The 144,179-nt window shown below is 42.3% G+C and overlaps 1 protein-coding gene across 3 annotated transcripts; it reads right to left on the bottom strand.

Moving 5' to 3' along the window:
* Positions 1-7,652: 7,652 nt before the first annotated feature.
* Positions 7,653-55,938, bottom strand: ACSL1 (acyl-CoA synthetase long chain family member 1; the record flags this gene model as incomplete). 3 transcript variants are annotated; one of them, XM_080710690.1, is made up of 20 exons in its annotated part: positions 7,653-7,793; positions 8,383-8,454; positions 8,558-8,659; positions 12,580-12,723; positions 13,672-13,788; positions 14,403-14,491; positions 16,162-16,234; positions 17,455-17,550; positions 18,365-18,499; positions 20,503-20,637; positions 23,926-24,003; positions 27,053-27,126; positions 27,618-27,669; positions 27,820-27,852; positions 31,261-31,439; positions 31,653-31,752; positions 33,150-33,251; positions 36,702-36,766; positions 41,751-41,865; positions 55,744-55,938. In XM_080710690.1, 20 exons carry the CDS (start codon positions 55,936-55,938, stop codon positions 7,653-7,655), a joined length of 2,097 nt encoding a protein of 698 aa, XP_080566816.1. The 3 variants fall into 3 exon arrangements, with proteins under 3 accessions (XP_080566816.1, XP_080566815.1, XP_080566817.1); XM_080710689.1 differs by lacking the exon at positions 23,926-24,003 and adding an exon at positions 24,074-24,151; XM_080710691.1 differs by lacking the exons at positions 23,926-24,003; positions 33,150-33,251 and adding an exon at positions 24,074-24,151.
* Positions 55,939-144,179: the final 88,241 nt, after the last annotated feature.

Genomic DNA, 144,179 nt, shown 5'->3' on the forward strand with positions numbered 1-144,179 from the left:
TATTAATGGTGGAAAGTTTAGCTTCACCTAAGGGCTGGCAACTTAAGAAAATGTCCAAATCCCAGTACTTGGGAGGCTGAGACAGGAGGATTACAGGTTTGAGGCCTGTCTCAGGAACTTAGTGAGACCCTGTTTCAAAATTTAAAATAGAGGTAGGGAGTGTAGTTCAGAGGTAGGATGGCCATGGGTTCAATCCCCAGTCCTGGAAGGAAAAGAAGGAAGAAAGAAATGGAGGGAGGGAGAAAATAAGACATTCAACAGCGCCTGGGCATCAGGACGTTCAAGGCACTGGGCATCACAGCCTGGGGCAGAGGGGACAGCAAAACAGGTGTCGCGGATGGAGAAGTCCTGGGGTACACAGGCCCAGCCCAGCCTCCTACTAGGCATCTGGCCTTGGACAAGTCAGATAATCTCTCTCAGTCCCATTTTCTTCATCCATAAAAAGAAGAGAACACTTCACTGAAAAAAAGATAGAAGCATTCAGGCAGAAGCTCTTGAACCTTCCATTCCAGTCGCCACGATCTAGCTACATCTACTGATGCCTGCACTCATCTTGGGTTCCAGGCCTCCCCAGTCGGCAGTCTGTTCACTTTCTCTCGACTGGATTACTACCCTGGCCCATCTTTATCCTCTAGTGTCTCCCATCTTAAGAGCCATCATCACCTGAGAGCAAATTCTCACCTTTCAACCGCACATCTTAATCCAGTTACCGCCCATTCATCTGATGTCCTTCACAGCAAAAGGACCTGCCTGCTCTTCTTCCTAATCCCGGGAGTTCATGCCCCACCCCACCCCCCACCCCCAGGCTCCATGCTCCCTTCTGTTCCCACTTTTCTGTCTCCACCTCATTTACCTTTCATCAGCATGGGGCAGAATGGATGCCCCTCGCCTGCTCCCAGAGTGCTTTTCTCTCTTGGTTTCAAGGGCTCCGTAATTTTGGTCTTTAACCTTCCTCAATGGCAAATAATTCTCACTCCTCATTGCTGGCTCTTTCTTTAACTTCCATTGAAATGTCAGAGGCGGCAGGGGTGGGTTGGGGGCTCTATTTCCTATGCAAGCAGCTTCCTTGTTACCTAATAAAGTCTCCCACCTCTGAATACCTTCTCAGGCCAATGCCTTTCCAAACCACTGTCTCCAACTCAACCTGTCTTCTGAGCACAGGCTCATCTGGATCTTCACTTGGTTGTCTAACAGGAATCTCTAATGGAAACTATCCAAATCTGAGCTCTGGATTCCCTCCCCATACATCTGTGCATCTCCGCCTCTTCCCCAGGGCGCATAGCTCCTCCATCTATCCCACTATGTTTAATCCCAAACTCTCCCTTCTCCCATGTCCCCGGTGGTTTACTTCTAAATGCTTTCAGGTTCCCTCCTCTGTCCACTGCCGCCGCCTGCCTGGTTCAAGCTGCTGTTCTACACTGTCTGCTCCTTACCTGGTCTTCAGTTTCTGCTCTTAACTCCTCTGAGCCCTTTCCAGAGCACCCAGGTATTGCGTATCAAAAGGGTCGTTCCGGGAATTTCACTTTGCCTCAAAATCTTCAATGGTTTCCTTCCAAACTCAGCATATGCTGGAGATTCCTTTCAGGGCTACCAGCTCAGGTCACCTGGAATCTCTGTTTTCAACTCCACTCTTTCCCTTGGTTATACTGTAACCACACTGGCTTCCTTTCATTTCCTTGAATCTATTGAGCTTTTCTTCACCGGCGCCAAGTCCTTTGCATTATTTTGTTTGAAAACTTTCCCTCAAAGCTTTGCAAGCTGGTTCCTATTTACTCTTCAGGTGTTCACCTATTAAATATCATCTCCCCACAGCAACCCTTTTTGATCACAACCCTCAAACACGGGCAATGACATTACAACTGTTTTTTTCAAAGCATCCATCACAATCTGTAATTGTTCATTTGCTCTCTTGTCTATCCTCTTTTTTCCATTTCTGAGGTTCTCAAGGGCAAGGACCATGTCTGCTGGATCACTGCTGCATCCCAAGAACAGCACCTGGCACTTGGTAGACAGTGTCACATAATTATGGACTGGTCACCCTTCTACAGGGTTTGGGGGTAAATTAAATGAGCATGTAGACAGCGCAGTACGTGCCACCTGGAGCAAGTCCATATTACCTACAGTTGTCATCTCTCTAGTTGGTGATTCCTAGCAGTCACACACCTGTGAAAGGACTGAACAGCCTTAAGCATATTTTCTTCCTAACATGCAGTGGCTGTCTCTATCAGGCTTTTAGTCTTCGATGGCTCCAGGGTTACCAGTATCATAATTTTATTATTTTTATTTTTTGGTGCTAGAGATTAAACCCAGAGGCATTCTATCTCTAAGCTACACTTCCAGCCCTTTTTAGTTTTTTATTTTGAAACAGGGTCTTGCTAGGTTACTGAGAGTTTTGTTAATTTGCAGAGGATGTTTTTGAATCCATGATCCCCCTGTCTCGGCCTCCCAAGTACTGACATTTTATGTGTGCCACTGGGCCAGCTTTGTATTTAGTTTTTGATGTCGTAAAGCCAGAATAAAGTGGCAAAGTGTCATTAGCCTCTTGTATGACAAAGAAAAACCATTCGATAGGAATCAATACCATTTCTACTAATGCTTAGAGGCAGAACTGCTGGCTTTGAGCAGTCTACGTCTTGTCAAGAAGTAGACCCTGCCAAAAGCTGACAAGAAAGAACACTAATCCCCAGCATGAGGTTGAGAGTCCCGTCTTGGGGAACAGCCTCCCAGCTCTATTCCGTCCAAGTGTGTGACACAGTCCAAATTATATGTGTGCTTTGATTTCCTCATCTGTAAACTAGCGATAAAGGCAGACATTGGCTCAAAAGGTTGTCAATGTAAATTGGCCTAATCTATGTAAAACATGCCTGGCATGTGGCCACAATCAATATATTTTAGTTATTTTTATTCTACATAAAGCTAAAGACATGGAAAAGGCAAAAATATTTACTGAATGTCAAACTCATTTAAAAACAATCTGCTGTTCCAAGTTTAGATATAAAATGAGGGCGTGTCCTGGCTGGGGCCTGGAGGGAGGGGCCGAGTTGAAGCCAGGGCAGCAGGGCTCCCACTTGAACCTGCCTCTCCACTGGGCCTCCTGGCCTGGCCTCCACAGAAGACCAGCACAGGGCAGCTGCTGAGGAAAGCTTAACATGCAGAGGCCTGGATGGAAGAAAAGGGCCCCCTCAGTCAGGCAAAAACCATCCTTAGTCATATTTCTTCTTTACTGTACTGGCTGGAGAGGAGGGTTTGACACAGAGACCAGTGGGCTTTTGAGTTGTGGTTTTGTTTTGTGAGAAAGAGAACCATTACATATTCAGTGCTGCTGGGCAGGTGCTGACACCAACTAGTGCACCATGGAAGTTAAGAATTAAAAAGTGTTTAGGGATTAACCATCTAAACATATCACAGCAGCACTATCTGGGAGGCTGAGACAGGAAGGTCACAGGTTTGATGCCAACATCAGCAATATAGTGAGGCCCTCAGCAATTTAGAAAGCCCCTGTTTCAAAATAAAAATTAAAAAATGGGTTGGGGGTATACCTCAGTAGTTAGAATGCCCCTGGGTTCAATCTCCAGTACCACAAAATAAAGTAAAATAAACTCCAACAGTTCAGTAACACAAAACCTCAAAGAACTCAATTTAAGAAATAGGTTGGCTGGGCACAGTGGTACATGCCTACAATCCAGTGACTCCTAAGGCAGGAGGATCTCAAGTTTAAGACCTGGCGATATGGCTCAGTAGTAAGGTACTTCTAGATTCAGTTCCCAGTGTTGAAAAAAACTGGGGTGGGGGGGAGGAGTTGAATAGACTTTTTTTCCTAAGAGGACATATGAATGGTCATCTGCTCAATATCAATGATTATCCGAGAAATGCAAATCAAAACCACAATGAAAGGCCACTTCATACTCATTAGGATGGCTATTAAAAAAAACAAGCAAGTGAGGATGTAGAAAAGAATGGAACTCTTATACATTGCTAGTGGAAATAAAAACTGGTGTCATCACTGTGGAAAATATTATGGCAGTTCAAAGACTATATGCACAGAATTACCATATAACCCAGCAATTCCACTTCTGGGCATACACCCAAAAGAACTGAAAGCAGGAACTCAGACAGGTATGAGTGTTCACAACAGTATTAGTCACAATAGCTGAAAAGTGGGAATAACTCGTGTGACCACTGACGATTGAATAGATAAAGTGTGGCACAGAAACACAACAAAATATTATTCAGCCTCAAAAAGCAAGGAGATTCTGATACATGTTGCAACATAGAAACACATTAAGATGATTATGCTAAGAAAAATAAGCTGGTCACAATGGGACAAGTGATATGTAATTCCACTTATAGGAGGTACACGGTCATAATCATAGAAGCAGAGAGTAGAATGGTGGTTATGGAGGCTGAAATGAGGAGAGATGCAGGAAGTGTCCTGAATGGATTCAGATTCTGCTTTGCAAGATGAAGAGTTTTGTGGCTGGATTCTGGTGACAACGGTACAAGATTGAGAACAGACTTAACACACTGAACTATACTCTCAAAAATGATCCAGAGGGCAACTGTGTATTCCATCATAAGAAAACAAATCGATCCCAGTATTTATCAACTTGGTTGCAAGAGGAGCTTTGTTCAAAATTTCAAGTATTTGTTCAAAGGAGTTATTGAATGAACATCTACTGTTTTCAGGCGCTATGTGAGAAAAAAGGTAATGCTTACTCTCAAGGACCTGATACTTCATCCAGCCTAGGGATGAGTTAAGAGGGAGGTAAGACAAAAAGGTTTTGTTTGTTTGTTTTGTTTTTGTGGTACTGGGGATTGAATCCAGGAGCATTCTACCTTCAAACTATACCCCAGCCCTATTTTTTATTCTTCATTTTAAAACAGGGTCTCACTAAATTGTGGAGGGCCTCACAAAGTAGCTGAGGCTGGCTGCGACCCTGTGATCCTTCTGTCTCAGCCTCCCAAGTACTGGGATTACAAGCCTGCACCACCATACGCAGCTTCAGAATTTTAACAACTAAAGAAAGCAGAATGGAATGGGAGCTTGGCTACGGCTTGTTTATCCCCTAGAATTCATGTGTTAGAAACAACCCCAAAGGCCTGTGTTAGTGGTGATCAGAGAAAGGACTTTTGGGAGGTGAGCGGCCTCTGCCCTCAAGAATGTGTCAACCCATTCATATACAATGAGTTATCAACAGGGTGGGTTAGTTTCACAGACTGGTTCTGTTACAGAAGCCAGCCTGGTTACCTCTTGTGAGCCTCCCTTGCTCTCTAATGCCCTGTACCACCTTGGGACTTTGCAGAGTCCTCTCAAGAAGGCCCTAATCAGATGCCAGTGCTATGCTCTTGAATTTCATAGTTTCTAGAACTGTGACCTAAGTAACTTTTATTCTTTATAAATTAGCCAATCTCTGGCATTTTGTTTTAAGAATAGAAAATAAAGTAAGATAAACCTTAACAGAAATATGTGCATAGGGCTTGGGCTTCAGAGAAAGGAAACAAACATAAAACACACTAAACATAAAACTTCAAGGAAGAGGGAAACAACAGGCTTGGAAAAAAAATTAGGAGTTAATACCTATGAAAAAGAAAATCTTTAAAATAGGAACAAGGAGTGGGAGAGGGATAAAGGAAAAAGGAAAATGTCGGCTGCTATAAATGAGACATCTTCTAAAACAGTACTACAATAAGAGAGAATTATGAAAATATAGTAGAATGAAGTCCACCACAGAACCACTAATCACTGCCAATGTCTTCTGCAAAGCAACTTTGCAGCAGAAAGTTCCATTTCCAGAAAGATCCATATTGCCCACAGTATGATCTTCCTCCATACACCTTAGGACTGTTGCCAGAGACAAGTGGGAGGAAGGCTCAGATCAGTGTCTGCATATGTCAGAGAACGACTGAGTTAGAGGCCTGAGGATGTCAGGCCAAGGGCCGTTCTTCCTCTTTGCTTGTCCGTGTAACGGGCCCTTCCCACATGTTCATTAAACCTGACTTTATTATGTATTTTTATTTATTTTTTGCAGTACTTGGGATCAAACCTAGGGCCTCACACATTTGAGGCACATGCTCTACCACTGAGCAATATCCCCAGCACTTAAGCCTGACTTTAAAAGAGATGCTTGACTCACTCGAAATGCAGAAATATTTATTTTGGTTTCCTTCATTGTTTTTGGAAATTCTGTTTTGGTTTATAAAACATAGAAATAGCAACACTTAAAGCAAACATTCAAAACCCCCAAGTGTGACAAATTACTGACTTTTTGTGCAATTAGGAATATACATATGAAGTTAGGCTACCGAATAGTGTTACGACAAGGACAGTTCTTTAGTGCAGACCCTGTTGTGCTTGTATGATGCATGGATGCTCACATATCCAACAACAGTGGCTTTAAGTGTATAAACAACAGCTCAAGTGAGTCAGATGCAGCAAAGACTCAATGAAGTGAAATGCTGTTAACTTCCCAAATTAACTTAAAAACAACCACACACCCTTGAGAAGTTAGTCCCAGGAAGCGATTTGTTTCAAGATTTCTACCCTCCCAGAATTTTGGCTTGTCAAATACATTTCATAGAGATCAGGTAGTATTAATGATATAAGAACATTTGCTTATTACTGTCCATTTCGATAAGTACCCAAGTCTATCTATTCCCTTAATATCTTTGAAGACATGCTTTGCCTGAGAGTTTATTTGGGGGAAAAGAAGCAGGTTAATCACTACATTATCATTTGATCTGAAAACCACATGAAAAGCCGTCGGCCGTTACAAACAGTGAGTGGCATGGTGAAGACCCAGTGGACAGTCACTCAGCCGTCACAGTTAAGCGCAGCTGATCAAGTTCATTTTTTTTTTGAGACGCTGTCTTCACCGTAGAGTCTAAGGCAGATTGTTCAGTAACCCCCGTGAAGGGTGCAGGGAGGGAGCCAGGTCTGGAGGAGAGTCCAAGAGCATCCTGCTGGGTGAGCGAGGAGCCATTTGCCCTGACAAGCCACCATTCTCCCAAGATCCAGTGCTCACACCGTTCAGAGGTGGATCTGTCCTTTGGTTTAGTGGGAACCTTATGCCCCAGCAGGAACCAACCCTTAGAAATCAGAAGGGTTGCATGAGTGTGTGTGAGACGGGGAAGGGAAGGTGGCAGGGATTAAAAAAAAAAAAAATCTCTGGTCCACTGTGACATTCTCCAGCCAGGACAGTAGTTCTTATTTCTAAAGGGACGGCTTCCCTCCAGCGCCTGGTACTCACCAGAGCAGTGGCTGGCTGCAGAATCTGCAGCAAGTAGCAGACATCTCAGAAACGGCAAAGTCCTGACTCCTTGGTTAGAAAAAGAGGGACACAGATGTTTCCACACATCCACCTTATTAACTGAGGAAGTCTTAAATAACTTAGCACTTTTATAATTTTCCCCTTTGCAATTTTTAAGGCTCACTTTGGAAATTGTATATCACCATGTACATGGTCTGCAACACGAGGTGACTGTAAGGCAGTGATCCATTTCCTCTAATATTCCTATGACAAGACCCCGAACGGACAAGTCAAACATGGACGTTTCCTTCTCTACACTTGCTGCAGTCCGAATTACCACCAGGAAGGCCATCGGGAGGAGGAGGGACTGTGGAGGCGGCCATCTCTTCTGTGCTTCTCCTCACATTACACCTTGATGGTGGAATACAGTTCGTCTATCTGGGACCTGAAATAGTTCCTCAGCTCTGGCCTTTTTGCCTTCATCGTTGGAGTCAGAAGCCCATTGTCAACAGAAAATAATTCAGTGTGTAGAGCAATGCCTTTGACCTGCAAATAAATGAGTTTGTGAAAGAAGGACAGACACACACAACCTAAACCGTCTAAATAGCAGATTTAGGCCTGAGAGTGGCCTGTACCCTCTCTAGCTGGCGAAACTGCACTTCCTCAACACAGCACAGGCATCATCCGATTAGGATAAAATTCAGGGTTGTATCCTGACTGCCAGGAAAAAAGGAGTCACACTCTTGGGTAAAAAAACCGACCCTGTCAAACCATCTCATTATTCATTCCTCATGTATACTTTTTTTTTTTTTTTTTTTGGTACTGGAGACTGAACCCAGGGGTATTCTACCTCTTAGCTATATATCTCTGCCTTTTTATTTTTATTTTGAAACAGGGTCTTGCTAAGTTGGCTAAGGGTCTTACTAAGTTGCTGAGGCTGGTCACAAACCTGTGATCCTCTTGTCTCAGCCTCCCAAGTCCTGTGATTACAGGTGTGCACCACTGGTCTGGCATTCCTGGTATATTTCTTTAGACCACCTCAATCCTCTTCTACATATAATCAATCTACTTGTAAAAAGTCTTCAAGTCAAATACTTGTTTCACAGAAATTCATGCACATAGAGCAAAGCCATACCTGTTCAAATGCTTTAAGACCAGAATCCTTCCCAAGTCTCACCATATCTTCTAGGATAGCTTTTTTGACATCCTAATAAGGTAAGAAAGAGAAAATAGTTTCTCTGTTGGAGGTCCATGCACAGCCATAGGTAAATTTAACACAAAGTGGAGAAACAGACACTTTGGAATCTTACCTTATTTCTGCACAATTCCTCAAAGGATCCTTCGATGCCTTTCTTTCGGGCCCAGGGACATAATACCTCAACATCTGGTACCACAATTGCTATGAGAAATGCCTGTAACACAGACACATGAGTTATTACAGGGCTTGATTCAAACTCTCTACTATAGTGGGTTCTTCATTTTTCTGCATTGTGGACTCCTGGAAGAGTCTGATAAAAGTTATGGGTGTTCTCTTGAGACTGTACTGTCATCCCACCAACAAGCTCACTGAGCCCAGGTGAAGGACACCTGGCTCTAAAATACACATATATATGAAATCTAACAACTAATATTTAAAAAAAAACCACTGAGAATCAAAATTAATCAAAACTCCATTTTTACTTATTTTTATGTATACTTTTTGTTTTGGTGGTGGTACTGGGGGTGGAACCCAAAGGTTTTCTACCTCCAGGCTATACTCCCAGACCCATTTTTTATTTTATTTGGAAACAGGGTCTCACTAAGTTGCTAAGAGCCTCACTAAGTAGCTGAGGCTGGCTTCTAACCTGTGCGATTCTCCTGTCTCATACTCTCAAGCGTGGGGATTACAAGTGTATGCCACCACGCTTGGCTTTATGTATACTTTTAAAATAATTTTATAAAAATTAAAATACTTTTTAAAGTATTTTATAAAAATTAAACAGGGTCAGAATATACAAAGAGCTCAAAAGACTCTACACTAGCAAAACAAATAACCCAATCAAGAAATGGGCAAATGAAATGAATAGATACTTCACAAAAGAAGAGATACAAATAGCCAATAGATACATGAAAAGATGTTCTACATCATTAGCCATTAGAGAGAAGCAAATTAAAACTACGCTGAGATACCATCTAACCCCATCAGAGTGGCAAACATAAAGAAATCAAATAACAATAAATGCTGGCGAGGATGTGGGGAAAGAGGAACTCTTTTACACTGTTGGTGGGAATGCAAACTAGTTCAGCCACTATGGAGATCAGTGTGGAGATTCCTTAGAAAACTGGAAATGGATCCACCATATGATCTGGCTATACCACTCCTGGGTATCTTTCCAAAGGGGTTGAAATCAGAACTTCAGTGACATATGCATACCCATGTTCATAGTAGCACAATTTGTAATAGCCAAAATATGGACCTAACCTAGATCTCCATCAACAGATGAATGGATTGCAAAATTATGGAATCTACACAGTGATAAAAAAGAACAAAATCACGTCATTCACAAGAAGATGGAAAGACCTGGAGAACATTATGTTAAGTGAGATCAGCCAAACACAGAAAGAGAAAGGACATAAGTTTTCTCTAATACGCCCAAACTAGGGAGTACTAGGAATACCAGAGTGACTCCAGATAATGGAGTCCATTTCATCAGCAAAGATGAAATGGAAGAGTAGGAAATAAAGAAGGCTGAAGTAATTAATGGAGGAGCTACATTCAAATATGTGTAAAAGTATGAATGGAGTATGGTTAACCTGGACAATCACTGTTGGGAGGGGATGAAGGGGAAATGGGGGATTGGAAAGGGCACCAAGCACAGTCTGAATGTAGAATGTATGCCATTTTCAATATGATCCACATTAAAAAAAACAAAATGAAGAAAAAAAATTTTTTAATTATGAAAAAAATTAAACAGGATCAAATGAATAAACAAGGTGACAGATATCTGATAACTGCTTTGAAAAAAAGAAATAAAACTAAAAGGATTCTAGAATTTCCTAAGATATCAGTCTTTACAATTTAGTAACAATAAAATTAAACAAAATATTAAATTTTAAAAGTTTATGAATAATGGATTTTATTTTGACTTTTCAGTATAAAAAGTTGTCTTGATAGTATACTATGAAGTAACACTAGCTACTGTAGGTAGCTAGCTGTCAAGAGTTAAAACCTAACTCTAGATGCTGCCATGTAGATATCAACAAATGTTCACCAAGCCATATATCGGGCATTTGTTGTATTGTACACTGCAGCTAATAAGCCAAGGGTCTACATATATTAGGTATATACAAAAAACCAGTAAGCCAAGGAATTGACATAGATGTATATAAAAACCACAAATTAAGTACAACAAATTATCAATATAGTTTAGTTCTTGCTAATTTTACTACATTCTTCTGCTATGTACATAAAGGGAAGTCATAGAGATTATAAATTCAATTTTACTAAGTTTAAAATCATATATCTTATGATAAAGTGCCTTCAACTAAGATCGCCAATGCACTGACATCATGTACTTGCTACGAAAAGAATTAGAAGGGTTTTGTTTTTCTGATATTAAAAGTTACTTAGTAAAGACTTGTTTTTGATTTTGAAAAAATATCAAAACCATGGTAAGATACTAAATCAAATAAAAGTAGGTGCAAAGCCAGGTGTAGTGGTGCACGTTTGTAACTCCAGCATTTGGGAGGCTAAGACAGGAAGATCCGGGTTTACAGCCAGCTTTAGCTACTTAGTGAGGCCCTTTGCAACTCAGTGAGACCCTGTTTCAAAATAAAGAATAAGCCGGGTGTGGTGGCGCACGCTTGTAATCCTCGCGCTTGGGAGGCTGAGACAGGAGGATCGCACAGGTTCGAAGCCAGCCTCAGCTACTTAAGTGAGGCTTTCAGCAACTTAGTGTGAGACCCTGTTTCCAAAAAATATATAAGGGCTGGGGGTGTGTAGCTTGGAGATAGAATGTTCCTGGATTCCATCCCCAGTACCGCAAAAAAATTAAAAAATTTTACAAAATGTAGGTGCAATGTAAAAGACAAGTGAATTTTTCAAAATGAAATATTCTTTTAAAATAATTTAAAATCTCAAGATTTAAGCCTGGTGTGGTGGTGCATGCTTGTAATCCCTGCACTTGGCAGGCTGAGACAGGAGAATCGCACAGGTTTGAAGCCAGCCTCAGATACTTAGTGAGGCTGTCAGCAACTTAGTGAGAGACCCTGTTTCCAAATAAAGTATAAAATAGGTCTGGGAGTATAGCCTGGAGGTAGGAAGGCTCTGGGTTTTACCCCCAGTACCATCAAAAAAATAAAATAAAATAAAAATAAAAATAAATTTCAAGATTTGTCAAAAGATTAAGCTTCAGGAATCAGATACCCTTTGCTTGCTACCATCTGTCCAATGTTTTAGCAAATTTATATTCATCGCAATATTGATTTTGCTTTTCATCTTCGAATGTGCTTGGTTCACTACAATTTGCTAAAAAATTACTTAGGATGCATGTCATAAATAAACTATGTTTAATATATTTGAAAATTTTTTTATTCTTTTTTTTTTTTTTTTGGTGGTACTGGGGTTCCTGGAAGCCCTTCTACCTCCGGGCTATACTTCCAGACCTATTTTATATTTTTATTTGGAAACAGGGTCTCCTAAGCCAGCATGTGCGGCTGGCTTCGAACCTGCGCGGCGATCCTCCTGTCTCCGCCTCCCAAGAGCGGGGATAACAAGCGTGCACCACCACGCCCGGCCTATATTTGAAAATTTTAAGCTTTATTATAATCTACATATCATTCTTTACCTTCATTAGTAAATTGGAAATATAGATTATTCCCCCTAGCATCTTTATGTAATTACTATTGGTACCCAGACCAAACTACTTAACAATTAAAATATAGAAATTAAGAGAAAAGCCAGGCATAGTGGTCCACGCCTGTAACTTCAGCTATTCGGGAGGCGGAGATCATAGGATCTAGGCCACCTTGGGCAACTTAACAAGATCGTGTCTCAAAGTGAAGTATTTTGAAAAAGCAGGGAATGCATCTCACTGGAACAGTATTTTCCTAGCATAGGCCTGAGTTCAATTCCCAGTGCTGCATTAAAAAAAAAAAAAGATATTAAAGAGAAAATAATTTTTTATGGGTAGGAAGTACCGAGCAGCAAAACCCAACAGTGAGTTAATATTTTAGCGAGTCAGCCAGTAAAGTCACTGTACACTCCTCTCAAACTGTCAGCCACATTTAAAGCCCCCAGAGTACATGGCACAAACAATGCCTCGCAACGACCGTCCACCTAGAAAGCACATACCTGCAAGCTTTCTCCATGGACAAACACCTGCGCAACAGGCTCACTTCGCATGTAGATGTTTTCAATCTTTTCAGGTGCTATGTATTCTCCCTGTGCCAGTTTAAATATGTGCTTTTTTCTGTCAATAATCTTCAAGGTTCCGTTCTGTTTATCAGAGAGGAAGGGACTATGATGAGTCCCTGGCTGGTTTGCACCCAGTATCAACCACAATACAGTACAAAGTGTCTGATATGCACTGTTCTGTAATCTTAAAAACATCTCCCGGAGGCCAGTCATTACCCCATTACAGAGAGGGAAACTAAGGCTTTCATTCAGTGACCCGCCCAAGGCCAGGCAGCCGCTAGAGCTGCCGCCCGCCTTTTCTCTTTCCCTTTTCCTGGTGGGGTGTTAGGCTTGTGAGAAGGGCCTCCACAGCTCACGCCCATCCTGCTCCACCGCTGGTCATCAGCGACTGGCCAGCCACCTGGGGTGCTCTGAATGCAGAAACACTTGCTTCCTTCATTCCCGCATTCTGCACCTAGCCTCCTACCTGAATTAGGCATATGGCACATGCATATCCGATTTGCTAAGAGAGCAAGTTCCCTGTGAGCAGGGCAGAGATGTATCCCTTGATGGTGTTCGGACAGAATACGGGCTCAAGAAATGTTTACTTCTCAAAGGCAGAATGCAGATTCCTTGGTCACCGCTAAGGGAGAGATGGGGTGCTCCAGGCCCTCTGGGAAGGGTCGTCGAACGGCCTCCCGTGATAACTGTAGGACACTGGCTAGCCTCGAGGGCAAGGCATGGCACTGACACTGTAAAAGGCCTCAGTCACTTGCTTGGGATTCCGAGGGGGAAGCAGAAACCAGAATTGATGTCAAGCATCAAAACAAGACATATTGGGCAGAGTTAAAGTCAAAATCCTAAACGAGTAGGGTCAAAGCATAGAACTGTCTCCTGAGACATTGGAAAAGTACACTGGATGACTTCTTAAGAAAAAGGGAAAGGAAAAACGCAGGGTGACACGCCTCAAGGCAGCTGTGCAGCGGGAGGGATATTTCCTTCCCTGCAGTGGAACAAAACTATCTGTGAACAGTTGAGGTGACAACTTACTGGTAGCCATTTTCCAATGTCCCCTGTGTGTAACCAGCCATCTTTATCCAAAGCTTCTGCTGTTTTTGCTGGGTCCTTCAAGTAGCCTTTAAATACATTTGACCCTTTTATACACACCTAAGCAAACAAGCAAGCAAACAGACTTGTTAATAGCATTTACTGGAATTGTCCAAAGAAAAGTGGGGTGTGCGTCCCCACCTTCAGCTAGAAGCCCTGCATTACATGATCCACAGGGAGCTCCTGAGGATCTCAGAGGCACTCCCAATGCCCACTTTCCTCCTTACCTCGGCTGCAGTCAAATTGTAGGGCTAATGCTCGCCCCCAGTTCTGGCGGACAGCTGCAGGAACCCCTCCTCCCGGGGTCAGGGGAGGAAATCACTTTTAAGTAATTAGGCTTTCCATCTAGCAGACAGTAGCTCACTGATAAGTATCCAGGGCAATTAGCAGAAAAGAGGTGTGCCCTGGGGACCTGGGCCACGGGAGCTTTTGCATCAGGCTCCTAGGCCCAAATCCCTACATGTCTATAGAAGGCAGACATTCATGTCCTCCTCTGACCCCTTGAGAGTTAAATACAATTGTACCTTCAAAAAGATGTGTCTTTGACTGCAATATTTCCAATAAAGTTGAGCTTACTAGCTTTATTAAGCAGTGTCGGAACTGGCTCTTACTGGCACTGGCCAGCTCTGAAAGGAGCCGGCAGTGCAGACCAGTGCCCAGTGGGTCTCACTTACCTCACCCTCGCCCTTGGCAGCCATGTAATTCATCTCTTCCACATCAACAAGTTTTATAAGATTGCAAGGCATGGGAGCACCAACATGGCCTGCATATGAAATAAGAGAATGATCATTCCTAAAAGGACGCCTAATAGCCTCAGGTCAGAGTGTTTTTATAACAAATAAGCCTCCTTATAAAAATAAGTGCTATAAACTTCTAGCTTCTGCAGTTGTAGCTAGAATTTCTCCCTGGTAAAGTAATTTAAGAAGGATTCTTCCTAGAAGAGAGATGAAAATATTCAAAGGTTTCTTTAGGACCTTTCCCACATTTGAGGCTCTAAATTATTTTTTCAAAGTAAAAATAAAATTAGCTGCTGATTTATTCAGTACAAATAAATAACTGGAAGCATGCTTTCTAAAACTGTTACCTGGTTTCTGTGATCTGAGGGACCCCACATACTATCAGGCATCCCCCCTGCCAAACACAGGCTTCTTCATGTCTCTCTTTTCTCTGAGAGAATACACAGAGCTCTGGCAAACCCAGATTATTCTGTCACACACCACTTGGTTCTGATCAATACAGACTCTGTCTCTTTAAATATGGATGAGCAGGTTTCACAGTTAAGTTTGTTAAGATAGGACAGTGCTTATTTCCACAATTTAACTCTTTTTGTCAAAAGGTATTATGATTGGGTTGTCTTCTCAGAAAACAAGAATAACAGTTATTGATACATTTTTAAAGATTGTAAAAAAAATGTCTCCTATGTTTTAATGATTTTAACATATAGCTTTTGCTTTTTTAAACTCTTAGGCTGTTAAGGAAGCTGAGGCTAAAAATTAAATACACCATGAAGAAGAGTCATAGATTGCAGGCATTAATCTTATTAGGCAGTGCTAGATGCTAGATCCATGCTCTTAGATGGTCCTAATATGTGTGATACACCAAATGCGTCAGGAGCGTTTATTTACTGCAGTGTGAAGTACACCACCATGTGGCAGGCAGGCAAGCACAGAAGATGTGAGTCAGACTCGGGCTGGCATCCTAGCTCCAAAAAAGAATGTTGTGTACATGCGTCTCCACTATTTATGTGCTACTTAAGCAACAATCTAGGCCTTCCTCTCTGAGGTAATGGCATTATCTCACAGGGATATTATTGGGATTACACTTAATGATTTTTTATCCTTTTTTTTTTTTTGTAGTACTGGGGATTAAACCCAGGAGGATTCTTCCTCTGAGCTATACCCTCAGCCCTTTTAATTTTTTTTAAATTTTGAAACAAGGTTTCTCTAAGTTACCATTCACTGGCCTTAAACCTGTGATCCTCCTGTCTCAGCCTCCCAGTACTAGGATTACCTACGTGCACCATTGCACCTGGCTCCTAATGTCCATCTTAAGCACCCATCACAGAACCTTACCCATTACACTCGATTAGTTATTGGTGTATTTGTTCTCCCCTTTTCCCTTCTGAGAGAAAGAACTTGTGTTTATTTCTATCTATAGTCCTTACCACCTAGCATAACACATAGTATGAATTTAATACCTATGTGTGTGGATTAAAATGACCAGGAAAGAATGAGACCCTAATTAATTATTGACAATCTCTGTTGGGCCAGACATTCCCAACTATAAGACTGTCTGGCCAAAGGCTTAATTACTTGAGACAGATCACTTAAGTTGCTTAATGAGCCATTAATGATTAACCTAATTCCAATAATTCTATATAACCCAATCCGAGTGAAAGACTCAGGAAATGGCTCTCCTGCCATCCCATCATACCTGCAGTCCAGTCTCCAGGCACACTGAGGGTGCAGCCGGCAGTGCACTCCGTCTGTCCATAGCCTTCATAGAACTGGGTCACCAAGAGAGGAAACATTAGAAAAGTGGTCCAGCCACACCTTTGCAGGAAGTACACAAGTACCTGTGCCCCACTAACTCCTGAGTAATCTGTGAACTCTCTTTTCAAATTTTGTTTATTAAATTTGCTCAGTAACACATGTACCCAAGCATCTTCACCCCCATGCCCAACACCAGTCACTGTCTATGTCCATTTTCTTCTCAATTTCCTGTGAACAAGCATGGGAGAACCCATGGGAGTAGTGATGGGCCACTGCTCCCCTGAGAGTGCACTCGCCTTGTCAGCTCCTGATGTTCCCTGCACATCCTAGCCATCACCATGCCCCTCCTTCCCCTTTAAAATAGATTCTCTGCCTGGCTGGCAGGCAGGCTCATCACTTAAGATGCAGCCCTGTATCTTCCCTGTATCTGCATGCCTGACTAAAAGCATGGCCTTTGCCTCACTCTGGAGAGAATGACACAATGCATATTCCCTGCCTGGGGCTATAGATATTTATATACACACTATTACTATATATACTATACTGTATATTATATATACCATTATATTTTATATAATATTCTATTTACATATACTGATATTATATATACTGTATATATTATTACACACACACACACACACACACACACACACACTTATTTCTCCAAACAACCCAGTAATATATCTTCTGAACAAAAATCTGATGTACACTCAAAGTGGGGTGTGGGAAGGATTGGGAAGATACTAGTCAAAGGATGCAATTTCAGTTAAGAGAAATAAGTTCACAGTGATCAATCCTATAGTGCTGTGACTACAGTTAATTACAATATATTATATATTTGGAAATTGCCAAGAAAGTAGATTCTAAGTGCTCTCACCACACACACAAAGATGAGCAAGGTAACTGTATGTTAGCTTAATTTAGCCATTAAACAATATATAGGAGATGAATTAAAGCGTAAAGAAAGAGCATCTTTCTGAGGTGATGAGAATATCCTGAAATTGACTGTAGTGAAAGCTGCAGAACTCTTGTGAAAGTATTGTAAGTCTTTGAATTGTGCACTTTAAATAGGCAAATTGTAAGGTATTGGAATTGTATTCAATAAATGTTTTGAATTCTTTTTTGTGTGTTTAATAAATGTATATGTTGATTAAAAAATTTGACACGCACAAACAAGAGAATTAGAAATGACTTCTTACAAAGAGGACTTGGCACTACAGGGATGTCACCTCACCTGACAGCCAAGGGCTGCTCTCAGAAAAGTCAGCACTGTGGCTGAAACAGGCGCAGCTCCTGTGACCATCAACCGGACTTTTCCACCCATGCTCGACTTGCAGAGTAGAGAGAAGAAGGTGAGGGTTACATATCTGGAAGTCAGCGGGCTCCTCCGCCACACACACCTTTTTGGGACTCTGTGCTCTAATCCACCAGTTCCTCTGCAGGTGACACTGGATGGGACAACCCCTCTGGACAGAGAACTCAGCAGGAACACAGGACTTTGTTTTCATTCAGGACTAACTCTTCTATTTCAACAGGAATGAACTGAGTCAACACCTCTGCTTTTTATTTTAGGGAATCAGAACAAGAGTGTAGTGGATTTGTGGCAGGTATCAGTTTTGTCTTGCCTTTTCTTTTCTTTTCTTTTCTTTTCTTTTCTTTTCTTTTCTTTTCTTTTCTTTTCTCTTCTTTTCTTTCTTGGGGCACTAGGATTGAATCCAAAGGCTAAGTTGCTAAAGCTGGCTTTGAACCTGTGATCCTCCTGTCTCAGCCTTCCAAGTAACTGGGATTAAGAGTATGTATACCATGCCTGGATTTGTTCTGGCATTCTTGAGGGAAATAATGTTATTGTACATTCTTTATTACTATGATTAAAAATTAACCTCAAGAGTGATATCATTGTTCCAAAAAAGCTAAACAAAATGGAGAACGCAAAAGGCTATAATATCCTGAATCTTCTTCCTTTAGATGGCTACCCATATTGTCCAGAGGTACCCTGGAGACTGGGATGGTTTAATGACTGTGTCCTTAATTTTTAGACATGTGCCAGAATTAATAAAACCATGTCATTTTCTCTTTCACATTCAGAAATTTTAAAACTTGAGTGAGTTTACATGGGGAATACTTGCTGTGAGTGTATTCGTTACCTGAATTTTGTGGAAGATGAGTTTATCCCACACGCTGTTGTTCCTAATGATGCCACTTCGAAGTTCTGCTTCTTTTCTCTTGGAGGCAAAGTCCAATAGCCACCGCTTTAGTGTGGTGTTTGCTTGTGCAAAAATCTAATGAAGCAAGAAATAAGAAGGCTTTCACACCTACCAGGGTGGTTTGAATAAAAAAGTCAAATATAACAAGTGGTGTTAAGGATGTGGAGAAACTGGAACCTTTATATACTGATGGTGGGGATGTAAAATAGTGCAGATGCTTTGGAAACCCATCTGGCAGGGCTGGCGAGGTTCTGGGTTCAATCCCCAGTAACAGATACACACACACACACAAAAAAAAAAAAAAAAAAAAAAAGGAAGGAAGGAAGGATGGATGGAAGGAAGAAAGGAAGGAAGGAAAACACATCCACAGAGAAACTTGCACATGGATGTTCACAGCCACAGAAGCATTATTAATAACAGTCAAAAACTATAAACAACCCAAATTACTATCAATGAAGAAATAGCTATATAAAATGTGTTATATCCACATAGCGGAATTTTTTTTGGTCATTAAAAGGAATGAAGTACTGATACATACTATTTGGATAAACCTTGAGAACATGGTAATTAAAGAATCTGTTCACAAAAGAACACATATTGCATGATTCTATTGATATTAAAGTCGAGGAATCTGTGGATTAGATGGTGGATTAGTGATTTCTCAGGGGTTGAGGAGGGTAAGAGGAGAGCAGATGAATTAAAGAGTAAAGACAGAGCGTCTTTCTGAGGTGATGAGAATATCCTGAAATTGACTATAGTGAAAGCTGCAGAACGCTTGTGAAAGTATTGTAAGTCTTTGAATTGTGCACTTTAAATAGACAAATTATAAGGTATTGGAATTGTATTCAATTAATATGTTTTGAATTCTTTTTTTTGTGTGTTTAATAATGGGGATTGAACCCAGGGCCATTCTACCTCTGAGTTACACCCCCAGGCCTATTTTAGTTTTTATTTGGAAACAGGTTCTTGCTAAGTCAGTTGCTGAGAACCTCACTAAAGCTAGCTTCAAACCGGTGACTGTCCTGTTTCAGCTTCCCAGGTGCTAGGATTATAGGTACCTACCACTACACCCAGCTTGGGAGACTGAGACAGGAGGATCTGGGTTTACAGCCAGCCGCAGCTACTTAGTGAGGCTCTTGGCAACACAGTGAGACCCTGTTTCAAAATAAAGAATAAAAAACAGGACTGGGGTGTTGCTTCGAGGTAGAGTGCCTCTGGGTTCCATCCCCAGTTCTTAAAAAAAAAAAGTTTTCAGACACAACAAAAGCCCTGGTTCAAAGTAAAGAGTATTAATATTGCCCACTGAAATTCACTTTGGAGACTGCTGGCTGGCTTTGCCTGGTGGCTGTGCTCACACTGTGACAGCCACCCTGGAGGGCTGGCAGCCTCTCAGTACCTTCCCTCCTTAGCTTCCTTCCCTCTCTCAGTGTGGCTAGAGAAGATTTTATATGTGCATGGAGCTTTGCAATTAATAAAACCATTCCATGGTTACTTTATGTGACCCAATTAGCACCTTTATGAGTTGGGCAGCAAGGGAAAAGAGGTAATAGCCTGTTTTATAGGTAACAAACTAGAGGATCAAAGTCTCTATTGCAAAAATAAAATGACTTCCCACCTTACCTCTGCATTGTGCCTTCTAGGTCACAAAGTGTGTTCACGTGTGGAATCCTTACCAACAGCTGTGAGGTAAACGAGTGTTCATTTTATTTGTTTGTGTGTGTGTGTGTGTGTGTGTGTGTGTGTGTGTGTGTTTGGTGGTACTGGGGTTCCTGGAAACCCTTTTACCTCCAGGCTACACTCCCAGACCTATTTTATACTTTTTTTTTTAATATGGAAACAGGGTCTCCTAAGCCAGCGCCCACAGCTAGCTTCGAACCTGCGCGATCCTCCTGTCTCTGCCTCCCAAGAGCGGGGATTACAAGCATGCACCACCACGCCCAGCATGAGTGTTCATTTTAAAGGGACATACGCTGAAGTTGTGAGAGTAAGAGGATCACCACACCGATGGCAGCTGAGGCAATGCACACCTGAGTCCCTGACCCACCTCCACCCCCTATGCTTTGCTGTGTGGGACTTACTCGGTCAAACATCCGGTTCAGCAGTCTTGGAACCACAGGGAAGATGGTGGGCTGAAGCGTCTTGAGGTCATCCATGAGCAGCCTGATATCTCCTTGGAAAAATCCTATCTTAGCTCCGTGGCACAGCATGACACACTATGAATTTGGACAGAAACAGTACACGCGTTGTCACTGCATTGTAGACGGTGTAGAGGCACACGCCAGCAGCGCAAGGGCGGCAAGCCAGCTTCCATTCATTGTAAACATTTCCAAATATAGAAAGCTTCTTGAAAAGGTCTCTATACTGAATCCACATTGTACAAACAACATAGAAATATGGTATTTCTCTTGATGATCAGAGATAATCTATCTTGGCTTAAGGACAAGAATCTGTTGAATGACTAACATAGTATTATATACCCCAAATATTTTTCAAATATACTTTTTGTGGTACTGGGGACAGAACCAGAGGCATTCAACCACTGAGTTACACCCTCAGCCCTATTTATTATTTTTTGAAACAGGGTCTAAGTTGCTAAGGGCCCTGCTAAATTACTGAGGTTGGCTTCGAAATTACAATTCTCCTGTCTCAGCTTCCCAAGTACTAGGATTACAGGCATGTGCCGACACTCCTGGCATTGGTGCATTTTAACTCTATATCTTAAAGAGGTTCAGAGTCATAGAAACACACATGCACATGGGACTTGTATACACCAGATAACCTGGGCCTTCCTGAAATGTTAAGGTTTATTCTCAAAATAAAAGCTTAACTACTTGTCTCTAGTCCAGGCTCAAATAAAATCCCATTTTATTTGACTATAACTTGAATTTTCTGAAAAGACACAGGATACTTAATACTAGAGGGGCTTGACATCCTTATACAAGAGACTGATTATTTCCCCCTGTTTAGTGTAAACTGAGCTGGCAGCCAGATGGACTGGACACTCTGCCTATTTTATTGTAAAGAGAACCGGAGATTCAAAAGATGGGGCAGCAGATGTACAATGGGTCTCCAGCGTGAAGGCAGAAACAACGGGAAAGATGTCCTGTGGCTCGCTGAAGCCGAGGATCAGGAGCTGGTGTTTTGTGTGGCCTGCCTCCCAAGCCCTTCTCTATAGCGAGGTGCATATGCTCCACTGGAAACTCACTTGAGATCACTTTTATAAACGTGCAAGATTCTGAGGTGTGCAAGAAGTAAATAACAGATATAAGATGTGTTCTGGTCATCCCTGATCCTTTAGGGTAAGTAGATCCTACAGGGCAGCAAGTCAACAGTGTCAGCTCTCTATCAGTCAACTGCCTCCAGCAGCAAGCAAGGTACTGGCAATCTGTTGGCATTCAATAGTCACTAAACAAATAAGTGGTACCTATAGCATAAAATCTAAAATTGTCTAAAAAGATAAATAGTGCTTGGTTAGTTTAAATTTCTTTTTCTTTTTGGTACTGGGTATTGAACCCAGGGTCATTCTATCTCCAGGCTATACAACCCATCCCTTATTTTTTTGAAAAAGGGTCTCACCAAGTTGTTGGTGGTCTCATTAAGTTGCTGAGGCTGGCCTCAATCTATGATCCTCTTGTATCAGTCTCCCAAGTATTGGGATTACAGGCCTGTGCCACTGCATCTAGGTTTGGTTAGTTTTAAAATTAATTGTACCATAGTGCATGGAGCCCAGACAAAGGTCAGCTAAAAATCACCTTGCTTTTTCAAGGACACTTAGAATACTGCTGGAAAAAAATTACTCTTAAGCTAATACAACCAAAAACAGAGACTTCTTATGGAACAGAAGCCTCACAAAGCTATCGTCAGTTTGAATGAACAAAAATCTTCCTTTTATGTTAATCTTTCTGGAATCATGACCATATTAGTTTCCTTCAAAAGTATGAGGGTCTAAATTTTTGTGATTAAATTAATTGTATTTCTTTTTCTTTAGGATTATTACATCAAGATTTTAGTGTTTTCTTCTGTAACACTGAAAATAAGCTCTGGCTATAGCAGAGATCAGATGTGAAAATTATCTTTCCGGGTTAGTATACTTGATGTACATGATAGATTTTGTTGGAAGCTATATTCAATTTGACTTTTAAAAAAATATACTTTTACTGGTACATTAGAGTTTCACATCATAATGTAATTCAGACTGATACAAACATACATGCACACGGCTTGTAGTGAGTTTCCCCTGGCTCTCTCTCCATTCCTCCTTCCCCATACATGATACTGAGAGTGGCACTGGTAATTTCACATATGTACAGAATGTCAACGGACGCACTCCCTTCATTAATTCTTCCTCCGCACACCAACAATCTCCCTAGACCCCGCCCTTGCTCCCCTGGGGTCGATCTTCCATTATTTAAAGTCCCCCTTATATCCTAGCTTCTGCAAATGAGAGAAAACATACAGCCCTTCATTTTCTCTGACTGGCTAATCTCAACATAATGTTCTCAGGTCCATCCATTTTCCTGCAAAGGAAATAATTTCGCTCTTCTTGACTGTTGACTAGAGTTCCATTGTCTGCATATCCCAAAATTTGTAATTCATTCACCTCTTCATGAACCAAGGTTGGTTTCATTATTTGGCTATTGTGAAATGTGCTGCTACAAACATGGATATGAATGTACCACCATAATATTTTGATTTCAGTCCCTTTGGGAAGATGCCCAGGAATGGTATAGCTGAATCATATGGTGGATCAATTCCAAATTTCCTGAGAAATCTTCCACACTGATCTCCATAGCAGATATACTAATTTGCAATCCTACCAACAGTATAGAAGAGTTCCTATTTTCCCACATCCTCACCAGTATTTATTGTTTGAATTCTTCATGACTGCTATTCTAACTGGGGTTAGATGGTCTCTCTGTGTGGTTTTTATTTATATTTCCCTAATTGCTAAGGGTATCGAACATTTTTCATATATTTATTGGCCATTTTTATTTCTTCTTTTGTGAAGTGTCTACTTAGTTCAATGGTCCATTTCTTGACTGGGTTTTTTTTTAGTGTTGTCTTTTAAGTTATTTGTATATTCTAGATATTATTCCTCTATCAGAGAAGTAGCTGGCACAGATCTTCTTCCATTCCGTAGGCTCTCTTTAGACTCTAAATGGTTTCATTTGCTGAACAGAAATTTTCATTTAATGCCATCCCATTTATTAATTCTTGTTTTAATCTCCTGAGCTCTGGTTGTCATATTGAGGAAGTTTCTACCATTGCCTATATGTTGGAGTTTTGGACCTATGCCTTCCTCTAGTCATTTCAAGATCTCTTGTCTGATTTCTAGGTCTTTGGTTCATCTTGAGTTGACTTTGAAATGAAGGATTCAAGTTCAATTATACAGTTTAAACCCAGCAAAAGAATTTACACCTTTTCCCATAATCTGTGCCATTTCTAAGATGGAGCTGAGCAAAGAACAACCAGTGGGGAAATAATCTGCACATGACACTTACCAGCATGAGCTGTTCATACATGTGTGCCAGTGGTAAAAACGAAATGTGTATGTCACTGGCATTCAAGCCAAGGACTTTCTGTAAAACACAACAACTTAGCAAAACACAACAAGCAAGAAAGAAAGCAAAACAAAATCAAATGGCCTACCTCTACAACTCTCTCAAACATATGGGCGAGAGGCAAGAAAGATATCAATATATCGTCTGAGGAGGGAATGACTGCATTCTGAAAGCAAAGATACCAGCAAAGGCAGAGAGGCATTAAGACTTCCAGCAACATCCTTTTTCACTCAGAGCACACAGCACCTTAACGCTTTTGTGTGTGGCCAGCCAGCAATATTTTCTCACCGGAGAATGAAATGAAAACAAATACATCATGAAATCAGAGTGGAGGGCATTCTAAATGACAAAGCACATCCACTTTAAGACTTTGTAAGAAAAATTTTGTCTGAATCAGAACATCAAGGGACTGTGTGCTCTATATGTTTAGTAGTTTAGAATTACAGGACCTTTTAGTATTTTAGAATTACAGGACCCCGCAACCCAGCAAGTTTAAGAAGGCACATTAAAAATTGAACATTCATTTCATCTTAAGATAGCACATTATGTTGCAAAGGGAAGGGGCAGGTATAAGGTTTCCCAGATCATTTTATTTAGAGTATAAATTTATCTTCAATATTTGAATTTGATCAACACTTTTACCTTATAGCTTTACTTTTCTCCATGGAAATATCCCAACTGGTTTAAGGCTCCCTCAAATCTGGCACCAAGGGATTTACTCTCTTAAGAAATTCTGCTCATGATGAGTCCACAGGAAGATTAAGTTTAGATACCCAGGTTTGCTCAGAGTGGGCCTGACTTAGGAGTGGGCAGGCACAGTGAAGTTGTGCATGGATGTTCATGTTATTAACACAATGAATTCTTGCCAACAACAGCTGCTACCACACTAAAAAATGAGATTATTGTCAAGCTACCTAGAGGGTGATGTATCGACTCCCAAGCCAGGCCCTTCCCTTCCCCAAATATAGGGAATCCTTAATAGTAATGTGAAAACTGGTGAAAATACCAGTCCTGGGAAAACTCAGCAGCCCCATAAGTGGTGGATATAAGCACACTGTAATATCAGCTTACTTGTACTCAAGTGTGACCTGCATTCAAACTAGTCTTTTTTTTGGTGGGGGGGTGGTCTGGGGATGGAACCCAGGGGCATTCGACCTCTGAGCTACACCCCCTGCCCTATTTTTTATTCTTTATTTTGAAACAGGGTCTCACTAAGCTATGGAGGGCCTCACTAAGTAGCTGAGGCTGTCCGCAAACTGCGATCCTCTGGTCTCAGCCTCCCGAATGCTAGGATTACAAGCATGCGCCACCACGCTTGGCTTCAAACTAGTATTTTTTACTATAAAATTGTTACATAATGAGACATCGCCAATTTTTTTTTTTTGGTAGCACTAGAGAATACAAGGACTTCCTTGTGCATTTAAAGCACACTCTTTACTACTGAGTTATATCCTGAGCTGTGTGTGTGTGTGTGTGTGTGTGTGTGTGTGTGTGTGTGTGCAGGGGATTGATCTCAGGAATGTTCTACCTCTGAGCTACACTCTCAGCCCAATTTTATTTTGAAACAAGGTCTCACTGAGTTGTGGAAGGCCTCACTAAGTTACTGAAGCTGGCCAGGAACCTATGATTTTCCTGTTTCAGCCTCCCAAGTACTAAGATTACAAGTTTGTAACACCATGCCTGGCTCTCTGATATTTTTAAATTTTGGGATTAATAAAATGTAATTTCAATTGTCATGATGAAAAGTTTTACAAAGTTGAGACTGTGCCATATTAGTATAATTCATTTAAATAAAATTCTATGATCATTTTTCTCAACAAGGCTCCAAAGCATTTAAGCTGTCTTTGAAGGCCAGTTGGGAAACTCAAATTTCACTTTGGTGAAATAATATGTTGTTCTCTGCTTAGAATGCATACACCAAAAATGATATTTTGGACTAAGAAAGGGACTGTGGAGTAAAATTAAACAATAAATGAATGAATGAATGAGTTGAAATTCTTCAAATATCAACCTTTCAATAGCCACCAAAGATGCCCACTCCCCAAAACTGTTAAGCATGGGCTCCTGCTCAAAATTAGGCCTACAGAATACTCCCAAGAGATTGCAAAGGCAAGTTGGGTTAAATGTGAAAAGAACACGAGGGAAAGACATTATGCTGTCCAATATAAGTACCTTTATAAAGATTTTAAAGGACTGAAATACATGCTTGGTGTTAGGGTCTAAATTGTGTTCCTCTTCCAAATTCATATGATGAAGGCCTAACCCCCAAGTATTTGGAGGTAGGGCCTTGACATGACTGAATTTGGAAGTGGGGCTTGATCAGACAGAGTTGGTGTCTCAAAGGAGAAACACCAAAGAGCTCTCTCTCCGAGCGTGTGCAGAGCAGAGGCCTTGAGAGCACCCAGTGAGAGGCAGCCACCTGAAGCCAGGAGGAGGGCCCTCACACAAACCAATGTGCTGGCAGCTGATCCTATGCTTCTAACTTCAGGACTGAGGAAACAAACGTCTGCTGTTTAGGCCACCCAGGCTGCCAACCTGGGCAGACTAAGACCTGTGGGCAGAAACTTAAACAATATAGGAAACTAAATGAAGTTGGGGGATTTAATCTTTCTCATGTAACAGGAGTTGAATTGACATGACAAATAATAACAATCCAGGAACCTTCAACAGTCTTTAAGTTTTCATAACCAACCTAAAAAAAATTATTTCCCCAACATTAAAATAATGGAGAAAGGCAGAGAGCCATCCCCTTTGTTCTTTCCCAGAAACATGAAGAGGACAGCATTCAAATAGTTCCAATACTTAAAAGATGCAGTAACTCCATCTGTCAATTTATCTTAATAGTCACAAGCAAGAGTTGGAGATTAGGTCTGTCATAAGCACCATCTGAGGGAAGGTGACCTTGGGCCATATTAAAGTTCAGACCTTGTCTTTGTTTCAGGTTGCTCAACATACAATCCAGACCTGACCTGAGGCAGTTAAGGGAAGGGTTGCCACCTATACCAATTCCATTCTTGAGGCCTAATGCCAATGAATGAAGAAAGATGAGGATATTTCAAAACGTTACCTCCGTCACTTTCACAAAAGCTGAACAATCGCTCACTACATTTTGGTGAGTGACCATTGCTCCTTTGGGGTTGCCTGCAGAGTACAAAGAAAGTAGAACAAGATTAGAGCAAAGATCCCAACAAATGGCAGAAAATCTGTAAAATCAGGGCCTCAAATCCCTCTCCTGTAAGATATGTCCATGAGACCAAATGTCGGATAACATTAAATTCTTAAGCAACTTCCAATCCTTTCATTGAATGGTATGCTCTTAAAATTACCTTAAACAACCTTCATTAATACAGGCAAATTTTAGACAATGTGTATGGCAGTAAGAAAAGACAAGCATGAGATAAAATAATCAATATTACTCATGGGAGACATCAATATAGTTTGCTGTAGGTAGATGGGCAAATTTAACATCTTTAATTGAGTAAATTATGGTACTCTTGGATGCTGTATGTGAACTACTTCTGTCTCTCCACCTTCTTTCGGCCCACCTAATTAGCTAATAAGATATAAAAAAATAGACTGGAGACTACAGACTTCTAGATACCAGTTAGAAATAATTCCATCTCAAAATTTACCTGTAGTTCCACTTGTGAAACAAATTACTGCAAGATCTTCAGGTGCTGGAGGCTGAAGATTTAAAAAGCAACTGGTATAAATCGAAATAGAAAACTGCAAGCCATAAGGTATCGTACACCTGCCATTTCTAATAGTCTCCTGTATGATCAGATACTGAAAATGACACAGAGGGTATGGTAGGGTCTAGTACAATATACTTACTTTGGGCTTCCTTTTGTTGGCTCTTCCAAGGTCCTTAATTAGAAGAGAAAAAAAAAAAACCTTAAATGTAAACATTTTCCAACTATAGAGAGTAAGGTCACATCAAGTCACATAGAAAGCTATCTTTATATGGAATTCACTTACAGCTGGCTCAGAGACAGCAAAATTTGTAAATTTAACTAAGGTACTTTAAATTAAACAGAATCAAAATCCACTATTGTAAGACGCTATTTTCCAGTTATCTCCTTTTTATATAAAACTACATAAATGGGTATTAGGAATGGCCTTTGGAAAGGGCTTTGTTCAAAAGACAGCAATGGAAGACTTTTATACTCTATTTCTGGTCTCTACTCTCATTTACCATTTTGTCCTTTAAAGAGCATTGTTCTTGCCACTGTGGTGGTGCATGTCTGTAATCCCAGTACTTAGGAGGATGAGACAGGAGGATTACAAGTTCCAAGCTCAGACTCTGTAACTTAGAGAGGTCCCTCAGCAACTTATTTTTATTTTGAAACCCTGTTTCAAAATAAAAAATAAAATAGGGCTTGGGTGTAGCTTGAGGTATAATGCCTCTAGTATAAACAAACAAACAAACAAACAAACAAACAAACAAATGCAGCCTTGCTCTTAGCCAGAACCAAAGAACTGCAGACTTTCTGCACCTCTCTGACTCTGAGTGCAGCACTACCTGACACCCCTCAACCCCTCCACCCGACTCTTTGGAACTGCCATCTTCCAGGAGAAAAACCAACCTCTGCCAGATTTAGCCCCTAGCCATTTTAGTAAGGCTCAAATATCTGCATTCCACACAGAGAAGAGAGGATTTGGGAGTCTCCAAGGTAAAAGAGACCACAATGGAAGACCCAAGACCACTTCCTCAAAGGACACAAAGGTGTGGTTCTATTTATTGCATTAAGGAGCTTTCATACCTATTAATTTCCAATAATAAACTATTTATATTCTTTTCTTACTAAAATTGAAAAGCTTGAGTGAGCACATAGAGTGAGCATGACTATTATAAGATGGAAATTAGGTAGGTGTACTCAGGGTTCAATGAGCTTCACCCAGTTAGCAGTTTTAAATCTTGATCATGTTAAATTATATACTTAAAAGACCTCATATTGAAAACATGAACACTGATGTCCAATTACAAGTCAACTGGGAGTTAAAGCAACGATAACTTTGTCATTTTTTTCAAAATAATTTTTATTAGCTCAAATTTTCTACTCATCTGTTCAAAATCTGTACATAACTTCTGGAGACCTTCAATTCTCCAAAAATTAATATTATATAAAACAAAGTAATAGTTACATGTAATTTGGCTTTTTATTTTGAGGAACAAACATTATCTAAAGCAGTGTATATATGTATATGCAGTGTGTATGTGTGTATATATATTATATATAAAAAATATAAAAATTTATTATTTTAATATATAATATAATATATAATATAATATATTTATATGTAAATATATAATATATAGTCATATATTATATATTTAATATATAATATATATATCAATAAATATATATATATATTTTTGGTAGTACTGGGGATGGGACTGAGGGGCCCTCTACCTCCAAGTTACACCTAGAGACCTATTTTATATTTTATTTGAAAATAGGGTTTCACTAGGTTGCTGAGAGCCTCACTAAGCTGCTGAAGCTGGCTTTGAACCTGTGATCCTCCTGTCTCAGCCTCCCAGGTATTGGAATTACAAGCATGTGCCAACATACTCAATTTAAAGCAGTGTATTATTTGCCAAAAATGTTTTACAGCCTTAAATTTGTCTTATCATCAGATAGAAAAAAATACAGCGATTACATAAAAAGTCACCATCTTCAGGTTAAAAAAATATAAATAAGACAGTTCTAGTTAAAGGTAAGCATTTTAAAGTATGAATGAAATCTATAACTTACTGAAAATTCACAAAAGATACATTAATGAGTGAGTGGCAGAATGACAGACTAACATTTGATAAAGCAATTATATAAAATTTAATAGGCAGACTACTAGTATATGGATATGGCTGTCTATTGTATCATTCTTTTAGTTATTTGTATGCTTGAAATTATTAATAATTGAAATATTAAAAGTGTAAGCATTCCAAATACTAATGCTTCTATTTTTTATCCTAACATTTAAAAATAGACATTAATATAAACTTGGTCCTTTCATCAACCATTATGCTCATTTTAAATTCATTTCTTCAAACCTTCATTTTTGCTTATAATTTTCTAAGCAATATATAAATCATATTAAGCAGGTAAGTACAAAACAATGTCTTTTATAAGTTAGGATTTAATATAAACTTTATATTATAATCTTCAATTAATGTTTCAATTTTCAAATTACTTTTATTTATCATGCAACAATAAAAAAGCAAACTCCTCTGTGTGTATCTTGGGGGAGGGAGTAGAAAGGAAGGTGGGGAAAAAAGAGGTTACATTATTGAGGAAGGGGTTTCCGAATACAAAAAACAAAAGCGAGCAAATGCTAGATAAAAAGGTAGCTAACACATCCGTTTAACCGGGAAGCACAGTCATTAGGACACATGGAGTCTTGTTCCATGGCACAGCGTGCGTGCATGCGTGTGTATATGTGTGTGTGTACAGAGCTAGGAGCAGAGGGTTCTAGTACAACAATGAGTTTCCCTATGGCTTCTAGGTTTCTCAGGAAAGGGTCTATAGATCCTTGCATATAGCCCAATTCTTTGTAGGAGGAAGAGAACTATGAATAAAAATTTTAAACCCTATTTATAACAGTTTCATAAAAATATTTATAATGACTTCAAAAATAGCATGATTTACTCTAGTTAGTCTACTATTTCCTATCATGTACACAGAAAAAGATTTTCCTCCTGCTAGCTTCCCTGGACTCTTAATATAAGCCCAACCAGGGGGCAGGGAACAGTTTATCTAAACTGTATTCACTCTCTTAGAGCAGCAGCTACCTTTAAAGTTGCCCTTACTGTGAATCTTGAATTGAATATAAAAATAAACCATATCAAATATCTGTTTTGGAAATTCACCAGGACTTTACTGGATTCTAGAAAAGCAATCCGGGGGAGGGGGGGGTCATCAGGCAGATTTCTGTAACTAGCTCAATTCCAGAGGCAAATTAGTAAGTAAAAGACATTAAAACCTAAAGAAAATATAAATGTAGAACTTCCACCTGTCTTGAGCTGAACTTCACATTGGCACCTATTGGCATGGCTTGTCAGTGCTATGCAATAAGCAGGAGCACTGTAGCTCCCTGAGTGAGGGCTTCTGCAGGAGGTGATGCATCAGTGCCAGGCATGCACGCAGAGTTCTTTCTGGCAACACGATGGCAATCTCTGCCCTATGTCCTAAGGGGCTGCCGAGATGACTGGCCAGCGTTGGGAGTACATGGTGGCACCGGTTGTCATGTCTAACCCTTCAGAGCAGAGCGACTCACCTCCATGGCCTTCATGCTGATGATTTCCACCCCACACTTCTTGCCTCGTTCCACCAGATCTGCACTGTAGGCATCCATGAGAACTATGACTTTAAGGCCTATAGTTAGCTTATTTTCTACACCCTCTAGTAAGAGTTTGGCTTTTTCTGGCTTGTCAGCAAAAACCAGAGAGAGTTCAGCTGTAAAAGAAGAAAGATGATGAAAATAAGCTCTGGGGTGTTAAAAGTGTCACTGTATACTATCTGACACACGGATATTGTAAGTGCAAAATTATTTAAATAGAAAGGAAGATTATATTTCAATGTACAATCCTTATTCAGCCAGATGTGCATTGTTAAGTCACTGACTCTAACCAACAACTAGGCCAAATGTCCACCGAAGATCACACTTACCTTTGTTGACTATGTACGTGATGGCCTCCGCTCCCAGAGTATCATAGAGTGGAACAACCACCATGGAGTAGGCGAAGCATCCCTGCTCAATAATCACCCACTAAGCAGGAAAGGCCAGGGAGAGAAAAGGAGATGTCATATGGAATCACTACAAGGAAGATTAGGAGATTCCAAGTGAAAACACTTGAGATGGCAAAATTAACACTTGTGTTTCTACTACTTTGGGCCAGGCTCTGTGAAGGATTCATAGCGGAAACAAAGCACGAGCCTCCTTCTTACAAATAAATCACAATCTGCCTGAAGAACGGAGGCAAAAGTGAAAAGCCCATTAACAATACAGGCCAGGCGATGACTCAGAGAGAGAAGCACTGGCCATCACTCCAGGGCGGCTGCAGGGGCCTTTGTGGGCAGGTGCCTGGCCCTGGCTGGTGCAAAGAGGCACACCTTGGAAGGGGAGGGGAGCGCAGAGGAGAGAGGATGGCAAGGGACTTCAACAGAGGGGACCACGTGTGCAAAAGCAGGGAGCCATCAGTCCTCTGGGGAATCTGGCTCTACTCATGGCTGAGCAAAGCCACTGAGGGGCTTCGGGCCATGTGGTGGCTGTGGGGTGTGAGGAAGATGCACCCCCTCCAGCAGGGAACAGGGGGAAGAAGGACGCAAACTTGTCTAACAAGAAAGTGGTTTTGACAAAATGTTTCCAGATAAGTGATGAAGGAAAGAAATGATACAGTAACTGTCCATCTGTCCTCTAAACTCATCAATGCACATGCGTATAAGACAATCACAGCACCCCCTTTCCTCAAATGGCCCTTTCCAAATCTGCAGGAATGAAGTCCACAAAGATCAAGGCGCAGCTGTTGTAGGAAGGGATCGGCCATTCATACTGACTTGACTCACACACACGTGATGCTGGAGAACAAACCCAGAGGATTCTCTCTCCCAGCTACATCTCAGCCCTATCTTATTTTTTATTTGCAAGTTGCCAAGGCTGGCTTCAAATCTGTGATCCTCTTGTCTCAGTCTCCTGAGTACTGGGATTACAGGCACACACCACTAGGCTTGGCTCTGTGGAGTTTTTAAAAATTGATGTTTGTTTCTCCTGGAGTAGATATTAGGATAGCAGCATGGAGGTCAGGCACAGGCTCCCTAGAAGGACATGTGATGGTCATGAGCTTCTCTCCTCTCTGCCCCTTATCCAGTCACTCCATGCTCTGCCACTGTAAGGTTCTTCATTCTGACGGGCTAGTCCACATGCACCTGCACCCTTCCTGGCAGTGCCCTGGCCTCCCTGCCTGGCTCTCTTTCTAGCATCTACTCAGCCATTGCCTCGAGAAAGCGTCCTTGGCTAATCCTTAACCCCCGCATCCACAGTTACCACGTGACAGAGAAAGCATCTCCTCCCGGGTCTGCCCTCCCCTGTGTGGTGAACTCTGGCTCTTACAGCTGCGGGCTCAGAACTCCCCAAGCCCTGTCCAGTTAGTTCCTCATGGTTCTTACCTCAGGTCTATTTTGAGCAAAGATGCCAATGAACTGGTCTGGAGAGGCCTTGAAGCCCTTCTGGAGCAGCGCTGAGCCTATGCACTCCGCCAGTTCTGCAACCTGAAATGGATGAGGAGGAATCAGAACACCGCATCAGGCCCCATCTCCGGAAGCAGAGCTCCCCAGTGATGGCTAGTATCTCAGCCCGCAAGCGGAGCTGCACAGAGAAGGAAAGATGCCTTTAAGTTGTTGTAAAATGAGAGGTTTTATCAGCCACAACTCAGTATCAAGACATCTGATCTTAAGGGTCTATATGCAAAGCAAATTAATATCATCTCAAAAACTGCAGGGCACAGATGAATATATTTTGGGGGATTCTTATACAGTTTTCTATTTTAGTTTTGTGAAAATTGCAAAAGCAAAACAAGAACATAAGTTTTTTTTGTATTTATAAAGAATAGCAGAGCAAGCAAAACTTGTCATTTAGTATAAATGGAGAAAGCAAGTTTTTTGAGAAACTAAAAAATAAGTTCTTATCATTGGATCTGTAATTCCAGTTTTGAGAGTTTATTCTTGGTATTTAATTAATCTTAGAAGGTTTTTTTTTAAAGACTATGTATAAAGATACATGTCTCAAAATTATCTAAAGTTAAAAAAATTCATAGGGAAAAAAAAGACCAGTGGCTGAATGGCTACATAAAGGATGGTAAATCTTTGACAAAATGCTATATATAGCTTGGTAAATATAACTATGAGAAATACATCAAATGGGGTAGTATTGTTAACAACGATAAGCAATATCAGTACATACAAAAATATCCATTATTGCCAGGTGTGGTGGCGCACGCTTGTAATCCCCACACTTGGGAGGCAGAGACAGGAGGATCACGCAGGTTCAAAGCCAGCCTCAGCTGGCTTAAGAGACCCTGTTTCCAAATAAAATATAAAATAGGTCTGGGAGTGTAGTCCAGAGGTAGAAAGCCCCTGGGTTCCATCCCCAGTATCACCAAAAAAAAAAAAAAAAAAAATATATATATATATATATATCCATTATTATAAAAGCTAAGTAAAACTCAGTAGAATCACAAAATTAGACAAGACTATATACCCATGCCTTTTTTCCCCTATTCCTACCTCAAATTAAATATTTTTTAAAAGTCTTAATATTGGGGGTTCGTTTCTTTATTCTCAGTTGATACATTCTCAAGAGCACTCCTAAAGTACACCCACACCTATAGGAAGTGAATCCACACCCATTCCTGCCAGGAGTCTGGTTGGTTCTGGCACATCCCAGCCCTGCCTATGGGGGTCAGAGGGAAACTGCCTGGGTGAGAGCAGGGTGACACTAGCCAGCTTAGTACCTTCCATAGCTCCTTAGTTCTCTGGGTTGCATATAAAGGATTAGGATCTGAGAAAGGCCTGCAATGTCCTGCAAAGTTTATTAGATAATATGCAGGCATTTGTGTTTCTACAAAGATGGTCTATATCTTTCTTTTTAAACACTGAAAGGGGTTTCTCTTCTTCTTTTCTTTTTTCAGAACTGGGGATTCAACTCAGGGGAATTCTGCCTCCAAGCTACACTCCCAGCCCTAATTTTTTATTCCTTATTTTGAAACATGGTCTCACTAAGTTGCAGAGTGCCTCACTATTCCTGAGGCTGGCTGCAAACCTGTGATCCTCTTGTCTCAACCTACCAAGTACTGGGATTATAAACAAGTGCCACCATGCCCAGCTGCAAAAGGTTTCTTGAGCCTCCCAAAGGTCAAAATCTTAGAGCAAGTTCTGGGGGGCAAAAAAGGATTTAAATTTAAAAATCCAAAGTATTTGGTTAAGTCCAGATTTATAGATCTTTCTAGCCTCCAACTAAAATGTGCAAATAAAACATTAACACCGTCGAAAACCCCAGTGACTTTCAATCTGCCCTGAAAACCCCCATCTGTAATAGATATGTTTCTCTCTCCCAGCCAATACCTATAACAGAAGTAATCCAGAAGGTTCTTGAGGATCCTGTGAGGCCTAGGACATCAGGCAATGGAATACAGCCAGCACATCTGACACACACACCAACTGTCTGTACCACTTGTGAAGTGAGGGATCTAGTGATGACTATTTGGATGGGCCCCTCTTTTTTTGGCATTGGTAAGGCAAACACAGAAATAAGGAAATCCTTCTGATCACCTGCACCATGGCACATTACTCCATTGATAGGCAAGCTGAAATAAGTAGTTTTACCCTTTATCTCTTTTGAGAGAGAAATACTATTGAAGCACAGACTGTTGCACTTCCATCTACTGTGAGGAGGGAAGGGAAGTAATCTTGTGCTGTAGCACCTACAAGTGCTAGTCCATGGCTTTGCGTTGTGGTTCCAGATGAAAATCCCACTCATGTACACCCTCAAATAGACCAACTCCAAAACATCTTGCACAAAACAGAGGGGAGGGAGCCAACTTGTACACACATAGAAGCAGGGCAGGGGACCTTGGGAAAGACCACCTCCTGCACAACAGGCATGGGGAACCAAGGCAGCAGAGTGGACACTGCCAGCTACCCCTGCCGAATTTGGCTGGACTGAGGAAAAGCAGTGACACCTACACTTGGTGTAATTATAAGATAAAATTAAAAATCAACAGCTTTCCAAGCATGATGGTGCATGCTTGTAATCCCAATACTCAGGAGGCTGAGACAAGAGGCTCTCAGGTTTGCAGCTAGCCTCAGCAATTTAGCAAGGCCCTCTGCAACTTAGTGATACCCTGTTTCAAAATTAAAAAATAAAATAGAGCTCCCTGGGTTCAATTCTCAGTACCACCAAAAAGAAAAAAAAAAAAAAATGGCTTCATGCTCTGTGACCTGCCACTCACACACTGCTTAACAATTACAGCAACCCAAGAGCAGAGCCTAGAGTGATGGGAGTAAAATACCCAGATCCCTGCTTTTTTGCTTCCTTTGTGTTTTAGTACTGCATGCATCTTCTCTAAACATCTGTGCTCTTCCCGGTGGTCACATCTGTGGGGAACTAGACGAGGACAGCCCTGAGGGTCAGTATGATGCCCTGGGAGAGGCTGATGGGCAGCTGGCTGCAGATCTCAATTCTGGTCCAGGTCCCGCCGCTGACCAGCTGTGACCCTCAGGCAAGTTTAATCTCTTTCCAGCTGTGACTTTGGGCAAGTCTGTCTGTGTTGGGAGCCTACTAATGCCTGTTTTCCTCATCTATAAAATGAGAGGGACATCCCATATTGGGGTTTCTAATTTTTCTATTTACCCCTCAGACAGAGAGGAGTAATCCTGTCCCACCAGAGGCCTAGGGAAGAGTTATCAGTTTCAAGCAGTTTCTAGACTTCTATCTTAAAAAGATTTTCTACTCCACAACATATGTGACCAGTTTAAAAATGAAGTGCTTTACACCACCAGTTAAATTAACTAGCTATTTTTCCCAGACTCTTTGTATCAAGTTTCCCCTTGGAGGCTCTGGGTTTATCCTATGTGTATCCAGCACATACACTCTGTAGAAACCTTCCAGCCTTAACACTGGCTCCACAGCTGCACAAGGAGTCCATGAGTGGGGAGACTCACCTGTTTGTAGGAAAGCCATTCATATGGTTGGTCTGGTTTCCGAGAGCCTAAACAAGGGCCATTATCTAAAAGAAAAGGAAAAAACAATGATAAAGGATATTTTTAATATATATGAATACTCAATTTATATCTCACCTCATTCTAAAAATATCAAGTAGACTCCACTTTAGTCCCTAAATTAGAAATTATGAGTTCAGATTAGAAATGTTTTCTACTTGCATTTTGGTCTGGTTTTTTTGTTTGTTTGCTTGTTTAAGTGCTCCGCTTCTTAAATTGGGCAGGATGTAATAAGGCAAATGCAACTTTTAAGGACATGTAACTTATGAATCCCTCTTTAAGGCCCTGTTGGTTTAGACCAGGACTCAGTAAAGAGACCTTGAGTGGTAAAGAGACCTTGTTATAAGTTTCTAGGAGAGGTGGCCTTCAAAATTCCCAAAGAAGTTTAAAGAATTCTACCTGAGAACATAAAAGGGAGAATATATATATAATTTATTGTGTGTGTGGGGGGGTACTAGGAATTGAACCCAGGGGCATTCTACCTCTGAGCTATACCTCAGTCCTATTTTTTAAGCTTTATTTTGAAACAGGGTCTCACTAAGTTGTAGAGAGCCTCACTAAGTAGCTGAGGCTGTCTGTGAACCTGGATCCTTCTGTCTCAACCTCCCAAGTACTGGGATTACAAGCATGCACCAGTATGCCCAGTTGAAAAAACAATTTTTGCCGGGTGTGGTGGCGCACGCTTGTAATCCCCGTGCTTGGGAGGCAGAGACAGGAAGATCACGCAGGTTCGAAGCCAGCTGCACGTGCTGGCTTAGGAGACCCTGTTTCCAAATAAAAATGTAAAAATAGGTCTGGGAGTGTAGTCCGGACGTAGAAGGGCCTCCAGGAAACCCAGTACCACCAAAAAAAAAAAAAAAAAAGAAAGAAAGAAAAATACAATTTTTATGTGTCCAAATTCTGATGGGCAGAATATATCAGTCAGAGAGAGTCATGTGGCATCCTAATAATGTTGGTAAAAGGCATGACTGTCAAGAAACAAAAATGATGAAAATATGTAAAATGAGGGGAAGTAAGGGGCACTTGTGAAATAAAAAGTTAAGAAATATCAGAATGTGTCTTGATTTCAATTTAGGTGTCAAAGAAACAGAAAGAAACCACTTATAGTATAACTGACTTTACTACCCTAGGTTTGCACTTGTAAAGGTGTTCTAATTTGGTTTGGAGACTTGCAGGAACTGGGAAGAAAGAGAATAGAATGGCCCACCTGGGGCCAAGAAGAAGCTGATCCTATTGCCCAGATTTGGATTCAAGTATCAATCATGACAATAGGAGGGCACAAGCTGATTTCTTTGCTTCCCCTGAAAGCGTTCCTGATGAAAACAGATAGAGCCTTATTCTCAGACCCTCTTCATTTTACAGAGACTGTAACAAAGACAGGGCAGTACATGACAAGCTCCTTCAGATGTTATTTTCAGATGGGAGAAAAATATATTAGCCTTGTAAAATGATGCTGTTTTACTCCTCAGGAACAAAGACTGGCAAACCACGGCCAAGGGCCAGATTAGGCCCACTGCCTGTTTTTGTAATTACAGTGTTACTGGAGCACAGCCACACTTGCTCATTGATGTATTGTCTGAGGCCACAGCTGAATGTTTGCAACAGAGACCATATGGCCAAAGAAGCCTAAAATATTTACTATTTGGCCCTTTCCAGGAAAAGTGTGTTGATTCCGGCTCCAAAATAAGTGAGTGGAGCTTAAGCCCTGGGTTTACCTACAGAACTTTAAAAATGCGCACTTGGGTCCTACTAATAAAATAGTTCATATAATTGAATGGGATGAGGCCTGGGCCTTAGTATTTTTTAGTATCCCCAGGTGATACCAAAGTGGAGCTAGGGATAGGAGCTGCTGATAAACAGTGAATTTAACATTTACACATGGGTTTTTAGGTGTAGTTTTAAAATAATAGGTCTCAAAATTCTAGGCTGGCTTTCCCCATTATTCAATAAAGTTATGATCACCTTATCTAAACGCTGGACTTTGCCTTTCTATAACATTTTAATCCTAGTATATAGCCTAAGAAAATTAAAGCTTAGAATAATAAAAAAGAGAAGAAAACAGTGACTTGCAAAGCAGTTCCCTTTAATCAGTAGAGATTAAGTAGACAACTTTTTTCCTTCTTCCCCAAACATTCATAGAACACTCATTTTCCAAGTAGAGCAAGTGATTTAAAAAAATTATGTAACTTGTCAGAAGTACAATGGTAGTCATCATATTGTAGATAAATGCTCCTCATTGCTAGCAATGGAGAAAGTGTATATACATTAAACTCATGTACACACTTTCACAAGGCCTTATGTGGGGCTGTTCCACCTTATACTTACTATATCACAGACAAACTCTGACACTCTCAGAAAGCTCATACATTAAATAACATACAGTATGTTTGCTTTCCCTCCATAGCGGAGCTTGTGAACATTTTCTGGGAATACTGAGTAAAACTCAATGAGCTGAGCAATCCAACTGAACCAGTATCCAGTAAAGCAACGAATGACCAGCACTTCTTGAAAGCATACTGCTTGCAAGGGATTATGGAGGATAAAGAAAGCAATATCCCCCAATCCCTAATGGTGAGGAGATTATTATTTAGCTAGCCAAGCCAAAGATTTAAATAACATAGAATGGATCCCAAAGACCATTTCTATACAGGAACCTGGTAAAAGCAAAAATAAAACAAGAAGGTGTTCCTTCCACCATGGAAGGTCCATTAATGGAGCACCTACTGTGCACAGGCACTGTGCCATGAGAAGAGTTGACTGGTGGCTGCCCTGTTCTAAGGAGCAGAGGCTGGTGGGGCAGATGCCAGGTACCACAAGGGGTCTACTACAGAAGTAGGCACGGGGTACTGAGAACAAAAAGAGGAGAAATGCCCTACTTGGAGATAGGCAGTAAAAAATAATGGACTGAGAAGGTTTTATAAAAAAAAAGTGAAATGTAATATGAGTTCTAAAAGACTTATAAAAATACATCACAGAGCCAAGTGTGGTGGCATATGCTTGTAATCCTAGCTACTCAGGAGGCTGAGGCAGAAGGATCACAAGTTCAAGACCAACCTCAACAACTTAGCAAGACCGTATTTAAAAAAAAAAAAAGCCAGGTGTGGTGGTGCACACTTGTAATCCCAGTACTTGGGAGGCTGAGGTAAAAGGATCACAGGTTTAAAGCCAGCCCAGAAACTTAGTAAGATCCACTATAAGTTAGTGAGACCCTATAAATTTGGGCTCAGGGTATAGCTCAGAGGTAGGATGCCTCTAGGTTCAATCCCAAGTGCTGTAAAAAAAAAAAAAAAAGAATTAAAAATATTTTAAAGGGTGCAGTGAAGCCAGGCATGGTGGCGTACACTTGTAATCCCAGTAGTTGGGAGGCTAAGATAGGAGGATCCAGGTTTGTGGCCAGCCTCAGCTACTTAGTGAGGCCCTTCACAACTTAGTGAGTCTCTGTCTCAAAATAAAAAAAATAAAAAAACAAGGCTGTGGGTGCAGCTCAGAGATCGAATGCTGTTGGGTTCAATCCCAGGTACCACAAAAATAAATAAATAAATAAATAAATAAATAAATAAATAAATAAATAGTTCAGTGGTAAAGTTAAAAAAAAAAAGTAATGCATCAGGCACCTGGCTAGGGGTAGAAAGAACAGGCCTTATGATAAGGAGATAAGGAGGAATAAAAAGCACATAGCTTGAGCCAGGCGTGGTGGTGCGCGCTTGTAATCCCTGCGCTTGGGAGGCAGACACAGGAGGGTCATGCAGGTTCAAAGCCAGCCACACGTGCTGGCTTAGGAGACCCTGTTTCCAAATAAAACTGTAAAAATAGGTCTGGGAGTGTAGCCCAGAGGTAGAAGGGCTTCCAGGAACCCCAGCACCACCAAAAAAAAAAAAAAAAAAAAAGCACATAGCTTGAGAAGGGAGGTGGTCTCATTTCAGGGGCATATTAAAGGGAGACTTGGAAGACAGAGAGGCTGGAAAGGAATCAGGTGCCAGGTATCAGGGGTTTTTTTATGCCACAGTTAATAACAAGGGTAATACCATGAGGCAACATTTCTAATGTGTCTCTGATGAAACCCTGGACATCAGTATTTCTCAAAATACAGATCTTGTGCCAGGTGTGGTAGTGTGTGTCAGTAATCCAAGTACTTAGGAGGCTGAGACAGGAGGATTCCAAGTTTGTGGCTAGCCTCAACAACTTAGGCCTTCTGCAATTTAGCAAGACCCTATTTCAAAATAAAAAAATAAAATGTGGGGAGCATTTAGGGATATTCACAATGTTGTGCAACTATCACCACTATTCATTCCTACTGAATCATCCCAAACTGAAACTTTTTATGTACTAAAAACCAATTCTTCAGCCAGGTATGGTGGTGCACGCTTGTAATCCCAGCATTCAGGAGGCTAAGACAGGAGGATCGCAGTTTGTGGAAAGCCTTAGCTACTTAGTGAGGCCCATTGAAACTCAGTGAGACTCTGTTTCAAAATAAAGAATAAAAAATAGGGGCTGGGGGTGTAGCTCAGAGGTAGAATGCTCCTGGGTTCCATCCTCAGTACCACACACACAAAAATGTGGGGGTATAGCTCAAAGGCAGAATGCCCCTGGGTTCAATACCCAGTACCACAAACAAACAGCAGAAAACAAGACAAAACAAAAACAAACAAAAAAAACAGATCTTGCAGTCCCATAAGCTTGAGAAATGCTGGATTAAGCCCTACTGAACAAGTCTCTTTCTTGCAGGATACATTAAAGTCCATCAGGAGGGAATCTCCATAAAACAGTAGCCATGCTTGGCCATGGAGCATCCTTGGCCACAGGGAACCCCGGCAGGGCCCAGCACACTCCAGGCCTGGCTCTGGAAAAGTCATGGGGAGAGACAGAAGGGCCTGAGCAGTGCTAACTTAGTGGACAAAAGATTCCAGCAAATGCACCTTTCTGAAAGGAATGCTGCTCTTGCTTCCTGAAAAACATTAAGCACTGGGCACACAAATGCAGTGGCAGGCTTACTTGACACCTGAATACCCCTCTGGAAACCTTCATATAGTGTTCTGACGTCATCATAGAAGTACACCAAAGGCTCATCGTTGTCAAGGAGTGCAGACCTTCGAGCACCATCACTGCCCTATTGAAGAAGACAAACAGGCAGAGAAGTAGGGGTTAAAAATAACACAAGCTGACAACATGGTGTTTTGATGTCTGAAAGAAGCTAATTAGCATGTATGATCCTTCCCATACTTAACAGTTGTAATGAAAACCCTTAAACTCTACTCTCAGCCATTTTCAAGCACATATTATATCATAATTAACTACAGCCACTATATTATAAAATAGACCTCCTGAACCTATACCTCCTACTATACATCATCAATATATACGATGTCTACTTGTTAATTAAACACAAGGACCTAGTGGTTTATTAGGTCATTAGCATTGGTCACCATCGAATGCTCAGTGAGTATTTGCCCAGTGTGTACATGATCTCCTAAGCATGGATAAGATGACAGTTCCTAGCCTCCTGCAGCACCAAGAGTTGGTGCTGAGTCCTCTGGGACCATGGAGTTACCGCAAGAAGCTCCGACTCTTGCTGCTGCAACAGCCTTTATTATAGAGCAATTGATAAAAGCTCAACTGCTATGATTCTAGAGCCTTCTTTTTAAAATTCAGTTCAAAAGAGTCTTCACATTTGTAACGTTCAGGAAACCCTTGTGGGGGGGGGGGAGTTAGACTATGGTCTGAGGGCTTCTGATACCACAAGAAAGGACTGTACAGAAGCAGAAGAGATCATTTCTGGCTTGAGGTTTGATGAAAGAAATCAGGAATGACTCCATGAAGCAGAGGTCAAAGAGCAAGGTCTCAAATACCAGTGTAGACAGGCAGAGCTGATGGAACCAGGCATATTCTAGGGAAGCACTGACATGGGGACCTTGACCAAGGGAATGATTGCCACATCTAGGACTCAGAACTCATGCATGCTTGGCAAGCACTCTACCAATGAGCTACATTCCCAGCTTAAATTTATTTTTTAAATTAGAGTTCTTCACTCATCTTTCTATAAGATCTTTTTGCCTTTTTGTCTCCTTGTTAAGTAATTTATATGCTGTTTTAAAAAATATTTTCCACACCGGGTGCTGTGGCGCACGCTTGTAATCCCTGCACTTGGGAGGTGGAGACAGAGGATTGCGCAGGTTCAAAGCCAGCTGCACTGGCTTAAAAGAACCTGTTTCAAAAATATAAAATAGGTCTGGGAGGGTAGCCCGGAGGTAGAAGGGCTTCTAGGAACCCCAGTACCACAAAAAAAATTTTTTTCCAAAAAAGAAAATAAATAAAATAGAAAGATAGCATGACTCATATGTCTATTTGGTCCTTGTATGTTATCTTCAGAATTATATATTTTATGGATATCTTTTTTGTGGTACTAAGGATGGAACCCAGGGATTTTCTACCTCTGGGCTATACTTCCAGACCTATTTTTTATATTTTATTTGGAAACAGGGTCTCACTCGTTGCTGAGAGCCTCACTAAGTAACTGAGGCTGGCTTTGAACCTACATGATCCTCCTGTCTCAGCCTCCCAAGTACTAGGATTACAAGCATGCACTATCTTGCCGGGCTTATTTCATGGATATTTAACAACTTGAGTGTTGCTGGGTTAAACCTTCCTAGCTCATTTGATAATTTAAATTTTTAGGCATAAAATAAAAATACTATGTATAACATTAAAAAAATTGCCAGAGAAAAGTCCATCAATTGCTGTATGCATGTACATCACTATCACTAGGAACTACATTATGATGTGAGAGTGTAGTGCACCAGTAAAAGAATAAAAAGTAAAAATATTTGAATGGTTCATTAGTACATCAAGAAAGAAAAATGACTAGTTGCCAATAATAGTTTGATATGTCCCTCCCAAAACTTTTTCTATGTTTATACACTCATATATATTCTTTCAGTATCTACTATGTGCTACATATGTGTGTTAATTTCTTTTCTTTTCTTCTTTTTTCTTAATTTGTGTGGTGCTAGGGTTTGAACCTAGGGCGTTTCACATGCTAAGCAAGTGCTCTACCAGTGAGCTACATTTCCAGCCCTTGTGTTTAACTCTGGATCTAAAATTATAAATAGTTTTCTGTAGTAGATATGAGCCAATATATGCTTACCATCATACTATCTTCTCTATCTTGGCAGAAACTTTCTAATACCTATACCATGATTCCAAACATAACTTCAGCCACAACATGCTACTCTATAAAACAAAGAAGTTATTCTTTATGTACACAGAGATGAAAAAAATCTCTTTACATCATTATCATGCATTATTGTTAGTTAATTTGAGTCTTTTCTATAAAATAGAGATTCTATATGTCCACTTCTAGGGTTTTTAGTTAATAAGAACATTCCTATGAAATATGAATGTGTAGAATATTAATCCTATACCCAAACACACTAACTAAATGCACTAACTAAAAGTCCTCCATAACCTATATCTTTAACAGATAGACTAACAGAAGAAGTTTTGTTGCTTTACAGTAAATATCAGAAGTCTCTTCAATCCATGAAGTCACTAAAACACCCAGAGAACCCAGGGTAAGGAGCAAGGAGGAGAAAGGGGATGAGGATGGTGTGACAGAGCGGAGGGAGAATGAGCAGTGAAGAAGAGATAAGAAGAGGTAAGCATGCACACAAGAGCCAAGTATCATAAATAACTTATGCTCCTGGACACTGGCCCCATCCCTCTGCCGTCAGACATGGCAGCCCAGCCAGCAACAGGGAGGTCTCCTGGGCACTCTGCTTAGGATGGTGCCTTCTCTATCTCCTATCATGATGTTAACTCACTGACAGCATTTCTCAATAGCATCTCTCTGGTTTTTTGTGTGTGTGGGGGTCTGGGGAGGGAACCAAGGGTCATTCTACTTCCAAGCTACATGCCCCCTGCCCCATTTTTTTTTTTATTCTTTATTTGGAAACAGGGTCTCACTAAGTTGCCAAAGGCCTCACTAAGTAGCTGAGGCTGTCCGCGAACCGTGATCTTTAGGTCTCAGCCTCCCGAATGCTGGGATTACAAGCCTGCGCTACCACGCCCGGCTTCAATAGCATCTCCTTAAAAGATACTAAAGCCAGGTATGGTGGCGCACGCTTGTAATCCCCGCGATTGGGAGGCTGAGACACGAGGATCACACAGGTTCGAAGCCAGCCTCAGCTACTTAGTGCTCTCAGCAACTTGGTGAGACTCGGTTTCCAAATAAAGCATAAAATAGGTCTGGGAGTATGCCCCTGGGTTCCACCCCCAGTACTACAAAAATAAATAAATAAATAAATATTAAAAATTGTTCAACATCATTAGCAATATGAAAGATACAAATCAAAACTACACTGAAATGCCATCTAACTGCAATGAGAATAGCAATCATCAAGAAGTGGAACAGCAATAAATGCTAGTGAGGATGTGGGAAAGAGAAACTCTTCTATAGTGTTGGTAGGACTGCAAATCAGTGCAGCTGCTAGGGAGATCAGTGTGAAGGTTTCTTAGAAAACTGGGAATGGATCCACCATAGGATCCAGCTAAACAACTCTTGGGCATCTTTGCAAAGGGATCAGAATCAGATTATTATAGTAATATATGCACATCCATGTTTATAGCAGCATGATTTTTAATAACCAAATTATGGAACCAAGTTAGGTGTCCACCAAGAGATGAATGAGTTACAGTATTATAGGATGTAAACACAATGGAATTTTACTCAGTTATAAAGAAGAACAAAACTATGTAATCTGTGGGAAAATAAATAGATTTTATTTAAAAGGGGTTCTTTTTTTGTCTTTTTGGAATCGGGGATTGAACCCGGAGCGCCACACCTGCAAAGCAGGCACTTTGCCACTGAGCTACATCCCAGCCCCGAAAATTAATTAATTAATTTATTTATTTATTTTGGTGGTACTGGGGTTTCTGGAAGCCCTTCTACCTCTGGGATACACTCCCACGGGCTACACTCCCAGATCTATTATTTACTTTTTTATGTGGAAACAGGGTCTCTTAAGCCAGCGTGCATGGCTGGCTTCGAACCTGTGCGATCCTCCTGTCTCTGCCTCCCAAGCGCGGGGATTACAAGCGTGCGCCACCACGCCCGGCAAAATACATATATTTAAAGAACATTATGTGAAATGAGATTAGCCTGTCACGGAAAGTGAAAGGTCAGCTGGATGTGGTGGCGTACACTTGTAATCCCGGCACTTGGGAGGCTGAGACCAGAGGATCGCAGTTTGCAGACAGCCTCAGCTACTTAGTGAGACCCTCTGCAACTCAGTGAGACCCTGTTTCAAAATAAAGAATAAAAAAAAAATAGAGCAGGAGGTGCAGTGAAGAGTCATATAACCTCTCTCCTATGCAGAAGCTAGGGCACGACTGGGATGCAATTAGGGACTGTAGATAATGGAGGAGAAATCCTAGTGGAGAGAGGAAGGAACCGAGGAGGTGGGGATGGAGGGAGAATTGGAGAAGGAAACATTCCCACTGAGTTGTATACGTGTGTGAAGATACCAATGTCAGTCTCAGTATCATGTATGGGGAGTAGGGAGAGAGCCGGGGAAGCTCACCCAGTGCAACGTGCATGTGTCACCATCACTGTGAGTTACATTATGCCGTGAGACTATTAAGACGGCTTTCTGCATTCTGAAGAGGGGTTCTCCTGCTGCAAATGTCACAGATGGGAATTGGGACAACAAGACACAAGGTAGTTCTGAAGCAGGCCAAGTCTTGTCCCTAAGAGACCACAGGGACTCCAAGGATCACCAGCGAAGCAAGAGTATGGAGGAAGTCAAAATGGACCGAAAGGAGTAGGCATGAAATCCAAGGAGCATGAACTCATCCTAGAGCTAAGAAGTCCTCAGAGCACAATCCAGGGAGCACCTGCAACTGTTAGGAAAGGGAGTTACCAGGGCTGAATCAGAGACTCTAGGGCTGTGATTTCAACAAACTTGTCCAGAATCCCCGGTCCCTATTCTTTTGGGAAGCAGCATGCTGGAAACATTAAGATCCCCAGCAGGTTACTGGTGAATATCAAGGTAATGCTACAGAAAGAAATCTACAAGGAGTGCAAGCAGAATGGAGAACAGGATCGGGGAGACTGAAGCAGGTAAGTGGGCAGGAAGACTGATGCTCCACGCACCACAGAGCTAATGAACAGGGCTGGAAGGTCCTGCTGTGCAGTACGGAAAGAGGACAAGGAAATCTAAGCGCTGAGAAGGCAGCGATGTCATCCGTCAAATGGGGGGGCTGAGGGCCAGGGGTTAGTATGAACAAAGGGACGAAGTTTAGCTTGGATATGAATACCACATCCCTCCAAGACAGGCCAATGATCTCAGCCACCTTCCCAGTTCTTTGAGAATCACTGCTTGAGAGGATCATTTTACAACAAACTTTTGGATAAAAAATTTTCAATTACTTTATGTTTGCGGTGATATTAAATTTGGACTTTGAGAACATGGAGGTAAAACTGCTGAATTAAAGAAGCTAATTATATCCAGAATAAAGCCATCCTCCTGCCTGAGGACAAGATATTTCTTATTATTATAATCAGCAATTAAAATAATTAGCAAGAGCTTAAAAAAAACAAAGCAGTAAATGAGATGTAAGACAAAAAGAGATACTAACTTTTAGGCACGATGACACTGGGCCAAAGCTTGTACTGTTAAGAAACTGTAAGGCATACACTCTAAATCTGAGAGGAGGATGAATGGAATGGGGAGGTGCTGAGCCACGAGACAGACCTATGCTTTGAACTCTGTTGTTCTATGAAATAATCACATATTCCCCCTACAGAACCATCTTTTTTTTTTTTTTTTTTTTTTGCGGGTCTGGGGATGGAACCCAGGGGCATTTGACCTCCGAGCTATACCCCCTGCCCTATTTTTTTATTCTTTATTTTGAAACAGGGTCGCACTGAGTTGCAGAGGGCCTCACTAAGTAGCTGAGCCTGTCTGCGAACCGCGATCCTCCAGGTCTCAGCCTCCCGAATGCTGGGATTATAAGCGTGCGCCACCACACCCGGCTAGAACCATCATTTTTGATGCACATTAGTGTTCCCATTCTTCTTCAACAAAAATGTCATGTTTCAACACATGGGTATTTACAACCTTAGTTACACCTACAAGCAGGATGGATTGCACCCTATGTGCTGGAAAGCACAACTGCAGCTGGAGCCCCAGATGTCTGTCTGTTATAAAATCGGGCCGCTTTAAAAGCAGGGCATTTTTGTACTGGGTGATCCAAGTCCATGTGGCTATTTCTAGGAACATCTACTGAAGTGAAAAAGTCCTTGAGTGTGACCTTCTGGCATAACATGCTGATGGGGTTAGTTATGCCCAAAACAGGTAGCCAGGCAGACAACCCTGGCTGGTCATTAGGACTGAATCAAGAAGGATGGTGGGGCATTTATGTCTTTTGTTATAGGCCCCTTTCATGTGCTTTTAGAGTCTTCCCAGTTTAAAAAAGATGGCAAATCAAAAATGCTACAGCCAAGTCAGATATCACTGGCACATTCTTTGACATACCCACAAGCGCATGCTGAATTAGGAAATGAAAGCGCAGATTGAATGAAGCCGAGTCAGGAAATGAAAGTTCAAGTTCCCCTGCAGGGCAGGAAGGAGGCAGGCTAGGCAAAAAACTCTGAACATCTACATACCAGTGGCTCCAAGGACTAGAACACTTGGCAGTATTTGACAAACAGGAACACAAGGTGATGAGTTATTCTTTAATATTCCCATCTTTAAGGTCAACACTAAAGTATATCCCTGCTCATTTCTCAGAGGTAGAAAGGTCCAAGTTTTATAAACTATGGTCTTGCTCTCCTCAATCTATAAAAAGCTTATCTTCAAGCTGTAATAGTTAAATGCCTACTGCTCTTCTTGCTGAAGAGAGGCTTGGGATAGGGGAGGCAGAGAGAGAGAGAGAGAGAGAGAGAGAGAGAGAGAGAGAGAGAGAGAGGAAGCAGTAGCATTTGGATGCTGGTGTGCAACAGGGATTTTGTCAAGAAACAGAGAAGGGTGAGGTTTTGTCACTTTTCATTTGGAACCAGTTGGCCCCATTTGTGGCAGGCTATTTTAAAACTTAAGTAAATATTACAGCACTTCTGTATACCTGTCTTTGCATCGCCTCTATGTACCTGTGTTCCTTGTTTAATGAGGGCTGAAAAGTGACATCAATTGTACAAAATCATATTGTGCTTTACTGTGTTCCTTTACAGGGTACTTTAGCTTTTTTTCTTAGTTAAAGGAAACCCAGAAAAATAGTTATTTAAAAATAACAATCAACCCCTTTCCCCCTCAAATTGCTAAGGAAGCCACCTAATCTTTCTGTGGCCTGGACTTAGCACAGACAAAAATCTGCCTCCAGTTTCCTACACCTCCTGCCTTTCACCTGTGGATCGCGCCTGGCTCCTCTGCTCCTTTCCGGCGCTAAGACGTCTCCCACCTAATCCAAACCACACTCAGCTGCTAGATGTGTTTCTAAGTCAGCAGAAAGCTCTTAACAAACACCATAAGCTTACTTCCCCTTAATGTTGAGTGTAGGAAGAAAAAGTAACTTAGAAAGGCTTTTCGGTTTATTATTAAGAAACTTGTTAAAAGTTTTAGAAAAGGTGCTAGTTACCTAAAGTTATGAAAATACTAATGTCTTCACACTGTCAAAATAATACAACTCTTTTAAGTATACTCTCTCCATTTTACCCTCCCTGGCCCAGCTGCTCAGATGCTTGCTGAAAATACTTCCAAGTGTTGAAATGCTTCTCAGGAAAACATGCCCAAGAATGCTCTGAATCCCTAGGGTGGAATTAGGAGGGCAAATCTTTGCTCACATCTTTAGTTGATAACTTGTACAAATATTTTGTAGGTATAAATATTTTGTAAGACAAAGAAAGAACAGGCCATCAGGAATGGTGATCTGGATCCTGTGGTTACAAACTGTCACACAAGGATGACTGAAAGACAGGAGGCCAGAGCATTAAAACAGGAAAGTCTTCTGAATTCTCAGGGTCACTTCCAGCTGGAGATGTCTCTGATAATAAATGACTGCAAAACCAATATTTACTATGTCATATTTATAAATAGCCACAGAAATGCTACACAAATAGTAACTAATGCTACTGTCTCTCTCCTTCTTGTTCACAATCTTTGGTCTAATGGCCCATCCCTGAGCCGCCCCTGATACTCCCTGTACAGCCCCTGGGCTGGTGTGACAGTCAGTGACACCACCACCCAACCCACCTGCCCTCCCCTAACAGCTTGCACTCGGGCTTGTTCTTAAACGTCACCCCACAGCAGTATTTAATCCTGCCCAACTCAACAAGTGCTCCCCAGCTCAGAGCAGGTCCAGCTGCACCAGTCTCTGAGGGCATTACTGTCTTTTGGGTTTCTACCTTAATTGTCTCTACAGGCCTGCACATGCTTTATCTCACAAGTTGGTGTGAATCTTCATAAAAACATATGAATCAATGACCTGCTCTCTTCTCCTGTAGAAACGGACTGTGTCCATTTGCAATTGTGCCTTTACAAACATACATGTGTAAAGACTGATCATGTGGAAAAAAAGGGATTTTATCAACTACATGGAAAACTCCAACTCCACAGTGTGCTCCATACATACCCTCTAAATATGGGCTAAAAATGCTCATCTGCATTGGGGTGTCCACAAGACCTGAGAGGTCTGTGGCTTATCTGTACAAGCCACCACATAGAAGAAACATCCAGTGAGCTGTGACTTTTGAATTTGAAAACCACTATACATTGGGTATGCTACATTTAGCTTGCTTCTTTTCATGGGTATAACTCATCTTATTGATGAGAATGAACCACAGTATTATGGCATGTAAACAATTTAAGATGGCTCTCATCCTCTGCTGTGGACGGGAGGAGCCCTGGGTAGTTCTTCCCCCTGGCCTATAACTTTCACAAGAGCAGAAGCTCATCCTGTCCTGGCATTGTGCTCATCACATGGTAGAAGATCAAGTACTTGCCGAATGAATACATATCTGATAACTATTCTCTATGACTTGTGGATGATTTAATCCCAAGTGTCACAGCCTCTGAATTAGACTTCCTGGAGCCTATGATTTAAAATGCTAAGTCATCAACCATATATATCCTTATATATGGATGTATATGTTTCAGCTTTTCATGCAACAGGGTCACCTGCTGGCATTATCACCTGAACATCTTGAGATCATTTAGTATGAAACTAAGTCATCCAGCTCAAACAAGACAAGTTATACTCATGGAACTGGTTTTGCATATTATGAGTTCACACTAGAACCAAGGTCTAGTAACAAGTATAGACACTGAATCTCTTACAGACTAACTGGTTTAGTCACCAGAAGTAAGCGTATCTAAGTTCTGACATAAAATCAACCTTAGAAAGGCTAAGGACTTACAGGTACAAACATTTTTACTGGTTACTATTTATTCCTTTCTCTATCTTTAAACACAAACAATAAATAATATGGGTTTTCATTTAAGTACTTTAATGACATCGTAGGAGTTGCCAAATATCTTTTGAGCCTCTCATGACAAGTCATCTCAACACTATATCACATCTCTCATCAGTGAGGGGAACTGAGAGGAACTCACATGTTCCCTCCACTACCTCCTTCAGTGGTTACAGTGGTTCTCATGTATACTTTGTAATGGTTTGTATCCTAAATCCCTTGAGCCTGACAGTGGACCTACAACCCCTGGTCTAACAGCAGCCATGTCCAACCTGGTTCAGGGGTAGAGAATTCAGGTGGACAGAACTGCTCAGGTTTTCACAGCTCTGGGCCTCCCTCTTCCCCCTCAGTCCTTACTCGCTACCTGATTCTTGACACTGTGACCTGCATCTGACCTGTGTGCAGTCTAGCCTCTGCTTCTGATCTTACCTGTCCCTCCTCTTTCCATTTCCACCCCTATCTTTGGACTCATTTCCTGCATCTTCCTTTTCAGAAAAGTCTGCTCCTGAGTTCCGTGGCTCCAGGCAACTGATTCTTTAGATTTACTGGGGACCAAACAAAACTTCCCTTATTTTCTTTATTTATCTACTCCCCCAAGCCCTAGTTATATTTCATAACTTTTGGCTACAACAGGGAAGGCATCACAACATAGTTCCAGGTCTTCCACCAACCGTATGACACAACTTCACTTCTTGGACTTCAGTTTTCTTATGTATAAAATGTGTAGGTTTGCTGGGCTTGGTGGCGCACGTTTGTAATCCCCGCGCTTGGGAGGCGGAGACAGGAGGACCGTGCAGATTCGAAGCCAGCGGCGCTGGCTTAAGAGACCCTGTTTCCAAATAAAAAAAGTATAAAAAATAGGTCTGGGAGTATAGCCCGGAGGTAGAAGGGCTTCCAGGAACCCCAGTACCACCAAAAAAAAAAAAAAAAAAAAAAAGTGTAGGTTAAAAGAGAAGACCTTTAAGGGAGAAGAAAACTAACATTTCCTGAATATTTACTGTAGGCTAGGCAGACACTGTCTGTGCAGTCTTTTTAGCAATGCTGAAGAAGGGAAGGTACCATCACTTCTGTTTCCAGACAAGGAATGTAAAGGTCATATAGTCGGGGGAATGTGCTCAGGGCTGCCTGATCTCAACAGAGGAGCAGGCCGGCCTCTGCCACAGCTCTCTAGCTCCCGGTCCCTTTTGGCTCCAACATGCTCCTATAGTTTCCGTAATTGCAGATGTGAGTGTGGGCCCTAACCAGGACCAAAAGGTTTCAGACATGTCAGGGAAATCGGCTTCTCTAGGGTAATGAGCAGTTCTCAGTGTGAGCAAATAAGCTGGGACACACTAAAACAGGATATCTTGCACATTAAGCATGAAAGTGTTTTAAAAATAAACAACCCCACAAAACCCGCTTCCATCCTCTGCTCAAAGCTACAGAGCAGCAGCACGAACCTTCAGAAGACTGACGCTCCTTCCTGGCTGGCAGTAAAATCCTGGCCTGCAGGTCACTGCTGCAGCCAGGTGAGCTGCAACTGCACCCACAGGGACAGGACTCTCGAAACCAGGCCCCATCAAACCACAATTAAGGAAAGGCTTTGACAGTTCTTGGTCCTAACTCTGGCTGCCTGTTGAGGCTATGGTAGAAGTCTCCACAGCTTTTCCTGTGGAAGTCCCCATCAGTGCCAACTTCATCCATGCAGAGGCAATTTAGAAGGTAGAAATTAACACAGCTCCTCTGTGCTGCTGCTGCTGCTGCTGCTTTGCAACAACACAACAGGGAACAGCAGTGAGAAGTGTCCCAACCAGAGAGCGCGGGCTCCACTCATTTCAGTACCTGGGTGAGGCAGATGGGAGGATGAGTGTGACGCAAATGACGAGATGGGGGTAAGGACAGGAACTGGCAAATGATGCTCACTTGCTTTCAAAACAGGAACAACTGTTCATTCTGGCAGTCAGCCTCTAAAATCCTGCCAGATATATAGAATTTTCACCAATACCTTACAAAATGAATGAAGTTCCTATTTCCCTGCCAGAGAGCCCCATTAAATAATGTTAGCTATATAAAAACATCTATAGCTGGGTGTGGTGGGGCACGCTTGTAATCCCCGCACTTGGGAGGCTGAGACAGGAGGATTGCACAGGTTCAAAGCCAGCCTCAGCTACTTAGTGAGGCTCTCAGCAACTTAGTGAGACCCTGTTTCCAAATAAAGTATAAAATAGGTCTGGGTGTATAGCCTGGAGGTAGGAAGTCTCTGGGTTCCACCTCCAGTACCACCAAAATAAATAAATAAATAAATAAATAAATAAATACATCTATAATGGCTAAGCATCAAATTTCCAGTGCACTTTCAAATTTAATTTAGTGTGTGTGTGTGCGTGTGTGTGTGTGTGTGTGTGTGTGTGTGTGTTTTGCTGGAAACTGAACTCAAGGGCTTTCTACCTTTGAGCTACACCTCCAATCCTATTTTTAATTTTCTATTTGGAACAGTGTAGCTAAGTTGCTGAGAGCCGCACTAAGTTTCTCACGCTGGCTTTGTACCTGCAGTCCTGTCTCAGCCTCACAAATACTGGAATTGCAGGTGCGCACCACTATGCCCAGCTCAAATTTAAATTTCTATATTCCTTTGATTTTTTAAGTCAATTAAGTTCAATATCTATTCCTATGATCTATAAATTCCAATAAGCAGAGCTAAGTCTATTTCTGCAAGTATAGAGAATAAACAGAGAACCTGTATCTTGGATGGTAAAATTATAGATTTTAATTTTCTTTCTGTTTATCTATCGTTTTAAATGGTTTCACAGAGAACAAGTATAATTATTTTAATGAGTCACAATGACTTTGTGCCAAGCTGGAACCTAAAAGCCATAGTGCTGGTGTCCCCACAAATTCTCATATAGTAAGAACCGGGCATTTCTTATGATTCCTGTTAAATTATAAATGTCTGCGCTCCGCACTGCCCCTTTCACAGAGATGGTTCACACTGCTCTGGCACACCAGGTGCTCTGCAGAAGGAAAGGAATGCCTAAACCTTATGCCAATCTACTAGGAAAAATTAAAATCAATCCTTATTGACATGTGATTGGCTGAGGTGAAATATTAAGGTAGCTTTACCTTTTCAAGAGAAATAAAGTATAAAGCCAACTTTTATTTGGTATAGTTCAGTCATTCTATTTGTGTATATATACCTGGCATGAATTAGGTTGATATGTTTTTTAAGGATTCTAGAATTGGTCTAAGATAAAACAAAAAACACACACCCTATTAATAACAAAAACCTATTCACCAGGTGGTGGCTCTATGTAGGATGGGAAATAATCCATCACCTACCGTCAGCACCTATGGAAAGGGGAAGGTTTTTCACAGCTACACCCCAAAGCAGTTAATGGACTGGGCATGGTGGCACACACCTGTAATCCCAGTACTTGGGAGGCTGAGATAGGAGGATCACAGGTTTGAGGCCAGCCTCAGCAACTCAGTGAGGCCATTATCAACTTAATGAATCCCTATTTTAAAAAAAAAATTTGTGCTGGGCATGTAGCAAAGATGTAGAATGCCCCTGGGTTAAATCCTTAGTACAGTAAGAAAGAAAAGTAAATGAGGTGGCCCCATGTTTCACTATGTCCTTCTGCATATGTGTTCTAAGTAAGAAAAACTGAAAATTAATTCTGACCTAAGTAGAAGGAAACAAGCAATTCCAAATCAAAGAGAAGGTGAAGAATCAAAGAGACTCGGAGACTTGGCTGCTACTGCTTTCCAACTTCTCAATTTTTAGTATTATTATTGTTTTTAATAAACCTTAAAAAGAGACTGAGAAGGGAAGGAAGAAGGAGCAGGGGCACTAGGAACGAACGTTCCCGGAAGGGTGCTGAGGTCTCCCATGCAGCCCCCACCCGGGAAGCCCTCGTCCTTGCACTCTGATTTGGTCTTCCCGGCCTCGGCCTGCCACGCCACACACAGCCGGGCACCGCGCCGTGAACCCAGAGCGCTCTCGCTCATTCTTGTCTCTGCACATCCCGCCCTCAATGCTGCAGCTGTGTTACCCTGGCAAGTCCCTGCTCCTGTGTGAACACCCTTGACCTGTGTGAAGCCCCAGAGTCCCTCACAACAGCTGGAGGACGCGTCAGATATAATGCAACTGAAATTCTGTAACATCTATTCAACGACTCTCTCTCCTGCTGGGCTATCCCACCGGAGAGGACAGGAACTCCGTGTGGTCTTTCTCTGCTCACAGAATCCCCTGCACATACCACAGAGCCAGGGTGGCATGGGAGCTCAGGGGGATCTCTGGAAGGATCTCTGTGACTGTGATGAGACAACCAACCCGCACTATCTCCTCCGCCCTTGTGCCCTGTATTTTGGTTTCTACCTCTGCTAACTGTTATCAATAATGTGTGTATAATGAGCATAATTCTGTTTTCAAAGCATCCTAGCAGACAAATATTTGATTGTGATGCCGTTCAATAAGCCTTCGCTGGGGCTTAACTTATGGGGCGAGTGTAGAGAAAAGCCCAGAGGCAGGCTGGGCCTCCGCTTGCTTACCGGCACTTCCACCGACTGCATGGACAGGTCACATGGCGGCTTCAGGGCCTTGGGCCTCGTGGCGTACCAGAAAGTGGTGAGTGCTGCAAAAGCCCCAAAGCCCATCAGCGTGTTGGTTGGGAGGGTGCGCACATACTGCCGGATGTCAACCAGATCTGGCATTCGGAAATACCGGAACAGTTCGTGGGCTTGCATGGTCCTGTGCTGGTAGTTCCTTAGGCCGAATTCTGTCAGAAGAGGAAAAAAGGCATGTTCATTCTGGGGGATAAAGCTCTTCTCCAGAATTCCCGACTTCTATATGGCTGGCCAGTCCAAGCACTTAGCCCATTATCTAATAGGTCTTTTCCTGATTGTCAAATTTCATTTTTCCAAAAGAACTTCAGAAACTTATCTTGTATAAGTAAACAACAAACACTATCATGTATACATAAACAACAACAACAAAATCCTCCACATTATCTTGCTTTCAATTAACCACATTAAAGACTTTATTCAGCCTGACATGGTGGCGCAGGCCTGCAATCCCAGTTTTGGGGAGGCTAGTAGAGGAGAATCACAGATTCAACTTCAGTGTTAGCCACATACTCAGCAACTTAGTGAAAGCTTCTTTCAAAATAAAAAATAAAGCAGGGCTGTGGGTGTAGATCAGAGGTAGAATGCCTCTAGATTCAATTTCCAGTACCACATACACAAGAAAAAAATATTTTACTCATTAAGAATTCTTGCCATAAATGCTCCAATAAATAGTATGGGTTTCTATTTTCTTCCCTAATATTGCATCTCTGTTCTCTTCCATCTAATCGGATACACCACACTCTCATTATCAAGGTTAACGGGGAGACGAGTGCAGAGGAACAAACAATCCCAGACCACCCAAGGGCCATCAGTTGCTACTGCTTCCATAGATTTCAGAACAAGTTTCACAAATGGTCGAACAGACCCATCTAAATTTCAAGAGCTCTCACCTTCCCCGGTACTCCTCAGATCACAAAAGTGGCATATAAATGCTGGGTAACCCACAGCTGGCGGTTCTGATTAGATCACTTCCTTTTACATTCCCTAAGATATTGTATCTAAAATAGATGAATAAATTGCTTGCACAAACTATTTGGTATTTAAACCAAGTATCAGATAGCTACAGAAAGAGCGAAATCCAGAGAGAAAGTATTTGAGATTCTAGATTCTGGAACCAAAATCATTCCTTTCCAACATATTAGCCATATGATTTAGGGTAAGTTACCTCTCTGTATCTCAGTTTCTTTCTTTATAAACAGAGATAAAAATAGTGCCTATTTCACTGGGCTTTTATGGCTACAAAATGATTCACACAGAGTTCAGGTTAGTGCCATACCCCAGAAAGTCCTCAATACATGGTAGAGGTCATTATTTATTCCACCAATGCTCTTGATTAGCCCTGAGAACATAACAGTAAGTAACCCACGTAAGAAAAAAAATTATACTTGTCTACAGTTTATAAACAAAATTCAGAAGCCAAAACACACTGAAGAAAATTAGAGGCATAACTTGATGTACATCAAAGACCAAATTAATGTTATTGATAATTTATATATAGATTTGTTTAAAAATAAGTGTGCAGTACAGATAATATATGAGGGTAATTCTCATTAGAAAATTACTGATGAATAACTGTTGTGAAATTTGACTGTAAAGGGAAAGAAATAATAGTATATGAGCTGAAAGACTTTTCTCAAAGGCTCCCTGGAAAAACAACAAGTGTTCACATTTTAAAGTAAGTTCACATGGTATCTGTGAGCTATTTATTATAGATACTTTTTAAGTAACTGGGTCATAAGACTGAAAATATTTTTCTCTTTTTTAAATACCGAAGGTCTCTGTTCAAATTTAAGAATATATATACTATAAGTATTATATATGCTATAGATACGGGTTTGTTCCTACAGAGTAGCAAAATATCAAGCTGCTTTTACTGGTCAATAATATCACAGGACCCCATGTAACGCATTGATTCCGCTCATTCAATCTTGGGCTACCAGGGATTTGGGTTAAGTGTGAATGCACAACACACACACATGTGCACGCGCACACACACACAATTTCAAGGCTTAACATGACAACATAGAGAACAAATAAGCAAATCTCTTTAGGTCATAATTCTGGAGAGAAAGCACCCGCACTTACAAAGCCACTCACCATCTGTGCCACCAACAGCTGACTGCTAGGTGACACCCACTGCAGAAACAGAAAAGGGCAGTGCGGCTGGGGGTGGGGCAGGGGCCGAGGAGCTCAGCGGTGCTTACCGCCTGCCAAGGTCTTTCAGGGCATTAGTCACATGCCGAGCCTACACTGCTGCCCACTGGGCTAAAGGTAACTAGCAGACAAAATTCAGACTTGACTTCTCAGGAGAGCAGAGGGTGGAGGATGGGCCAATGAGGAGCTGGGAGCAGAGTCACCCCACTGCTCCACCCATGGGCAGGGACCAGCATCACTGAGCGTTGCTGCCAGTGCCAGGTCCGCAAACAGACACTGTTTTCTTTCTGCTCAGCTTCCCAATAAGAGGACACAATGGGCATATTTTTTTTTTAAATCCAGTGAAATATAGGGTGCTGGGTAGTGTATCTAACCAACATGAGATGTACCCACAAAGAAAGAGACTGCCCAGAGCACACTCAGTAGACTGATTGTAGATGAATGCACAAGACCCGCACTGCTCCCGCCACTTTGCACATCTGAGCACCGAGGAGATACACGGCATCGTGCTAGGAGCTGAGAAGACCTCCTGACCTAAGCTGACCAGTGCCAGTGACCAGGTCTGGGCTTTGCATGGGCTAGATACAAAATGAAACAAGAAAGGTCTGGCAAGAGGCGGAGGGCCTTGCTAAGGAAGGGGTGCATGCACTGAGACTTCAAGGATAAGCAAACATATCAAGCCTAGGTCCTATTGGCACTGAGCAGGCAAATTGCACAAACAGTATTGCAACTCTACAAGTACAACAACTTTATCAATCTAATATTCAAACTTGCCTCACCCTCAAATCATCCCACCTCTAGCTGTCTTCATTACCCTGCAGCACTCCAGATCCGAAGAGGAATTATCTGCCCCCTTACACACACACCCAGGTCCTTCTCTCCTCTCTCCCCCAAGTTTCTGAAGTAATTTCCATCAGATCTAGATTGTGCAAGTTTACAAATTTATTTATAAATACATTTATTCAAGAAACACATCACTGGATGAGAATATCAAACAATTCCTCTTTAAACAAATACAGCCATACACATAGGAATCATTTGTCTATTTTAAGCAGCAGTGGCCAAGCCAATGACTGCACTGTACTAAGAAAATTAACTAAACCTGGGAAGAAAAACATTCAAAAAAATCTTCATAGAATAGCAGATTTAATAGCCTGTATATAAAACCAGTTTATGAGATACTAATCTGTAATGCTAAGCATTTAAATCCAGCCACATTTCTACGTTTAGTGGGCGATAACGACAAGTTACAAGAGTTTAATCCAATGCCGCTCAGCTGACAGCCAGGTAACGAGCTTCAAGCCAACTCTGTTGAATAAATAAATTGGTTAATGCTGCACATATGGAAACTTTATGCATAAAGTACTAGGACAATACGCCACTTACAGCCACATAAAAAGCAATTCTGAAGCGTAAAACTGACAGCATTATAAATCTTTCCCCTTCTATTTATTTACTTTCTATTAAGAAAAAAGTACTTGGGTATTCAAAACTGGAGGCAGACCTGCATTCAAGCAAATGAGACAATAAATATCCTTTACATGCTATATGTGAACATAAACACCATGCTTTAAGATTCGATCTTAATGGCTCTCTAAGAAATATTAAGATTCACATACTTGCTAATAAATGGTTAAAACTCAGGTATATTATGTTCTCTTAATTTAAATGGTGTTTTAGAATTTTTATTCACTCAAAAGCAAATTTCCATATCTTCATCTACGGAAGCATATAGCCCAGGCACATAAATCATGCTGCTGTTTGCTAAGAATATGATTCAAGTGAATTAAAGGCTTGGCAAGCCAGTGGGGGCTCACAAGTCTATTGACAGCTAGCTTCTCCTTCCTCCACAGTTACTCTCAAGCATCTTTCCTCCCCTCTCTATACAACGTGGGTTTGCTTAGCTGAGTCTTCTGAACTGCCTATTAAGCTGAAGTCTAAAACTACAGAATGACAGGGAATGTAACAGTAGTCAGAGAAATCTAGCACAAGCCCACTGTAAAGAATCAGATCAAAAGCTATCTTTAAACAGATGTGGGTAGAAACAGAGGGAGAGGGGCAGGGTGATAGAAACTGGATGGCATGGCTATTAGAAAACTGATATCCTCCTGCTTATCTACCCAAACTTGGGACAGAGTCACTAGCGACACAATCAGCATTTAGCCAGTGTTTTGGAGAGGTTTTCACATCCTGTGTCTTACTGGAACATCACAATAGCACAAGAATGATGAGGAAACCAGGGTCAGAGACTTAAAGGAGTTCTCCAAGCTGTTTAAGAACACGACACTACATTGACTCTAAACCTAATCTACATGACTGTTGTCACTTACCCTCCGCTGGGCCACTGAGAGCACACTCACAATTACCCTACAAGTCTCCTTCATCTGACTCCTGTAAGGAACGGCAAGGATGGGTTCTGAGGGTCCTGCTAACAGGAACATTCCATGGTGTAGACCCACAACTAAAATCCAACTAAACTCTCAATGTTATACATAAACGCTAGCATTTGTTCTATGACTCTGGCCCTTGCACATGTGGGTTCACGGCCCACTGTACACAAAGGTTCACCTCTTACCCTTGTGCTTCTGTTATGAAAAAAGTGGCCCATATCCAGAGGTGACTCACAAGGACACAATTCTCTTAGGACATATATATGTGTGTGTGTGCGCATGCATGCGCGCACATGCACACACATACACACACACACACACACACACCTCTTGCAAATCTGTAGACTTTTACTTACATTAGCATCTTATTTTCTTCTTGTGATTGATAAACCAGAAAACAGGTGCTCTGGCTGCTTCTCTGCTTCTGAAGTTCCTGAAGCTTTCATCAAGCTGAGTAGTAACAGTTTGACGGAATACTTCACTAAGAATGCAGACCTCAAACAAACCCACATAAATAGCACCCTTGCCCTGCCAGAAGCAAATTAAGAAATCCTGACATCTTTCCTTAATGCAGAACCAAGCTGGCAAGATGCTGCCATTCCTTGCCCCACCTCCTCCCTTGGTACAATAGGCTATTTACAGACGGCTGAAAGTGCCCCCTTTGTCCTGTACTAGCTGGGCAGAGCTCAGGCCTCAGAGGAACAAGAGAGCAACAGCCAGGCCATTTGCTGTTCTTTCAATTTGCCACTCCAAAACCATTGGATTCATGCTCTTTAACCCTGGCTGGCAAATTACCTAAAGCTAGATTTGTTTAAGCCATCGCCTTTTGAACCAAAAGAGCACTCAGGCTATCCCTAGAGAGAGGGAGGCACAGAAGCTCCAAAGGGATGCTAAAGTCTCCAGCTAGTGAGGAAGGCAGAGGTCGCTGCTCAAACTCCATCCACGTAGGAAGCCCCGACTCCGGTCACTGCCCTTGGTCCATCTTACTCTTTCATGAGAGGAAAAGATCATTTGGGTAATTTTGGCATCCCATGCACAAATAAGCATGTGGTTGCATAGAGAATTAATTATTCCCATCCACTTGCTTTGATGCCTTTCTTCTCAACTATGTACAATAAACCTTAAACTGGTAGATTTTTAATTTTCACTGAAGTCATCTATTTATTATCACTTCAATTTCCATGAGGATTTAAAAAACAGAAACAAAGCAGAGAGGCCCAGTTTTTATAAATTTGGCTTATGAAATATTCAAGTTGAGTACTTCTACACTGATAACACTCTGGCCTCCTAAAGCCATCAGAGAAAGAATGGGACACAATGCTTTTAAAAGCAAGTATAGCACTATACTAATTTTTAACCAATAAAATTAGGGCCATATATCAACTATTTAAATTGGCCACAGGTCACAACTATGCTGCATCCCCCCCCCCCATAAAAGATCAACTATACCGTATCCTCCCCCAATGAAAGATCCCAAATGTAATATGTCCAAATAGAAACCATTAGTTTTTAGAAATGTAGATATAGTGTTCAAATATTTTCTTATGGTAGTTCCCATATTGATTAAACCCTTTCTATATATGTCATCTGACAAACTAAATTACTTTAGAAATATTGCTTCTTAACATTTTCCATTAATTCCATAAATTCACAGAATTTGCATCTTCAAACAATGTCTTGGGTGTCTCTAAAGTTACTTTTTGAGGCACTTAACTTTCTGTGGCATGTCTTCACATTTTCCTCTTTCAGTTAAAGTGTTTAAACTGAAGTACTTTTTTTTTTTTTTTGGTGGTACTGGGGTTCCTGGAAGCCCTTCTACCTCCGGGCTATACTCCCAGACCTGTTTTTTCTATATATATTTTTATGTGGAAACAGGGTCTCTTAAGCCAGCAAGGCTGGCTTCGAACCTGCGCGATCCTCCTGTCTCCGCCTCCCAAGTGCGGGGATTACAAGCCTGCGCCACCACGCCCGGCGAATTTTTTCATATTTAGATTGATTTCAAACTGAGTAAAACTTGCAGACCCATTCCTGAGATTCAAAAGTAAAATATGAAGCCAGGTTTGGTGGCACACATTTGTAATCCCAGTGATTGGGAGGCTGAGACCGGAGGATCACAGCCAGCTGTAGCTACTTAGTGAGGCCCTCCACAACTTAGTGAGACCTTGTTTCAAAATAAAGAATAAAAAATAGGGCTGGGGGTGTAGCTCAGAGGTAGAATGTCCCTGGGTTCCATTCCCAGTACGAAAAAAAAGTAAAATATATACCTGGGAAGCTGAGATAGGAGGATCGCAGGTTCAAGAACCAACCTCAACAACTTAGCAAAACTCTCAGCAACTTAGTGAGATCCTGTTTCAAAACAAAAAATAAAAATAAGGCTCAGGGTGTACCTCAGAGGTAGCATGCCCTTGAGTTAAATCACTACTACTACTACTACAAAAAAAAGTAAAATATGTAGTACAAATACATACACAGAAAAGTGGGTAACAAGGTAGCAATAGTGCAAAAGAAATTGTGAAAGGGAGCTGCTCACTTTCAAAAAGCGCTGCACGGATCAGGCCCATATCAAGCTGGCCCTCAAAACACAAGAATAGTCTAAAGACAACTGTACCTCACGTTAGAGGGATAGAACAGGCTACGAGAAACAGCAACTCCTGCCTTAGTGCTGAAAGTGTGAATAAATCCTGAAGAAATGACAGTTACACTGAGTAGGCAAGGGAAGGAAGGTGTCCAGGGCAATCAGCTGAGCTATGATTTCCTTAAGAGCTGCTGTTTATTAAGCATTACGTTGTGTCAGGCACCGTACAAAGCAATTACACATGACTTAAATATAGTTCTCAAAATAACCTTTATTTACTGGATGAGGTTGCTATTGTTTTTTATTCAAAGAGCAGGAAGCTGCTTAGGAGCTAAATGTCCTGCCCTTGCTCCACACAAGACTACAGTTCAAGTTAAAAGCCAAAATTCCTGCACCTTGAGAGCCAAGTGCTGTGACCCAAGCACAGAGGATTCAAATCCAGACAGAGGTGAAAGGTGACACTGATGAGGACAAGAAGCCCCAATACACAGTGCTTCAAAATGACAAGATTTGAACCCAAGAATAAACAAAATGTGCTCTATACATACAATAGAGTATTACTCACCCTTTCAAAGGAAGAAAATGAGGGTAAATACTATAGCATGGGTGACAAATAAATCCTGAAGACAATATACTAAGGGGAATAAGTCAGATGATAAGACTGCATGATCTCACTTACACAAGGTGCCTAGAACTAGCAAATTCATAGAAAGTAGAACAGAGGTTACCAGGGGCAGGGGCAGGGGATGGAGGCCTGAGAGCCACTGCGTCTAGTGGACATAGGTTTTCTGTTTGGAATGATGAAAAATTCTCGAACTATAGAGTGGTGAGCTATTCAGCCTTATGATTATATGCAATGTCACTGTGTAACTATACACTTGAAAATAGTTAAAAGTGGTAAATTTTACGTTAGATTTCTCTTCAAGAAGGTCGTCTCTATAAAGCGGTGCCCCTGAGTCATTTCCCCTCCCTCCCTGTCTCTTTCACCTGCAACCTTCTTTTCCTGGCCCTGTTTTCTGATGTCCAAATCCTACCCAAACAGGCCAAAGGCCACTTTTTCTAATAAATTCTTACATGACCTTCTCAGTGAGAAGCAATTGGTCTTCCCTCTGAACTAGCACTTCCTACGTTACACTTACGGTGGGTGACACTATATGTGGCTGCTTCTCTCCTTCTGGTGCTTAACAGAGGGCCCCAAACATAACTATTTACCAAGTCACGAATGGTCCTCTGACCATTTCTCCACTGCAAGCACCTCTAGGACATATTTATGGAGCAGCAGTTCTCCAAAGAGGAAGGGGGCATTCAAAGCACTCTGAATTTTCAGTATTTGCTTTCCTTTCTTCTACACTCTCCCCCAGCATCCAGAGTTGCTGTGAATCCCCCAGGTGATTTGGATGGTGGGGGAAGCTAGCAAGACAACAATTTAAAGGCTACATAAAAATATCCTCTTGCCCCATTACTATGATGTTTTATTATATTTCTCAAATTGTTTCACTTATGTATATGCCATCCCCCAAACCCGGTCAATACTAAGGGCAAGGATCCTGTCCTCCTTAGAAGATAAAACAAACGAAGGCAGGGAGCAGAAGAGATCCCCCTAGCAAATGCTAGGGCAAGGGCTGGAGCACCTTGAGTGAGTTTGCTATGACAGAAAAGAGAATCCTCCAAAGCAGAGAAAAAGACTGTGTTTCTTCAGCACAGGAGCTGGGGTGCCAGGTGAGGATCTGGAGAAGAAGGTGCTCTGTAGACACAGAGGGAGCTGGGTGGGCGGGTCTCTGAGATGCAAAGAATGCTGGCACTGGGACCTGCCGGACGTGCTCCAGAGTAATAAATAAATACACAAAGAGTCCATATGGCTCTCCTCCCTCCTCTCTAAACACAGACATAGAGAATGTCTATCTTGGATATCCACCTGAGAAACTTATAATTACTGTTGGGACATGCCTGATGAAGATGTACAGGGCATATAAAAAGCCCTTAAGCAGGAAAGCAAGATTAAATTTCAGTGAGATGTATTTGAGAAACTCTACTTAAAAAATCCTAAGACAAGCAAGTTTATTCCATTTGTCTTCAAGTATTGATTTAATACTGCTCATGATTTCTTTCTTTTTTTTTTTTTTGGTGGTACTGGGGTTCCTGGAAGCCCTTCTACCTCCGGGCTACACTCCCAGACCTATTTTTACATTTTTATTTGGAAACAGGGTCTCCTAAGCCAGCGCGCGGGGCTGGCTTCGAACCTGCGCGATCCTCCTGTTTCTGCCTCCCAAGCGCGGGGATTACAAGCGTGCGCCACCACGCCCGGCATGCTCATGATTTCCGTCTACATGCTGTGACAAGCCAGGAGTTTACTGAGGAGAGCTAGAGAAGGGAGTGGGCTCGGAGAGAACCACCAGCCTCAGTCGGTCCACTTGCTTCGGCTAAGGGAGGCAAGAAGACCTGTTTGGTGGGCTGGCCAAGCTCTTCTGCAGGGCTTCTGTAGAAGATGCTTCCCACTCATCAACCAGACCTAATAGGGCAGTTAGTTCAGTTGTCATTCTACACAGGGAAGAACCCTAATTATGTCTACAAAACTGCATGTTGAAGAAAAAACATGACACCATGGTCTGAGACTATTAGGCAAGACAAGTACTGCCTGTTACTGTAATAGCTAAAGAAGAAAATAAAATTCCCTTTGCCACTAAAAACAATCCAGAGAACAGATCCTCCATCTTACTGAACTGAAATAAACCACAAAGTCAACCCTGAAGCAAGAGGCCCCACTGCAAGAAGGGATGGATAGCTTTGTCAGAAAGTAGACTTCACACCCTTTTACAATGCCAGCACTGGGCCCCAGCTAGGCAGGAGCCCTCCTCCACCAAGGCCCTGGGGTTTGTTTGTGGAACTGCACACAGAGACGGGACCCAAGTCCTGGCATCCTCTCAGGCGCTTTGCACAAAGCCTGTCTCTTCTAGTGGTGACTATGGAATTAAAAAGAACAGAAACATGGAAAGAATCTTATACTTAAATGCAAAAACATCCCTTTCCGGCACTGACTGTGCCCTTGATGGACTTCACAATCATGACCAGTCCTTGGTCTGTGTAGGCTTCAGAAGGACTAAGAAAGGGATAGGAGAAGAGGAGAGTTATATCCCTTCCACCAGGAGCATCATGGTAGCATCTCCCAGACTCTGTAAGAGATGGCAAAGGACAGCCAGACAATACAGACCTCAGAACTAAAGCAAAAGATTTCCACTTACGCCCAGAAAGAAACCCTGGGTACACAGCAACAAATGACAAAATAATGCCAAAAGCCATTAATTTTACATGGTGAGCCAACAGGTATTTTTAAAATTCTTATTACTACTTATTATTCTTTATAGTTCACTTTATTCTTTCTTAATTGTTTCTTATTGTGGTAAATATATAACTTTAAATTTGTCATATTAACCACTAACTGTATTTTTAAAAATATTTCCCAAGATAAAGAAGATATAACAAATTGCATTTACAAATTTCCCACCCGCTCCACTAAGGATTTTGGGTGGCAACCTATCCTTATTCAAGACTGACAGATTCAAGACTGACAGCTATAAGCCCCTCCCAGAAAACACATTATCTACGCTTTCGCCTCCTGCCCTGGGCTGGGCTCTGGCTGAGCCACATACAAGCTGTGAGCAACTTCCACCCAAGTGCCCCCTGGAAAAAGGTCTCACTAAAAACACACAAACAATACTCTGAAAATTGCAGAGGATTAAAAAACTCTCCTTAATCCCTTGCACAGAGCTGGCTATTACCAGGAGGATAAAGCATTTACAATGTTCTCTCCACTCTCAGCAGGTTTAGGCTCTCAATGAAGACAAACACACCTGCAAGAATTACTCCAACCATACAGCCAGCCTGTGCAACTCCAGCCGTACAGCAGCTCGCGGTGCCCTCAAGCCCATGCTGGGGGCCTGCTGCTCCGGGGCGGCGTCTGGAGGAAGGAGAGAGTGCTGTGTATGGGCTGGAGGCCGGAGGGAGGGCTGTGCAAAGAGCTCATGGTGGAACCAAGCCAAATCTAAACAGTCAGAGACAGGTGGGGGTGGGAAGACACCCGGAAGGCGGCATGCTGGGTGCAAAGAGGTGAGCAGAGTGGCAGCAGGGCAGTGGCTGGCAGTGTCTCAAGGCGGGGCTGGGAGATTGCTTTCCTCTCTCAGGACAGCATGCTTGTCAGCCTTATGGAAGAGCTGCCAGAGGTGCACCTGCGCTCAGGCGCGACAGTTTATAGGGGGCCAGTATAGCTGATGGACTCGCCAGTTCTGGCTGAGGCCTACGCCTGTGTGGGACAGAACAGACCCAGTGTTTGTCCTCAAGGAGTCACATGGCCCAGTAGCTCGCAGAGGTCGCAGCTATCAAATATCAGTGACCTGGATAAGGACATAAGGTTGGGTAGAGTTTCTTACACCTCTTAAAATAGATCAAGGTTTCAGAGTTACTGATGAACTAGAGAAATGGTTTAGCAGAATAGGTATGAGTACCAGACAGAACACAAAGACACTCAGAGAAAGAGACACCAGCTATTCACAAGGATGGAGAAGCCACTTTTGCAAATTTATAGATTTCAACAGGTAAGTGTTATTTAACCCATTTTTTCTCATCGTTCCAGATGTGGAACACTTATAAAAACTTATGTATAGTATATACTATAATTATATAATATGCATAGTATATGTAAGAACCACAAGAAAACAATATGATTTAGTAATTATATTAATATAATCATAGATAAGCTCTACATTATAATTTCCAACCTACTTTAATGCTCCTGTGTCAGTTTTGTTGCACTACTCACAGAATGAAATTGCTAACATAATCCGTTAGAAAGCAGACACAACTCTGAATGGTGAGAGCTTAGGCTCACAACTTTGTGTGACTAGATGTTCTCCAAGACAGAGACATTCTGAAATTAAGTTTTGACAAAGAAACAGTCGAAAATACAACTTTTCAGTGATTGGTTACTTCTAAAACAGGAGGGAGTTTTGAAACAGAGTTTAAGGCTCTGGAAGACTGGTCAACCAAAGATCCTGTGAACTAAGATGGCTGACATTTGGGAAGAGTCTGTAAATGGAGAATACACATGCACAAAAGTTACAAAATAGATACCTAGGCTACAGTTACAAAATGAAAGGAGTTAACACAAACAAACACTAGAGAGAGGGGGGGAGAAGGAAATAAGTAGGTAAGTAGAAAGAAAGAAACAAGGCTGGGTGATGTAAACCTGTAATTCCAGTACCTGGGAGACTCAAACAGAAGGATCATAAGTTCAAGGACAACCTCAGCAACTTAGCAAGACCCTGTCTTAAAATATAAAAGAGCTGGGGCTGTAGCTCAGAGATAAAATGCTCCTAGATTTGATACCCAGTACAAGTAAAAAAAAAAAAAAAAAAAAAAAAAAGCAGAAACTAAAAAAACAAAATCTACAAAATATTTGCATGTAGTGGGGTCCCTCAGAACTTTGAACAGGGTACTGTCCTTGGGGAAGGCCTCAGTGATATTGGAAGAGAGAAAAGGACATGAGCTAAACTTACAGAGTTCAGGTAACCGCTGGAAAAGGTGGCTGGCCCCGAGGAAGATAAAAACAAGACAGATCCAACAAGCTGCAGAAGATTATAGAAAAATGAGACGAAGAAAGGAAGGAAGAAGAAAGGAAGAATACTGGCTTAGATATTACCTGCTCGACATAGGTGACACTGGTTTTGGGTCTCTACATTCCTTTTATGCTTTGTTTACATTTGTATTATGAAAATTCCAAGCCTACTCAATAGTAGATACAGTATAATTAAACTTACCATGTATCCATTACCCCAGCTTTGGCTTCAGTCATAACCAATATTCTGCTAATATTGTTTCATTATATTAAAAAAGATTAAAAAGATTTCAATGCAAACCTCAGTCATCCTGTCATTGAAGTGATACTTTGTCTCTGTGTGTGGTACTGGGGACTGAACCCAGGGGAATTTTATCTTTGAGCTATACCTCCAGCTCATTTTATTTTTTGTTTTGAAACAGGATTTCCCTAAGTTGCTGAGAGTCTTACTGAATTGTGGAGGCTGTCTTCAAACCTGTGAACCTCCTGTCTCAACCTCCTAATCAGGTGATACTTCTGAGGCCCCAAATAGCTAGAAGACTCCACAGTTTAGGAAATCATTTGTGGTGCAGTAAACTGACAGGCACACACACTGTACTCTGCCAATTGCCCAAAGGTTAAAACAGAGGAAGCCAAGTGAAATATTGACTTGAAGCAGTCACTCTAGCATGATATTTAATTGTGGGGAAGGGCTAAAACAGTGATATGTACCTGTATGCCTCTACCATCTTGTACCCCATTAGGATGTATGACTACAATGCACCAATTTTTTAACAAAAGGTCTATATACTAGTTTTCAAATGTTCACTGAATATCCACTATATGCCAACCACCAGCTTTGGGCAGATACAGATTTGAACAAAAGAAAAAAATAAAATACTACTTACCTTAGAGAGGTTTCCACATTTTCAAGCTTTGGGACCAAAAGTAAAACATACTCTGAATTTTACTGACTCCCCTAAAGTCAATACGGATCACAACCTAGTTTTAGAGAACAATTTGTGCTTCTATTCCCCTTTAGCTGACAAATTGAGTCATCTTTTTAAAAAATGGCATTTAGAGCTCTTGTCATATTAGTGATAGGGGAGTGAGCTTTTTATTTCTCTAAACTTGTGGTAACACAATCCAATCAGTAATGAATAAATGCATCTCTAATATTCGAATGCCTTTATTCATAAACTTTACATATGTATAATCTACAAATATTTCCAAAACATCATAAAACACAAATATGAAATTAAAAGAAGGCAAAAAATAAATATATATAAATATTTCCACCCTGAATCCTAATGGATAATCTAGTACCCCCCAACACCCCCAGGGTGAATAAACCCCATTTTGGAGACTATCCCTCAGTCTCCTGAACACCACGTGCAGCCTCTCTGGTCACTGCCTCCATGGAGTTTCCATCAGTTCCCTCTTATGAACAGCAATGTATAAAACTCCTTACTAAAGCAGCCTGCAAAGCTCGCCACACCTGGGAGGCAGGATCACAGACAGAGCCTACCAAAGCCCACCAAAACAGACTGTCACATCAAGGAGGGAGACAGAGACATCCAACATTACCTGGGGGTGAAAAGAGACATGCTGGAGAGGGCAAGCACTAAGGGTCACCTGGACATATGTGAGAAGCAAATGGATCAGGTTGGCTGTTCTGGAAGAAGAATCGAGGCCGTGGGGCCACACCAGGAAGTCTGTCCTGGGGACCCCATGGCTTTAGTCCCTCCCCCAAGGGCCAAGGATCTCTATCTTGCCTGAAGTCTAGAGAGGTCTTATCATCATCAGGCTGACACATCAGGAGAGAAAAATATAGACTGGCACTATATCCAGAGGCCAACCTACGACTCGGGGCTGCTCGGCCAAACCCTCTGGACCTCAGGTCTGCCCTCCGTGAGGGCTTGGATGGACTGCTTGACAGACAAGGTGCCCGCCCACTCCACATGCTGGGACATCTCAGAAGCTTGCCTGAGGCACAGTGTGCATAACTGTCCTATAGAAAGAACAAAGAGCTATTGACCATTTTACTAGTGGCACAGAGACAAAGTACAGTTCCAAAGTAGGAATACCTAGTAAATGAGGACTATAGTACAGTTACGTAAGATTATCTAGAATTTGACACTAATCTCCCCTCCCACATCCTGCAAAGCCCACAGCCACCTGGTTCTCAAGGTAACTGAAACTATACCCAAAGAAATCCCTCAGATGCATTCCTACATTTACCCCCAATGAAGGCACAGACAGACAAACCTGGAAGAATACAATGTATAATCTCATCAGGGGCCCTTTCTATGGGCCATCTGATGCTCTGAATGTCTCCTAGTCTTTTTTTTTTTTTTTTTTTTTTTTTTTTTTTTTTTTTGGTGGTACTGGGGTTCCTGGAAGCCCGTCTACCTATGGGCTACACTCCCAGACCTATTTTTACATTTTTATTTGGAAACAGGGTCTCCTAAGCCAGTGCGCGCGGCTGGCTTCGAACCTGCGCGATCCTCCTGTCTCTGCCTCCCAAGTGCGGGGATTACAAGCGTGCGCCACCACGCCCGGCTGTCTCCTAGTCTTAATCAACCATCAGATAATGTGATGTGCCTTTGAGCAGTAAGGTGCTGTGTTAAATGTTTCTGAGAGCACAGAAATGATCATGGCTAGGTCTCCTACATGCTTGGAGCCTAGAATGTGGCTGGGGTGCCTATGAAAAGAAGCAAGATACATACACACTAAAAGGCGCATGAATGATGGGGCGGGGATGCTAGTCAAAATATTTCACAATCAGTATGGCTAGGCATCCATCAACCAATCAGAAAAGACACAGGCCACTGCACCAGAAGAGGGAGGAGAAGCTCTGCTGGGTGGGGAGGGGCCCTTCACTTTTCAAATTAGGGGTGGAAGACTTGGGGTGGCAGCCCTTTCCTATCCAGTAGGAGAATACTTCAAGATTTTAACCACAGCTATGGGCATGGCTGTTGGTGTATTCAAGCAGAATGAATGTTAGTGAGTCCAGAGTGCCAGTGAGTGATGGAATCAGAAAGGGTGCGGTGACTCGAGGAAGAGTGTCTCTGAGGAGTGCAGGTGGGATGGGGGCATTGCAGATGGACTGGGGCTGGGCACCCACAGCCTCAGAGGTTCTCCTAGGATACTGGGTGGCCCATGGGCCATCTAGATCGCTCACATACAGTCCTGGGGTACACATACCCTTCAACTCTGCACCACCAGTTTGCTTTCCAGAAGTCCCATTATATGGCAATCTGGAAGAGGCAGGGAACTTATAGGTTGAAGCCAGGCTGTAGAAGCCCCCAACAGACAAGCTAAAGACAGACTTGGAGCCTTCCAGAAGGGAGCCCTGGCAGTTTCTGCTCAGGAGAGGTTTGATTAGAGCTCTGCTTCAGAAAAACTGGCTACGCCCCTTACCTGCAACACCCTCCTACTTCTTTTTTAACTAAGGGCTGTCACTGTCTAAACTACAGATGACAGACCCCGGAATAGATTGGCCCTGTCCTCAGAGGCTAACCTCTCTAGTGATGCTGAGAGTGGAAGGAAGAAATGGGTGTGTATTGGGCAATACTATACAGAGAGTGGGTTAAAATAAACGGAACCTGCTGACTGATGGGATTTCAAAAGTTAAGTCAAGGACAACAGTGAGGGCCAGCCATTCCTCAGACAGGCCCAGGGCCCAGCAATAAGCTCCCTGTCCTGGCCAGAGGGAATGGCAGGTTGTGTAACCCTGGCTGAGTCACCGTGTTCTGCAGCACAGTTATTGCAGGGGTAAGATGAATGAGCGGGGCTGTGGAAGAACCCCCAAACCAGCAAGGGAGAGAGAAGCAACGGCCAGGACTGTGCGATCTGAGATTCTGCCCATACCACCCCCCACTTCAATTACTATGGCTCTGCTCTTATTTATTTTATATCTTGTAGTTCTGCCTATAATTTCACTGGGAAAAGAGGCCCATAACCACCAGATGATACCACTACGCCTTCACAATGAAAACGTACAATTCTATTCTCTTACAAGTTTTCAATATAATCTAGAATAGACCAACAAGGTCTGTTTCTGATAAACATGCCCTAAGATACACAGCAGAAAGCAAACCATGTGCCATGCTGAGGCTATCTCCTGCGTGTGTGAGCAGTGCCCTGCTCCCACCTAGAATGTGCGCCCTTCTTCCCACACACAGGGTACATTAATCCTGTGTCCTGACTTCTCCAGGCTTCCAAGACCACATTCCGGGGCAAGCAAAACTCTTCACTTTTTAATTCTCTAGAAAGTTATAGCTGTATAGCAAAAGATCCCATCACACATTGAACCAAGCAGAATTAAAATATGCTGTCTCTTTCAGCACTTTGGTGGTTCAAAGAGGAAATTTAAGAAGCGATGACATGGGGAAAAGAGACACTCTCTCCACACCCCTCACACCCCTCACTCCATCCTGTCTTTCCAGCAGCTAGAGGACCTTGAACTGTCCAAGTCCTCCTGGACTGAGCATCCCTCTAGCTAAAGGATTAGCAGAGTCAAAGAGAACTAGGAACACAGGCCTTGAAGCCAAACTGTCTGGGTCCAAGTCCTGTCCTAGTATGGCTAACTTAATCTCTGCACCTGTTCCCTTAACTTTTGTAAAGTATGGGTGAGAAAGAGTAAGAACTGCCCTTCAAGCCCTTCAAGGTTGTTGAGGGGGACCCATGAGCTACCATATCTGAAGCAATGAAAATAGTTTTGACCTGTTATCTCCTCTTGTCATGTCCCTGAGTTGGCCTGATCAAGCTGCAGCCACCACTCCTGCAGCGACCACAGCCCTGCTTCACAGTTAACAGCTGTGCCTGGAGGGAGAAATGAGTCCCTGCTGCAACTTTCTCTTGATCTGTTTAATAAATGATATTCAGGGTATCCTGAAGTTATGGGTGTGGATATTTCTCCCACAACAAACCTGAGTGGGAAGTGCTAATTTCTATAGCAGCCCAACTGTACAAATGGACAGATAATATATTTATCATAAGTTACACCCAGAATGAGAAAATGGTGTAGAAGGCAGCCCATTTTCCTACTCTGTTGTCTTAATGTCTTTCAGTTCTTTCAATTTATCTTTACAAACCACGAAATCCTTATTTCAACAGCTTTTAAGTATAATACAATAGTTCACTAATTTATTTTCATTAATAACAATAATTTCCAAATCATTGTCAACTTGAGTTTTAGAACAAAACATGGTTTAATTTTTTAAAAAGTATATTTAATATAAGAAAGTTTGATAAACTGTTTTAAGATACTCATTCCTGCTGGGCGTGGTAGCGTACGCTTGTAATTCCAGCATTCGGAGGGCTGAGACCAAAGGATCGCGGTTCATGGACAGCCTCAGCTATTTAGTGAGGTCCTCAGCAACTCAGTGAGACCTGGTTTCAAAATAAAAGAATAAAAATTAGGGAAGGGGGTGTAGCTCCGAGGTCAAATGCCCCTGGGTTCCATCCCCAGACCCGCATAAAAAAAAAAAAAAAAAAGGATAGTCATTCCTAAATATCTAATAAGAAGGGAAAAGAAATTAAAACATATCCCATATAAGCATATAATGTGGTCATCATCAAAACCCTTAAAAAAAGTAACAACATTTATAAAAGGTCTGCAGTATAACTTGGATAATTAAAGTTCCAAAATGTTCATCTTCCATTAACAATATATGCTTTAGAATTTAAAAATCTTGTTTAGGAATTTTAAAAAAGCTTGGGAGAAAATGCACCAAAATATTAAAATAGTATTTAGTCTCTGGAAGATCTTCATTTTTTATATTTTCTAAAGTTTCTATCATAAGCATTATTTTAATAATATGAAAAATAAATACACCTTTTTGGAAGCAAATAGTATTGATTTAGATATTACATAACTCTCAAAATTTTATCTAAACCTTAAGGACCAGAAAATAATTCACAAAGAAAACTAGTCCAGGCCCCAGTGTAGAGCCACCAATTTTGAAATCGTAGCTTTTAGAAGACAGTGAATATATTCTGAAGCAGATCGCACAGGGAAGCAGAGCCCTAGCCCACCTCCAGGTCAGTTTCTGTACAAAAATGACATACACCGGGGCCAGGAACAAATCAAGGAAGGAGCTACCCTACTTCATCCCTTCCTCTGCTTGATTCCTCAAAGGTTACAAATGACTGGATACAGTGTTGTCTCCAACACAGTTAAAGCTTATAAATGTCAGGATGTAAAAAATTAACATAACCTACTTTGTGATAGTGCCTCCTCCTCCCTCCCCCTTTCTCTCTCATTTAGTACCAGGATTAAACAAACTAAGATTTCTTATGAGATGACACTCAGCATTTTATTTTATGAAGATGACCCTCTTAGAGTGGCTGTCACAAACCAAAAATGCCTCCCTACCTTCTAGTTCATAAAGTTGAGCTACAACTCCAGGGCTTGTGTTGTCTTTAAAGTTCTTGGAAGCCCTTCCAAAGAACTAGCACGTACTCAGCCACTGGCAGCTTCAGACCAGCTCTGAGCACTGAGAATTCTTCTACAGGCATTAGTGTCAAAGGTACTTTATGATTTCAATGTGTTTGTCTAAGTTGGACTAACGACCTTCAGTGAAAACTCTGACAGCTTAATCTATCTCCTGACTGACTCCCCCCTGTCAGAATTAGGCTTAAGGAGTCCTTAGGATACCAACAGCTTTGAGCTACCATAAAGTAAATTCTTTTCTATTTTGTATATAGGAGCCTTGCACACTGCATCATCCAAACAAGACTGCCCATAAATCATTACAAATGGATTCTAACTTAACAGTTTGGTTACAAGAGACAGTAAATATAAAGGAATAATGGACATCTGTTTTAAATGGCAGGCTTGCACGATTAATTCAGCTAATCTTAAAAAATAAACAATCCTCTAACATTACTGAGTACAAACACCTTCAAATTACTAGTATTCCTACAGTCTAGCTCTTTCCAGAAAAGCAAAACTAGGAGGGACAGAGGAGAAATCTACAGCTGTAAATGACAAGACAACCTGATCTTGTCAAGCCCCTGCCCTAAGCACATAACCATATTCCACAACACACATTAAAAGCAAGGATGTTGTAAAACCTAGACATTAAGTGCGGCGCTGTGGCATGCTGGTTCACTTTCTATTATCCCAAACTTGATTCAGAAGCTAAGAGTTAGCTATGACAACTGCCAGTATGGTATAAAAAGGCAACCTGTTCCTACCTGCATTTGTCACATGTCAAATAAAAAACCCAGAGGTGTCTTTTCTGTCAGGCTATGTACAATAACAACACTACCAAAAGATGGATAACAGAGACAGGAAGGAAATATGTAAAAATGCTTATAATTGTGGGGGAAGGGTGGTATTTTTTTTAAAAAGTCATCTCTATTTACAGTAAATTCAGAAAACAGAGGACTTCAATATGCTTATACTATTTTAAGAATGGAGGGGAGTAATCATGTGTGCTGCTTTGAAAGAGTTGCCTTTTCAAGTCACTGAACTTAGTCTAATGCAGGTTTTTCAACAAAGGAGGAAGTAGTCTCAAGATAGGAAGAAATTTTCCGGGTTGAGCCAACTCTGAAGAAAGAACACCTCCGGAGGTGCTGGTCCTCCTTGTCTTCCACTGCATCACACTGCACGGTCTCACTCCAAAATGATGGATTCCTTTGGGTCTGCCTTCTCAAGCCCACCTACAGCTGGCCATCAACCAATTCAAACTTGTAATGTTGGCCAACATAACCTGCCGTGTCCACCTGGGAAGAACCAGAATCAGCCACAAGTTTTTGTTTGCTTGCTTAGTTGTGTTAGGCCAATATTTGTTTTAATTGGGATAATTACTGATCAAATTGTAAACTGTGTGTCAGACACTGAGCGATGTATAAATCAAAGGTCAGTAACTAAAAGGGAGATCACTGCTGGTCGGAGCACTCTGGCTGCTAATGCACCAAGAGGCAGCTTAGAAGTCTTAACCCGGGCACTTGAAGGGCACTTTTATACTGGCCGTTCTTAATTAGGCTCCATAACCTTGAACTCCGGTGGCTGGGGAAGCGGCTCTGACCACACAGGCTGATTAGCTGGAGCGCCAGCCCCCGGATTCTAATCCACGCGTTCATTCAAGTCATCTACACACTACTCGCCGTCTGAACCGCCAAGTGACAGATGTCACTCTGCTGCCCGGCCAGGGAGGCCAGGGCGCCTGGAGTCGGCGGCCCCAGCACAGCTGCGCGCCGGGCTGCGGGCGCTCCGCTGGAGACACCGCGAGAATTTCTCCTGACGGCTACGGGCTTGCGGTGCAGCGCTGACCCCGCCACCGCGCCCCAGCCCGAGCCGAGGCTGCGGCTGGCCCGAGGCCGGGTCCCGGCCACCTCCTCGCACCTGCTGGGCTCGTCGTCCTGCGGCCGGCCCGCCGGGACCGCCGCGGCGCCGCCGGGGGCCGGTACGGAGCGCGCCCCGGCCGGCTCCCCGCGCTCCGGCCGCGCCCGCGCCCGCCTCGGGACCCGCGGAGGAGGCCGCCGAGCGCGGCCGGGAAAGCCCGACGCAGCCGGAGCCCGCCGCCGCGGGGCTCGGCCCGGGAGGGCGACCCCAGCTCCGCCGAGACGCGGCGGCGCACTCACCTCCTCCGCCGCCGAGCGCTCGGCCGGCCGCTGCCGCTGCATCCACGCCGGCCCGCGCCGGCCCCGGGGCTATTTAAGGAGTCGGCGGCGCGCTGCCCGCTGGCTGCGCCCCCTCCGCGGCCGCCGCGCAGCCGGCCTCTGTTAATGCGCGAGCCGCCCCGCCCAGGCCACGCCCCGTCCGCCGTGACAGGCCCCGCCCCGCCCAGGCCACGCCCCGTCCGCCGTGACAGGCCCCGCCCCGCCCAGGCCACGCCCCATCCGCCCAGGTCACGCCCCGTCCGCCCAGGCCAGGCCCCGCCCCGCCCGCCTCGGCCAGGCCCCGCCCCTCCCTTAGGCCAGGCCACGCCCCCTCATCGGGTCACGCCCCCGTCTGGGAACGCGCGTGGCTGGCTGGTGGCGGGCCAACGCCGCTCAAGTCACCCAGGCTGCCCTTGGGTTTCACAACGAATCTGAGGATGGGCAAAGGGTAAAATGTAATGCCTCGATCCCAAAGGCCGGCGACCCCTGAGGTGTGGATCCCGGAGGAGCCCTGTCGCATCTTCTACGCTCAGACACCTGACTTTCTCGGCCTGGGAGTTCTTTGCTCTGAGGGGCCCTGGTGGCTAAAGAGATTCCCTTTCCCCTTTTCTTTGGCGACTTGTTTTAGCCTTGTGTCCCCACAGTCCCCACATGGGGTTTCGCCACAGTCCCAGGCGGAAAAGACCTGTGCAGACTGCTGCAATGTTCTAGACATGAAGCAACCATGGACAGTTCAGGCGCTGAGATAGAGAAAAGAGTCTGAGGGGTTGCTCTAGGGCAAGACTCCCCAGTTTTCTGGGGCTTGCCTGCCCTGCTGAGCTTTGGCTGTGCAATTTTGAGGGATTCCACGGGGTGGCCTTTTAGAGGTTTTCAGAGGTCGATGCAACTGCTTTTGGGCTCATATCCCAAAGGTTAGTTTTTCTCTTAGTGCCTGAGGCCTGCAGTATTTCAATATCCTCAAATTCTTTCTTTCTTTCTCTCTCTCTCTTTTTTTTTTTTTTTTTTTTTTTTTTGCGGGTCTGGGATGAAACCCAGGGGCATTGACCTCCAAGCTACACCCTCTTTCCTATTCTTTATTCTTTATTTTTTGAAACAGGGTCTCACTAAGTTGCAGAGGGCCTCACTGAGTAGCTGAGGCTGTCTGCGAACCGCGATCCTCCGTTCTCAGCTTCCGGAATGCTGAATTACAAGCTGCGCCACCACGCCTGGCTCCCCAGTTTCTTAATTGCAGTTCCCAGTTGCAGTGATGTTTGTGCCCAGCGTTGGGTGAAAGTCTGTTGTCTAGTATTGATTTGAACTTGAGGGATGGGAACAATTATTACTACTATAAACATCTCTGATAAGAAAAATGCCCCATACTAAGTGTTTGATAAGGATGCTGCTAGATACACTTCCCAGGCATGACCCTATTTAATTTTCACAGATCCCTGGGAGTAGTCCTGTTACCATTCCCCTTTTTCAGAAGAGGAAATTGAGGCACACTCCTGACTGAAAGACTAGGAATTCAAAATAGTCTACCTCCAAAGTATGTGCGTAATAACCCTCTAATTACACTATGCTTCCTCCAGGCTCATGGTACCAAAGTGGGCTCCGGCAAAAGGCGTACTCCAACAAATCATTTCTCTAGGACTTTCCCTGCGTGTCTCCTGCTTTTCCAGAGCACCCGAAGGTGGCCACTGGATTTGTTCCTCCCACCGTGTGCTCGTGATCTAGTGGCGGTTAGCACAGCCCACACACCAACACCTTCTGTTATAGCTCTGCCTCTTCTGGGCTTCTCCGAGATCTGTCTTCCAGATCTTCACTCTCCCTTTTCAGAGAAAGCATAGACTCCCTGTTCATTTCTGTTGGGTCCCACTGGGCTAGTGTTTGGTTTCTTTGTTCAGGCCTCTTTTTTCTACCCCGGGCTTCATCATTTGTCCTCTCCTTTTCCTTCTTCTCCAAGTCCTTCAGGCCCCCAGTCCTGAGGCACGTCCCAGGTACTGTGGTTGTGTGTGTGTGTGTGTGTGTGTGTGTGTGTGTGTGTGTGTGTGTGTGTATTTTCCAGAGCTGTGTAACAAAGTATCAAGCTTAAGTGGCTTTGTCAACAGAAATTTATTTCTCACTGTTGTAGAGACTAGATATACAGAAAAAAGTGTGGTAGGGTTTGCTTCTTCTCCCCTCCCCTCCTCTCTTCTCTTCTCTTCTCTTCTCTTCTCTTCTCTTCTCTTCTCTTCTCTTCTCTTCTCTCTCTCTCCATCACTCTCTCCCTCCCTCCCTGGCTTGCAAACAACTGTCTTCTCCCATTAACTCTTTATATCATCTTTCCTCTACAGAGCATGTGCCTAAATCCCCCCACCCCTGCTTTTTGTGGTACTGAGGATTGAATCCAGGGGCATTCTATCTCCAAACTACACCCCACAGTCCTGTTTTTTTTTTTTAATTATTCTTTATTTTGAAACAGTGTCTCACGGAGTTGCAAAGGGCCTCACTAAGTAGCTGAAGCAGTCTGCAAACCACGATCCTCCCAAATGCTGGGATTATAAGCATGCACCACCACACCTGGCTCTAAGTTTCCCCTTTTATTAGGACATCAGTGATACTGCATTAGGGCCCACCCTAATGACCTCATTTTAACTCGATTGCCTCTGTAAAGACCTTATTTCCAAAACAGAGTCACATCCTGAGGTACTTGCATATATGAATTCGGGACACGTGCCATTCCATAATGTGTGGACAGCTGTCACTTACTGTCTCGTTTCATCTCGTCATCCTCTTAGACATGTTTCCTGCAAACTGGGTGCCTCTCCCTGGGCTATAACCCTTGATGCAGGTGATTTGCAGCTTTACGGTGGGAAATGCCGGCGACCTGGAATGGGCCGTATTTCCACTCTTGCTGTGGTGGCAGAAGCTGCTGCGTGACACTGGGAAACGACTTTATTCCATAGAACTGCAGATTTTCCATCTGTAAATAAAGGGCCTTGGACCAAATAGCCTCTCAGATTCCTTTCAGCCTTTCAGTGCCAACATGCACTCAAACCTAACATTTCAAAAAGTTTTACAATTGTTGTGGTTGTCCTATGGCCATCAGCTAAAGACTAATAAAAGGAAGCAATGCACGGTGGCTAGGGACACAGGCATTAGGGTTGGGCAAATCTACACTAAGCCCATTCTATCCTCTGTAAAGCAGGAACAGTAATACCTACTCAGACAGTCTCTTGAGGACTGACAGCCCATGCCCTCCACCCTCTCATCAAATGAAGTTTCTGAACTCCATACCTGCACGTTCCATGTTACAATGTAAAGAGAGGAAAGCAGCCCAGCGTGGTGGTGCACGCTTGTAATCTCAGCATTTGGGAGGCTGAGACCGGAGGATCGCAGTTTGCCGACATCCTCAGCTACTTACTTAGTGAGGCCCTTTGCAATGCAGTGAGACCCTGTTTCAAAATAAAGAATATAAAAAAATAAGGCTGGGGTGTAGCTGGAAGGGTCAATGCCTCTGGGTTCCATCTCCAATACCGACACACACACACACACACACACACACACACACACACAGAGAGAGAGAGAGAGAGAGAGAGAGAGAGAGAGAGAGAGAGAGATTTAGCCCTCTTTTCTAATTTTCCCCCCAAACATCCATCTAGCCAAGTGCATAAGAGCCAATTGGATATTTTTAATGGAAATTCGAGTCTCTTTTCAGTTGTGCTAGCTTCTAATATACTTTGACCTAATTTAGATTTTTATGGCTAAGGTCTAGTCTGGTGGCACATACCTGTAATCGCAGTATTTGGGAGGCTGAGACAGGAGGATCTCAGGTTTGAAGCCAGCTTTGGTTATGTGGTAAGACTGTCAGGAACCTAGCAAGACCCTCTTTCAAAACAACAACAAAAATATCTGGAGGTGTAGCTCAGAGGTGGAATGCCTCTTAGTTCAATCCCCAGTAACACCACACACACACACACACACACACACACACACACACACACACACCACAATTGTGGCTAATTCTGGCTAGATTCAATCTGCCCGTCAGTTTCCTGGAGAAAGTCAAGAGATTCTGCATCCTTTTGGGGATGAGCTGATTGGCATGTTGACCATGGAATTGTCTCAAAAGTTTTCATTTATGGTTCCCAACTACAAAGCTGTGATTATCATTATCTCCTACACCTATTGCTTTTGGATATGGCCATCTGAAGTATAACCACATCCATTAATAATAGTCAATGTGGTTTTAATTTCAGACCTTGGCAACTGGATGGTTTAAGGAAGAGTTGGCACCAGTGCCAGATGCTCAATCTATTTCAAGGCTACATCTTTGTTAGGGCACATATTCCTGTCATGTACATTAGACATGTATCCCATCCCCTATGGGACTGCAAGAGCCTGGAGGGAAGGCACTATGTCCCAGGAATCCTCATGAAGCACCTGCCCCTTCTCATCCCACTGAAGGTCGTAGCATCTAGCATCGCAGCTACACATAGTAGGAACTCAGTTGTTTAATTAGACACTTTTATATCTATTCACACATGTAACCAGTGCCAACCAATGGTGGATCTAGGTTTTGTGAAGGCTGAAGCTTACATACTTTATAGGACCTCTTTAAGAAAATTACAAACTTGAATTTAAAAAGTGAATGTATCTTTTGAATAAGAACAAAAATCATAATAAAATATGAATTTAAAAAGTTTGGGCTGTCTTGGGCCTCTAGCACAAGGGAAAGAACAGAATATTGCTCATTACAATACCAGGAATTTAAAAAAATCCAAAAACATTACCTAAAAATTTAAATTATTTTCCCTACATTTATAATTTTCCCCTCCCTGTGCTTTCAGCTGCATACTCATCAATTGTCCTTCCTATGAGTTTTTTTAATAATAAACTTAATTTTTAGAACAACGTTTAACTTATAGAAATATTAGAATTCTCATAAACCCCTCATCCAGTTTCCATCCTAATAAACAACTTACATTAGTAGGGTCCATTTGTTACAATTAGTGAGTCAGTATCCATACATTGCTGTAACTAAAATCTATCTGTTGTTCAGATCTCTTTGATTTTTGCCTTTCTCTGTTCCTGGATCCCAACCAGGAAACCACATTACATTTAGTTATCATGCCTCCTCAGGCCCCCCTTGACTGGTGCACTTTCTCAGATTATCTTTGTATTTTAGGACATTGGCATGTTTGAGGAATACTGGTCAAGTATTTTGCAAAATGTCCTTTTGTTGGCATTTGTCTAGTGTTTTTTCTCATGATTCGATTGAAATTATGGATTTAGGGAAGGAGGACCACATATGAATTTTTTTTTTTATGTTGCTGGGGATGAAACTCAGGGTCTCTTGCATGTTAGGCACGTGCTTTAGTACTTAGTTATATCTCTAGACCTGTATGAAATTTATATAATGTGATTTTTTTATACAGAGAATAGAAAAAATCTAGTCTTTCCTTTATCTTGATTGATGGAATTCTTTGAACTGAGAGGTTTTTTTTTTTTAATTTTGTTTTGATACTGGAGATTGAACGCAGAGGCATTATACCTCTGAGAACATTCCCAGCCCTATTGATCTTTTGTTTTTGTTTTTTATTTTTTTATTTTTGGTGGTACTGGGGATGGAACCCAGGGGTCTTCTATCTCTGGGATACACTCCCAGATCTATTTTATATTTTATTTGGAAACAAGATCTCTTAAGCAAGCTGAGGCTGGCTTCGAACCTGCGCGATCCTCCTGTCTCAGCCTCCCAAGTGCGGGGATTACAAGCATGCGCCACCATGCCCGGCTGATCTTTTGTTTTTGAAATAGTCTCATTAAGTTGTTGAGGGCTTTGCTAGGTTGCTGAGGCTGGCCTGGACCCTGTGATCCTCCTGTCTCAGCCTCCCAAATACCTTAGGACAGGTTGATATGGAGATATGATCTCTAGCCTTTAATTTTCTTCCAGGATTCTAGATAAGTTGGCAGAGAGGGTGGAATAGTCCTGAAAGTATTCCTGTCAATGCAAATTCCGTCAATATAGGACTTGCAACCCCAAGAAATGTATGACCAATACCACTTCCCCTTAGCTGGGTTCCAAAAGTGATCTCAGTGCCACCAAACAAAGGGGATGGTAACTGAAAAAACCAGGAATCGTGATGACTGTATCCGCTGACAATAGCTAGATTGTCTTTTGCAAAGTCTGCAGAAACATTTAACTACGTGAGCACATTACTACCTCCCTAAATCTCACAAGGGGCCTCTGTAAGTAAAAGGCCCTGAAAATTCAGCTCTGTTAGTCTCTGAGTTAATCTACTCCAGTTGTCCAATCTTTCTGTACCATAATTGTGTCACTGTTGGAATTTACTACTAAGACTCCCTTGGGCTTCCAGCAGTGGGGAAAAAGGAGCATTTCCACCAAACCAACACTGTTCTTTAACCACTGCTAGTTATCATGTGGTCTTCAGTGGTCCTAATTAAATCAGAGTTCTCCCTTTACCCACACCTCTTTTCATTTTTCCATGCACTTGGGCCACCGATTTTATGTACCTTATGAGGGAGAGCTGTTCTGCAGCAGCCTTGGCAGAACCTGCCTGGATATTGCCTCTCCTTCCTGATCCAAGTCCACCAGCGATCCTAGCCTTGCTGTTCAGGCACTCTCCCGGCATTGCTATTCTGCTCCAATTCAGAACTGCAAATGAGGTCAGGCCTTCCAGACCTCAACCTGCATCCCCAAAGCATTCTACTTCCTGTCTCTTGAGGCAGTATGAGGATTTTATTTAGTCAATGTCAAAAACAGATTCTAAGTACTCTGGTCTTTCCAACTGACCTGGGTTCTCATTCTCAAACAGTACATTTTCAACTTTTTCCGAAGTCTTCTGAAGCACCCTGTAGAGCCCATACCTGCTTTTTCCACCAATCAGTTTATCTTTCATTCCTCTCTCTAGCTAGATGGAATTATCTGCAGGTTATGAGCCAAGAGTTTATAGTGTCAGATTGCTTGGATTCTAATTTCAGTACTTACCAATTGTAGACCTAGGGAAAGTGACTCTCGAATCTCAAAAGCTTTTCTTTTTAATCTGCTAAGTGAATATGAAGCCACGTTTCATCAAAGATAAACCACAATAAATTATAAGATGCACTTTATGTATCCCCAAGAAAGAGAAAATGCTCATTTTCACTGCAGGACATAATTAGTTGAAGATGCACCCTGCATCAGTTAGCTCTTACTGTGTAACAAATCACACTGAAACTTAGTGGCCTAAAAAAATAGTCACTTATTAGCTCATCACTTTGTGATTGGGCTTTAGGACTGGATTCAGCTAGGTGGTTCCTCTGCTGGTCTCTCCTGGGATCGTTTGGGGCTAAATATTCTGAGAGGGTCTTATTCACCTGTTTGCTGGTTGGCAGACTATTTGCTAAGGTTTCTTATTTCTTCACAGAGACACCCCAACAAGCTGCAAGCTAGTTCAAGCAAGTTCAGATGCGGTCTCAGGTCTTTAAACACAGCAAAGGGCACAAGTCTCAGTGTACAATTGTTTTTCAAACCTCTGCTTACATCACAGTTGCTGCATCTCCACTGGCCACAGCAAGTGACATGATTACATTAAAATCAGTATGGGGAGGGACTATCTAGGCAGAGAGATACAAGGAAGGGGATTTATGGTGACTACTTTGCAAGCACTCTATTGCACATCCTGATTTCATAGATGTTAAAGTATAAAAAGTTTTGTGTTGCGGGTGAAATGTGCGTGGTGTGTGTGTGTGTGGGGAGAAGTAATTCCCCCACCACCACCACACAAACAGACAAACAGAAAAACCGTGGATTCTTGTCCTAAGCTAAGAATAAGTATTCATCGCTTGGACCATTGCTGAAGATTTAAAGGAGTTTATTAGAAAGATAGAAATACAGCCCCATGCCAAGATGGCATGAGGGGATGACTCGAATGAGTACACCAAAGGGGTACATGTGGACTTGGCCTTTTATATCCATGACCTCCATCTTGTTTGCGTGACTCTGACATAGTGAACGTCCCTGTAAGGTACCTCCCCTAGCAAAGTGTGGTGAGGTGTCTCCTTTCATGAAGGGCAAGGTCAAACCCTGCCCCATCCTCCCCAGATCCTCATGTAGATATGTCTTTAGAAAGAGGAAGCCCTAGCTCTCCTCTATTGACTTGTTAATTACTTTGAGCTAGGTTGATTTACACTGGAATAGCTGCCTGTTTTAGGCAGAAACCAAGTCCTTTCTTTACCCATGTCTGCTGCCATTCTGACACAACTATTTTGAAATATACCAATTATTTTCTTTTGAAATATATTAATAATCAGCGCTTTCCCAAATCTTCCTAGGCCATTCCAGTACTGGCACGTTTTGCACCTCAGATCACACAGAATATGGCAGTTGTGCTAACCTCAAAGGCTTGCTCTGTGAGACGGTGTCTTTAAAGCAGCTCATGCAGGGCTTCATCCATAGTCAATTGGATGTATAAATTGTATAAATGCCATTACTATCAATTTTGCGTCACTTTGGGAAGCCTTTGAATCTATGGACCTGAAACCTGGTAAATTCCTCTTCATCCTTTCAGGCCTAACTCAGACACTACTTTCTCCAGAACACACACACAAACACACACAGTTTGTTGTTCCCGGATCTGTGCTGGCATGGACTTGAGACACATTGCCTTTTTCTGGGAGATTGTCATTTGCATTCTTCTAGAACTGTGGGCCTGGTTTTGGGCTTGCTGGCAGCAGATATTCCGTGTCTAGACACCTTGCACCCCCAAGTTAATAAAAAGCCTGGAGCTTGATACATGTTTATTTAATTGAACTGACAAGTCACCTCCAATAGAGCTGCTTCTCATTCCCCTGGGTATAATCGCTCTCTCCTCTGGGAGTGCTCCTGCAGCTCTTTATCGTGTTTCTAGTGTAGGAAATATCACACTGAATTTTAGCTACATGCTTGTGTAACACACACACAGTGGAGATGAGTCTTACTCCATGTCACATGCAGCTCCTTAGCATCCTGCCTAGTGGTAGCAGTTAATACTGTATAAACACCTGTTAAATGAATTTAAAAGTTTTAAAAAAAATTTCTATGTTCTGCCCAAGAATGTCTATAGCCTACAAGCCCAGAGTAGAATTGGATTTAGCATTTAATCCATCAATGGTGTTGCTTACTCTGCTCCTAGGGTCTGAGCTCCATTGGTTTCCATCTTCTTTTCAGATCACAACAAAGCTCCATCTACAAGTACTTCGGAGAGAATAATTGCAGGCCAGTTTTCTCTGTGGCCTAACACTCCCCTAACACACACACACACACACACACACACACACGCACGCACGCACGCACACACGCACGCACATACGCACGCACACACACATCTCTTTGAGAGTTTCTCTTCTCATGGAGAGTTTGTAGAACTAGGCTCATCTGCCACTCTGTGTCCCTGGGAGCAGGACATCAGTACTTCCTGGAGTTGGTATAGCTCAGGGGATGCTGAACTGGGTGAGCTGAGCAACTGCAACCTTCCCCCACATCCACACTACCCTCCTCCTCTTCTTCTCTATTGCAGAAGCCAATGCTAGCCCAATGCCTGCATGCGGCCACAGACCCACATCAGAGTCTTGGGAAGTTATGGACCACTGTGGGAACCTGATGGAAGATGTAGATCTTCACCTCACAAACATTCCCCATATACATTAGACGGGTTTCTTAGGGTCCTTAATGAGGAGCCCCTGGTAAGACAGAAAAAGCTAGATTTGTAGTTATAAAGATCTAAGATCAAGTCCTGATTCTTCCTGTTCCTAGTTCTGTGACTAATCTCTCTGACCCTCAATTTTCACACCTGAAGATGAAGTATAATAATAGCCCATACAGCAGGTTGGAGGGGACCTGCCACAGAATAGGTCCTTGGTTCTAACTTCCTCTCTCTGGCCTCCAAAATATGTTGTAACTATCTGTTAAGTGGCTGGTGCTAACAGTTTGGCACTGTTGGGGTTGGAATTTCATTCTAAGTTTAGGTCTTTATTTTTTCACTTAAAAGTATTTATTTAGAACCAGATGTGGTGATGCGTGCTTGTAATCCTAGTACTTGGGTGCCTGAGGTAGGAGAATTGCAGGTTTGTGGCCAGCCTCAGTGACTTAGTGAGGCTGTAGACAACTTAGTGAGACCCTGTTTCAGAATCAAGAAGACAAAATAGGGCTGGGGGTATACCCTGGAAGTAGAATGACCCTGGGTTCAATCCCCAGTTCCACACACAAAAAAGAAAATTATTAAGTATACTATGTGCTAGCCACATCGTAGGTTTGGGGTATACGGGCATATGTGTGCATGTGTATGTGTACACATGTGAATATGTGTGTATATCTGGCCCTGAATATGCAAAGTATGAGCTTGAATAAGTGTGGGAATTCTGAGAACACAGTATGATAACCTACCTCCAGCCTAACCTTAGGATGCAGTCTCTCCTGAAGTTTTTAGAACAAAATATTTTACCTAATTAATTCACTAAAAAGACATGATATTAATGATGCCTCTACTGAGCCAAGTAATCAAAATCTGATCATTGTCTCTGTGTATACAACAGGTCTCTGTGCCTATATATTCTTTTTCTTGACTCAATTTTTTTTTTTTTTGTTTGCAGTCTGGGAATGGAACCCAGAGGCATTTGACCTCCAAGCTATACCCCCTGCCCAGCCAGTTTTTTATTCTTTCTCCTCCTCCTCCTCCTCCTCCTCCTCCTCCTCCTCCTCCTCCTCCTCCTCCCCCTCCTCCTCTTCCTCCTCCTCCTTCTTATTTTTATTATTATTACTATTATTTTGGTGGTACTGGAGTTCCTGAAAGCCCTTCTACCTCCGGGCTATACTCCCAGACCTATTTTTACATTTTTATTTGGAAACAGGGTCTCCTAAGCCAGCGCGCGTGGCTGGCTTCGAACCTGTGCGATCCTCCTGTCTCTGCCTCCCAAGCGCAGGGAGCCAGGGAGCGTGCACCACCACACCGGGCTTATTCTTTATTTTGAAACAAGGTTTCACTGAGTTGCGGAGGGCCTCACTAAGTAGCTGAGGCTGTCTGTAAACTGCAATCCTCCAGTCTCAGCCTCCCAAATGCTAGGATTACAAGTGTGTGCCACCACACCTGGCTTTGACTCTTAAATTTAAAGCCAAGACAGGGATAAAGATTATTCTTGGGTAGTCAGAATTGAGTGAGATGTCTTCAGACTGAACACATTGTTGTGAAATTAGTTCAGTATGGTAAATATCAATGTTCACACTGGCTGAATAAAATTGTTTATAACATTGCATTCTACATAGCTAAGGTTTATTAAAATGTGTTTGGGGACACTTATTTTGTATTGGGCTAAAAATAGTGATTAATACCAATCCTGACTTGGTAATAATTTAGAGACATTTATGTATGTATGTTTGTATGTATTTAATTTTGTGTGTGTGTGTTTCTGGGGACTGAATCCAGGGGCATCTTTCCTCTGAGATACACTCCTAACCTCTAACACTATTTTTATGTATTCATTTATTTACTTATTTAGTTTGAAGCAGTCTCACTAAGTTGCTCGGAGCCTTGCTAACTTGCTGAAACTGGCCTCTAACCTGCCATCCTCCTGTTTCAACCTCCTGGGTACTGAGATTACAGGCCTGCACCCTCATGCCTGGATGAGATATTATGTTTAGATAATTGTAACTTTCTGGAATCTCTGTCTCATTGCTGTCATTCCTCATAAGGTACCACATGCTGTAAGTTTTCTTTCTTTCTTTTTTGCAAATTAAATACAAAAAATGATTAGGTAAGACAATTCTAATGTGTTCCATTCTATCTCGAAGGTTCCAGGACTTAGATTGGAGTATGACTATAAAAGGTCTTAAACCCAAGGTAAGGTATTTGAGTGACTTATTTATTCATGCAACAAATACATATTGAACTTTACTCATGCCATGTAAGCCAAAAACCGTGCTCGGCTTCAAAGAAATACCAAGTAAACAAGAAAAGTCCTTACCATTATGTGAGATATTAAGAATGAGAGCTTACATTCTGGCAAGAGGTGGGGGCCCAGCCAACAGTAAATGTTAATGTTCGGTGATGTCATGGACTATAAAGTAAAGGAAAGCAGTGCAAGGGATTCCCAGTGACAGGAGAGTGGCACTCTTTATACCGGCTGGCTGGACAGTCTCTCAAGGATGTGAGAGTGAGTTTAAGCAGAGATTTGGATGAAGGGAGGGGTCAAGTTTCATCAAGATAAAGAGAAATATAATCTTAGCAGAGGGATTAAATAAATGACAGCGCAAAGGCTTCAAGGTGTTATATTTAAGGAAGAGCAGGTTGATGGGAATAGGAGGGCAGAAGAAAGTTCCAGTAAATATGGAGGAACAGTTACATATGCTCCAAGTTGTTTTTTTTTTTTTTTTTTTTTTTGTACTAGGGATTGAACCCAGGGAAATTCTACCTCTGAGCTACACCCCCAGCCCTATTTTATTTTTATTTTGAAACAGAGTCTCACTAGATTGATGAGAGTCTCACTACTTTCTGAGGCTGTCCTGGAACCTGTGATCCTCCTATCTCACCCTCCCAAGTACTGGAGTTACAGGTGTATGCTATCATACTGGCCAAGTCATGTTTAAGAAATGTAAAAAATATCAGTAGGATATGATTGAATGGGCCAGAAAAGAGTGACAATAGATGACTTTAAAGAAGTGGGCCAAAGCCAGGCGTGGTGGCGCACGCTTGTAATTCCCGTACTTGGGAGGCTGAGACAGGAGGATCATGGTTCGCAAGCAGCCTCAGCTACTTACTGAGGCCCTCTGCAACTTAGTGAGAACCTGTTTCCAAATAAAAAATAAAAAATAGGTCTAGGTGTGTAGCTCAGAGGTAGAATGTCCTGGCTCCCATTTCCCAGTATGGAAAAAAAAAAGTGTCCAAGGGCCAACTTGAATATTAGTCCATTCTTCCAGGGTGGGGGGCATTGGAAACACAACCTTGAGCTGGCATGGCTTCAAAGAGATTAAAACCCTTCTCAAAGGCTCCAAAGCCAGCAAATATGTTTTCATGCATCGTCTTACTTTCCAGCTTGTAATCACAGGACTTGGGAGGTTGAGACAGGAGGATCGCAGGTTTGGGGCCAGCCTCAGCTACTTAGTGAGGCCCTCCACAACTTCATGATAAAGAATAAAAAATAGAGCGGGAGGTAGAGCTCAGAGGTAGAATGCCCTTGGGTTTAATCCCCAGTACCACAATACTAATACTAATACTAGTACTACTAATAAAATGATGCCAAGGCAGGATGGATGTGGTGAGTTTGTGTTTGTGGGAACCTATTGAGTTGTAAGGGAGAAGAGTGTTCAGTTTCTTAGGAAACAGTAAGATGTGAGGGAAGGAGTGAAAGGGCTTGATGATGTAGGGCCCCAAGTCTAATTACAGAGATGAGCACAGGATGATCCCCTGCCATGCAAGAGAGCAGGAATAGGTCCCACATGAAAGGTTCAGGCTCTGAGCCACCCCCCCTTTCTACCAAGCTAAGTCAATTTTGCCTGCAGCTCTATAGAAATCAATACAAGCTCATTAAATAACCTAATCAGCAAAGCATGCCTATGGGTGAGTTCCGTCCAACTTTGATTTCTCCTTTATTTTTCTGTGATCCTGCAGACTTAGGCTGTTTGTTTTACATGTTCCAAGTGGGAGGCACAAGGGATATACTTCACTTGTTTCTCAGCTGGGGAACACCCTTGGTGAGGTACCCAGAGGCCAGCAGAAAAGGCTCTGGGATGGAGAGCGATGCTTTGTATAGCTGTCATGGCATCCCCCTGGGGAAGACCAGGTCAAAGCCTAGGCATGCCTGTCTCTGGACTGTACATCCATGGAGAGCTTGGTAAACAGAGTAGACTTTAGTCTGGACCAGCCTAAAAGAAAGCTTACCTGGAGGCTGGTAGTTATTTAGATGACTGCTCCCAGCTTTCTTCACCCCACTGTCTATGTACTATATATGGACGTTAAACAGAGATAGAAATCGTGGCCTTATAGTAATAAGCATCCATTCTTCTCCATTGTCAGGAGGATAATAATGGCTCACAGCAGTTCTGATTGTGACATTAGCAACACCTGGAGCGGTGGAGCACAACTGTGCAGGTGAGAGATGAAGGTGGTGGATGCTGAGGCAGTAGCAGTGAGACTGGAGGAAATGGGTCTATCTACAAAATATTTTTTTTTCATAATACTATGAACTGTTTCTTGACTGAATGGGGCTGGTTGATAATGGTAGAAGAAAAGTTGGAAAGTAGAGGACTTAAGAATGATTTCGAGGTTTTGTCCTGAAAAACTGGGTAGAGCAGAGTACCATTTATTGGGATGAATAAGGTTTGGGCAGGAACCATATTATGTGGAAAATAGAGAATTCTGCTTTGGAGATGTTAAGTTTGAGATTATACAACGAATTGGAATTTGTAAGTAGCCAATCAGATACACCCTCAGGTGAGGTTAGGGCTGGAGATTCTAATTTGGGAGATAGAGTTTTGCAAATCTTTGACATCTCTCTCAGACTTTAAGATAAAGAAAGAACTGATTCTCAACGGAAATGAATACCCATTGTTCATTTATTTGTTCATATTTTTATTTATTCCTCAAATATTTGTTGAGCACTTTTCAGGATCAGGTTCTGTTCTGAATTCTAGGATCAGCAAAAATAGATAGTTGCTGCCTTCATTGAGTTTGACATCTAGACATCATGTATAGTAGAATATGAGCCTCATGTGAAAGTTGGAATTTTCTAGTAGCCAAATAAAAAAGGTAAAAAGAAATGTGAGGTTATTAATTATATACTTTACTTAATGCAATATATCCAAAGTTAGTAGCACTTCATTATTTAATCAATCAAAAGGTTATTATGGAATTCTACTCAGCTAAAAAGAAGAACAAAATCATGTCATTCACAAGAAGATGGAAAGACTCGGAGAACATTATGTTAAGTGAGATCAGCCAAGCATAGAAAGAGAAAGGACTTATGTTTTCTCTAATATGCTCAAGCTAGGGGGTATTAGGGATACCAGAAGGATTCCAGACAATGGAGGGGAAATCTCAGCAAAGCCAGAAAGAAAGGCTAGGGGAGGAAAAAGGCTGAGGTTAATTAAAGGAAAAGCTACATTTGAATACATGTGAATATAACGTTGTTAACCTGGACACTCAGTATTGTGAGGGAGGGAAAGGGGGAAGTGGGTGGGGGTGAGGGCACCAAGTACTGTGTGGATATATGCCACTGTCAACATGATCCACATTATGATGTGAGACTAGAGTGCATCAATAAAAATAAATAAATAAATAAATAAAAATATTCTTTTATGCTTTTTTAAAGCGTTATTGTCAAGATATTTTGTGGGTTTTTTTCATATTGTCCTCAAAATCCATTGTGTATCTTGAACATCTCAGTTCCGACCAGCCACATTCCAAGTTGGTCATCTGTGGCTCCTGGACAGCACAAATTTAGAGGATATTGCTCCTTGATATCTAACTTCCTTTCTTCTGCAAACATCAGGGGGTTGTTTGGAGCTGCTGGGTGCTATAAAACAGTGAGAGAAACTTTGAGGACCACAGTGCCAGATCAAAGCTGCCAGTTCACACGGCTTCAAGTGCCAGCTGTGGCTGTCCAAGGATACAGGTGCCGTCATTACACGGATCGATGTCCAGCTCTCCCTAGCCACACCTGGATTAATTAGTGACCCACTGGAGGGTGATTGCTGTGTGTTTGAAAACTGGGAGCATTGTCGCTGTACTAAATATACTTGTTAGCAATATTTAAAAAATGTTTTTCAGCCAGACACAGCGGCACACATCTGTAATCCCAGTACTTGGCGGGAGAGGACTGAGATAGGAGGATCATGAATTCAAGGCCAGCCTCAGCAACTTAGTAGGCCCCTCAGCAATTTAGAGAACCCTGTTTCAAAAAAAAAAAAAAAAAAGTAAAACAGGGCTGGGGTGTAGTGCAGGGTAGAACAACCTGGGTTCAATACCTTGCACACACACACACAAAATGTTTAAAGTAAAAGCCGGTTCAATCCTAGAGTCTTCCATGTCTCCCTGACACCTGGTGGAGACCCCATTGGACAACATTTCTTCTACAACATTTTGCAACCCACTTCTGGGCACTGTAGGGTTCAGAAGGTGTTTGGCAGATGGGAAGAGCCAGGATGGTCGGCTCGCTCAGTGACTAAGGAGCGGAGAGTGTGTGGGATTATGTTGGTGACATGGTTTCCTTCTTCAGTGACAGATACAAAGTCTGCTGCCTTCTCTGACCTCTCCCTGTCAGGAGGAATCCACTGGATGTTTCTTTAACAGGTAGGCATTGTGGCAGGTGGTTTCTTCCTCATGACATCCAGTTAACCAAAACAGTGGCTTTGGGACACGTAGGGGACAAGGGCAGTCAAACGGGAACGACTTGTTTCCAAGGTGAGCTGGGCTTCATCGGAGCAGCCAGTTCTCCCCGGCCGTTTCCAGAAGGCTGCCCAAGCACATACCCCGCATGGCAGTGTCTGTTTCTCTGTCTTACTTTCAACCTGAGGAGTCTTCCACATCGCAGGGCAGACTCAGGCCAGCGTTGGCATGTGTGCTGAAGTTTGTCCAACCTTTCTTTCTTTTGCCTTCTCGGTTCATTTGCTCCTTCGATGGAGTCTGAGCGCTCTCCTCCCAGCCCTTGAGGCTGCAGACATGTCCTGCGGGAGCATCAGCAGTACAGGGTCGGATAGGCTGCGGCAGTCTGGATCCTTTGGGAAGGAGCTGCCAAGGAAGATAGGAGCTGAAGAAAGATGGGAGTTGCCTCAGACTGCAATGCCATCTGACCCTAAGTGAAGGATGGAAGGAAGGCTGAGTTGCAGCCTCCCCCGCTTCTGTGCAGCCCAGGGGAAGTTCCGCAGGTGGAAGGGGGTCCTGAGAAAGAGGAGTCCCATGACCAAGGACCAAGGGAGGTTCCTTTTCATGATTGCTGCTTAGCCCATGCCCAGACTGTCTCATGCACAAGCTGTGTGAGTCCTGCTTGGCACAGATGAGAAGCAAGTGCCATATAATGTATAGACTGTGTCTTGATATCAGCACTGAGGTTCTGGGTGCAGCCCCTGATCAGTCACTTACTCTGCGTCATGGATGAGTTACTAAATGTCTTAGTCTGTTTTCTGTTGCTATAACTGGACATCATAGACAAAGTAACTTTTAAAGAATAAAGGTTGTGTTTCTGGAGATTGGGAGGCAAGGGGGCCTGCATCTGCTGGGGCCTCTAGACTCTGAAAATCCTAGGAATGGGATTTTCAGTGCACCACTGAGTAAGAGTCGTGCATATAAGAGACAGAGTCAAAACTATAATATTATAACAGAACCACTCTTGGGATGACTCATTTGGAGTTAATGAGTGTATTAATTCATGAATCCATGAATGGATTAATCCATTAAGGGCAAAGCCCTCTTGACCTAGTTACCACCTAAAGTTCTACCTGGTCCTAGCTCTTAATATATCCCAGTGGGGTTAAACTGCAACATGAACTTTGATGTGGACTTTTGAACCAAAGCACTAAAACTCTCAGAGCCTTGATTTCTTAACTGGAAAATCGTACCTATCTACAGCATTGCGTAGAGCGAAAGATGTTCTTGTGATAACGAGTGTTTTTCATGATACTAATATAGATGATCATAACAAAAACCAACAAATCACAATCATTAAAAACCAAGCCCAGCATTTGGGAGGCTGAGACCGAAGGATCGTGATTTGCAGACAGCCTCAGCTACTTAGTGAGGCCCTCTGCAACTCAGTGAGACCCTGTTTCAAAATAAAGAATAAAAAATTGGGCAGGGAGTGTAGCTCAGAGGTCAAATGCCCCTGGGTTCCATCCCCAGACCCACACACACACAAAAAAAAGACAGATTCTGGTGTTTTGCTATAAAGAAGGTTTGTGGGAATGACAGAGATTTGTCTGCTTTGTGGTTTAATACAATATTGCATGCTAATATTCCAATTCTACAGGGTCTCACTTACCTAGCAGATTATTGGTACTCTCCACTATGTTCTAGATAAATCTTTAAAAATCTAAAATGTACAAGGATTGCAACATATGACTATTTGAGAAAGGCCTATTTTTTTTTTTTTTTTTACAGTCAATGGCTATTGTGCAGCTCATGGATGATTCACAGTCAGTGATCATGTGTGGTGAGTCAGCAAGGACTTTGACCACTTCTGCCCCTTTGCTTTTCTTCATCTCAGATGAGAAAGACACTGGTGGCATTTTTCTTCAAAGGCATCCCTCAGTTTTAATTCTAGGGATGTATGGAGATGTGGGAGGCTTTGGAACAACCTCTTGGAGAGCTTAGGGAGAGATCGTAGGAGACAGCAGAGCCTGAGACCTCTCCCGAGCCTTGGATCTTGGCACAGATTCACTAGTTTTGTGCAGGATTCTAGAAGATGGGGAGAAAGAAAGACCCCATGGTATTTACTTTTAAACAGTTGAAGGAGTCAGCATTGGGTTGAATCTATCCTGAAAAAAGAGGTAAAAGTAGATGATCTCTTGTTAGAATCTCATCACAGCCCTGGGGTTGTAATTAGAAATGAGAAGTTGGACTGGTAGGAACCAGGGAGCCAAGGGTGGAGGCTGAACCAGAGATGAGTGATTCACACCACTAATAATCTACTTGACTATGAAGAAACACATCACCTCATCTGAGGACACCCCCAGACAGAAGGCGGCCCAGCCAGGCTACTCACCTCCCTGCCAATCTGAGCTAGGTGTTTCGTTGGCTTTCGCCACCACCCAAGGATTAAAAAGGCGAGGATCTCTCCTTCAAACATAGCCCCAAAGTTGTGGCTTTCTCCACATCTTCTTTCCTTCTGGCCATACAGCTTTGTCCATCCATGGTATTCCAGCCATCACGGCCAGTTCTAAGGGCACACTACAGTGTGAGGGACAAAGTGGACACCAATTGAGGAGTTTCACTTCTCTGTGGCTTCTGGACGTGGACCACATCAGAGTGGCTGAGAGATCTCATGGGGAAGGAGCTGTCTTGGGCTGGGGTGTAGCTCAGTGGTAAAGTGTTTTCCTAGTATGCATGGGCCCGAGTTTGTTCCCCAGCACTGCCCTCTCAGACAGCATAACAAAGCAATGTCTTCTTGTGTCCCGTTGCATAGTAGGGTGACTAGAGATAAAAAGTAACCTACCATGTATTGCAAAATAGCTGGAAGAAAGGATTTTGAAAGTTTTCATCACAAAGAAATGATACATGTCTGAGAAGACAGATATGCTTACCCTAATTTGAATATTATACAATGTACACATGTATTGAAGCATTACATGATACCCAATAAATATGTACAATTATTATGCCAATTAAAAATACAAAAAAACTTTTATGGAAGACTTTATCAGTCTCAGACTACTTATACAGACGTACAGGAGTGGAATCCAGAATCTACATTCTCTTCCTTCCCAGTTTTCTTCAAGTGACTCTTTTGTGTGTGTGAGAACCAATTAGATGATCTATGAACTCTCATATAAAAAGTCCTGTGACTTCATGATCCTACTTTGAGAAAAACAAGCTTGTTTCTCGGTCATTTACAGTTTTAAAGTTTTAAGTTCCTCCGTTCCCTGGTTATTCTCACTGGACCTTTTTTTGTCAGAAACTTATTATTATTTTGGTGGTACTGGGGTTCCTGGAAACCCTTCAACCTCCAGGCTACACTCCCAGACTTACTTTATATTTTTATTTGGAAACAGGGTCTCCTAAGCCAGCACGGCTGGCTTCGAACCTGCGCGATCCTCCTGTCTCCACCTCCCAAGCACGGGGATTACAAGCGTGCGCCACCACGCCCAGCAGAAACTTATTTTTAAGTCTTAACAAGTTGCTTGTAAAACAAGGTATGAAGTTTTTTTTTTTTCCCCTGTAATGTCCTATTTTTACATGGAGGAAGGGGACAGTCGAAAAATATATGAGGTGCTCTGTCCTGAAGACGCTGCTTGGCTAGAGGGGGAGCTGAGATTATGTGGAACCAAATTTGCTGAAAGGGAGAGGAGACTCACAGGACTGACCATCAGGAGGCTCCTTCTGAGTGATCAGTATTCAGGCTTCCCAGTCGATAAATAGATTGAATGTCAGTCCTGGCAATAAGAGCCATAAGGAAAGAAAAACAAAGTTCTCCAGGATTTCAGGGGAGGAGCATGTAAAACCAGCTGGGCTGATTAGGGAAACTTAGACGAAGCATCATTTAAGAGACCTTTAAGGATAGGTAAGACAGGCAGAGGGTGTTCTTATGGAAGAAATGTCATGAGAGAAGGCATGTGCCTTTTCTCCATAAAGATGGAGACTTGCAGAGTGTGATTACAGAAGGGGGAAGTTGAGTGTGGAGTGAGTACAGAGAGGATTAACTGGAAAGATGGATGGTGTATCGGTTATCTATTGCTGTGGAAAGAACTCTCCAAATTCTAAAGACTTAAAACAATAATTACTTATTTTGCTCATGAATCTACAGCTTGTCTTTGTTCCCTTTAGTACCAGCTTATTTGGGACTGGAGGATCTACCGTCAAGAAAACTGATTCTCACCTGGCTGCCAAATGGAGATGACTCTCTGTTCCTAGTATGTGGGTTTCTTTACGGCTCAGACTTCCTCATAGCAGCTGGGATTCAAGGGTAAGTATCCCAAGAGAACCAGGTGGAAGTTGTAGTGCTATTTATAACACATTTGGGGAAGTCATAGCATCACTTCTGTTCTGGTCACAAGCCCACCAACATTTAAACAGGGAGTGGACACACTGTCTGAACAGTAAGTCTGTCAAAGTCATAACTGTAAGAAGGGGATCAGAAAGCAGATACTGTTGTTGCCAAATACATGTGAGAACAAACTTTAACGATGCGTTAAATAATATTATAAAGTGGTTTTTAAAATCATTGGGGATTTCATTATATACAACACCTTTGAAGTTGGCAAAGCACATATTATTCTCATTTTGCAAATAAGGAAACAAGATACAGAAGTTGGAGTGGAAGAGTGGATTTGCAATACATTTAATAAAGTTTTAGCTTCAGAGTCTCTTAGTAACACATTCTTCTGAGGCCCTGGAAGACTGGGAATTGTGTCCACATAGTTATATGTTTTATAAATTATCAGAGTTAAGATATCTTAACTGTAGTTGGATAAGCATGCCATACCTTTTCACTTCAATCTCCCTTTCATCACATTTGCCTTTTGTCAGGTGTCATTGGAGTGGTTATGGGCATTTTGGAGATCCAGTTAAGGGGAAACTGAGTGATGGATTTGATGGTATGGGGTAAGTTGATGCGGTTTTCAGTAACTTTAACACATCGTTAAGCAATTACTGAGGATCCCAGTGCAGAAATGACTTCTAGAAATAGTCCTATGCTCACAGTCTAACAGTGAACTTCAGTATCACTCAGCATTATGACACTGAAGGTCAGGGGCAGAAGTCATATTGTGTCCTATGGCATCCAGAATTAGAATGAATTAAATATATGAACAGTGGAGAAAAAAGAAGGCTTGAAATGTACATAGCCGGATGCTAGTCTGTGAAGAATTCTTCTAGTTAATACACATATAAAATTCTAAAAATTATATAATTATGATGTTTGAAATCTTTTAATGTGCCATATATTTAAACAATAAACTTAAAATTAATGAGCAAGACTTTAGGATACAAGATCAATAGACAAAAAATTAATGGCATTTCTATACAGTAGCAATGATTACTTAGCAAGGCCCTTTGCAACTCAGTGAGACTCTGTTTCAAAAAATAAAAAGATTAAAAAAATAGAGCTGGGGGTTTAGCTAGAAGGTAGAATGCCCCTGGGTCCATCCCTGGTACCACACACACACAAAAAAAAAAGACATGGGAGCTAGATCAAATGGGCTTCCAATGATTAGCCCTAAGACACATGGACTACAGGGACAGTAATGGATTAAAAACCAAAGGTTAAATATGAATCCAGCCGGATGTGGTGCCGCACGTGTGTAATCCTCAGCTTGGGAGGCTGAGACAGGAGGATCGCGCAAGTTCCAAGCCAGCCTCAGCTACTTAGTGAGGCTCTCGGAAGCTTAGTGAGACCCTGGTTTCAAATAAAATATAAAATAGATCTGGGAGTGTAGTCCAGAGGTAGAAAAGGGCCCGGGTTCCAACCCTGGTACCACCAAAAAAAAAAAAAAAAAAAAAAGAATCCATATTTCCATATGAAAGCACACACACATATTTACACAAAAATATCTACATACACATGAAAGAGAGACAGAAGGGAAGAATGGAAGGAAGAAGGGAGGGAGGGAAAACTTTTCTTCATATTGGAATGCAGCTAACCCGTAGGAAGAATGATGGACTAGCCCCACATTTATAAGATCACATTAATAGTTGATTCTGGCAACAATCATGAATGGATGCTAAAACCGAAGAGCAAAAGCTTAATGAAGGACAGAGTATTTCAAGGTCTCAAAGGTTCTCTCCACAAATCATTTATTGCAAAAGAAACACATACCTTTACATGGAGAAACCTACAGTGTCACATGGAGAAACCTACAGTGTCACTTTCACCAGATCAGAGTTAACATCAAATAGGGTGGCTGGCAAGCCAATCCGTGGTGCCCAGCCTTGCTCCAGCCTATAAAATGAAAGTCCTTAACTGAGTGTCCATGAATCCCCAGGGGATATTAGATGAACTTTAAAGTGTTTGTGAAGCCGACGTGATGGCACATGCTTGTGTGGTGGCACATGTTTGTAATTCCAGTACTTGGGAGACAGAGACAGAAGGATCGCAGGTTCAAAGACAGCCTCAGCTACTTAGACCCTTTGCAACTCAGTGAGACCCTGTTTCAAAATAAAGAATAAAAAATAGAACTGGCCTAGCATGGTGGCGCACACTTGTAATCCCCACACTTGGGAGGCTGAGACAGGAGGATCCTGCAGGTTCGAAGCCAGCCTCAGCGGGCTTAAGAGACCCTGTTTCCAAACAAAATATAAAATAGGTCTGGGAGTGTAGCCCAGAGGTAGAAGGCCCCTGGGATCCATCCCCAGTACCACAAAAAAAATAAATAAATAAAAAAAAATAGAACTGGAGGTATAGCTCAGAGGTAGAATGCCCCTGGGTTGGATTCTAGTTAAAAATAAAAATAAAAAGTTTGCAAGCTTCCTGCAACTGGAAGGAGGGAGGTTTGTTGTTTTGTGCCTATGTGCTTTTTTCTAGAAAGAATTTTCATATACTGTTCAATACATTTTTGTTGTTGTTGTTGTTGTTGTTGTTGTTGTATGTGTGTTTCTGTGTGTGTGTGTGTGTGTGTGTGTGTGTGTGTGTGTGTATGTGTGTGTTACTAGGGATTGAACCCAGGAGCATCCTATCTCCAAGCTACACCACCAGCCCTATTTTTTATATATACTAATGGGTAAAGGTACATGTGGAATCCAATATATTCTCAAATGATACAGAAAAAAAGAATAGAAACATGCACAGGGACATTCTACCTCTGAGCTACACCCCCAGCCCTATTTTTTTTAATTCTTTTTTTTTTTTAAAAACAGGGCCTCACTAAATTGCAGAGGGCCTCACTAAGTAGCTGAGGCTGCAATCCTCCTGTCTCAGCCTCCCAAGTACTGAGATTACAAGTGAGTATCATCATGCCCGGCATAGTATAATTTTAATAATTGCCAACTTGGGGCAAAAGTACATGGTTGTGTATTGTACTATTCTTGCAATTTTTTTTTCTGTAAGTTTAAAAATATTTCACAAGAACAAATTTAAAACTTGTGATTAGAGGACAATGTCCAGTTAAAAGGCAGTTTCTCTTCTATTAGGAATATACTTAATGAACAGCACGACTGTGAGTGGCTCATATAATACAAACATCCTCATACATTTCCATATGTAATCCAAAAGTCAATGATATATTAGAAGTGAATGTTTACTGCAAGAAGTGAGTTACCAAAAGAATTTTAAAATTGCACAAACCCCAGAAATTCATTGGAAAAAAGATATATTTATTTATTCATTCATTTATTTTGCATTTTATAGCTGTTTATTCTAGGAGGCTCCCCATAACCTGTCCCTTCCCTAGGCCCTGCCATATTTATTTATTTATTTATTTATTTATTTATTTATTTATTTATTTATTGGTACTGGAGATTGAACCCAGGGCATTATGCTTCCAAGCTATACCCCCAGCCCTATTTTTATTCTTTATTTTGAAACAGGGGTCTCATTGAGTTGCAGAGGGCCTCACTAAGTAGCTGAGGCTCATGAACCTGCCGTCCTCCTATCTCAGCTTCCCAAGTACTGGAATCACAAACTTGCACCACCACAGTGGCTTTAGAAGAAAGGTTTTTTTTTTTTTTTTTTTTTTTTTTTTTTTTTTTTTTTTTTGGTGGTACTGGGGTTCCTGGAAGCCCTTCTACCTCTGGGCTACACTCCCAGACCTATTTTTACATTTTTATTTGGAAACAGGGTCTCCTAAGCCAGCGTGCGCGGCTGGCTTCGAACCTGCGCGATCCTCCTGTCTCTGCCTCCCAAGCGCGGGGATTACAAGCGTGCGCCACCACGCCTGGCTAGAAGAAAGGTATTTAGAATAGAAATAACCAATAGGTTATTGGATAGTTTGATAATCTAGTTAATGAAGAGGAAAGAATCCTACTAATATCTTGAGAAAAAATTTCAAGTTTTTAATGATTCACCATAGACATTAACTGCAACAGATTTAACAGAAAACGCATAGCTTTATGAGGACATTGATAACAAGCTGGTTCATGAGTGAAATCAGCTCAGAATATTTAAGATTAATTATTGTAAAAGCAAACTTAAAGGACCTGAGATCTTATGGAGACTTAATAGAGGCTTTCTTGAATTTTACAGATGTACCAATAACAAGTTGTGAAGTTGAAAGAAACTTTTCTAAACTATCAATAATAAAAATTCTCATCAATCATGCTAGAAGTAAGTCTAAATCATCTGTCTCTATTCTCTCTGAAAATTATACTACAAAATCATTTTCCTATGAAGAGGGGAAATAATATTACTGAGTCATAGAGGGCAGTTTATGTTAAAATATGATGTTCCTTTTTTCTGGATTATGTTTCTGATACGGGTCAGTTTTTAGTGAGTTTCTTCACTTTTGTGGTAGCTTTATTTGTAATTTTATATTCTTTTTCTTAAAGAAGGTCCCTAGATTTTAAACTTAATGTCCACAAAATCTAGATCTGCCACTGGTAAGGAGAAATTGTCCACAGACATGTGTCTATTTCAATCTCTTGATTCACTGCCACAGCTATTTAGGGAAAGGCGTTTGGATGCGAATCACTGGCGGTGCTTGCAAGGAAAATGAAATGACCTACGAGAGGCTTCCAGGAAGTTACTCCAGCTGTGGTGCCCTGCACTGGATGGAAAAAGTGGTGCTGGTGAGATTGGCAAGAAAGGAAGAGATGAAAGAGATATCTCAACAGAAAAATTGCCAGGAAATGGCAGCTGGGTAGTTTGGGACCATGAGATCAGGGGAAGACCTTCCCTGGGGACAGAGGAGGTTTCCGGTTCTTTGTTTAGTTTCCAGTGAAGGACAGCACTGAATGGCAAGTTAGGGAATTTGCACTTGACTGTGTTAGTAATAAGGAGCCATTGATTGCTTACGTATAGGGAAGTGATATATCTGAGTGTTTTCAGAAAAAAAAAAAATTGGCCATACTTGTAACATGGTTTGTTGGGAGCAGAAACTTTATATACAATAGCTAGGTCACATTCTATATCAGAGAACATTTCTGGGAGGATACACAAGGAAATGGTGAGTGTGGCCGTTTCTGAGATGGGAGACTGAATCTGGTTGAGTCACTGAGAAGACTGGATATCTAGCAAAAGGATAAGATCAAATTTGCCAGTTAACTTTTGTAAACACGGTCCTCTACTCTTTTTCTCAAAGGAGTTTTTAAGCCAGGCGTGGTGGTGCACACTTGTTATCCCAGCACTTAGGAGGCTGAGATAGGGGGGATTGCAGGTTTGAGACCAGCCTCAGCTACTTAGTGAGGCCCTCCACAACTTAGAGAGATCCTGTTTCAAAATACAGAATAAAAAACCAGGCTGGGGTTGTAGCTTGGATGTAGAATACCCCTGGGTTCAATGCCCCCCCATTAATAAAAAAAATTAAATAAGCAAAACAAAGTATTGTCCACGTTGCCCTGTTGGGCATTTCCTAAGTTTCAACCATCTCTTTCCAGGGTTGGGACCAAGTGACCTCCTGCATGCTCAGTTCTGTTGCAGTCTAGGACAAAGGTCCTTAACTGGGTGTCTGTAGCTCCTCAGAGAATTCACAGATGGAGTTTAAAGAGTTTGTGAGTTCCCTGAAATTGCAAGCAAGATTTTATTGTCTTGTGCCAATGTGGTTTTTTGTTCTAGAAATAAATTTCATATACCTCTCAATGCATTCTTAAGTGACTAAAAGACTCCCCCAAAGCCCTAAAACATTGCTCAAAGTCCAGAAATAATCTAAGCCACCAGGAAGGTTAATATTCAAGTCTTAAGCTAATATTTCACATCTTAACAGAAAGCCACCCTTGATCCTACTCTAATCTGACTTTGGCCTTTAACTCGGTTCTTAGAACAGAGTTTCTGCCTTGTCCTTCCGGCACTTTTCCCATTTGGATTTCAAGAAAGTTAGAGTCAATGGAATATGTATTGCATGATTCATATAATTGCATTAGTGAAGTTTATAAAATCTATTTTTGGTGCATTATAGTCATACATCTTAATGGGGTACAAGATGGTAGAGACATACATGCACACATCCACTCATTTAGCCCTTCCCCAATTCCCTCTCTCCTTCAGAAAAACTAATCTCAGAATTAGTGGAGCAGCATGGGTTAGGGACTTGAAGGGAATGTTAGGGAGTCTTCTGGTATGCTATTTTTTTTTTTTTTTTGCCAGTCTGAGAATGGAACCCAGGGTCATTTGACCTCCGAGCCATACCCCTTGCCCTATTTTCATTCTTTATTTTGAAACAGGGTCTCACTAAGTTGCGGAGGGCCTCACTAAGTAGCTAAGGCTGTCTGCGAACCACGATCCTCCGGTTTCAGTTTCCCGAATGCTGAGATTACAAGCATGCGCCACCATGCCCAGCTGCTATAATATTTTTGTTTCTTAATCTGATTAAATAGGAAGATTCATTGAGCATATATATAGACATATTCCATTTCCTGAATGTGTATTATGCTTCAATTTAAGAAAAGTAAAAAAAAATGTGGTGAGCACTTGGGGTGACTCATGAGTTGAACACGGTTCTTCCTTCCTAGTCCCCCATGATCTGAACCCTGCAATGTCATATAATGGGAGGGAACGAGGGTTTTAGATTCAGCTTGATCTAATGCAGAGCCCTGGCTTTATTATTTACTCATTGTATATTTTTCTTCAACTTTTCCTTATATTTCTGATTCTAATTTTCTTCATTTGCTAAGTAAACTGGCACCATGGGTTTCCCAAACCAATGTGAAAATTACCAGAATGAAAATGCAGTCACTTGTGTCAAGCTCTAACCTAAAAAGAAAAAAAAAAAAGTGAAAACAGGAGGTTAGGAAGGAGGGGGCCTCGTGCACATCTGCCAAAACCATAATCCTGTACAATGGCCTTTGAAAGCTTATGCAGAAATCCCCATTTCTGCCTGTTCAACCTTGGACTGACACACCCCTTGTGATCGATCCGTCAGTCCAAGGATAATTAGTTACAAACAACTTATGTAATATCCCTCATTTTGCCCCCTGCCTCAGTCTTTATGAACACACACACACACACACACACACACACACACACACACACACACACAGAATTTACTATGGAACGTGTATTCCCATTGCTTTGCTAGTTATTCTTGAATAAATTTTCTTTTTGGAGAGTTCCTGGTGGCTGTTTAGATTGACAGTTTTATAGGGATAACAAATAACCTTCCTCTTATGTTTGCTGTGGGGATGACAGATAATACAAGTAGAGTGCCTGGTGCTATTGATTTCCTAAACCTGATTCTTTTCTTGCCCATGCCCAGTGCAGGTATTGGGAAACCCAAATGTTGACACTGGCTAGTCGTGCCGCTGAGGATGGCCTTATGATACTGATCTTGACAATGCGAGATCTGCTAGGGCAGGTTGTGGTGGCACCACCCTGTGATCCTAGTACTTGGGAGGCTGAGACAGAAGATTATAGGTTCAAGACCAGCTTTGGAAACTAGTGAGACTGTCAGCAACCTAGTGAGAGACACTGCTTCAAAAACAAAACAAAAACAAACAAAAAACCAAACAAACAAAAAAGAGCCAGGGGTGTAGCTAGGAGGGAAAGTGCCTCATGGTTGGGAAAGGGAACAAACATGGCTGGTGCCACTCTCCTGCCTTGAATTTGGACACTAGTCTGAGCAGCAGCAGCTGTCTTGCAACCAAGAGGTAGAAAGCATAGAGGAAGGGCTAAGAGAGGCCCAGACGCTGGTACAAAGCCAGCAGATACACAGAGCTACATCTTCATGCTTCTCGATAAACGACTGTGCAAGCCTGGGTATATCTTGTTTTCTCACCAGAATGCTTTCGCCTCTGAGATGCACTTTAAATTATCACCACTATTATTAAACATGGAATAAGTTTTTAATATCTTTAACATGGCCACATGACTATCTCCTAGTGACCAGTGGTCAACTAAACATGATAGCAAATACTGTTGCCTCTGACTTGTTCTGATAGTTGTGTGTGTGTGTGTGTGTGTGTGTGTGTGTGTGTGTGTGTGTATGTGTGTGTGTGTAGGTATGGGGAGGTACTGGGGATTGAATTCAGGAGGTGCTGTACCTCTCAGCTAAATTTTCAGTCCTTTTTTTTGTTTGTTTGTTTTGAAACAGGGTCTTACTATGTTGCTGAGGACCTTGCTGAAATGCCAGGGCTGGCCTTAAACCTGAAATCCTCTTTCTCATTCTCCCAAGTACTGGGATTGCAGGCATGTGCCACCTAAAGCCCACCTTCCTTATGGTATTTGTTTAAATCTAAATTCATAACTTTTTCTGTTAAATTTTATCCCATTCACTTTTCTCTTCTCTTTTTGAGATATTTACAATTCAAGTTAGCATTTTCAGAACAATCAATATCTGGCTTCAGAGAAGTCATGAATCATCTCGTTTTTGGAAAGTTTAAGAACCTAACCTGTGCTGGGCTTTGTGGCGCATGCTTGTAATTCCAGTATTGGGGAGGCTGAGACAGGAGAATCACAGGTTCGCAGCCAGCCTCAGCTACTGAGGCCCTCTGAAACTTAGTGAGAACCTGTTTCAAAATAAAGTATAAAGCCGGGCGTGGTGGCACATGCTTGTAATCCCTGCACTTGGGAGACTGAGACAGGAGGATCGCATGGGTTCGAAGCCAGCCTCAGCTACTTAGGCTCTCAGCAACTTAGTGAGACCCTGTTTAAAAAAAAAAAAAGAAAAAAATATATTTATATATATATTTATATATATTTAGATATGGTCTGGGAGTATAGCCCGGAGGTAGAAAGCCTCTGGGTTTCACCCCTAGTACCACCAAAATAAAGTATAAAAATAGGGCTGGGTGTAGCTCAGAGGTTGATGCTCCTGATGCCCCTGGGTTCAATCCCTAGTAACACACACATACACACACACACACACACACACACACACACACACACAAGAACCTAACCTTTCGTATTACAATAGACCTCTCCTCTCATTTACACTGACATCTCCTTCCAGACAGACTTCATCTTATTCACAAGAATACTTAAGTCCAAAATTCCCTTTAGTTTTAGATCTTTTGGTGGTAGGGCAGGAAGCATCACATACAAAAAAGAATGGTCACCAAGAATCACCATTATATCCATTATCATGCCATGGGGGTTGGGGATGGATGCACACCTTTGCTTGTTTGCAGAGATTCTTCCTGTGAGGTAAGTAAGGGTACTTTGGAGTTAGTGCTGAAACTCCAGAGAAGCAGAAAATAATCATTGTACTGGTCCAAAGGCAGAATAAAATGAAAGAAAGGCAGAAAAAATTATGATTATTAAGAAAAGAGAAAAAAGGTCTTTACTGAGACTCTGAAAGGAAGAATATAACTCAGAGCTACTGGCAACTAAGAAACTCAGTGGCAACTATGTGGGTTTGCAGGAAATGAAGGAAATGCTGTAGAGAGTAAAAGTGGGATCACTATCATTATTAACTCATCGGCGAGAGGCATCTTTAATATGCTATTCAGCAAGGCTACTATAGAATAGAGCATGATCCCTGGTTAGCTACACTGAATTAGACACAGATTCTGACCTGTACGATATAAAAGAAACTATCCTAGGGTAGCTTATTAGGTAGAAGTAACAACAGAAAGAAAATAGTTATTTTACCTATTTTTCATGATAATATATATATATATATATATATATATATATATATATATATATATATTTTTTTGTGGTACTGGGGTTCCTGAAAACCCTTCTACCTCCGGGCTACACTCCCAGACCTATTTTATATTTTTATTTGGAAATAGGGTCTCTTAAGCCAGCGAGGCTGGCTTCGAACCAGCGTGATCCTCCTGCCTCCGCCTCCCAAGAACGGGGATTACAAGCGTGCGTCACCACGCCCCGCTATAATATATGTATTTTTGAGATTGAATGTAGTAAGCCCATTTGGAAGGGAATAGATAGAAAATGATCATTAAAATCCTATGTTTAAAGGGGTTCTTTTTTGTCTTTTTGGGCTGGGGATTGAACCCAGGGTGGTGCACTTGCCAGGCAAGCACTTTGCCACTGAGCTACATCTCAGCCCCAAATCCTATGTTTTTGTTTTGTTTTGTTTTGTTTTTGGTGGTACTGGGGATGGAACCCTTCTACCTCTGGGATACACTCCCAGGCCTATTTATATTTGTATTTGGAAACAGGGTCTCTTAAGCTAGCGTGGCTGTCTTCGAACCTGCGTGGCCCTCCTGTCTCCACCTCCCAAGTACAGGGATTACAAGCATGTGCCACCACGCCCAACTAAATCCTATGTTTAATCAGGGAAAGAATTAGAGAAATCTACTAAATAGGCTTTGAAGACAAATAATGCCTCTAAGAGTTACTTACAAAGTGGACTGGAGTAGGGAGTTTTTTCCTAGGCATTCTCCAAAAAATCAGTCATGATTCATGAAGAAATTAGGGTGAAGAAGTAAAGGAACTTTTAAGTGTGCTGGAGAGGAGTAATCTAAAACCCACAATGATAATGATAATAGCTATCATTTTTTTCTGGACAACTGTGTCAAAGCAGAAGAAAGTAAATTAGGTAATCTTCATTTCTGATGACGCATTTGAAGGGGAAACAATCTTTGATGGACTTGGTAAAGGTCATAAGATCCATGACATCATTAGAACAGGTGGGGTCAGGGTCACGTTGGTCAGGTCTGAGTATGGTACCTGCAGTCAGACCTAAAGAAGATGAGTTAAATAACAAAAAGCCCAGAATAGCCAAGGTAGTTCTCAGCAACAAAAACCACGCAGGAGGAATCACAATACCTGACTTTAAACTATACTACAAAGCCATTGTAATAAAAACAGCATGGTACTGGCAAAAGAACAGATATATAGACCAATGGAGCAGAATAGAAGACCCAGAAACAAGTCCACACACTTTCAGCCAATTGATTTTTGACAAAGGGGCCAAAAACATACACTGGAAAAAAGATAGCCTCTTCAACAAATGGTGTTGGCAAAACTGGTTAACCATATGCAGAAAATTGGATGTTAATCCCACTTTTTCACCCTGTACAAAAGTCAACTCACGATGGATCAAAGACTTGGAAATTAAACCAGAGACTTTGAAGCTCCTTGAAGAGGGCATAGGTCCAACACTACAACACATAGGCACAGACAAACATTTCCTCAACAAGACCCCAAAGGCACAACAAATTAAAAGGAGAATCAATACATGGGATTGCATGTAACTGAAGAGCTTCTGTTCAGCAAAGGAAACTATCAAGAACCTCAATCGAGAGCCAACAGAATGGGAGAAGATTTTTGCCACCTACACCACTGATAGAGGACTAATATCTAGAATATACAGAGAACTCAAGAAACTCAACACTAAGAAAACAAAGCATCCAATAACAAAATGGGCAAATGAACTAAATAGACACTTCACAAAAGAAGAAATTCAAATGGCCAATAAATGCATGAAAAAATGCTCAACATCACTGGCAATCAGAGAGATGCAAATCAAAACTACCCTGAGATTTCACCTAACTCCAACTAGAATGGCCATCATTCAAAACACAAACAACAACAGATGCTGGCGAGGATGTGGAGAAGTGGGAACTCTAAGACATTGTTGGTGGTATTGCAAATTAGTGCAACCACTTTGGAAAACAGTATGGAGAATCCTCAGAAGAATGGGAACAAATCTTCCATTTGATCCAGCAATACCACTGTTGGGTATCTACCCAAAAGAAAAGAAACCAAACTACCAAACTAATGCATGTGTATCTATGTTCATAGCTGCACAATTCACCATAGCCAAACTATGGAACCAGCCAAGATGTCCATCAACAGATGAATGGATTACAAAACTGTGGGATATGTACACAATGGAATTTTACTCAGCCATCAAAAAAAACTCAATTACATCATTTTCAGGGAAATGGATGGAACTGGAGGACATTATGCTAAGTGAGATTAGTCAGGCACAAAAAATAAGAAATCAGATGCTTTCCCTAATATGTGAGAGTTAGGGAGAAATGGGTCATAGGAGGAACTCTTGGAAGAGGATCAGTAACTTTTAACTCTGTTTACATTGTCTTTGGATATACAATATTTTTTTTATTTTTTAGGGAGTTTATTTACTCTTTTGTTGCCTGTGCCATTGAAATCATATCCAAGAAATCACTTCCAATTTCAATGTTGTAAGGTTTTATGACCCAGATTTTCTTCTAAAAGCTTATAGTATTAAGATTTATATTTAGGTCTTTTATCTATTTTGAGTTAATATTTGTATATGTGTTAGGTAAGGGTCCAATTTTATTCTTTTTCATTTATTATTACTTTTCAACAATATTTAGTTAAAAGACTAGTATTTCCTCCACCAAAAGTTCATGGAAACCTTGTCAAAAATAACTTGACAATGTATGGAAGAATTTATCTCTAGGCTTTTATTTAGCTCCAATGGTTTATATATCTGCCTTTAGAACAGTACTACACTGTTTCAATTATTGTAGCTTTATATGGTTTGAAATCAGAAAATATACATCTTCTAGCTTTGTTCTCCTTTGAGACTGTTTTGGGTATCTAGAGTCCATATTCCATATCAGGATAGATTTTTTCTGAAAAATAAATAAATAAATGTATGATAGTTTCACCTAAAAAAAAAAAAGAAAAAAATATTCTCTGGTAAGAAAGAAAGCAAAAAGAAATATTGAAATGTTATCTTTAAGTCATCAAAAGTTTGGTACCAGACAAATGAAACTGTTATGTGAGATTATCAATGTTAATATTGTATAAATTGCTATAATACTAGATGTCAACCAGTAAGCCAAGCGCGGGAAGGAGGGATGGGGAGGGAATGGGGTGGGGATCGTGGTAGGGGCTAACTGGGCGAGATGTGCATGTATGTCTACAAAAGTATTTTCTTTATACCACTATGATGTATGAATACATTGCACCAATAAAAATAAATTTAAAAAAAAAAAAGAAGATGAGTTAATAGAGGGCAGGCTGAGACTGTGGCAGTAACAATGGGATGAGAGTTCAGGTTCAGCTTTGGGTCCATGATGAGAGGTACATGCCATAGTTAGGCCTAGGGATGAACTGAAGCTCCAGCAGGATTATCGGTGGCACTGGCTACTAAAAATAACCTCATTTGTTTGTCTTGCTACAACCTCCAGCTGCATCCTGGTTCTCTCTGTACACTTCTATCTCCAATAAAAGGGCCATACTTCTTAGTCCCACCTGAATCCCCCCAGTCTAGTTTCCCTGTCAGCGCACCAACTGGAGAAGTCTTTTCCTGGTCCCTTGTTCTTTTCCTTTCTTCTGCAGCCCTGGTCACAGTAGTCTTCCCTCTGCTTTTGAAGAATCCCTTTTCTGCTCTGAATTCTGTGATCTACCTCACCATCTTACCCTTTCTTCTGCTTCTTCCCTCTGCTCCTCCACTGTGGCCACCCCTAGGTACCAACCCTATTCCTTGCTCTCCTCTCCCAAGACTAGACTCTAGTTCACCCCTCTTGTCTCAGTAAGCACACTAATACTGATCCCCAAATACATATTTCCAGAGTCAACTTTTTTTGCCAAGGCTTCTAGTATATATTCCTTTATGTATTATCATCCTTTCATATACAAAATATCTACCTCAATTCATCATCCATCCTCCCAAACCAGCTATCTTAATCTTGTAATTTCTGGTCAGGTTATTACACTTCTCAGTCTCTCCCAAATGTGTGATCCTTGAGCTTTTCTTTCCCTTTGTCCCCTAGATCAGCCACCGGGTTCCGTGGACTGATCTTTGCCATACTTGCAAATTCATTCTGACATGTCTCTCCTCATCCGAAGAACCCTAGGCCAGTTTTTTAGCTCTCTCCAGGAAGTAGCTGCCTGCAGTTTCCCCTTTAGATTGTCTTCCTTGAACCCTGTTGTGGTAGTCGTGGGCATAACAACAACACCCATCACAGCTCACAGGATCTCAGGGACTTCCCTAGAAACTTTACCTACACTATCTTATTTAAGCCTTTCAATGCTGTGAACTGGTACTACTGTTGAACTCACTTTCCAAAGAAGAAAATGGAGTCTCAGCAAGTTTAGCCTTGCTTCTGAGAGTCACAGAGCTAACACTGGACAGGACCATGAATACAGATTTTGTCCGTGCTGCACTTTGTGCACTAAGAAATCCACAACAGTCCCCGTTATTCACCAGGCCAAGTTCAGCATTCTTGTTCAATAGTCAGTGTCTCCACAGTGTGGCCTCATTGATCTGTGCAGTGAGATACCCCCCACCTCCTGGAGCAGCACCTTCTTAACTTCCACCCAAGTACATTTAGTACTTGCCTAAAACCAAGTTTTTTCATTTGTAAAATTCCCACCCCATAATCCTAAGCTTGTTGTTGGTATCATATATATATATATATATATATATATATATATATATATATATATATATATATATCTTGGTGTAGTCAAAGGTCCTTACGAGGTACATAATAAATACTGTACTACTTATTAAGTGGTTGTTACTAATATTCTTGCTTCTGTGCTTTTACTGATGATATTCCGCACATGTGAAATGCTCCTCTCCATTGATCTAGTGCGACAGTTAAGGATTAAATTCCACTTTTTTTTTATTAACCTATACTTTTATTGTAGTGCACATTGACCTTTCTTCTCTGTAATTCCGAATACACTTTCAATCCACACTCATATTGTATACTTTCTTATTCTTGAATGGTTTTGTGAGAGTGGATCTCCTGAGTTTCTTAAGACCTCATTTGTATTCCTTCTGTTCTCATCTTCTTTCTGTTGTTATCTCACAGCTTCTGACAAAGTATACCAAAGTGATTTGTACACTGATGGATGGGAAAATTAAATGTAAGGACAAGTTTAGAACAAAAAGAGCAATGGGATATTTTCTTGTTTGATTTGAATTAGCAATGGGTGGGGTGTGTTGAAATTATCCTGCAAGAGACCTGAGCTGGGGCGGGGGGTTCAGGAAAACAGTCGGTGCCAGTTGTGTATAGGAAAAGAGAAACTGATCTCTATATTACTGAGCTTTCACTTTAATTTTTTTCCCTCTCTCATCAAAGAAGGGATAGATCCAGGAGGAAATGATCTGAGATAAACTTTCAGGGAACAGTAATGAAAGAGACTACTCACAATAAGGAGACAGAAATGGAATTGAAGGCTCAGGGACTGGAGATAATAAAGAGGGAAATCAAAGGCATTCACGTTTGCAAATAATATAGGAGAAAACAGTAAACACACCAAAACAGAAAAACTAGGTTACATTAAAGAATCAAAATTGCAGCTGTCACAAGAGGAAGAGGAAGGCCCTCAAATAAGCTCAGGGACCCACTGAAGTAGGTCACGGAAAGCCAGAGGCATTGTTTAGCTAGCTACTGACAAAGGAAATTAGATAACCATATTATTTTGAAAGAAACTAGATTATGGAATTATAAGCAAGACGTAAAAGGGCTAGGCATGAATGATTTGTTTTGGTTTATGAGATTGAATCACACCAGAAAGCCTATTTTTTCTATATTCATGAAATGTCAAAGTAGAGGGAGATCTTGACAGTCTTATCAACTCTGACATGCAGGCCTGGCTACCAGGGATGGCTACCATGCTGGCATGGCTACCATGGCTACCATGGCTAACATGCAGACCTGGCTACCAGGGATGAGCAGCACAGGTAAACTGTAAGGGGGGTGAGCACCCAGGCCTTTGAACTCCTTTTCTTCTTTTCTTTATGGCACTGGAAATTGAACCCAGGCTCATTCTACCTCTGAGCTATGCCCCAGACCTTTTTTATTTTTCACTTTGAAACAGGGTCTCACTAAGTTACTGAGGGCCTTGTAAAGTTTCTGAGACTGGTCCCAAACCTGTGATCTTATCTCAGCCTCCCAAGTACTGGGATTACGGGCATGCACCACCATGCTCAGCTTGAGCCCCTTTTTCTTATTCTGCAGAGATGTTATTTATATGACCTAAGGTGAAAGAAGAGTAGGTAGCAGAAGTGCTGTAAATCACATGCAAAGCACCAACTTGGATCATGTGGTATCGCAAGGCCGTCTTCAAGATTTTGCAGACTTGAACTTGTTCAACTTAAAAGAAAAGAGAAACAAATTGGGGTCTGCTAAGTGTTATATTGAACCATTCCAGAGCTGTTGATTTATCTCATGGCCCAACAGGTGTCAGGCAGGTGGCCTTCCACTTTATAATCAGGAACACACATCCTCTTGTGTAGTTCTGTTAGCTGTAAGATCTTCTGGATATCATCCCGTCAGCACACAGGGAAGAGGGAAGAGAGCTTCCCTCGCCTGCATGTAGTATTGCCATTTCTGCTCCGCTCCATTGCTGAGAACCAGTCCCAGCACACCATCCAGATACAGTGAGGACTGGGAGACTAATTTGGTTGTGCTTCTGAGAGGAAGGAATAGGCTTGGTGAGTCAATCTCTCTAGAGATCGAGTTGAATTTTTTTTTAAATCCAGACGATGATTCCTATTTTTCTATCAACCAACATGCCCATAAATATGAAATGATTTAATTTTCAGTTTCAAATGGATATTTTTTATTGTTAAAATGCAAAAAGCATAAGGCTCTCTCTCACACACTCTCTTTGGTAAAAGTATATAAGTAAACAGGGAATGTAGGAGTCTAGCTTTTGAATAAATACATTACTAAATTAATGGAGTTTTCTCCTGCACTGAAAGAAAAGTAGAACATAACTTGTAGTCATATGGTGGGAACTAATTTTGCCCACCATAAAATGAAAAAAAAAATTAAAAGTCTAAGAGGCAGAGATGAGACAGGAACTAGGACATTAATCATTGAGCCAACAATTATAACACATATTGAGAGACAGAAAGTACAGAGCATTAAAATAGTTGAAATCCAGTGACTTCAAAGGTCCATAATAGCAGCAGGGTGACATTTCTTTTTAAAGGTTATTTTCATTGTTTGGTGTCTCCAACCTAATTTTAGATAAAAGGGAATGATCATGCTTTTCATTCTAGTAGCATAATGTATAAAGTTGAGGGTTCTTTACAAAGGGGTCAGGTATACTTCTTAATGTAAAAAAAACCAAAATAACTTGTGTGATGTGTGTTACATAAATGGAAAAAGTGATTCTTAAACAATAGCATGAGGGATATGTATTAGGAGTAAAGACTAGAGGTCTGTATGTATGGTAGAGAAATTTCCAGAATCTCCTCCTGGAAGACAGACAGACCTACCTAAATACTAAAGTGATTCAGCTCAATAACCACATGTTCCTTCTCATAATCCTCATGGAACAAAAAAGATGTCTCAGCCATTAACTTTTTAAAATTTTGTAGCATAAAGATGTCATATAGTTTACTGCACATAGAAGTCTCAGGATGGTAGCCATGTGTGGCGGCCATGCTTGTAATCCTAGCATTCCTGAGGTGGAGACTGGAGGATTGCAGTTCATGGACAGCCTCAGCTACTTACTAATGCCCTTTGTAACTCAGCGAGGCCCTGTTTCAAAAATAAAAAGACTGAAAAAATAGAGCTACGGTGTTGCTTGGAGGTACAATGCCCCTGGATTCCATCCCCAGTACTTAAGAATGTCATAGTTGGAATGTATAGTTCAGTCCCACTCCACAGAAGGCACTGTGGATCCTCTGATTTGCTGAAACCAAGGCTACTTAGATCCAGAATATTATAGGTCTTTTGACAAAACAGGTGATAGGAAGTAAGTAGAAAGGAGGGTGCTAGTTTCTAAAGCAGCAGGTAAGGAAAAGGAGTCTGGCTTGGGCTGACAAGGCCGGGGAGTGGCAGGAACAGGCAGCCTTCATGTGCCCAGGAGCCAGGAGGGCGAGGCGCTGTTCCATGACGTCTTTCTGTTCATGGCAGGAACGGGCACTTCCGGGCAGCTCAAGTTCCAGGGACGTGGTTGGTGTCCATACAAGGCTGAGTGTCTACACAAGGACCTGAGCCAAGCAGCGGTCGGCAGGCCATGCGGCTGGCTTCGAACCTGCACAATCCTCCTGTCTCTGCCTCCCAAGCGCGGGGATTACAAGCGTGCGTCACCACACCCGGCAGGAATGCTAAATCTTACTGAACTTGTGACTTGCTAAAGTTCCCTCTTTGAGTAGATGGGTTAAGTTGCTGGAGGTCAGAAAGGGTGGTGACACATGGAAGAGCTTTCTGAGCTAGAAGGTGCTGGATAAGGGGGGCTATTGACACTTTCTAATCACCATATTTGCTGGCACAAACCAACCATTCTTCTAGATTTCACCTCATAAGTCAGTTATGCATTTTGTCCTCATGACAAAGTCTAGAGTTGGACAGAGACCATTAAGAAAGAATTGCCTATTGTGATAATGTTACAACCTTAGTATAGTTAAGTAACATTACTAACAATGAACATTTATCAAGCCCTTCTTCAATGGGCAGGTTCTGGGTCGCATGATTAACATTTGTTATTCCGTCCCCTAATATACCTGTAATATTGTTTCTGTTATTAGCCCCAACTTACAGATGGGGACATGGAGACACAAAGAGACCAAGACCATCCTGACTTTGAATCCTGAAGTCAGGATTCGAAATCAAGCACTCTGTGTTTTATCTTATTTTATTTTAGGTACCAGGGATTGGACTCAGAGGCATTTTACCTCTGATCTACACTCCCAGCCCTATTTTACTTTTTATTTTGAAACAGGGCCTCACTAAGTTCCTGAGGGTCTTTCTAAATTGATGAGAATGTCCTTAACCTTTGATCCTCCTGTCTCAGCCTACCAGGTACTGGGTTTACAGGTGCCATCTTACCCGGCCAGTCCGCGCTTTATAATAACCATCCAAACACAGAGATCTCCCCATAGGCAGATTCTAGATCATGAACACATAAGAACAGAGGGTAGAGAAAGAGTTGACAACCAGATATTTTCAGGAAAAGGTGATGTAAAGAATTGAAATGGAGAAGAAACTCTGTTTTGTGAAAGAAATAAAGACAGTGGAATTTGTACTATGAATAAAATGAAAATGAAGCCATCAAAGCCGGTTTTATAATTCATCATAGACTTGTCAATTAAAAATTCATTGACTACCTAGAATTAAACATGCTAACCAACTTTAGGGAACTCAGCCTAAAAACCAGATGTTCATACACCTCTAAAATATGAGTCAATGATGATAGAGTCTTCTGAGAAGAAATTGCTACTACAGTAGATTCCCAAGCCAAAGGATACAGGGAGTTACAGGAGATTTCCAGCCAGAGATGGTGGGAGCCCATCTTACAGACCTCTCATCTCCTATAGGGTGAGGCATGGAAAGACCACTGCTGTGGATGACCAGAGGGATTCTCAAGATCTGAATAATCCCTCCATCATGGCGAAGAGCAGGTGGAAAGTATCTTTGCACTGTGATTAAGAAAGCAGAATTTCATTCATGTCAGACCCCTTTCTCTAACCCCAACTATTACCAGACAAGAATGAACAAAAATTATAGGCCCACTTATTCGGAGGTGGAGATGGGATGTAGAAATTTTGCTACTGGGGACTTTTTACATTGTAAAGCTCTAAAACCAGTCTCAGTTTTGCTATGTTGTAAGAAGAGCCCAAATTAGCAGCGATGTTTAGAGGAAAGGTGCTGAATTGGTGCCTTGGTTAACCTCTGGCTGATACTTTCAGATCAACTTGGTGAGTCTTTGGAAGTTTAATGGCCTATTGTAAGTTTAAGGAGAGTCAAAACAATTATTCAAGACTTATTGCGGAACAATTTTTAAGGAAATAAAAACCCGGCACCAAAAAGGGTGAAGCCTGTAATTTCTTGAACACTGATGGAAACTACAACCGAAAGGGAACAGAGTGGATCAGGGTGACATGCTGGCCGTGGCCCAGTGGCTCCAGGGGCCTCTGCAAGCCAGAAAACCCCAAACAACAGAGGAGCAGGACGGGAGGCCAAGCAGGCACCTCGGACCTCATGGCGCCTCTTCTTACACATCATCTTCTGCATCGGGAGAAAGTCTGAGAGAAGCGGGAAAGTTAAGCGCCATCTCAAGCTAATAGTGCTTTTCATGATTATCTCCCTTCTGCCACTTATTTTCCCCCAAATATAAAAATAGCATGTTCAATTGAAAAGGATTTAGAACATACAGAATGGAGCAAAAAGAAAGCATTTTCTTATAATCTCAACATCTATTACCCCCACCATTGGAGTAAGGCCACATTCCTCTTGTTCAGTAAGCTCCAGCCCCAGAATCAGATGAGTGACAAGTAAAATTCTCCTTTTTGAAGGAATCAGTAAAAACTCAGAGATTGCAGATTCATATCTAAGCTCACATTGTCCTCTGTTTAAAAGTATGCATTTTGAAGCCGGGCGTGGTGGTGCACACTTGTAATCCCCGCGCTTGGGAGGCTGAGACAGGAGGATCGCACAGGTTCAAAGCCAGCCTCAGCTACTTAGTGAGACCCCGTTTCCAAATAAAATATAAAAAGTAGGGCTGGGAGTATAGCCCGGAGATGGGAAGCCTCTGGGTTCCACCCCCAGTACCACTAAAAAAAAAAAAAAAGTATGCATTTTGTAAAATTGTGTCTACAGACTTTTTGCCTATGCATTATACATATATAATATATAATTATATATAGCTTACAATTTACCATTTTAGCCATTTCAAGTGTACATTTCAATAGCATTTAGGTGTACTCACAATGTTGTGCAATTATCACCACTATCCGTTCCTACTGAATCATCCCAAACTAAAACTTTGTATGCACTAAAAACCAATTCTTTATTCCTGCCTCCCCCTCCCTGTCCCAGCCCCTAGTAACCTCTAGTCTACTCTTGGTCTCTATGAATTTGCCTTTTCTAGGGATTTGGTACACTGGAATCACACAGAATTTACTTTTGTGTCTGGTTTATTTCATTTTACATGTTTTCAAGGTTCATTCATGTAGCATATACTAGAATTTCATTCCGTGTGTGTGTGTGTGTGTGTGTGTGTGTGTGTGTGTGTGTTACTAGGGATTGAACCCAGGGACATTCTACCTCTGAACCATACCCGCAGACCTATTTTATTCTGAAATAGGGTTTTGCTAAGTTTCCATGTGCTGCTGGCCTCCATCATGAGAGCCTCCTGCCTCAGTCTCCCAAGTACTGAGATTACAGGTGTGTGCCACCACACTCAGAGAGTTTTATTCCTTTCTGAAGCTGATATTCCATTGGATGACATATATACTCATTTTATTTATCTTTCCACTAAAGGGCATTTGGTTGTTTCCAGTAAATATAACTCTGCTTCTTCTTTTTTCAGTTTATAATATACTGTGACCATTTCTCCATCTTACTAACTTGTCTTCGGGAAACATTTAATCTGATTGAGTGACATTCTCATTATAGGTATACAATCAGTAATCTAGTCATTTTCTTGTATTTGAGCATTGAGGTTATTTCAAGCCTTTACCATGGTAGATAAAGCTGCAATACTCCAGGATATCAAGCCTTAACCGAGTATGTGATTGACATTTTCTAAGAATAGATTCCTAGAAGTCGAATCACTGCGGCAGAGCACATGAAATTCTAAACATCTCTGTGTTTTCCTTCCAATTTTCTTGTCAGGTAGCTTTTCAGAAATATATTTGCACTTTTCAAGTTTCCATGAGAAACTTAATTTATTGTACTCTAACCAACAATAAAGGCCATCATTTAAAATGTCTGCTAATTTAATCAATGGAAATGCTGTCTTGTTGATTTAGTTTTCATTAGATTGGTTACTTGACTCTCCTCAGACATATTATTCAATATCTACAAGTTTTTGCACAATAGCTCTGACACCATCGGTAGAGGAATCAGCAACGGAGAGGTCAGGGTGAAGAGTGTAGGCAGGTGAGCAAGGAAAATGGGGATTAGCAGGCTCGATGTAGGATTATGGTGGGGTCTGATAAGTCAGAATCTGTCTCCATTTCTAATGTAGTGAGTATTTACAAAGCTCAGCCCTGTCCTCCAGTCTTTCTCAGTACAGGCTGAATCCTGTTCTCTCTCTCTAGGGTTTAGAGCCCAGCTGCAGTTCATCTGAAATTTATAATGACTTCTATTCAACGTCTCTGGCTTTCCACCAGTAGGTGTTATTGCTTTTTGCAAATGAGAAAAATCAAGGCTCAAATGCATTATGAAACTTTTCAAGGAAATTCAAGAGTCAAGTGAATAAGCTGTGATTTGAGGCTGACTATATAAATCTATGCCCTTTTCACTACATCCACTTTGTACAAAGCTTTACATACTTGACAAGTACTGCTAGTTTCTGTCGAGTATATAGAAAAAAATACTGACTTCTTTCATATTGACTTCTTTCATTTGGGCACATCCTTTTTATATCATCTTTTTAAAATATGAATCAACAATGTGCCCAAGTGAACTTCTAGTAAGTGTTGGGATGTTCTCTTTTCACTCTTTGTATGTTGAAAGCCTCTTTGGATGCTTGAACAGGTCTTATCCTGGCTCTCACCCAGCTTGTTGCTAGATGTTTGACTCTGAGTATTCCACTTAGCTGCTCTGGGACTCAGTTATAATAAATTCCTATTCATAGAGTTGTTGTGAAGAGTAAATGTGCAAGATATGTAATGAAACTCAAAAAAATACCTGGCATGCATTAAGTGGGCAATAAATATTTTCTAAAGTTCTTGGTGCAGTGGCAATTGGCAAAAATAAATGAAATTGGGACAATTTAGAAGAAAGGGAACTAATGCATTTATTACTATCCCATATCTGTAAGAAAAAGGAAGCTTTTAAAGTGTATTGAAGTATAACACACATACAGAAAAGTGAGCAAATCATATTTGTACAGCTCAACTAATTAACTTCAGATGATCACAACCATGAAACCATCTCTCATGACCAGATATAGAACATTGTCTGCAACATGAAAGGTCTCTCTGCTCCACTCCCAATCATTATTCTCTTAGTCCTTCCCAGTAATAACTATTTTCATATTTACCACTAAATTATTGAGTTTTGTCCAATTTTTACAGATGAAACTTGATCCCTACCTCATAACATATACAAAACACAAAGCATTATTTTATAGGTGGCCCTCAGCACAGTATTCAGTGAAAAACAAGACATGCCAAGAAGAATGTCATTTATATGAATTTATGTCTTTTGATTAACAGAAAGTCTTATTATTAATGTAGCCATATTTGTCAATCTTTTCCTTTATGGTACTGCTTTGTGTTTTGTTGAAGAAACACTACCGTACCTCAAGATTATGAAAATTACCTATTATTTTAGATGCCTTATTTTATATGGTATGAGGTAGGGGTCAAGCTTTATTTTTCCTCTATGTGGATAGTCAGTTGATTGATATTTTATTTAAAAGATTTTCCATTCCAAGTTACCTTGCAATAGCATCTTGAGAGAAATTAAACACCTATATAAGTGTGGTAGAGCTTCTTCATTTTCCATTCTGTTTAATTGGTTATTTGACTATTCTTGCACCAATGCCTGTTGTCTTCATTATGATAGCTTCATAAGTTTTCATATTCAGTAGATTAACTTCTGCTTCTCATGACCCTTTGAATTTTCTTTTAAGCTTTAGCTTTTTTCCATATAATCTTGTCAACAACCACAAAAAATAAACTTGGAACTGTTTTGAATTTATATTTAGATTCATGAATTCTTTATCAACATAATATGTACTAATCCATAAACAGAGTATAACCTTTGTTCTCACATTTTATTTTTTATTATTTATTTATTTATTTATTTATTTATTTATTTATTTATTTATTTATTTTTTGGTGGTACTGGGGTTCCTGGAAGCCCTTCTACCTCCAGGCTACACTCCCAGACCTATTTTTACATTTTTATTTGGAAACAGGGTCTCCTAAGCCAGCGCACACGGCTGGCTTCGTACCTGCGGGATCCTCCTGTCTCTGCCTCCCAAGCGTGGGGATTACAAGTGTGCACCACCACGCCCGGCTGTTCTTACATTTTAAACACTAATACTTTATAGTTTTGTTGTAGGAATCTTGAACATTTTTTTGTTAGCTTTATGCCTACTATTTGATACTTCTGATGTTATTATACATAACATATTTGAAATTTTAGTTTTTGTTTGTTACTGAGACAGAAAAACACAATTTTTATATATTGGCCTATCCATTAACCTTGCTAAACTTACTAATTAAATTTAGTAAGTTATCTGTAGATTATATTTGATTTTATATGTATATCATGAAATTACTTGTGAATTGGGGCAGATTTAGTCCTTATTCTGCTAAGATTCTCTTTTGTGTTTGTGGTGACTGAGATCGGTCAAAGATCTCCAGCATGTGAAGCAAGCACCCTACCACCATGTTACACCCCTAGCCCTATGTTCATATTATTATCATGCTTATCAAATTGGCTAGGATATTCTTGTCTATCAGTTCTAGAGAGAAAGTTTTCAACACAATGTCTGTGTATATTTTTGTAGGCAATTTTATGAGATTCAAGCAAGTCTAGTTATATTTGCTTTGAGTTCTGTTATGAATGTGCATTGAAATTTTCCAAATCATAGATAGGAAAGGTACCATGATGTTTTCCTCTTAATTCTATTAATAAGTTTCACTATTTTTTCTCCTTTTTTTTTTTTTAGGTACTGGGGATGGAGCCCAGGGGCATTCTACCTCTGAGTGACACCCCAGCCTTATTTTTTTATTCTTTATTTTGAAACAGGTCTCACTGAGTTGTAAAGGGCCTCACTAAGTAGCTGAGGCTGTCCATGAATTGCAATCCTTCTGTCTCAGCCTCTCAAATGCTGAGATTACAAGTGTGCACCACCACACCAGGCTCACTATTTTTCAAATGTTGAGCCATTCTTGTATTCTTAAAGTAGTCCAATTTCAGGACAACATAATCATCTTTTAGATACTCCTGGTTTTACTTTGTAAGAAAGACAACAAAGTTGGTTTTCAGTTTTGTTTTTACACAAATGTAAAACATTTTGTCTCATTTGCCTGCAACTTTCCTTTCTTGTGTTCTTGCCAGGTTTTTGTTCTGATGCACAGCTTGTAGTTTTCCTACCCCTCCAGAACCCACCTCGCTGTGCTCCTTCAGAGCCAGCAGCACCAACCACTAGCTGGTGGCTTAGAGGTCTGGGTCCCTGCTCTGTGGGTCACATTGAAAAGCTTCCAAGCCCTCAGCATACCAGTCTTCCCTTTGTTTCTGTTCCCTGCAGTGGCTGATATGTGATACCGTAGTGTTTTATTTTTCCTGGTCAATTACATTAAGAGATAGAATAATGGTTCTCAAAGATTCCCATCCACATTTGAATCCTTCAAGCCTCTGATTATATCACCTTACATGGCAAAGGACTCCAAGGATGTGATTAAATTAAGGGTCTTGAGGTGGGAAGATCATCCTGCATTATCTGTGTGGATCCAATGTCATCACAATGGTTTTTTAAAAGGGAGGAAGGACGGAGTCAGAGAAGGACACGCAATGACGGAAGCCTAGGCTTGAGCTATATGGGACATGAAGCAAGAATTGAGGGTATCCCTTGAAGCTGGAAAAAGCAGAGAAACAGCTTGTCTCTGCAGCCTCAAGAGGAGCATAGTTCTGCCAGCACGCACTTTGATTTAGAGCCCAGTGAAACTGATGTCTAACCTCCAGAACCGTAGGGTAATAAATTCATGTTGTCTTAAGTCACTAAATTCCTGGTAATTGGTTATGGTGGCAATAGGAAAGTACCACAGGTACCCAGTTGATAAGACTTTGATTCAAACCTCTCTGTAAACACACCTGTGCTGGTTTGCACATCTCAACTTGGCCCTGATTTTTGTCCCAGAGCACAACATTTGGAGGCCAGGTTATATCTATGTGACACAAGAAACAGCCAATTAGTTAAATCAGTTTAGTCAGGTTGGTGAAAAAATTAATTGAATGAGCTACTGAAGGTTATGAGGAGGGAGCTTGCCCTCCTAGGATGCAACTGAGATCCCTTCCAGCCCACAGAGCAAACCCATCAGAATCGGCCATGATAATGCAGGAGCTTTAGATAGTAACTTCTCAACACCCATGTCCTCCTTCCCAGAACTCCTGCCCTCCTACCTGCTCCCACCTCCCCTTTCTCCTCCTGTGATAGATAATTGTGTTAGCTTGCCAAGGCTAAGGACACCCAGATAGCTGGCAAAGCCCCCCCACCCCGCCCCGTGTGTCTTCCAGAGTATTTCTGGAAGAAATTAGCATTTAATTGGTAGACTGAGGAAAGAAGTTCCAACATTCCCAGTGCAGATGGACCTTGTCTCATCCATTGAGGGTCTGCAAAGCAGAAGCAGGGGGAAATTCGCTCTCTGCTGAGCTGGAGTTACCTAGTCTCAGATATTCTGTTATGGCAGGACCAAGGGACTAAGGCGCTCTGCTTCATGGGCTCCTGGTCTCCAGCTAAAATAATCTGCTTAGCTTTCAAACAGGCCTCTTTTTCAATGTACTCGTGTGAATGTTCAGGACAGTTGTTCAGTAGTAGATCATCAGTGGGTGAGAAATTATCTACTATTGTTTTTATATGGAGTCTCACCATGTTTCCCAGGCCAGCCTTGAACTTGCAATCCTCATGCCTCAGCCTCCTGAGTAAGTAGCTGGGACAATAGGTGTGTGTCACTGTGCCTAGCATCAGGCCATTGTCTTTGATCCCTCCTGACAGTCTCACTATCCTCCAAAATTCCTCCCCTTAAAATAGGGGTGCTTCCTCTTTTCTGTTCCCACAGCACCTTGTCCATGCCTCTGAAACACACTGACTTAGAGGTCGATTGATTGCAAGTCCATTGAAGAAAAGAGATGTGTTTACTCATTTTTATAGCTCCAAGCTGCCACACAATAGGTGCTTCGTAAGTGTTTATTTAATGGACACATTTATAAATTTAGATATAAAATTATCATTGTATGGGAAGAAGTTAAGCCAAATTTTTAATTGTTATAAAAACATTTTCTGCTGGATGTATTGGCACATGCCTGCACTCCCAGTGCTTGGGAGGCCGAGACAGGAGGATTGCAGGTTTGTAGCCAGCCTCAGTGACTTAGTGAGGCCCTCTGCAACTTAGTGAGACCCTGTTTTGAAATAAAAATAAAAAATAGGACTAGGAGTGTAACTTAGAGGTAGAGTGCTCCTAGTTCCAATCCCCAGTACTCAGATAAATAAATAAAATAAAAATAAAAGCATTTTTTGCACCCATTTGGAATGTTTGCACTCTATTTTTCTCCCTTTGAAAATAATGCCTGAAGCATGCATACAGATCTGTAGGAATAGAAACAAGAGGAAGCATCCTTCCTTTACATCTACCTCTATATTAAATCAGCATTTGGGCGTGTGCGTGTGCGTGCGTGCGTGTGTGTGTGTGTGTGTGTGTGTGTGTGTGTGTGTGTGTTACTGGGGATTGAATCCAGAGACATTGTATGCTGAGCTACACTCCCAGACCCATTTTATTTTTTATTTTGAAAAAGGGTCTCCTTATGTTGCCAAGGTCCTTGCTAAGTTGTTAAGACTGTCCTGGAACCTGTTATCCTCCTGTCTCAGCCTCCTGAGTGCACCACTATGCCAAGATTACATTTATTTATTTATTTATTTATTTATTTATTTATTTATTTGGTGGTACTGTGGATGGAACCCAGGGGCCTCCTACCTCCAGGCTACACTCCCAGACCTATTTTATATTTTATTTGGAAACAGGGTCTCTTAAGCCAGCTGAGGCTGGCTTCGAACCTGTGCGATCCTCCTGTCTCAGCCTCCCAAGCGCGGGGATTACAAGCATGCGCCACCACGCCCGGCTTAAGATTACTTTTAATTTTTAAGCTGCACTAATTTTACTTTTTCATCAAGACCTTCCTTGTGAAAAAGAAAACATTCCCTACACTGATGATACTCAGAAGGGATTCTTCAAAGATAAGAGTTTCAACAGTGACCCACTACTGATCCACAAATGGAGATATGGCTCCTGCTGACTTCTGAGTTTGAGTCGATTAAGGAACCAGCAGGTATCCTTGTACTGTTAGTGACAATGTTCACATCCCTGAAGAAATTTTATGTCCATTTAGATAGCAATGAAATACAGAGGGAAAAACAAACCAAAAATATACATAAAAGGCCTGGGGGCTATAGCTCATGATAGAATGCCTGCTAGTGTATTCAAAAGCCTGGGTTCAAGCCCCAGTACCACAAAGGAAAAAAAATACATGCAAAAGAAAATGTACTGTCAAATGTTTCTATGCCAATAAATGTAGATCTACTTCATAATTTTTATGACCTTATAGATTTCCATTTTATGTTTTTATAACTCACTCATCTAATATACATCTTTGGACATTTAACCCTGTCCCATTATAAACAACTTTTGTAGGCAATTTCAAACTCCAGTCTGATTGTTTTATTGAGCTAAATTCTTAGAAGAGGGATTAGCAAATTAAAGGATATGCATTTTAAGGGCATTCTGACAGGTAATGCCAAGTTACTCTCAAGAATTTCTGTACTAACTTGTACACCCATGACCAGTGACCCATTTTTCTAAATAGTCGCTAGCCTAAGGTATTATCATTATTTAAACATTTGTCAACTACATGAGTGTAAAAGTAACTGGTTGTTATTTTAATTTACATTTCTTTGCTTTCACTGTTCACATTTTTATCCACAGGTATAACCTATAAAGCTGTTGAAGATGCACAACGAAAAATGAAAGGTGTTTCCTTTTCTTATTTTCTAGGATCCCTTGAACAGTAGCTGATTTTGTTCCAGAGGTTTTTAGGTTCCTAACCAAGTGCACAGGTGGTCACACTGGCAAGGCTGAGAAATGTGAGCTTTGTGTCCCAACTCTTTGCTTCTTGCACTGAAAACATGGTCTTTCACAAGGCATCAGTGGTGTCTTAAGGCTGAAGAAATATATCTCTTTTAGGCAGAGTTCATCTAATGGTGAAAGATATTTGTTAGTGGGAATTTTGGAGCAAAGAGAGGATCTGTAGAAATCCGAATGTGAAATTGCCAGATTCATGGAAAGCAATCCGAGCAGCAAGAAGCCCTTCGGTATCTGGGCCAAAGATAGCTCAAGAGCCTAATCTTCAATGGTCCCCTCTAATAATTTAGTAAGACACATGGTAACTCTGAAAGGATAAAAATTTCTTTTGTAATGCCTGCAGTTTGGGTTTGAGGTTTATTCTTCCTCTCTCCTGGCTACCTCTGTGACTGGTGCTAAGTTACAAGAGCATCTGTTCAGACAAAGTACTTGGTTTCACTGTTGTCTATTCTGTCTTAAAAGTTTGGCTCGGCCAGTTCTGCAATCACATTAAAGGGTTATAGAGTGTTCGAGGATTACAAATAATGGCTTATCATGGCTTTAAAACCACAAGGTAGCATTTTACAACACAGTTAATACAGTGCTTCAGTTTTTTCCATAAAATAGATATTATTATGTTGCACATGGACATCTGCTTCCTTAAAGAGGGAGGAAAAGATGTCCATCCTGTTCAGGGAGGATCTTGAGGATTGTAGAGGAGTGGGTACTTTTTGAAATTTAAGAGTGATATAAGGTAGGGGAATGAGGGCAAAATGCTGGTGAAATTCAGAAGCCAAACCTATTAAAGAATAGAGGAAACTAAGATAATAGTCAAGCCATATCCAAGCACTTCATTGGCCAAAATATCTTCAGAGGTGTCCACATCAGGACTCTCATCCTCCCCCACCCAGCCTATGGCCTGAGTGAATGCCCTTCATATGTGGCCCTTATCCAGCTGAGCAGTACCAGCCCATTCAGAAGACAGGACAGAACCTAGCTCTAGAGCCAACAGGGACCTTTGAATGTGGACAGATAGCACAGCCCCGGGTTGAGGCGCCAGGTATCCCGCTCAGCCATCCATTCTCCCTGAGGCTTTCCCTTCACCTCCCCAGGGCCCTCTCCTGCCCTCCCTTCAATAGCTGCTTCTCTGTGGGACCTGGAGGAAATCTAGATTCATATGGAAGCCTATTTGCAGGCAGAAGATACAAATGCCATGTCTAGGATTTCCAGTGGGTAGAGGGATATTGGTGGAGTACAGATGAAGCAAAATTGGTTGTGAGATGAAAATTGTCCAAGCTGGAAACGGATAAATAAATGTTATTATACTATTCTTTTAACTTTTACCTATATTTGAAAATTTTACCATAAAATATATTTCTTTTCTTTCTTTCTTTCTTTTTTTTTTTTGGTGATACTGGGGTTCCTAGAAACCCTTCTACCTCAAGGCTACACTCCCAGACCAATTTTTATATATTTTAATTTGGAAACAGGGTCTCTTAAGCCAGCAAGGCTGGCTTTGAACCTGTGCGATCCTCCTGTCTCTGCCTCCCAAGCGTGGGGATTACAAGTATGTGCCACCACTCCTGGAGTCATAAAATATATTTCTAAAAATGCATGCTTGTAATCCAGCATTCAGGAGGATTACAGTTCTTGGACAGCCTCAGCTACTTAGTGAGGCCCTTTGGAACTCAATGACACTATTTTTCAAAATAAAAAGAATAAAAATAGGGCTGGGAGTGTAGTTTGGAGGTAGAATGTCTCTGGGTTCTATCCTCAGTATTGCAATATATATGTATATATGAAAGAAAAGAAAAGAAATGAGGGATGGAGAATGGTTAAGAAAGAAGGAAGAAACAAAGGGAGGGAGGAAGGGAGGGAGGAAGGAAGGTAGGAAGGAAGGCAGGTAGGAAGGTAGGCAGGCAATTCTCTCTAAAAATCAAGGTGAGAAGCTAGATGTTTGCTCCAGTGCATTGGTCTGGTGTCTGGAACACGCTTTGGATAAAGAATTATGCATAATGGTGACAGTGGTGAGAAAAATAGTATGCAAACACTGGCAAGTAGATAAGTAGATAGAAAGTGCAGTCTAGAAATCTGCCCTATCCACAAAAGCTTCACACAATATAAATGTAGGTGGCCAAGGACCACAGCTTGAGAAAATCTGCACTAATTAGTTGAATAACATCACCTCACTTTAAGCTTCCCGTTGGGTTCATTTTCTCTATTCTAGCAAGGCCATTTTTAACTCCAGGTTGTGGGTAATTAACCCAACTTTCCTCATTAGTCCCAGGGGTTTGAAAAGTATGATGATGGGTCTGTACTTTCCAAATGCCACACACCTAATTACGGCAGTCCCCACATATCTGTTGACAGAGCGATCTTCCACAGTTCTTTATAATCTCCTGTACTCTTCAGGCTAAGGAAGCACTGCTGGTTACCAGCCAGATTGTTAGAAGATTTAATATAAAAACTGTTAATCATTGAGTGAAAAGGACAGGAAAATACTGAAAGTTCTTATCGCTTATTAAAGTGTTTGTATAAAGAATGTTTGAAAGTCGCCTGATTATATCACTGTTGGAACACATAATTAATGCACTAGCATTTCTTTGGCAGGTCTAGAGAGCCAGGCCTGGTTCTGGGAAAGGGATAAGCCAAGAATGTTCCCCGCTGGGTTATGGTTTCTAATTTTGGATCAAGTCATGTAGTCTGTGAGACATTTAAGAGCAAGGCTATAGCAAAACATGATCTCTTTTATCTTGTTTTAGAATTGTAGAATGTTACAACCTCAATGGAAGAAAATTTGGCAATACCTATCTAAATTACAGATGCATTTGCCATTCAACTCAGCAATCCTACTTCTGAGTCTTTTCCCACAGAACCAAGACCACATGCAAAACAGCATTGTAATAACAGACAACTGGAAATAACCCAACTGCTTTGCCCATCAACAGCAGACTGGGTAATAAGCCATAGTCATCCACACAGTGAGTGTTCTGCAGCTGCAAAAGGAAAAAAAGATGGAGAGGAAGGAAGGAAAGAAGGAAGGAAGGAAGGAAGGAAGGAAGGAAGGAATATAGAGAGAGGAATAAGAAGAGGATCATCTTTATAGAAGGGTCTTCATAATGTTAAGAAAAGCAAAATGCTGAGAAGAATTAATGAGGGACAAAGCCCAGTATGGTGATGTGCACCTGTAGTCCCAGCTACTTAGGAGGCTGAGGCAGGAGGATCACTTGAGCCCAGGAGTTTGAGATCAGCTTGGCCAACATAGTGAGACTCTGTTTCAAAAAGGTGAAAGAAAGAAGGAAAGAAAGAAAGGGAGGGAGAGAGGGAGGGAGGTGAGAGATATAAATTCTTATTTGATTACGCATAAAGAAAAGCCTGGGCTGGGGATCGATGGGGCTGTATCTTGGTAGCAGAGTGGTAGAACTTGTACTTAGTATACACTAGACCCTAGGTCTGATTCCCAGCACAACAACAACAAAAATAATAATAATTAAAATAAGTTAAAAATCTTAAAAGAAGTGGTTAACTAGAAGTAGGAAATCATATTACTTTTTGCCCAAGTGGGATATTTTTAAGAATGAATGGTTCATTACTCACATTTGTACCAAGGCAATAGGGCTAGATTGGAATTATTCCAGAAAAACCAGTCTCTATTTCACTTTATAGAGAGGGGGGTGGAATGTAGGGCTTAGGCAGGTCTGAGGAGCCCATTTTCTCAGTGAGGAAGTGAATAAATGAACAAATAAATCAGTAAATGAAATAAAATAAATAGCTTCTTATATCCCTTTCAAATCTGTGAGTCACTTGTTATATGACACACTGAGATTCTATTTTGCTTTCTTTCTTTTTTTTTTTTTTTTTTTTTTTTGCAGTAGTGAGGATAAAACCCAGGGGCATTCTACCTCTGAGCTACATCCCAGCCCAATTTTTTAGTCTTCTTATTTTTGAAACAGGGTATCACTGAGTTGCAAAGGGCCTCACTAAATAGCTGAGGTTGTTCACAAACCACGATCCTCCCGTCTCAGCCTCCCAAATGCTGGGATTACAAGCATGCACCACCATGCCCGGTGAGATTCTAATATTTTGGAAGAACAGGAATGAACAAAACTCAAATATCTCTGTTTGGCTAAAGAGAGGGCTTGGTTTTTCCTTCTCTTTGCCATTTTGGATTTATAGAGAACATTTTCTCTGAGAAAATGTGTGATATAAATAGGATAATGAGGAAGAGGGTTGGTGCCTACTGGAAAAAAATAGCTTATATCTTTTGAAAAATATTTAGAGCTGGGTGTGGTGGCACCGCTTGTAATCTCAGCATTCGGGAGGCTGAGGCAGGAGGATCTTGGTTTGCAGACAGCCTCAGCTACTTAGTGAGGCCCTTTGCAACTCAGTGAGACCCAGTTTCAAAATAAAAAGAATAGACGCCAGCCGGGGCCCGGGTCGTGGGACTCTGGGCTCCGGGCCGGAACGCGCGTAGCACGCCAGACCCCTGGAGAAGCCGGGCACAGTAAGATGCTGGGTCCCGGGCGGGGGTCACACGGGGCATGCAAGCCGGGGCCCGGGTCGCGGGACCCTGGGCCCCAGGCAGAGTAGTGCGGAGCACTCTGGACCCATGGGGAAACCAACCGGGTCACAGTGCTACTGAGTGACTGATCCCACTACCTCCTCAAACCACACATACTGTCTTCTCTTATTTAAAAAAAAAAAAAAAAAGGAAATGAAAAAGAAAAAGAAAAATATCGGAGAGGAGGTAAGAAAGCCGTTATGGATGCCAGGACACTGGAGATGCAGACAAAACTTATCTAGATGCACTGGAACTTATAGAAAAATTCCCCGTGAAGGAGGACTGCTGTTTCTCTATATTGTTAAGAATCTTGGATATCACCTGCAAGGAGAGAGTTTAGCGGAGACCAAGGAGAAAGGCGGTGTTGAAAGCGGTCTCTGCGATGGCAGTGGAGACTTGTATTCAGGAGAAGCAGAAACCGTATCCTACCAACCTTATTTTTTTGGAGAAATTACACCAAATGTCGAATGCTACCGTCACGCATGCTTAGGAACACTGGACAACATTCAGAGTGGAAAAAGAGCCTGGGAAGGATTTGAAATGGTGGAGGCAGTTGTAATGGCAGTGGCCAGTACTCAGGGGAGGCAGAGATCTGATACATTACACCTGGAATCTTTGAAATAATAACTCTAGAGACAGTGATCGGAGCCTACTGAGGGGTTAGGCCAGTGCTGGGGCCAATGGCCAACATCGGAGCCTGCAGTGAGGCAAGGCCACTACTGGGGCTTCCGAGGCTGAGATCGGAGCCTGCCGAGGGGTTAGGCCAATGCTGGGGCCAGTGAGGCCGGGATCGGAGCCTGCCATGAGGCAAGGCTGGTGCTGGGGCCTTCAAGGCCGGGATCGGAGCCTGCTGAGGGGTTAGGCCAGTGCCAGGGCCAGCAAGGCCAGGATCGGAGCTCACCGTGAGGAAAGGCCAGTGCTGGGGCCGCCGAGGCCTGGATTGGAACCTGCTGAGGGGTTAGGTCGTTACCAGGGCCAGCAGCTGGCATTGGAGCCTTTCATGAGGCAAGGCTGTTACTGAGGCCTCCGAGGCCAGGATCGGAGCCTGCCGAGGGGTTAGGCCGGTGCTGGGGCCAGTGAGGCCAGCACCGGAGCCTTCTGTGAGGCAAGGCTGGTACTGGAGCCTCCGAGGCCAGGATAAGAGCCTGCCGAGGGGTTAGACCAGTGCTGGGGCCAGCAAGGCTGGCATCGGAGCCTGCCGTGAGGCAGGGCTGGTGCTGGGGCCTCCTAGGCCAGGATAAAAGCCAGCCGAGGGGTTAGGCTGGTGCCGGAGCCAATGGCCAGCATTGGAGCCTGCCCTGAGGCAAGGCCACTACTGGGACCTCCGAGGCTGGGATCAGAGCCTGCTGAGGGGTTAGACAGGGGCTGGGGCCAGCGAGGCTGTCATTGGAGCCTGCTGTGAGGCAAGGCTGGGGCTGGGGCCTCCGAGGCCAGGATCAGAGCCTGCTGAGGGGTTATGCAGGTGCTGGAGCCAGAAGCTGGCATCGGAGCCTTCCGTGAGGCAAGGCTGGTGCTGGGGCCTCCGAAGCCAGGATAAGAGCCCACCAAAGGGTTATGCTAGTGCCGGGGCCAGCAGCCAGCATCGGAGCCTTCTGTGAGGCAAGGCCGCTACGGAGGCCTCCGAGGCCAGGATAGGAGCCAGCCGAGGGGTTAGGCCGGTGCTGGGGCCAGCGAGGCCAGCATCGGAGCCTGCCGTGAGGCAAGGCCGGTGCTGGGGCCTCCGAGGCCAAGATAAGAGCCAGCCGAGGGGTTACGCCGGGGCCGGAGCCAATGGCTGGCATCGGAGCCTGCCATGAGGCAAGACCGGTGCTGGGGCCTCCGAGGCCGGGATTGGAGCCTGCAGAGGGGTTAAGCCAGTGCCGGGACCAACAGCCGGCATCGGAGCCTTCCGTGAGACAAGGCTGCTACTGAGGCCTCCGAGGCCAGATCGGAGCCTGCCGAGGGGTTAGACTGGGGCTGAGGCCAACGAGGCCGTCATCGGAGCCTGTCGTGAGGCAAGGCCGGTGCTGGGGCCTCTGAGGCCGGTATTGGAGCTTGCCGAGGGGTTAGGCTGATGCTGGGGCCAACGGCCGGCATCGGAGCCTGACAGGAGGCAAGGCCACTACTGGGGTCTCCGAGGCTGGGATTGGAGCCTGCCAAGGGGTTAGGCCGGTGCCAGGGCCAATGGCCGGCATCGGAGCCTGCCATGAGGCAAGGCCACTATTGCGGCCTCTGAGGCCGGGATCGGAGCCAGCTGAGGGGTTAGGCTGGTATCGGGGCCAGCGAGACCAGAACTGGGGCCTCCCATGAGGCAAGGCTGCTGCTTGAGCCAGCGAGGTCTGGATCAGTCCACCGGGTAGCCAGGCCATTACTGGGGCTGTCAAGAGTGGAATCGGTACTTGCAACGTGGCATGCACAGAGAAATATCGCAGAAAATATAAATTAGATGCTTCCCCTAATCAACAGGAAGAGGTTGAGCTATAGAAAGGGCCCTATAGTGAAGCAACTAATGTGACCAATCAGAGGGTATGGAATAGTGTAGGACGAAGCATCTTTAAAACGCAGGAGGTACATAAACAAATGTATCAAAGTTAATCACCAAAGAAGCATGGTATTGAGGGAGGGGGAGGGGATGGGACGGGGGCTGGATGAGGGCTAATTGGATGATGTGTGCTTGTATATCCTCTCAAATCATGTACTCCAATGTGATTGATATATGACTACAATGCACCAATTAAAAATAAATAAAAAAAGAGATGGGGCCCGGGTCGCGGGACTCTGGGCCCCGGCCGAACTGCGCGTAGCACGCCAGACCCCTGGAGAAACCGGACCCAGTAAGACGCTGGGTTCTGGGTGGGGGTCGCGGGCTGGGCACGCCAGATGGGGCCCTGGTCGCGGGACTCTGGGCCCCAGGCCGAACTGCGAGTAGCACGCCAGACCCCTGGAGAAACCAGGCCCAGTAAGACGCTGGGTTCTGGGCGGGGGTCGCGGGCGGGGCACGACAGATGGGGGGCCCGGGTCGCGGGACTCTGGGCCCCAGGCAGAACTGCGAGTAGCACGCCAGACCCCTGGAGAAACCAGGCCCAGTAAGATGCTGGGTTCTGGGCAGGGGTCGCGCACGGGGCACGCCAGCTGGGGCCCGGGTCGCGGGACTCTGGGCCCCGGGCCGAACTGCGAGTAGCACGCCAGACCCCTGGAGAAACCGGGCCCAGAACAGAAAAAGATAAAGAAAAATATCGGAGAGGTGGTAAGAAAGCCGTTATGGATGCCAGGACACTGGAGATGCAGACAAAACTTATCTAAATGCACTGGAACTTATGGAAAAATTCGCCGTGAAAGAGGACTGCTATTTCTCTATATTGTTAAGAATCTCAGACATCACATATAAGGAGAGAGTTTAGCGGAGACCAAGGAGAAATGCGGTGTTGAAAGAGTTCTCCGCGATGGTGGTGGAGACTTCTATTCAGGAGAAGCAGAAACCGGATCTTACCAACTTTATTTTTTTGGAGAAATTACACCAAATGTCGAATGCTACCATCACGCATGCTTAGGAACACTGGACAACATTCAGAGTGGAAAAAGAGCCTGGGAAGGATTTGAAACGGTGGAGGCAGTGGCAATGCCAGTGGCCAATATTCGGGGGAGGCAGAGATCTGATACATTACAACTGGAACCTTTGAAATAATAACCACAGAGACAGTGATCGGAACCTGCTGAGGGGTTAGGCGGGTGCTGGGGCCAGTGGCCGACATCAGAGCTTGCTGTGAGGCAAGGCCACTACTGAGGCCTCCGTGGCCGGGATTGGAACCTGCAGAGGGGTTAGACTGATGCTGGGGCCAGCGAGGCTGGCATTGGAGCCTGCCATGATGCAAGGCTTGTGCTAGGGCCTCCGAGGTCGGGTCCGGAACTTGCTGAGGGGTTAGGCCGGTGCTGGGGCCAGTGAGGCTGGCATCAGAGCCTGCCATGAGGCAAGGCCGGTACTGGGGCCTCCGAGGCCAGGATAAGAGCCTGCCGAGGGGTTAGGCCGGTGCTGGGGCCGGTGAGGCCGGCATCGGAGCCTGCCTTGAGTCATGACCAGTGCTGGGGCCTCCAAGGCCGGGATCGGAGCCTGCCGAGGGGTTAGGCCGGTGCTGGGGCCGGCGAGGCCGGCATCGGAGCCTGCCGTGAGGCATGACCAGTGCTGGGGCCTCCGAGGCCAGGATAAGAGCCTGTCGAGGGGTTAGGCCGGTGCTGGGGCCAGCGAGGCCGGCATCGGAGCCTGCCTTGAGGCATGACCAGTGCTGGGGCCTCCGAGGCCGGGATCAGAGCCTGCCGAGGGGTTAGGCCGGTGCTGGGGCCAGCGAGGCCGGCATCGTAGCCTGCCTTGAGGCAAGGCCGATGCTGGGGCCAGAAAGGCCGGCATTGGAGCCTGCCGTGAGGCAAGGCCGGTGCTGAGGCCTCCGAGGCCGGGATTGGAGCCTGCCTTAAGGCAAGGCCGGTACTGGGGCCTCCGAGGTCAGGATAAGAGCCTGCCAAGGGGTTAGGCCAGTGCTGGGGTCAGTGAGGCCAGCATTGGAGCCTGCCGTGAGGCAAGGCCAGTACTGGGGCCTCCGAGGCCAGGATAAGAGCCTGCCGAGGGGTTAGGCCGGTGCTGGGGCCAGCGAGGCCGGCATCAGAGCCTGCCGTGAGGCAAGGCCAGTACTGGGGCTTCCGAGGCCAGGATAACAACCTGCCGAAGGGCTAGACCAGTACTGGGGCCAGCAAGGCCGGCATGGGAGCCTGCCGTGAGGCGAGGCCAGCATCGGAGCCTGCCGTGAGACATGGCGAGTGCGGGGGCCTCCTAACCCGGGAACGGAACCTGCCGAGGGATTAGGCCGGTGCTGGGGCCAGCGAGGCCGGCACCGGAGCCTGCCATGAGGCAAGGCTGGTACTGGGGCCTCTGAGCCCGGGATTGGAGCCTGCCAAGGGGTGAGGCCGATGCTGGGTCCAGCAAGGCCGGCATTGGAGCCTGCAGTGAGGCAAGGCCACTCCTGCGGCCTCCAAGGCCGGGACCGAAGCCAGCTTAGGGGTTAGACCGGTGCAGGGGCCAGCGAGACTAGACCTGGGGCCTCCCATGAGGCAAGGCCGCTGCTTGAGCCAGCGAGGTCTGGATCAGTCCACTGAGTAGCCAGGCCACTACTGGGACCATCAAGAGTGGGATCGGTACTTGCAACGCAGCATGCACAGAGAAATATCGCAGAAAATATAAATCAGACGCTTCTCTTAATCAGCAATAACTAGGAGGAAAAGGGCAACAGGAAGAGGTTGAGCTATAGAAAGGGCCCTATAGTGAAGCAACTAATGTGACCAATCAGAGGGTATGTAATACTGGAGGACGGAGCCTCTTTAAAACGCAGGAGGTACATAAACAAATGTATCAAAGTAAATCACCAAAGAAGTGTGGGATGGAGGGAGGGGGAGGGAATGGGATGGGGGCTGGAGGAGGGCTAATTGGATGATGTGTGCTTGTATATCCTCTCAAGTCTTGTACTCCAATGTGATTGATATATGACTACAATGCACCAATTTAAAAATAAATTAATTTTAAAAAAAAATAAAAATAAAAATGTAAAAATAGGTCTGGGAGCGTAGCCCGGAGGTAGAAGGGCTTCCAGGAACCCCAGTACCACCACCAAAAAAAAAAAAAAAAAGAATCATAAAATAAGACAACTAAGATTGGTTATCTGTGGAGATGCATTATTTATGTTAGTCTTTTACCTATCTCTAAATGGTATTGTTTGCCTTTATTGTTGTTAATTTTTAGGATTTCTAGTTGGAATATTAATATACCTTCAGATATAGCATTTGGAAATATTTTATCCCATTCTATTAGTAACTGTTAACTCTGTTTACATTGTCTTTGGATATACAATATTTTTTTATTTTTTAGGGAGTTTGTATACTCTTCTGTTGCCTGTGCCATTGAAATCATATCCAAGAAATCACTGCCAATTTCAATGTTGTGAGGTTTTATGACCCAGAGTTTCTTCTAAAAGTTTATACTCTTAAGATTTATATTTAGGTCTTTTATCTATTTTGAGTTAATACTTATATATGGGATTAGGTAAGGGTCCAATTTTATTCTTTTCCATGTAAGTATTATTTTTCAACAATATTTAGTTAAAAGATTATTATTTCCACCACCAAATGTTCGTGGAAACCTTGTCAAAAATAACTTGATAATATAGGGAAGAATTTGGCTCTAGGCTTGTATTTAACTCCAATGGTTTATATATCTGCCTTTAGAATAGTACTACACTGTTTCAATTATTGTAGCTTTATATGGTTTGAAATCAGAAAATATACATCTTCTAGCTTTGTTCTTTTTCAAGATCGTTTTGGGTATCTAGAGTCCATATTCCATATTAGGATAGATTTTTTTTCTGAAAAATAAATATATAAATATATGATAGTTTCACCTAAAAAATAGAAAAAAATATTCTCTGGTAAGAAAGAAAGCAAAAAGAAATATTGAAATGTTATCTTTAAGTCATCAAAAGCTTGGTATCAGACAAATGAAACTGTTATGTGAAATTATCATTTTTAATTTTGGATAAATTGCTATAATACTAGATGTCAACCACTAAGCCAAGCATGGGAAGGAGGGATGGGGAGAGAATGGGGTGGGGATCGGGTGGGGGCTGACTGGGCGATGTGTGCATGTATGTCTACAAAAGTTTGTATTCCACTATGATGTATGAATACAGTGCACCAATAAAAATAAAATAAAATAAAATAAAAATAAATAAATAAAAAAAGAAAAATGCAAAAAAAAAGAAAAATAAAAAAAATAAAAAGAATAAAAAATAGGGCAGGGGGTATAGTCCAGATGTCGAATGACCCTGGGTTCCATCCCCAGACCGGCCAAAAAAAAAAAAAAAAAAAAAAAAAAAAAAGTCTTTAGAATGTATAAGGCAGGGAGAAAAAATTAAACCAAAAGCAGAATTCCTGTTAAAAACAGGTACATCATTCAAGAAAATACCTTGATGATATGAAATTTCAGTTACAGAGGAGGAACAAATTCAAGAGACCTACTGTACAACACACAGTGACTATAGCGACACACAGAGAATTTGGAAATGTAAAATAGTCCAGAGTTATGGATTTTAGTTTCCCTCTGTCTCTGACTTAAGGAAGGTAATGAACCTCTTTGAACGTTTATTTTCCCCCTTTGAACTTCTGAACACTGAAATTAATGGCGGTTGGCATATTACTATGATCTTCCTAGATCCATACATCTCAGCCCTATTTATTGATTTGTCCCTTCATATTCCCCTCGACTTCCATAGCATTTAACTTTTCCATCTCAGACTGGGCGTGGTGGCGCACACTCGTAATCCCCGCGTTTGGGAGGCGGAGACAGGAGGATTGCGCAGGTTCGAAGCCAGCCGCGCTGGATTAAGAGACCCTGTTTCCAAATAAAGAAGTATAAAAATAGGTCTGGGAGTGTATCCCGGAGGTAGAAGGGTTTCCAGGAACCCCAGTACCACCAAAAATAAGTAAGTAAATAAGTAAGTAAGTAAATAAATAAATAAGTAAATAAGTAAGTAATAAATAAGTAAATACCTTTCCCATCTCAGGACCTCTGCACATGCCTGTTTTCTGTGCTTGGATGGATCTTGCTCTTGTCTCCATGTGGCTGACTCCTCCTTACCTGCTGGGTGACCTTGTCAAAGAGCCCCTTTAACAAAGCCCTGATTTCTCTATCAAAGTTAAATGTCCCTCTTATTTTTTTGTTTTCTTCTCAGTTTGTACCATCAGTTTTAGTATTTTTTTTTTAAATCATAAGCTCAGTAAAGCAGGAACCACGTCTGTCTTCTATCTCCAGTATCTATAACCTGGGTGATTTTAGGTTCTCATAAGGATGAGTTGAATGCATTGTAAAACCCTTATGTTTGGTCACATTTGAATTTTTTGAGTTGATTAGGAGGTTGATAACCTACCCTATAGATAACCTCAAGGGTTCCTATATCTAGCTTAAGCCACAGCTGTGTCCTATCCAGACTATGTTGGCCCAATTTCCCCAACACCCATTTTGGGGGAGCAGAGGGTGATGAGGCTGCAACACTTGGGTTGCAGCACACTCCGGGCAATTGCAGGTTGTGGGGCAGATTTTGAAGGCAGCAAACTGTTTCCAAATCTGGATGTTTCTGAGATGTAGTTCCCACAGGACACTAGCTTTTCTGTCTGCACATAATTTTTATGAAACCAATAATTATTTATAGCAGTTTATACAACGGACATATAATTCCATGAGGACTAAAGTGGCAGAGTAGACAATAAACTTGCTGATGTATTATTTTGGGACCTTGTGCAGAAATCTATTCTCTAACAGAGTAAAATTTATCTTAGTTCGGACCTCTTCCTTGGTGTGTTTTCTTTTTTTCTCTACTTCAGCTTCTGATTGAAGGGGAGGCCTCCGTAGCTTCATTTAGTGGGTACCACTTTTGGTCCATTACCTGCTCAAGCATGGAAATGTCTCTCCATTTATTTTATCAACAGTATCACCCAGGTTGGGAATAATCCCTGAGGAGAAGCTGGCTAAGGGGAACATACAAAGTTTTAAAATTGCTCATTGGGATTCTGCAAGGTTTTTTTTTTTTTTTATGCTTTCCTAGTCACCCTTTCATCAAAGTTTTTCTCCTTTACCTTCTGCAGATATTTGGGTCTCTGAGTATGCCACAGAACTGTGGAACATGGAGTGATAGCTGTAGCTGTGGACAGGATCCACTCCAGGCAGTGACACAAGTCCTAAATGCTGGCAATTTCCCTGCAGCAGAGGTGAGGGACATGGTGCTGCCCATTCTGTCCCTGCAATGCTCCTCTGCCCTTTACCTCACCAAGCTCCTTCGTCTCCATACCCCACCTGTCAGCACCGGGAAAGATGAGCTCTGGGTTTTCTGTTTTCTAACCAAATCAGGCAGCCTGATGAAGAGGAAGCTTCTCAGGCTGCTGTAACAGAAAACTAAGAACAAGGTGCTTGAACAACAGATTTATTTTTTGTCTTGCTGTCCTGGAGGTTAGACGTCCAGGATAGATCGGGTGTCAGCCCATTTGTTTCCTTCTGAGAACCCTGAGGAAGAGTCTGTTCTGCGCCTCTTCCAGGTTCAGGTAGCTCCAGGAATTCCTTGGCTGAGGCTGCACCACTCCAATCTCTGCTGCGTCTTCGCACGCCCTGTGTGTGGTTTGGCTTTGTAGTTCCCTGTGCATGTCTGTCCCTGGGTCCACCTGCCCCCTTTTATTAGGGTCCCAGTCGTATTGGAGTAGGGCCCACCCAGTAACCTAATTTATACTTGATTAATAAGATCACATTCTAAGGTATTGGAGATGAGGACTTCTTGTCTTTTGGGGGCTTGCACAATTCAGTCTACAACACCATCTACATAGCCCCTTCTCTGTCACCTGAACTGCAAAACTACCATCTGACAGTGGTGAAAAGGAAGAAGGACAATGAAACACGCCCAAGGGGAGTCTTTCCGAACCAAGATGGAGTTTCAACAAATGAACAGTGAATAGCTTAAATTGAAAAATATCATTGTTCCTCTTGTGATTTATTTTCGACTTTCTCCCTGACCAAGTTTTCTGTCATTCATCCATTAATCATCATAGATTTGTTGAATATATGCCAACCACTATTCTAGGGGCTAGGTATACAGCAACCAACCAAACAAACAAACAAACAAAAAAACCCCAAAAATGCTGATTCCCACTGCTATGGTCTGGATATGGCTTAAGTGTGGTCCCCCAAAGTGTCATGTGTTGGAAGTGTGGTCTCCAGGCAGGCAATGTTAAGAGGTGGTGGGATCTTAAAGAGGTGGGGCCCAGCAGAGGTTATTAGGTAACTGGGGTGTACCCTTGGAAGTGATTCATGTAGTTCTTATGGGACCCCAATCTCTCTTTGGCTCTTTGGCTCACCGTGTGCTTATCCCTCTCACTCCCACCACTATGGTATCACCCACTATGGGGTCTACACCAGAACTAAGTTGATGCCAGCACTGGGTCTTAAACATCCAGAACTGCGAGCTAAATACCTTCTTTTCTTTGAAAAGTTCCCAGCCTCATGTATTTTGTGACTGTTACAGAAAGTAGACTAACACATAGCTGGAGTTTATATTCTAAGTTGCAGGAACTATACATAAATTATATTCTAGTTGCAGGAGATAAACATGCAATTGTGTAAGATTGAATAATTGTGTAAGTATGAATAAAGAGAAAGCATGGAAGAGTCAGAGTGCCAAGGGAAAGAATAACACAGTTTTAGCTTGGGTGGTGGGGGAAGAGCTGACTACTGAGGTGATATTGCAGCAAGGATATACAAGAGGTATGAGGAAGCCGGGTCAATATCTGGATGGGGAGCACAGGAGGCAGAAAGAACAATTACAAAGGCCCTGAAGTTCGATCATCCCTGGAGCAGCTGTGCCACCATGGCTAGAGCAAAGGCAGCAAGAAGGGGAGAACCTGAGGAGGTGAAGCCCCCAGGGAGGTTAGGAGGCGCAAGGCCACTGACCTCACAGAACTTTGTAAGGGCTGGTCTGGCACTTACAGGGATAGGCTTTGGGCAAGAAAGGGATGTGATCTGATTTGCATTTTGAAACAATGCCTTTGGCTAGTGCACTGAGAGATGACTCCAGGGCACAGAGCAGGAGCCAGAGATGGGCAGGGCCACAGCGGTGACCTAGGAGGAGGTTGAGTGGAAGGGATGAGAGGGGTTTCATGCCAGAATCTGCACATGTCAGGAAGGTAGAGCTAAGCTTTCCCTACAGACTTTGAGAAAAAGGAAAGGGTCAAGAATACCACCAAGAATTTTAATCCGAGCAAGTTTGGAAGGATGGAGCTGTCATCAATTCAGATGTGAAAAACTGGGATTTGGAGCTCAGTTTGAGACAAGTTAAGTTTAAAAGGTTTAAGAGACACCCAAGTGGAAATGCCATCGTGCTTCTAAGTTGTCTGTCCCTATGGGACAAAACAGACACTTCTTAGGCCTTCGAGGGCTTATATTTGTCAGTCCCACACAATTACCCAGTGTTATCCCCACTCCTTCCCAATAGGAACCCTGGTGGGTTTTCTCTCTCTCTTCCCACTTATTCCTGTTCCTAAGACTTCTTTGGCATTGTTCCTCTTTCTTGGAATTTCATGTCAACTTATTTCTTCCAATGTAAATTCAAACCACCTTTTGTTTTCATTCCAAAGACTTTGAGCCAGGCACTGACTGGGCTGAGGCTTGGCAGGTGTCTTGGCAGGTTTCGGTGGGCACCTCAGAAGACTTTTTCAGCTTCCTTCTTCCACACTGCATTTCTGTGATCTTATCTACTGACTGAGCCCTCACTGCCTGGACAGGAGGCCTCCTCCTGGCCTCTAGTTATATATAGCCCTGTCTTTAATTTAATTGGGCTTAGTATTCTGTTCCCTCATAAAGACGTGCACCGTCTGCACCCAGCATCTGGTACATGTTCAGTGAATCCAAGTGGGTCGAATTCACAGCTCTGGTTCACTTATTTTGCCTACAGAGCCATATTCTCTGGGTACATATCCAGGCCTAGTTGAAACTTCCTTACCTCCCTGGGGTTTTACCTCTCCCAGCTGGCAAAAGAATAGGAGGTAAAGGGAGAGAGAGGGGAGAAAGGAAGGTCAACCTTGTCAGCATTGGTCTCCTGATTTTGATATACTGGACTGTAGGCCTTTGAATTTTTTGCATCTTACAGTTCTATCCTTCTGAGCCCAATTTAATTATTAGCATTTCTCTAAGAAGCAGGTCACACAAACAGTGTTAAAAGAAAAACAGATCAGTTCCATTTAACAAAGTTTACTTGAGCAAGAAAAACGACCTGGAACCAGCCAGAAGATGTTTTCCAATACCCCCACCTTTTATACTGGGTGGAACTACTTTTATAACCAGTAAGACAGGAAAAGACAACAGAGATTACCTGATGGGTGCAGTCTGCTGTTTGCCTTCTTTGGGCAGGATTTGGCAGCCTTCCGCCTGGGACTGGCTGAAGCATCAGCTGCTGGGATTGGCCGAGGCTCAGTTGCTTAGCTACAAGAGTATCCTCATTGTTTAGGTTGCAACCTGCTTGCACATCCATCTGGGTTGTAGTTCACTTTCTAGAGAAGCCCTTTTGGGCCAATTTGTTGTTCAAGTATGGAGGCTGCTTCAGGCCAATTGGATCTAGTTCAGTAACAGCCAGATTATACTCTAAAGTGATTTAGGCTTGAATTTTTTCCTACTCTACTACCTGCTACATGGCAACATTAAGCAAGTCACTTAACTTTAATCCTTCGCATCCTACTCACCTTTAGAATGACGTACTCAAGGTTTTTTTTTTTTTAAAAAAAACAAATATATACAAAGAGCACAGTACTAGATATAGAAAACTTGCCCAAGGAATAAATGATATCTTCCCTGGCACATTCTGTGATTCTGTCTTGGACTATAGTAATCTTAGTATGGTCAGTTCCATGCCTACTAGCTCGGGCCAATTCCAGAGGATAATGTCCTGAGGACTCTTTTTACCTCTTGTATATCCTTGTGAGATGCCTGTCCCACAGGGGTGGAGGACAACTGGAGACCAGAGTTCATGTGCATGTGTTTCAATCAGGAGACAGAGTTTGGAAGATTGCTAGAATAAAAGAGAACGAAGTTCTTTCTATACTGATCCTGTAACCATATAGAACATGCTAAGAATTCCATGATTTACTTAATTGCTTTAATAATTAGAGTGGCCAAGTGGAAATGGGGTGGGGAAGTCAGTGGGTGGGGTCAGTGCTGCAGAGCTGAGCAATGAGAGATGGGGAGCATGGGGAGGTAGAGAGGTAGAGAGGTGTTGTGTGAGAGGATATGACAGATTTCACAGCCTTTCCATCATCTCTCTTTCCATTCATTCCAATTTAAGAGTCTGGTACTTTTCTGACCTTTTCTAGTATGTTATCTTAGCTCTTGACCCATCTCCTGCCATAACTCCTTTTATGGGTTCTCTCAAGACTGTTCACTCTTATTGTCCCCAGCCAGATTATTCAAGCAAAATGCCTATGTCTGGAACTGATCAGGGATTTTCAGGATTCTTTTAATGGCTCCTGAAGGTCTAAATCTG

The sequence above is a fragment of the Muscardinus avellanarius genome (assembly GCF_963383645.1).
Source record: "Muscardinus avellanarius genome assembly, chromosome: 14".
Classification (NCBI taxonomy): domain Eukaryota; kingdom Metazoa; phylum Chordata; class Mammalia; order Rodentia; family Gliridae; genus Muscardinus; species Muscardinus avellanarius.